The sequence below is a fragment of the Liolophura sinensis genome, chromosome 7, assembly GCF_032854445.1.
Source record: "Liolophura sinensis isolate JHLJ2023 chromosome 7, CUHK_Ljap_v2, whole genome shotgun sequence".
Taxonomy (NCBI): Eukaryota; Metazoa; Mollusca; class Polyplacophora; order Chitonida; family Chitonidae; genus Liolophura; species Liolophura sinensis.
This window is the reverse complement of record NC_088301.1, coordinates 52,753,840-52,898,018: the sequence shown is the minus strand read 5'-3', so window position 1 is coordinate 52,898,018 and position 144,179 is coordinate 52,753,840. Positions and strand designations below refer to the sequence as shown.

At 37.1% G+C, this 144,179-nt stretch overlaps 5 protein-coding genes across 6 annotated transcripts in view; 3 read left to right on the top strand and 2 right to left on the bottom strand.

Moving 5' to 3' along the window:
• Nucleotides 1–7,402, bottom strand: part of LOC135469741 (IQ motif and SEC7 domain-containing protein 1-like) — a 93,798-nt gene extending 86,396 nt beyond the window's left edge. For both annotated transcript variants that reach the window (XM_064748313.1, XM_064748319.1), the window contains exon 1: nucleotides 7,153–7,402. In XM_064748313.1, the coding sequence (XP_064604383.1) occupies nucleotides 7,153–7,376 (224 nt within the window). In that variant the 5' untranslated portion in view covers nucleotides 7,377–7,402. The remainder of the gene's footprint in view (nucleotides 1–7,152) is intronic.
• A 10,664-nt stretch (nucleotides 7,403–18,066) lies between these two features.
• On the bottom strand, nucleotides 18,067–29,194 carry LOC135470324 (uncharacterized). The gene is made up of 2 exons (XM_064749188.1): nucleotides 29,174–29,194; nucleotides 18,067–23,035 (listed from the first exon to the last, which is right to left on the bottom strand). Exon 2 carries the CDS (start codon nucleotides 22,954–22,956, stop codon nucleotides 22,078–22,080), a length of 879 nt encoding a protein of 292 aa, XP_064605258.1. The 5' UTR covers nucleotides 22,957–23,035; nucleotides 29,174–29,194; the 3' UTR covers nucleotides 18,067–22,077.
• A 6,782-nt stretch (nucleotides 29,195–35,976) lies between these two features.
• Nucleotides 35,977–40,488, top strand: LOC135471323 (WASH complex subunit 1-like). The gene is made up of 4 exons (XM_064750506.1): nucleotides 35,977–36,031; nucleotides 36,787–37,358; nucleotides 37,950–38,161; nucleotides 39,124–40,488. Exons 2-4 carry the CDS (start codon nucleotides 36,817–36,819, stop codon nucleotides 39,810–39,812), a joined length of 1,443 nt encoding a protein of 480 aa, XP_064606576.1. The 5' UTR covers nucleotides 35,977–36,031; nucleotides 36,787–36,816; the 3' UTR covers nucleotides 39,813–40,488.
• Nucleotides 40,489–46,278: 5,790 nt separating this feature from the next.
• Nucleotides 46,279–54,156, top strand: LOC135471024 (germ cell nuclear acidic protein-like). Its single transcript, XM_064750072.1, has 2 exons — nucleotides 46,279–47,035; nucleotides 54,101–54,156. Exons 1-2 carry the CDS (start codon nucleotides 46,279–46,281, stop codon nucleotides 54,154–54,156), a joined length of 813 nt encoding a protein of 270 aa, XP_064606142.1.
• Nucleotides 49,596–132,430, top strand: LOC135471491 (NAD(+) hydrolase SARM1-like). The gene is made up of 9 exons (XM_064750746.1): nucleotides 49,596–49,761; nucleotides 103,361–104,401; nucleotides 121,658–121,841; nucleotides 126,110–126,233; nucleotides 127,517–127,764; nucleotides 129,612–129,747; nucleotides 130,682–130,871; nucleotides 131,084–131,205; nucleotides 131,559–132,430. The coding sequence occupies exons 2-9, from the start codon at nucleotides 103,364–103,366 to the stop codon at nucleotides 131,722–131,724; spliced, it is 2,208 nt and encodes a 735-aa protein (XP_064606816.1). The 5' UTR covers nucleotides 49,596–49,761; nucleotides 103,361–103,363; the 3' UTR covers nucleotides 131,725–132,430.
• Nucleotides 132,431–144,179: the final 11,749 nt, after the last annotated feature.

Sequence of the window (144,179 nt, the reverse complement as noted above, 5' to 3'; positions counted from 1 at the left end):
ATGGTAAATTTATAATGTGGAACCCTTCTTATATCTCAGAAAAAAAGGGTACACATGTATAATTAGAAAACAAATAAAAAATGCACAGAAAAGCATAAGTACAATAAAATTAAGATTACTTCACCTGCATCATAATGAGGATGGAAAGAACAATGGGAGAAACAGAATAAATGTAGTTTTCAATGTATGTTTTCAAGCCTGTACAAATATTGGAATAGTTATTTGATAGGTGTTCTTTTTATTCTAAATAATTTGCTGCCTTTAAAATAGCATTAAACTTCAGTCGTCTGCCTTATTGACTACTGAGCTTAAATTCTGATGCTTTCTATTTGCATGTCATAAATGTTCTGGTTTCACCATGAAATTATAAAGGATTATATCCAAACTGTTACCATCCACAGTACTTTTATACAGCTACAGTTTCGAGGTAGACTAAAAACAGTCTCTGTGACTAAATTTAGATGGAAAAACAGCTGAATGTTCATAGGTTCTAACATACTCTCACAAATTTACTTAAGTGTTCCTAACATTCAAACAATTCCACTATCCCAGGTGGAAAAATAAACAAAGCTTCACTTCCATGTTGTACCACAGTTGTAACTGATAGTCTTCTAGCCTTAACTCAGCACTAGCATATATTCCTCAGGCACCCAATAACCAGTTATTAATGAGGTAGGTGGGTGTCACAGAGAGTCGTTGGAAAGGTTTTAGTTCTTCGGTTACCTTACTACCACCTCAGACAATATATTAGTGGAGAAGAACACATTCCTGTATCGTATTTTCACAAAAAATATTGACTTACAGACAGCCACCAAAAAAAAATGTACAGAACCCAGCTGAGGCCCAGAACAAAATACTTGGGGGCCAACTGAGATCTTGTGGTGTGAAAACAGATTTCTTGCTCTCGTGCCCCGCCCTGTTGACAAATGGCCCAGCGTCAGGTGTTACCCCCAGCACTGAACTCCCTCAGAAACCCCGACTATGATTCCCACCAGTTTCCTCTACTAAGCCTGTATTCTGCTCCATGAGCAAGTAATGAGGCACCCAGTGCCAGACACATATAGTGGTGCTGCTTTGAGCATTTTAAAGCTTACTAATATCTTAAAATGACTTATTGTTTCACTTACTGTATTTCACCTAAAGTTTGGAATGTTTTAAAGTAAAGAATGTAAACGTTCATGTTCAGAAGCCCATAAAGGCCTTACAAGATACTTTTGATGCCGACAATGTTCTTTTAATAATAAATTAATCAAAGTTCAAAAATGTCTTTCAAGTGGCCCTACAAGGTGGATAAATCAATCAGAATCATGCCAAATATGTCCACTGAAAACAGTGAACTTTATTTGAAATATATCATTTTTTCCACCACTCAGGTTCATGGGTGAGCAACCAAAGACTTGGTAATATTTATTTATTTATTTGATTGGTATTTTACGCTGTACTCAAGAATATTTCACTTATACGACGGCGGCCAGCATTATGGTGGGTGGAAACTGGGCAGAGCCTGGGGGAAACCCACAACCATCCGCAGGTTGCTGACAGACCTTCCCAAGTACGACATGGTAATAAACCTCAACAAATACAGGGGCCTAACTACATTCCGAACCAGGATTTAAACATCAATTAAAAAAGACTATCAAATACACTTTATTTAATATTCAGTTTAAATTTCTATGAGGAGATGGACCCCATCTACTAAATACACATTAAAAATTACATTAAAAATTAAAATTACGTTAAAATGACAAGACCTATATTTTTTGAAAAAAAAAATTATTATTATTATTTGAAGTAAATTACATAAATACAACAATTTTCCATCACACATTCCATCACTGGGGAGAAAAAACAGATTAACAAGATTCAGGGATAGCGGCATTGAAGTTTTTTTTTCATGTGGTGTACAATCTGGTAACAGCATACCCTAAGCCCCTTGTTGTATTTCACTCAACCTCTTGTACATACTGTATCTATTCAATACCGCTACTGCAAGGTGGCAGGCTCATGAGCCTTAAAATTCTCTCCTTTCATTTCTTGTGATACGAGATACAAGAACTTTCTCGCCTGGCAACTATCAACATGAGAAGTTGAGGCATACAGGCAAAATGTCCCAGACCATTCATGACAGATGGTTTTCTAGTGCAGCACAATATCAAGTTATCAGAAAAGGCTGAGGAAGCTGAACTCAACCATCACCCACCCTGAGAAACCTATGTCAACAAAGACCATACTTCAACGACCTTGAAAGATATATTAGCAGACAAGATCTTTCAGTTCTGAAGCTGCTTGATAAAATGCCTATGGAAATACAAGATTAACCATGGACTTTAATCTTCTACAGCCCATATGAATCAGCCAATTTACATGTAGCATGCTCTGTTAAGCAGAAAGTGATTTCTGAGATATTGGACTTCCACGAAGCAGATATTTGTTGCGTTAGACATCTAGTACTAGTACATGTGTGTCCTTTCATTGTTCATCTTGATATATGTATATTTTGTAAACAATTTATATCTTTAGGAGAATCTAACTTCCCTGTCCAAGATCTGATTTGAACCTCATGCCTTCTTTGGCCCAGCAACTGAAAGGCAAGGGCCTCCGTCCACTTGTGTGAGTAGCCCACCACACTTTCCTTAACTTTTCACCAAAAGTGAACAGGACAAAGCTGTGATGAATGACTGATATGACTGAGCATTTGTTTATAAATTAGGCAAATTCAGAAAATATTGTAGATAGACAAAGACAAACATGACCCTACATGCCCTATTAATGTACATATAACTATCTTTAATATTGATCTTTTGTAAAGGCCTTCCAGAAAATCATGTACATGTACAGTGCGTATTGGAATGTAAATCTGGGTGTTCATTAGAAGGCACTTTCCAGAAATACATAAGAGTACACGTATATTTAAATTTGTAAACAGAAGATTCTCCTTTAAGTGCAGGGCTTTACTTTCAATTGGAATCCGATTCTACACAAATTTGCTGGGATTCCTTTAAAACATTCACATTAAAACCTTTTTTTTTTGCGATTAAATATACATAATTCACGCTATTAAAGTTATGAACATGGAATCTTTGTTAACTTATCAGACTAAATCTGCTTACTTTTATATGTATTAAAGCCTTTGGGGTGAATGGATTATGGACTGGATTCTGGTGAATTCTACAAATCTACAGGAATCCATTAAGGTTCTGGTAAAAATGACGAAATTAAAGGACTGAAATATGAATGTGGTTTCAGTTCAGAGATACACATACTGTAAGCCTGAAACCCTGTTAACACTGCTTTTGCACACCCCTACAATTTGCTAGAATTAACACTATCACTGGTAAGTCACTGGAGATTTATGTTAACTACATTTCGTTTTTTTAGGCTAACAATTCAATTACACAGGTTAACTGCTACACCTGCTTCATCCATTTTAATTTCTCTTCATCAATCCTCTCCATCCGTCCATCAGCTATCCTTACTCAGACTTTGGCTTAGGCTTACTTCAAAAGACAGACAAATGTAGCAGTTAATTGCAGTGTTTTGCCCGGCCAGCCTGGCCAATTAAAAACCAGTTTACTAAGAACTGTATCACTGTCTTATCATTATCGTCTCTGCAGAAGTGAGTGAAGTGTGCCTCTTAGTTCCTCACATGTGGTCGACCTGTCTGCCAGCATTATCTACCTAAACCTCTGCAGTGGTGTCATGAGATCTCCTGCAGGCAATACCTACTCTGGACCATCTTAAATGGTCAGCTGTTTTAGTAGGTACTTCCCTTTCAAGATATATGGTTGGCGTTATCTGTGGCACTTGTCCATTCAATAGCATCAAGAACCAATTTTAACGCTTTTCCATCAAGCTGTGAACAAACTACCCATAAGGGTCAGTGTTTCCATATAATACAACAAAAACAATCTACGTTCTCAAATTTTTAAAGTGAGGAAGTATACAACATATGTCTGTTAGCTTGATAACACATATGATGTCACAGAATGCCTATCTAAGATGGTTCAGAGTCCGGTGCCTGTGACCCAGATTACCTTGCAGAAAATAGACCAACATTCTGCATTACTTGTGTGCATATAAAGCATGACACCCAACTACATTTTCCACAAGGATTTACCTTTGACTAAGGATTTACATTCTGATTACATTCTTTTAAAAATAATCTAAGGGTTTTCTGTTTTTGCAAGATGCATATAATAAATTATTGCAAAATAAATACAGCCTCCTTCAACAACAACAAGAAGATGAAAAATGAGTCCTTGAAAGTCATTATCAAGCTGTTGGGTAAAACGGGTAACTTGTATGGACTATAATTACTTTCTAGCTAACAAATTCAGGACACGAGGCTATGTTATTCTTAGATCCAGCTCAGCTGTCAGTCATGCCTATCATTAGCTACAGTTCATATATTATATATACATGTGCATGTACAAATTATACAAATAAACTATGTGTCAAACATTTAACACAATCATATAAAGGATTCTACAAGACTACCCAGTTACACATGTGTTTTGACATTTATTTTTATGATCACTTTAATGATAGTTCCAATAGTTTAATAAATTTGTTCTGTTAAGTACATGTGTGATTAGATGTAGGTAGACAGGGTAGCAATACCTCCTGTTCTTTCACTGCATCACTTTTAGATAAGGGTCAGCTCTTTAACCAGGGTCAGATTTTATTGCCACTAGTTGGCTAAATCATTAACACAATCAGGACATTTTTGTTTAACCTTGTTGATGCACATGCACAGTTAACTGTTCACTTCACTTCAATCAACTAGGTCCAGGCAGGTGTGACAAACAGACACACAGCCTTTTTTTGTAGGAGCTCAACTATAGCATACATGAAAGTCATTAAGAGAAATGGATGCTAATTTAGATAGAAAGACTTTACTTTAGATTCTGGATTAGAGATCAGATTTAACATCATGATGGATTGGGTAAGATGTCTGAGATGTCGTGCAGCTTGACAAAAAGATGGCTTACTCTGAGAGCTGAAAAATTTTAAATCTCATTCAAAGTGTTCATGTATATGACTTACTTCTTATAACACTGCATGTTACTTAATTGGATACCAGTACATACCTGTACATCTTTTGGGGGACATTCATTCTTATCATGGAGATTAAATATACTTTTTATTATTTTAAATTAAATATAAGTGATATATGTACATGTAGTTGGGCATTTCCAGTCCACAAACTACATATCATGATCACCACTGTTGCTATAAGCATCATATGAAAAGTATCTGTAAAATACAATTTTTAAATACTGATGGGATAGAGTATTAGAGGAAATTCTCATAGACATCACATAGACAACTTGCAGACATCATGTCACACATATAGGTACATGTCCATGTATGTACTCATGGCCAATGAATCTTCAATAGGGAGACACATACAGTATGAATGATGAAGTCAAGCGGATATGCCCGTAACATACATGCATTATGCAGTAAATATGCTCAACAAAATATCACCTCAATAGAGATTCAGTGACCTAGAACAGCTTCAGATGACGCACATATATACCATAATTCCGCAAGCTTTTCGCATGTGAAAGATCAACTTTCAGTGCAATTTATGTATATTTTAGTTTAATCTGGAGACAAAAATACATCAGTCGGATTGGTCAGTTTCAGGGCTTAACAAAAAGTATAATTTTATCAGTCAACACAGAATAATTCCTTCAGAATATGCTTGAATAAACATCTTGCAAACTTGCAAAAAGAATTACAGTATATCATATGTAACATGCCAACCACAACTCTATATCTGCCCATAACAACCTAAACTGTTGCAAGGATTGATTATTCAAATCTCTGTCAACAAACTTTTGAAATTAAAACAATTTTTTTGAGGTAATTCAAGAAGCAAAACATTTCAACACATTATATATATAATTTTCTTTTCCAGAAGCAGGCATATTAAAATGTCTATTCACAATTTACTCTGGGACAATAAACATGGTACACATATGCCTTTGTGATTAAATGATAATCTGTTTTTTGGGGTGTTGTTTTGTTTTTTTCTTTATTGAAAACATTGACAAATTTTACCTGGGAAAAAATATTTCATTTAAACTAGACAAAGGCAGTGAAGATTAAGTCCTGAAACACAGGAACATGTGTACTTATCCACATTATTGTCACAAATATGATTAGTTTTATATTGCCAATACATCTAATCATGGAGTCGATAAGCTGAATGGTACTTCTATCCTGTGATTTTCTATCTCACAGGTAAAGTATACACACTCAACACAAAGACTGGCTACGCATACATGTTCACTGCGGGATTATCATTGCTGTATTTTACCGATGACCCAAACTGGTAATGTGTATAAAATGTCATACCTGTGTCCAAAGTTTAAATTTAAAAAGAAATAAATCATTGTTCTTTGCACAGCAGGGATCACAGAAATGAAACACAACCTTACAATGTATAATTTGCTCTACCTGGAAGGCTTTGTCTTCCAGGCTGGTGATATTGTTAATTAATGCATGAACGGTAAAGTCTCAATTCTAAAGAAAGTGTTGTTTCCTGCCTGCTACATTGCAAGTCTTTATTTCAATGCCATATCAGAATAGTTGCTTCACTATCTGTCCCACAAGAAAGTATAGGGATATAAGTTCAAAAAGCTTGAATCTCCCCCCACAGTTAAATAAAATATAACACAGCCTTCCTTGTAGTAGTGTATGGTCTCTAATCCAAGGCAACTGAATTGTTTTTTCATAGATGCAAATAATGGCACACAAAAAAAATACAGAGTCCCTGTAAAATGAAAACAATAACACACTGATCCCTCTTTGGTGGTGGCCCCGTATGTATTCAATGTTGACACTGTCTGGGCATTTGTTGAGCTGCCAGCTATTCTCAAGTCGGCGTACATTGTGTGCTGGCTGAGCGACACACATGCGACCAGAGACGACTAAACTGCCCACAGTGCTCTCCTTTCTACATGTAGTTCCCTATCATCGATCTACCGATCAATTTTATACCAAACTTTATCATAACTCTTGCAAACTTATCCAAGTGTTACATATCACCAACACATGTTACTAAAGTGTTGCAAAACGTTCTCAACCAAATCTGGTATTTTCCTGAAACGTCCCTGTCACAAAAGAGCAAAACAAACTCACCCATCGTCAAGTTCAGATGATTTTTGGAAATCCCTCTCGTACGCCGCCAACTGTGCCCTCAGCTTCGCTCTGTCCTCGTACAAAACTGAGATTTGAAACTTCAGCGCATTTATCTTCGACGCCTGCAAATCCAGTAAATGGTCCTTTTCTTCTATAATTTTGTACAAGTCTTCCATGGTTGTTGGTCCCACGGACTCGGAAGGAGCCGCAACTTCGGCCGTCATTTTCTCCCCGGTGTCAGCACACCTCTCTGTTTAGACCGCCATGATGTTTAGCGTGCTCTGATGGGCTATAGTCTATTTCAACTACGCGTGGCTCACGCTATAGGCTATGCTTACCTGTGTCAAAAATAGCCCGACCAGAAACTCGTGATGGGCCTTAGCTGTAAATCGGCAGATATATCACATTTTTGTCATTAAAGGGACATTTTTGCCAGCGATGTCCTTGCTATTGTTGAAAGTCATATCTTAGCACAACTACATTCTAGAGATTTTTTTATTAATAATGAAAAAGTAAATGTATCTAAATGATACAGCATGCTTATACACTCTTTGTTTGCAAATATGTAAATCGTATAATACTCTGAGCCTTTACTTACACATACACCTAGAAGGTGTCTTTAGTAAAGGCGTTAAAAACAATGGAATAAAAAAATAATAAGGCCTCCAACCTCTCTTAAAAAGCTATATTGACTAAAACACACACCACTTATTGTTAAAACTGATTTCCCTTTTTTTTTTTCATTTTCTTTTTTTTTTAAATATGATTGGTATTACGTTTCTTGTGTGAACAACTGTTTACCTTAATTCACCACGGTTATACCTGCAAACCTGTTGACTTCAAACTTATGCTGGACCAGCGGAGACTGGAATCGAGACTGTCACCTCACACTGGCCAGAGGCCAGTCGGCTGTCGCGATATGATGCTTTATGAACGTAACTGCATGAGCCCGCGAAGAAAACTGGATGCATAACGCTACGCGCCCTTAAGCTGTAATACACATACGAATACGAATCTGGCGGTAGTCTCCCTCTGTTCCGATTACCTGTAGTTATCGGTCCCTGGAAGTGTTCATCATGGTCAAAAAGCCTATAATAACACGCCAATGCTAACCGAATAACTTATAGTTAAACCTTACTGTCAGAAAAACAACATCTAAGGTATGATATTGCAACTATACGAAGCATCTTAGGCGAACCGAGTTTTAATCGAGGTTGAAAACTTATATTTACACATATATAGAGGAGGACATTCTCACCGGCCTATCCCATTCTTACGATTCTTCAACGACCATTTTATAACTTACAGTTATGAAACTTCTTGAGACTTTCAGGTGTAAACTGAAATATGAACAATTTAATGAAAATGTGATGTTTTGCAAAACCAAACATTCAAATTTATTTCTACTTTAACATCAGCAGTAAACCTCCCCATAACCGTGAAAAGGACAAGGTGACATACATGGACAAATTATCAGTAAATGTGTTTCATTTCTTCCTGAGTAACAATTTATGTATATGTATCTTCTTGTAATCAAGCTAGCGATGTCCGACATCATCTATATATGACATATAAGTGTAATTAGTGATTACGAAGCATATAGCGCAATGTCAACCTTGCTGACAGGAAGTTGACATACAGTAGTGTTTGCGGAGTTCATGGCGTTGGCGTGGTCTATCCAGCTGGACCGTCATTACCCAAGCGAGGTCAGTTCTGCAATTCTGAGTGAGTGAGTGCTTGGGGTTTAACATCATGCTCAACCATTTTTCAGTCATATGACGACGAAGGAATACTTAGGGTGTGTGAATGTACCTCCTTATTGCAGGACGGATTTCCATCGCTCTTTTATCTAGTGCTGCTTCACTGAGACGACTTACCGAAGGTAAGTAAGCCGCACCGCCCGACCCATTATACTGATACGGGTCAACCAGTCGTTGCACTATCCCCTTCATGCTGAACCCCAAACGAGAAAGTTACAACTTCCTCTTTTAAAGTCTTATGTGTGACTCGACCCAGGATTGATTCTGGATCTACCGCTCCCGAAGCGGACGCTCTACCAACTGTGCTATCCGGGCCGGTCTGCAATTCTGAGAGAATCGCTTGTTGTTTGCCACCGCAGCATGTGTCGCGCACACAAAGCTGTGGATCTTGTACTATAAAGAAAAGCATATGCTATAAATTTGACTTTTATAGTGTTTAAATATCATCGATAGTGCGGTTACAATTCATTCGTGGGAGGATAGCACGTGCCTTAATTTCTTACTCATTCAATTAGGCCTTCCAAAGTAGGGGGACTGCATGTGTCTTTTGTATAGATATTTACTCGAGGTGTGTATAATAATGTATAAGCTACAGTGTACTATGTGAAAACTGAACGGGATTGAAGATTCCAGTTTTCCAGTTCAATGTCGGGTATGCCTCTGTTGTTTTTGCGTGTACCGGTAGCCATTGCAGTTGTGTTTGAAATATTTCAACGCATTGCAAACTGAATCGTTTGGCTTTGTTTAGCCTCATTGCTTAATTTGTAAAAATGTAATCTTACACCCCCACCTCACATATGAGATCAGTTTACATTTACATTTTTATGGAATCGTAACAAATGGCAATATATATATATGTGTAACATATGCCTGCTTGCATATAAACATACAGCTTGTGTTCTCGGCCATGTTGGATCTGTAACAAATGAATTTAGTCATTGTCCTTCCTGGAGTGTGCGTTTCACTATATGCACTGAAGCATAAGATTCATTTGTTTGAGAGACAACATGGCCTCAAGACAACTGTATACAAGAAACAATAAAGGATTCATGTGTATTTGTCTCTGTTTATTCCTTTTTATATATGCACTATGTATTCCAAAGCTATAATTTGAAGGTTAAACATCCTGTTTTGAATTAGATGTGCGTGGACTGCCATGTACAGTATGTATGTTTAATTCAATCAGATCCTTCGAGTTACGTCACGAAAGCAGGTTGCCATGAAGAAATCAGTGATTCGTTAATACCTATATGAGTGATCTATGCGTGCATAGATTTATATATAGAGTGGTACCACAGAGTGTATAGTCAGCAGTTGGTTGTTCTTTGCCTATAGTTCTCTATATATCTTCATATAGTGTTGGTTTGTATTGTGTATGTATTGTAATTGTTGTACCTTTAACTTGGTCATCACCAATATATAAAAGAATTTGTATATTTGTATGGTGGACTCATTGCAGGCTCCCACTGCAGGCTCTGAGCGGATTTCTTCAGTCTGACTCTTCTGTGACCAGTAAGCATGTCGCCAGTTCAAATCTAACTCTCGCTAGCCTGGTTAGGCTTTATCATTTATATCTTTATAGTGAGATCATAGTTTTTTCAGGATGTGGCCTTTGAACGGATTTCTCCATCCATGTACATGCCTGTCATATATAAGGGGTGTATTTTTGGCATGCATATACCCACTACAAATGACACAGGGCACGTATGCAGATAAACCAAGAAATAAACACATCAGGTTATCTAACATGGAGATGACTTTGGAACCAGGGAACAGTACATTCTTTTCGAAATGAAAATTAAAATAAATCAATTAAATGAAAACAGAAAGCAACCAGGTTAAAAAAAAAACACACACACTGACATTATTATAAGTTAAATTTAGAAAACTAGAAGAAAAATTTTTAAATATATCTTAATATTGTATATGTCTATTCAAATTATATCTTATGGCATAGGTCAATAAAACTGAAACTTTGACTTGAAATCGAGAGGTATACCGTCAAACAAGATTAGTTGAAGATATATCAACTAAAACACACAGCCAATATATATATGTATATTCAGATAAAATATATATTCAGCTGAAACTCTAACAGCTACACAGGATTTCCGAACGCTGCACGTTTCATTTTTGACAGGGATTGGCTGTACATGAATATACATCTTCCTCGTCGTTTATGAAGCGGGTCTTTCAGTATACGGGGACAGGTTGGTGGAGAATAGTGTAGTATCACGTTGAATATAAAATAAGGACAAGATAAAATCTGAACACTTTTCAAGATCCTCTATTGTGTGTGTATATATAGCATACACACCTTATTCAATCAATAGCGTCTCTACAATAAGGAACACCTAAGATTTCATTTACTCATACACACTCGCAATATAAACGGTATGCATGAAGAACTTAATTATAAAACCCATAACTTTTCTGTGCAGATACACACTATAGTAAGCTACGAATATGACCGTTATCGAAGAAACTGGTATAAGTTTAAATTGTAGCAGATAATTATGACCTCAAAGCACCAATGCATGACCCGATGAGGCATTTTACCTCTGTCGTGCATACAGGAGTCGTAAATGTCATATACATGTAGACCTTATAGTTACAAAATGTAGACGTAATAACTGGTTGAACGACACACATATGGGTCTAAACTGTATTCCCTATCACCCGCATATTTAATCGTTCTTTATTATACTGCTGTTTTAACCTTACTCAGATCATCGTAGAAGCAAATACGATAATATTGACATTGCTTAGTTCTATATATATATCCGCGTACTGAAAGAGTGTCACCTCAACCTCTTCTGTGTCCTGCTAACTGCATGTAACTGGCATTTATACAGTATATAGGTTAGGCTTCGTTCTTGTATCTACATATTCTGTTCTACCTTATATGTCGCTCATGTCATGCAGATGCTTAAAATATATGAACATTTTTTCTATACACTCAGATCTACAAGTCACCTTAAACAAGCCCAGTCTCTACTGTTACGTATTTCACTTTTAACGGCCAAAATATTCGTCATGTAATTTTCATTCACATACAAGCATCAACCTGAGAACATTTATTTATTTGGGGTTGAACGCGTTACGCAAGAATTTTCAAATTTAAATATGTAGTGTTCATTTTGATGGGTGCATATAGAGGAGGGAGCGAGAGTGACCGAAGTAAACCGCTGCCATTTGACATGACGAACTTTCCGACATGTTACGCGCAGATTTTCAGCCGAAGGGGACACAACAATTAAGGCGTTTGTAAATATTTGTATCATCTGTAGGTGGATATTGGACATAACACACTGAGAGGGTATCTCCATTAAACGTGAGGCCTTTCAATAAAATACCTGCATGCATGAATACACCGCTGCTACATTACATAAGCAGGCCACGCTCACAGTCCTGTGACAGACACCCGTTACAATGTGAAATAGACTATAGACAAGCACAGGTAAGGCCGTGAGAAAATGCCACTGCCTGAGGCTGAGATCCTGGTGTGTGTACCTGTTGGCCCGTTTTGTACGGGGGAGTGCCCTGAATGGGGTACATCGAGAAAATAGTATGAAGTTGACGCGTAAAAATCTCGTTGGTGCGGAGAATTAAATAAGTGCATAGGGCACGATAGCTGCTCAATTTAGCTGATTTGTGTTTTACGCCATGCTGAAGAATATTTCACTTATACCAAGGCGCTCAGCATTTTGATGAAAGGAAATCTGACAGAGCCCATGCAGGGGGAACCTATAGGGCAACCCGAAGATGGAACAGGATAGGAACACATAAATGTTACACCATGATTAATGATTTGTTTCTTACAAAAGTTGTATAGATAGCTCTTGACAGTGATAATGACAATGTGATTGGTCATGCGTGTAAATGGGCAGCAGGTTGACCACACAATTCACTGACGTAACACATGCACGCCAGTATGTATATTTAGACACGTTGCATAACTTTATGAATAAAATACGAATGTCTGTATGCACAACTTTATGATGTCTTTTTATTTAATTATATTACCACACACATACAGAAGCGAACACATGCACTTGAGACATTGCGTTGTCTTATTAGTCATACAAAGAGGGTATATCAGAGATTTCTGGCAAGATCGAACAGCACAAACTCTACAGAATTTTTACTAATATTTTAATAATAATAAAAAATAAAGCTCAGATAAAATATCTTAACATATCAACCGCGTTAGTGCATTTATTACCGTTCAAAACCTGTAATACGAAGTTCGTAGACTTCATAAAACTTGTAGGATGATTTACATCTTTAGGATCAACACTATAAATACTACAGGTATACTGACATCTATTGAAAGGCAATAGTTTGATTTACTCTTGGTAAATACAGACAATTTTATTAATCATCGAATATGGATTTGTTTGTTAAAAATCTCTGATATAGCATCTTTAACTTTCAAATCAGTACATCATATAGAGATTGTTTGGACGTAAATATACATGTACAAGCATGTCAAAAGATAGCACCAGTGTAATGTAAAATAGATTTATGCACCAAGACCGTATTTTTCGTCAGTAAATTTCTACTAATGGGAGCAATAACAGAATGAACAGGTGCTTAATTGTTATTCCTATATGATGTGGGGGCAGGTCATGCGCACGCATCTGGTTTATCAGTCAATGCTACACCTGTATATCGGGTATTGGCTATGATGTCAAGTTAAATAATGCATTGTGCATTCATTTCTAATTTTCTTTTTTAACATAAACCAATTAATATATTCACAGGCGTAAGCAAGTCGCATGTGAAAGACGGAGAATAGTGAAGACTGTAAAAATCTCAACAGCTTAGTCCTTTGTCAATCCAAAAAACAGTTAATTTTGATTTACTCAGGCGAGATTATATCTTCAGCACACTTTAATTAGAAAACTATTGGTGAATGACAATGCAGGATGTGCATTGTTCTAACAAACTGTAATGTGAATCAGTTTTTATTCATTTTCCAATGTCCTGGTTGTTCTTATTCAGAGCACATATATGTAGATCAAAATGTAAATGTAAAAGCACCCTGGTATTAACTTTTACAAATCCCCTTAGAATTATCTCCCTTTGATTCTTCCACGATTTATTCTGGGACAGAAAGTACATATGTAACCATTCCATCATTGACGTTATTGTATGTTAGTGTACCCATTATCCATGCGACAGGATGTATTCATCTTAAGTGTTGACAATTGTTGCAAATATAATTTGTATTCCTAGCAGTTCAGCATATAATGCCATCCAACCACCACACAGAACAAATAACATACAGTCTCCTTCTTCATCAACATACTCAGTCGGTTAACGCGCTAGCGCAGCGTAATGACCCAGGAGCCTCTCACCAATGCGGTCGCTGTGAGTTCAAGTCCAGCTCATGCTGGCTTCCTCTCCGGCCGAAAGTGGGAAGGTCTGACAGCAACCTGCGGATGGTCGTGGGTTTCCCCCGGGCTCTGCCCGGTTTCCACCCATCATAATGCTGGCCGCCGTCGCATAAGTGAAATATTCTTGAGTACGGCGTAAAACACCAATCAAAAAAAAAATCCATCAACATACAGTTACATTGCCTATTATCTGTAGAAGCATCGCTCGAGAAATTAAGGAAACACATTCACAAATGCATTCATAATTGTGCATTATAACGCACGATCGGATACGATTTAAACTATAATGAGGGAAGTCGCTGCAATATAGTTACTGTTCATGTAGGAGTTCATATAGGAGTTCTTTGGCTTTAGTTTGCAAATATTTTACATTTTGTGTCTCTCATGTCAGGATAACGAGGTAAGTATGACTGCTTATGTCAACGGGCTGATCTTGTAAAGGCTTCCATTACAATCCAGTGTCTTTACAGGATTAGGACATAAAAGTTAGTTATACTCTTCACCTGCTGATGTAACCTGATTTGAGTTGCCAATTTCTGAACGCATCAGATATCGTATGATTTGTCTTATTTTTTTATTCATTGCATGATTAGGTAGAACTATATCTAAAAGAATTACATGTTAAAAACACAGCAGTTTCCTAGATCAACTGTTTACAACCTCCATAATGATAAGCATAACTTATAAAAACAGTTTTACAGTAGTGGGCTGGAACAGTTCAAAATGTCCAATCAGAACAACACCATCTCTGTCTGCTTTTAAGTCACATTATCTGAAAAATTATTTCAACCAGTAAATTTATATATGCTGATATATGGAGTGATGTATTATTGACTGTTTTCATGTTTTTAAAAAATGGAATTGTAGATACACTTTGTAGTGGTTTAATGTTCTTGTATTGTTATAGAGGGTCTCTGGGAAGAGGAAATTGTTAAATTTGACAAAGCTACCCTCTATAAATAAAGGTTTCATTCATTCATTCATTCGCACCGTTGCTTAAGGGAGTAGGCGTATACGTGGACCATCCCTTCACTCCTGTGTGTGCCCGATACCTCGATACTGTCAGTCAGCATTGCTTGATGTTGATGGAAGTGTCCAAAGACCCCAGACTTATAAGTAAGTCTTCAACGTAGAATATATAACCCATCTTTGTGAGCTTATAGTCAATGGATGTTATGCCAATAACCAGTCTTTATCTACATTAAACATAACTATAACAAAACTTGTAGTCTAAATAATACCGGACAGTTTGGTTTCTAGATGGATGGGTGAAGATGGTTTTTACGGATTCCGAGGAAACTTTTTTGGTGTCAGAGATCTGTATTAATATATGATATACAATGAGTATCCTTTTCACCAACAGAAAGAGCCAGTGATTTGCTTTTAGAGTGAAAATGTTATATCAAGAGAATCAAAGGCTACAAAAAATACATGGCGTCTACAACCTCTTTATTGCAATTCTAGATGGCATAATCATAAATAGAAACTGTTCACAAAGATTTTCACGAAGATTCCTCAGCTTACAATCTCACCAGGTACATTATACTTCATAACTCCACAGAGACCGTAGTTTGGTTTCACTCTATAGTAACTTTGGTAACTTTCCTTACAATTTTTCCAAGAAGAATACTCATATATTTCCAGGCATCATAAAACCGAGGATTCTTCAATGAGACAGACTGGCATACTTGATCACCACGAGTTGAGATACAGTTGGACTCCAACGGCTGTACGTTAGTTACACCTGTAGCAGGTAAATACTGTACATTAAAAGTTAACATTATCTGGACAATACGTATAGGTGCTTTTTATCTATCTATTGAAGTGTTCCTTCTTACAGTGGTCTGTTTGTACGTCAATCACTTATATTCACACAAGTTACTGAATAACCTATCTACATATATCTAGAGTTCAGGAGAGCCACTGTAAATTTTTTGAAAGCTTTGCGAGTATTTATCAACAGAGTTTATTCGCTCTCACCAAAGATGTATTAAATGCAACATATAAAAAGAAAGAACTCTTCTGCTTAATGCTTAATCACAGTTACAAATACAACATAGCTCGCTTAGCTCAAGCTGTACAGAAACAAGAACCATAAACTCATAATTCAATGAAAACAGCACCAAGATGGCCGGAGGAATTCACCATTCGATGAGAAAAGTACAAATAAAAGGGAATACAGTCTGACAGATGAAGGGGTATATTTATAGTAAAACATTATGCACTAATGTTTACCACGTATATAAGCATTTGAAACATGTCTGTATACTCATGGTTTTGTGCTACTCCATTAAGTGGACATCCTGGTCCTTAAGAAAACGTGTATAAAGTATAACGCTAGCATTCACATGTCTTATTGGCATACATTACGTAACTACCAGGCATATTCATAGACAGAAGAAAATAGCATCAGTATTGTATCACACAGCACCAAGTATCATTTATATATCAAGTTCCAACATATCTAAACATTAACCTATAAACTTAATTTGCACACACACACACACATATATATATATGTATATACACACACAGAAATATACAGACTCCACAGACAAACCAATACAATACCTGTCGAAATATTATATACAGTTCTGTTATGGTATACATGATATCCACGCAAACAACGGGTCTTGACAGAATGAATTCTACAGTGTATACAGGCTTACACACGGTTTGTAGGCTTATATATTAAGCTCAAATATAATGAATAAGGGCAAGGTAAAATGGCTACTATGTAAGGCATAGTCAAACATACATGAAGTATAATCCCTATCTAAATGAAAAAGTAAATAATGCAATGGCACTTGTTTCTAAGTGAATCAAAAATAAAACGTGAGTGGAGGTAAAACTGAATATTGAAGGTGAAAATGTGTGGTAAGACTACGTGAGTAATGAAACTAGCCGTTTCTTGTGATATCAAATGTCTATATGTTTACTAAGAAAAGAAAAAACGCTAAACAGGGGACGTGGAACTGGAAGGTGAAGGTGGATTAGCCCCCTCATTTTTTTCAAGACCAGCCAATTTTGACATGCAGGTCCTTTGTGACCTCGACTGACGTTGGGCTTAACTCTCCCCTTTGGAAACAGTTGCGCTGTATGTTACGGTACCATCTAAGTAGAATGGACATTCGTACGTTTTATGTAGGAAGATACGACAATTTACTTCCATCTTCGTATATATTGTTTATTCCACCTTTGTTCATATACTGTATGTGCCTAAAGACAAAGCGTTGTTGTTGTTACAACTCGACGTCAGATTTTGTCGTATATATATATATATATATATATATATATATATATATATATATATATATATATATATATATATGCGAAAATGTGCACTAAGACAAGGTTACTAAATTCCTAAATTTGCATAAATAAAAAAAATTGCTAAGGAAATGGCTCCAAACAGTGCATTTCTAGAGGAAAGTGTCCAATCACAAAGGAAGGTGTGGGACAAAAAAATAAAGCTGGTATTGGGTTATAACAGTTATGGACAAGAAAAGGAAATAAATACGTCTTTTGAACATAATTCTGCTGCATAAATAGGTTATTGATATTCGCGACTGTAAAGGGCCTATATGCATTGCAGTATTGATAGCTATGGTGCGATGGTACAACATGCGACTGAGTGGGTGGAAAGGATAAACATGCGAAAGTGCTCGTGCACGTTCAGGTGGTATCATCATCATTAACTAAATTACGTTGAAGGATAGTGTGAGGATGCATTGCTTTGTACAATGGAACTCAAATGACTGAAATAGTGGATTTAACCAAGCACAACATTTCAAGCTATATAATACATAAATAGGTCAAGCCATATAATACATAAATAGGCATACAGTACCGGTATGCCTGTGCTTCAGCAATCACAATTTCAGATATACATTATAAATATAAGCGTCAAGTTCGACATTCCTATACCATTCGCAGTCCGTAAATGGCAAAACCATAATAACCTTGCAAATATTTTTTTGTGAAGCAATGAAACATAAGGCTATTTGTTTTTTTTAAAGGATTTATAACAGGAGTATTATGTCATTACTCTAATAATATGTGTAATCATACTAATGTGCGAAAAACAAAACTTTCCAGAATATAAAAAATTTGAATCCCAATTCTGACACCTGAACCTTCACCGACAGCCCGTGAAAACATTTGTTGCATAACCCAAGTGTCAGTGGTTTGAATATAAAATGTAAAAGAAACAAAAACAGAACAATTTATAACACACCGCGTTATAGTACAGGTATTTCAAATGTTTCTGAAGAAAATAAAATTTACGAATGCTGGGGAAGACGGCTGGCAATATATAAATTTTCGAAGAATCAAAGGCTCCTTTTGTAACTTCATTATGGTCGTATTCTTCAAAAAACATCGTGGTGGCGGGACATTATTTGTGACATTTGAGAAATATGCAAGTTTAAATACACACCAACTATATACACATATATGAATGTACAACAACCCCATGGCTTTCTTGGGAACAAAACCTCATTGAAATAGTTAATTTCCGATGCAAAATGCCCCTCTCCAATTCATCTTATATACATTATCTTTCACAACTTTACATGTTTGAGTTGCCTCCGTGGTCGAGTGAGTTAGCACGCAAACACGGCGCAAAGACCCAAGGGCCTTTCACCAATGCGGTCGCTGTGAGTTTCAAGTCCAGTTTCCTGGCTGGCTTGCTCTCCGGCCGTAAGTGGGAAGGTCTGCCAGTGACCTGCGGATGGTCGTGGGTTTCCCCGGGGCTCTGCCCAGTTCCTCCCACCATAATGCTGGCCGCCATCTTGTAAGTGAAATATTCTCGAGTACGGCGTAAAACACCAATCAAATAAATAAATAAATAACTTGTTTGAGATATTCCGTGAGTCTAGACGTGATGCTCCAGTTTCTGCAATTAAAACTCTACGCCAGGGATTGTCACATATATAAAATTATACATCCGTACATTACACCCTTTCATTTCTCTTTTGCCTGTACCTTGTATAGTTCCAATAACAAGTCAAAAATGATATGTTAAACAACGTGGTATTTTGTACCCACATGCAAATTCCAATCAAAAAAGACAACACAAATCCTGTGGCTTAGTTGAAATGTCCATTACCAACATTTCACGCTGATTCCGTGTTATGTGTTATTGACAAGATCCTTATTATGGCACTGCTATCTTTGGTTTATGTCTCTGTTCTCTACGTCTCCTTTTATTCCAACATTTCCGCTTACCAAAGTAGCATTCACTCACGCATCGGCCTATCAAAATCCCATGTATCCAAGCTCTTATTCATCATCAACCTGCACGACAAATTTCCTTTCCAGCCTTCCGCACATTAAACTGAGCCAGGGCATGGCTTCTGTATCCTATATACCACCTCTATGCGACGGCATCAGCCTTTGTTATGTTTTCCTTAAATAATACCAAAACTAACACACTACAGATGCTACATGATCAGGACAGGAAACATGGGGACACATCCGCATGCCCATCAGCAACTGTGGGGAGAGTCAAAGACACCGTTCCCCTCTACACGACGGCTTAATGGTATGCTATACACTGACCCTCACACACATCTCCTTTTATTCACATACATCTGACTGTTATCAGCTTATTAACAACTTTGTAAACATAGCATTTTAGCACTATACATGTTTACACACATCCACTTACTTATAAATAAGTAAAACGACAGGAGAAGTATATGATTAATATCAAAAAGATAATACACAGGCCAAATAAAAAAAAACATTATGTGTTTAACAATAATCGCATTTTGAGGAAGTAGTAAAGTACAAATAGAGAAAATCAAATAATAAATTCTTAATGCCGGGTAAATAATTTTTGCAAAGCTTTTTCAAGAAAGCAAAGATCCTCTTAATTACCCATTCTTCTACAAAATACCCTTTATAAGCAAAATGCATGTATTAAGGAAAGTCATGAAAACTTTAAATCGAAACTTACTGTCCACACTAAACAGACTTCTATCGAATTTTCCATTTCAAACTATACACAAAATTTATAATTCAACGAATTATACACTTAACGTGATAACTTTGTAGAAAGGTCATAAAATCATCATAAAAAAATCATCATTTGAACACAACCTTTAGTAAATACTGACCAATTCCCCTATAATATAGAGGTTTTATAAGTTTATAAATGCAACATTGAAATTTATTTCAAAATGACCCTTGTATTTTTTTTCGACCATACTATCCATCTGTTACTCTTGCATTAACAATCTTAATTATTACAGTAACATAAGCTTTCAAGGATGGTAGGGAAATTATAAAAGTAGGATGTCGTCCATGGTTATGATATACTGCATCAACTCTAAAGATCAGCCATATGCAATAATCAGAATAAACTTCAGTATATTGCAACATGGAAACTTCAGGTCAATGGTCAATGGGTTGACCAAACAACATGAAGATGGATAATTTGATTTCTATCCAGGGTAACAATTTGCACCAACAGACCTCTTGCAGCTCTAAACTCAGTTGTGTAATTGGTTATTGTATTTATCATGAAAACCAAAACCTAAACCGAAACAAACAATACTAAGTGAATCTTTATGCCTTCTTCTTGGCCATTCATAACATTCTTAAAAATTATAAATCAACAATCGTGTAACTCTTTTATTTTTCATAAAAGCCAACGATTCTTCCACAATTAGTCAAAATTCGTTTCTACAGGAACCACACAAAACCTTTGAAGAGTCTATTTCTCGCTGGTCTTTCCCATTTGTATCGCGAGAATATAGTTATATAAGTTAACCGGCAACTTATGACGCCAAGTATTATGCCACCATTATGTTCGTGTTTCTTGCATGTTCTTAAGTGTTTAAGTACCAAGACATTAGGTGCCTAGACAAAACAGATCACTGATGATAACCATATTGTCCATTATGTTATTGTCTTAATACTCTTATACAACAACACCGGTACTAAATACGTCATAACCAATCTTCTAATATTGTTTGCAAGCCATCAGCAGTAAAATACATGGATATAAAAGACTAGTGAGATTCTGACCGGACAGAACAAGTCAATGCGCTGATTTACCATTTTTAACCAAAGAAACTGTCACTTAAAATCTGCCCAAATGCAAGAGTCCATTTTTTATTATGACTGCCAGGCACATTTGTCAAAACCAAGCAGACTGATCAGCTTTTACGCCCAATTTTCAGAGAAACGTCTTTTTTCTGAGATTCATTCAGCACACTCAGCAACGATTCACTTCCTCAGTGGACAGACACTCCGATGAACGGAATGTATATCCCATGTTGGCCTTACATAAAATCCACCGTAAATCTTGTGGCAGGCTGAGGTCCGCTAGGTAAGCATACAGAAGGTTAAAAGATTGTTGTAAATTTTTCTTCGTCGTGGCATTCTACAACCAGCAAATTTTACAAAAATCAACACTGCTATGAATAAACTTTGCTGATAATTATGGATGGGAATTTACTGTGCCGTAATGTTGATGCATCATTTTGCTCTTCACCTACACACGCCAAATCTATCCTTGCTTAGACACGATCGTACAATAGCAGCCTCACGCGCGCCGATAGCCTAGTTTTGGTTAAAAGCCATTAGCAATTTAACGGTAATGGAACCGTTGCGAAAATCTGTTCACTTTAGAGGGGAAAGCGGCATATTTAAACTCCACCATAAAGTAGAAGATGACAATGTCAAGCAATAAACGGAATAGCACAATATGCAGTCAGATTTCTACTGGCCGATAGCACTCGCGGCAATATTCTTCACTCCTGAAGGTTATGCTTCCGCCATCTTTGAAGTTTATTCATTAGGTGTTTCACAGGGAGTGGTATGGGCGTCGATTCTCGAATATCTAACACCTCTCTCTGGATAAAAGTGTAAGAGTTGACCAAAGTCCGTGGATATTCCATGTTGAAGACGTAATAACAGGCAAACAGAGCCGCATAAGCCAGTGTGAACTCTTCGAACTCTTGTACCAAATCCTCTTCTGCTACCAAGTAAAATTCGTCGCTGTTGAAAATACCTCCGCGACAAAGGACAGTGGGGACAACTTTGCCTTGCGTATCGATGCTTTCGGCCCTCAAATCAGCTTCTTGGACCATTTCCACCAGATTTTCCCGCAAGAGCACCGGGATAAGACAGAGGGCTGAAACCATATCCCAGTACTGGGCTAGCGAGACATTCTCTTGTTTGGCCAGTTCTGCACGTCTTAAGATTGCTCCTGATCCGGAAATACCCCTTGAAATTTCAATAATACCTTTAGCATATTTGGCGCAGTAACTGCGAATGGTTTCATCAATGTCAATTTGGTGGATTCTTTGGAATTCTTGGACAAGTTGTTTGCCCGTGAACAGCTGAGGATACGTCTCCTTAACCATCGCGATTCTCGGTTGTTCAAGCATTATGAAGTTCTGTCGGATATCAAATGTCTCGTCAAGATATGCCACGATGTCCTTTTCGTCTTGGAGTTTCTTCCCGTCATTACCTTCGGCTAGTTTTGATTTCTTCTCGGGACTAGGCGTGCTATTATCTGCATCATTTCCAACGTTGTTTCCTGAAGAAGTTCCTGCCTTAGCGTCATCTTCAAGGTCAGCGTCAAAACCAGGACCAGGTGGAATTTTCCTTTTACCTTTTTGTGACATGTTGGGATGAAATGATCTGTAGAAACAGTGAAATGCAATCCCAAGTCGAGCGTAGATTTTTATGGTTGCAGGCAACAATCTGGAGAGAAAAGGAAAATTCGAGTTAAAAGATATTTGACTACAGTACCAAATATTTCAGCAAAGGGCAGATAAGGTTCTCACATAAATCTTGTCAACGGACATTGTGTGCTTAAGATTTTAATGTCAAAATAACCACTATACCAATAGCTACTTTTCCTATATTTAATCAATAATTTTAAATTTGAGCATTAATCATTTAAAACAAATTGAAAGTACTGAAAAAGGACTGATATAAAAGATTGTTATAAAAAATAAGCCAGTTAATAGGAATTGTTTGGGATACAATCATCTGCGCAGTATTTCCCTCCTGGAACTGGATAAAACAGGTGCTTTTCTCAAGTTTAAAGTTACAGTTCGGCACAGCAGTAAAAAAAAAAAAAAAATGAACCATTCCATCAACACATGCTTCATCCTCTAAGATGTTTGCACCATCTTTATGACTTCGGAGGTCCTCAAAAGATGTCCTTTGGTCACGCCTTTAAAAAAAACATATAAGCAGGGAATGGATACCTGTCTTCGGAAATTGGGTTGAGTTTATACTATTCCTGGAACTCACGTGTTTAAACGAAGAAGCTTTGAGAGTCGCGTTTGGCTTTATATGCAACAGAAATCACACCGAGTTCGGTGGTAACTAGTTGGCAACTAGCTGGATTTATTCTTTAGATCTGTATGGATCCTGTCTCGGTCGACACGAGATTCAACGTTTGATCTTCCAAGACTTCCTTCCAGTCTCATCGACAAGCAACCAAGTGCCAAAGGCGAGCCAATCCAGTGGCCACAACGGCCTATTCTGCAAGAGGCAATATTCAAGCCCCATTGTGCATTAACATCCTAAAATACGGAAATGATATTGCTATGAAGAATTACGTGGTTTGATTCATGAAAGGCCTCTTTAGGTACAGGTTGGTTTTCACTACATATGTATTATTTCATATGTGCCAAAATTTTAAAGCAGTTTTTAATATACTTTTAAACAGTCAGGTGTCAGTTATCTGTTTATTCTATTAAGCGCATTGAAAAGCATGTTTTGTTTCAACTTGCTGTCTATGTACCCCCTCCCCCTCTGTGCGTACTCACAGTTTCAGCGAAGAGAGAATTCGTACAGAGTTTAAACTGTATGTGAGTGACATTCACATCGAGTGTTCGACATCTTCTAACACTGATATTGCCAATTTTAATGTCAGTGTGGTTTCATGATTTGCTTACTGAACTTAAACCCATAAGAAACAGTCAATGACTACATGCAATATGAAAAATTACAGCACTGAGTAAAATCAGGCAGATGATTACCAACTTCAATGTACACAGTTAAATGTTGTGAAATTTCTAGGATTCCGACGAAAGAGTCAAGACTATAAACGCTGAAAAATTAACCAGAAACCAAAATGCAATATATACATGAATATATATTGTGCCGTTTGTGCCCTTAGGCATTCAAGGATGCACAATTTCCATCTACATTTCAGGTGAATGCATGCAATGAAAGAAGGGACATGCACTTTAATAAAACTTATCACTGAGCCCTTTGCTTCATCCAGGCTACATATTAAAATGTAATCTTACTTTCATCGTAAGTAAAGTATAAAAAGTCTAAAAATAATCCTTCTTAATGCGGAATCATTATCTTTCCGGCAACACTAAAAACGACCACTTGCCTGTCAGCATATATTCAGAATGTATGACGACAGTAATACTTGCTTGTATTTTACTACTGCATATGTAGTTCAGAAAGTGCTTGTAAGCAGGGATTATACGGCTTTTGATGTATTGCATTTATCTGCTTTGAACCAACAACCGCTGTGGTCTCCACACATTGGATACATGAGCGAGATCCCAATTGACCATACCAGTATTTATTGGGGAGACCGAAGAACTCGAATGAAACGCCTAACGACCTGTTCTGTATAAGTTCTGCTGCATTCAATTGGTGCAAAAAAATCCCACGAGCAGTAGTGCCTTATTTCGATTTTACGAGACAGAAAGAAGTGCCAGAAAACGGGTCGATGGCCAAACGACAACGAATGCTGCGGGCTAAAGCCGTGAAGAATAGCGAAACTTTGTGCTCTAGGATCCAGTTATTTTCATTGGCACGCTCTCTAAAACAAGATAAATGGCACATAAACTCTAAAATCGTCAGCAGATTCAGTCATTGCAAGATCTCTTAATATTGTGCGGTAATATGCCCAGTTGAAAAGACAATTTAGATGAATACAGAACCTGAAGTGAAACTTCAAATGAACATGTTACCTCAAGGAAAAAACTGCCACGATGGTATGCTGACAAGGACTCCTCAAGTACTAGTTAAAGGTGAGAGTATAGAAACTTAGATAAAAGTTTAGCAGCTTCCCAAAGAATTCGTCATCAATCTATAACAGGAACCAAAATCACTCTTTTGAATTTACAGAATGGAGTGTCTTAAATTCATTTCCATACAACACATTAATAATATAGGTACAGTAACTTTGAAAACATTTTACCAACTTTGTGTTTCTAATTCGAGATTATAAAATAAAGATACACGCCGATTTTTGAGAATGCATATTGTTATATGAAATGACAAAGTATATACAGATGTATTGTATAAACTAAGTCCAGCAGCAAATGGATAGTTCACATGGAGAGGCATTATCTTAACACTAAATTCACCAAGCTGAGTTTTATCCTTAGTGTTTCTCTCTTGCACTGATGTTTCTGAAATATTCAGTGACTTCAGGGTGGCGACATATGACACTCTAAGAATACCGTCTATAGTTATTAGACTTTGGCAAGGGTTCGCCTGACTGGAATGTAGGCAAAAAAAAAAATAATAAGTAAATCCACTGTTAACCATACGTCGTTGCGCATGGGAGTCGTGTACTGTGTGTAGTGATGCCAAAGCGTTTGATATAAATCGGGGTATACAAACCATGCACAATCATCAAAAGCTGTTTTTCTATATATAGCAATCTATATGTAGCTGTTGCTTTTCCATATCTTCAATCCACTGTGATGGCGATCTCATTACCACAAGCTTTGTCACAAAAAGTCAGAATAAACCATGACTGAACTAAAAAATGACAATTGTATTATTTGCCTGTTATGTAAGATCATATATCAATCAACTTTCGCGCTTGCGGTGAATTTACTTGACCACAAGTGCAATTGTCAATAATCATAAGATTACAATTTCAAACAAACTCATTAGTTTACAGATCTCCCACTCTTATGTCATCACGAGACAAATTATCATTTTCAGCATATATGTGCTAAAAGGGAAAATCAATCAAATCTCTAGAATGACCTCATGTTACCGTGTTAGTATGAACCTGATTAGTTGAAAACTAGTCACATTACAGGTATGACAAGCGGACGGAACAAACAAATAAATGAAGAAAACGCAAAAGATACTCATTCAAGAGTTCCCTACGATGTCGAAGAGGCACAGTTCATGTGCACACAGAAGGATGTGAAGTTTATCATTATCTCACTATTTATTGTTGCTGTATCAATGGAAGGGCATTGCAAAGACAACAGATAAGGACACAAAACTTATTAACATTTTAAGCTGAAATCGGACTGACCAGTGCAAGCTTAGATGAAGTATATGTAGGTATAGCACCAAGGGGGTACCAAGGTCGAAAATTTAACAGTCTTGTACCGAGCATTGTCCTTATATTGGATTGAGCCAGATTTTCCGCAGACAATAAGGGCGCTTTAACCTCTCAAAACCCTTGCAATGGGGTTATAACCCATACTCAAAATGATACAACATATTTTACTAGAAAGACATCTGTTACATAATGTTACCTGTAAACGTTCACGCTCTTATGGCCATAAGCAGCACTGCGATTTATCGTGACACCGTCCACTAGCCTGTCATTGGTTTGCTACAGGTCAACGAACTTTTAGAGTTCAAATGAGTGAATGGAATAATGACATGCACTCCTCGACTGATGCAACAAGAAATTTGATCATTAACCAGAAGCGGTAACTTCTGTATTATACACATGTACCACGACCGTTCTGCCTGTATATATTATCTCTCGCAACAAAATCCGACCGAATACCTGAAGCCGACATCTATTACATGTAGGAGACAGAAATAAATTTATTATCATTGTCTATAAATATGCTGGTTGGTAGCGTATGCTCATACAATTCCACAGAAAAACTGCAAACAGAAAAGAGTATACGTAGATATGTTCAAGACGATTCAGGAATAGTATACTTTGTATATAGGCATACGTCTGTATGCATGTTTGCATGGGTGGGGGGGGGGGGGTATGTCGTACCTTACAATTTTATTGTTAAATGACCACGAGGAGTCATTAGTCATTATTGTGTCTTCTTGTGGAAGTGCACAACTGAAATATCATGCTAGAGACATGACATCCCACCTACATGTGCCAACCAGTCTTGTTTCCCCGCTCTAATGCTATAGGCAGCGATCTGGGTTTGACCAGACCTGGTTTGGACCCCAGACCTGTCCACATCGAGGTGGACACTATACCACTACCAGTTAATCGACGCACTCAACAAAGGCATACCTTGTACCCATTGTATCTTCGCCTTGTGAATGGTATGGTCTAAAATGCCTGTATACCTTACCGTGAAGATTCATGCAGACTTGAGCACAATTATTAGTTATATATGGTTCCATATATACACACAGTGTATACTCATTAGAAAATAACTTAATTTCCCGTCTGTATACATGGGTGTGTACGTAATTTTCGCCAGGTATATATTGTGTCAATAGCATACAAAATATAATATCTTATATTTTAAAATATGAATACTTCAAAGGCGATATCAGGTTGTTGTACATTGTTATGCTGTTAAAGGCCCTTAATAATGATCAGAACAGCCACGATCAAACCTTTTATGTACAAGTTACCAATAATTACTTTAAAATTACAGTATCGATATTCAACACTGTTCTCCCACCATAATGCTGGTAGCCGTCAAATCAGTAGAATATTCTTGAGTACGGCGAAAAACACCAATCAAATAAATAAATGAATACATAAATAAATAACTGCAGTTCCTACTAATCGCGCATCAGCGCCTGCCCTCACATAAAGATTAGACTGTCTGCTCTATATCCAGATAGACGGACGGACAGACGGGCGCCCTATTAGGAATGAAGTAGGACGCGCCAACCCATTACTGATCAAAAGGAATTTGCCAGCACCTGTATACAATTAAGATTACGTTTGTTAACAGTGCAGTAAGAACGATCTCATACATAGAATAATACGTGTATTTAATTCTGAAATAATCGTGTAAACACGTACAGTAGGTTGAGTGAGCTAGCATGAATAAACACGGAGGGATTCAGCCGTTCGCCTTCTCTCCTATCCCCACACAGTGTACACATAGTGAACGAATACTTGAGGCCAAGCTCAGCTATGCTAGCTGGTGGTTCTCGGCGCTCGGCAATATTGCATTCGACACCTAGAATTTATCGATTATTTTCGCCTTGCCTGGAACAATATCCATGGATATAGGTTATTCTATTTTAGATGAAAACAAACTTGAGAAAAATTCGCATCTGTAAATGAAGAGAATTCGTGAAAACGACGAAAATATTCGGGCGATGAGCACCTACACATAGGTCGTTGTGACCGGAAGGCCACAATGCGGTATCCAAGGATCCGCGTGCAAGATGACAGGCGCGTAAGGGTTTGTTTACAAACATGTCACAATCACCCAACCACGTGGTGGTTAAAAAGTGGGCGGGGTAATCACAAGCCATGCGGAACCATTATGGTAAAAATTCAACAGGCTCCACACTTCAAAATTTAAAATGTACGTTGAAAAGCTATGCGCGAGAGTGGTACTATGCAGCGAAACCCTTCGTGTAGGGCCTCAAAAATCCGATTTCTGCTTTGTGTGAAGCCGAGGCCCGGGAAAAGCGTCAGTTCGACTGGGCTATAGCAGGGTAAGCTCGTACACATCATACATGGGCCACAGCGTTAGGCCTAGCACATATGTACAGGGTAAACCGCACAAGTATGCTCCGTGAACTGGAATCCCTGGCTATGGCCACGATCATCAAACCTACACTGTATCGCCGAGCTTGTCACCAGGGAGAACTGAGTTGTCATCGAGAACAAACCTTCAACTGTAAGGGAATAAACAGAATTTCACCTACCTCCGGCGGCCATTGTCAGTGTGGAAATGTAATGTAGGGGACCAGTCATTTCAGGGCAGGCTCTGGCTGGGGAAGGCCTGGAAAGTGCGCAGTGCCCGGGACAGTTCATTGCCTGCATACTGAATCTCCCTTCCCTTCTCCTTTCCAAGGTATACCGTTATCACTGTACTGTGCATATATACGACTACGCAATACACTACAATATTGGGCATATATATTTCTGGCATGTTTTATGTTTCTTTTAAGAAGCAACAGAGGGACCTACACGTTAATTATTACTGATTATAATGCAGTGACATTTATGTATTTGAGACTTTGGTCTAATCATTTCAATAATTAAACTGTTACTATTTCTAGTATATTGTTAATATCCATTTTGGCTGATGGAACTGTTAAGAACTGTAGCACCTGCCAGTGATATTATCAGAAAGTTTTAAAGATAGGCCGATATATGCGTGACACACCTGCAAGAACCAGAGCAAGTTCACAAACAAAAGTTTGATGTAATTTTATTCATGCACCACCAAAAGATGCTGGCGTAGTACATGCAAAAATGAAAACCACATTGGCGGGAATAATGTTGTGTATAACGTGTTCTGGATACCAAAAACACATAGGCCTACATTCATACATAAGCTCCATGCAAACACTGTGATGAATTTGCAGAACATGTTTCCAAACACTGCTATAAACCATTCACGTGTATATATTTTAATACATGCACAGATATAAATAATAGATTGGAAGTTTGTTTGATGTTTATTGAAAGTGCCGAAGGCAAGAACTGATTACTAATTTGTGCATGTATTGAATAAGGTAGGCGACTCTCCTACCGGTTGAGAGTTCAGTCTCAGCTTTGGGAATAATTTTGTAGATTCTTGAGCCTTTTTTTTTTTAAATAACCTGACGACGGTTCTCGCATGGGGCATTGTACGTCACACGTATAGATTCGTTGATGGTTTACACCGGGCACTCTTAATTCCCCCAACCATAATACTGTCTTCTTTTGTGAAAATTTCATGAGTATTGTGTTCAAAAGTAATCAATCAATCAATCTGCTTGCTATTTGGTTCTTTTTTTGGGGGGGGGGGGTGCTTTTTAAAATAAAATTGGGATCTGAGAATTTGACCCTTTAGCTTGAAAAATGGTTCAGTATGTGCTATAGAACTACTCAGCCGAATAATGCTAGCTGCCTTTTGTAATAATAGCGGAAGTGGAAAACATAAGCCTTAGGAACCCCGCGGGGGTCGTGGATTTCAACAGCTCGAAAGTGAGAGGAAATGAATACCCTGTGTAGTCAGAGTCAACAGGACTATATTGTAAAATGCTGTGAACAATATACATGCAGTGTAAGTTTATGTTAGTGTCAACAAAAACGTCGAAATCTGTTCTGTACACATACGAAAGACATAAATAAACGAACTATTTGGCATTGTAAGGGCAATGTCCATCAAGAATATTAGTTATTTGTGACAATGCGTTAAGACTTCCTTTTCTTCTGCCCATTTGGCGGAAACATAAATGTTATTTTCATTTCACTTACTGTCTAGGTCCTGTGAACAACATTTTTGTGTCAATGTTGGAATATATACGGAAATGGAGAAATGCTATCTGGTATCGCAGTTGTTTCGAGCTAAGCGTGGCAGCTATAGTGGTACATTCAGCATCGCACCTGCCTTTTTTTTCATGTGGGCGCGGCTAACTATCCCGTTGGCGCGGTTAACTCTTCACTGTCAATTGGTCAATGAGGCGGAAATTCCAGGTCAAAACACATACATCCTCTATCAAATCCACCACCACAATCCCACCAACACCTGTATCTGAAGGACAATGGATTACGATCTGAACAAACTCTGTCTCAGGTGTATTTAAATGATGATTACACATCAAGTCAACCAAGGATAAATGCTTCCAAACTCCGAAAACTCGTAAACCACGATAATGCCAAACAAAGTTACGACGGTGGTATTCATACAGCATTCAGGAATGCACGTTAGGTAAGTTTGGCATATGACCTTGATCAGGTCATACCAAAGACTTTAAAAATGGTACTTGTTGCTGCCTCGCTTGGTACTCAGCGCTAAGAAATTAGGGTATGGAAACAGGATTGGTTGACTCGATGACAGTATAATGTGGCTTGGATGTCATGTCTGGTGTCTGCGGTATGATACTTCAATGGTGACAGCACATTGGCGACATGGGCTCACTATATGTACACACTTCTAACGAATCCTCATCATGTGACTGAAAACTTTATACGACGTTAAACTCCAAGCATTCATTCATTCATTTAAATGGAACATACGTCTGGTAAGCTGTGGTGCATATACGTGTGTTAAATAAGGTGCATACGTCCAAGGCCATATAAACTTATTTAATAATCGTATTCTACAGTGAAAAAAATATTATTTCCAATTTGCGATTAAGGGAAAACCTGTACGGGAACAGTGGGAACATACTGATTGACACCGTGAACATCCAGCATGTATATATCGATATATCGTTCACAAAGGCTTGGTAATGTTCATGTAATAGCCATAGGACAACTGTACTGCATATGTGTGTATATCACATCCGAATAACAGCGTGGACAGTACATAAAATGTGCATGTAAGGAGAGAAATCAGACGTGCAGGGTCTGCATGGAGATTATTAAAAACTTGTACGAGGTATGTTTTATTTTTGAAGATTACATCTTGGGACAATCTGAACATTTCACGATCGCTCTAATGGACACTGCAGTGGGAAAAATACTCGAAATAGAACGAAGACAATGATTTTGAATTATTATATGCATGTAGTGACAGTGAGGACAGGTTGTAATGACTGAGAGGACAGGTTGTAGTGACAGTGCGAACAGGCTGTTGTAACAGTGAGGACATTGTTGTAGTGACAGTGCGAACAGGCTGTAATGACAGTGAGGACAGGTTGTAGTGACAGTGAGGACAGGCTGTAGTGACAGTGAGGACAGGCTGTGGTAACAGTGAGGACAGGCTGTCGTAATAGTGAGGACAGGCTGTAATGACAGTGTGGACAGGCTGTTGTAACAGTGAGGACATGTGGTAGTGACAGTGAGGACAGGCTGTGGTAACGGTGAGGACAGGCTGTCGTAATAGTGAGGACAGGCTGTAGTGACAGTGAGGACAGGCTGTAGTGACAGTGAGGACTGGCTGTGGTAACAGTGAGGACAGGCTGTCGTAATAGTGAGGACAGGATGTGGTAGTGACAGTAAGGACAGGCTGTTGTAACAGTGAGGACAGGTTGTAGTGACAGTAAGGACAGGCTGTAGTTACAGTGGGGACAGGCTGTTGTAACAGTAAGGACAGGCTGTAGTGACAATGAGGACAGGCTGTAGTGAAAGTGAGGACAAGCTGTGGTAACAGTGGGGACAGGCTGTCTTAACAGTAGGGATAGGCTGTTGTAACAGTAAGGACAGGCTGTAGTGACAGTGAGGACAGAGGGTAGTGACAGTGGGGACAGGCTGTTGTAACAGTGAGGACAGGCTGTAGAGACAGTGAGGACAGGTTGTAGTGACAGTGACAGCCTTTCCTCACTGTCACTACCACATGTCCTCACTGTTACAACAGCCTGTCTGCACTGTCAGACTGTTGTAACAGTGGGGACAGGCTGTTGTAACAGTGAGGACAGGCTGTAGTGACAGTGAGGACAGGCTGTTGTAATAGTGAGGACATGTGGTAGTGACAGTGAGGACAGGCTGTGGTAACGGTGAGGACAGGCTGTGGTAACAGTGGGGACAGGCTGTCGTAACAGTAAGGACATGCTGTAGTTACAGTGGGGACAGGCTGTGGTAACAGTGGGGACAGGCTGTGGTAACAGTGGGGACAGGCTGTGGTAACAGTAAGGACAGGCTGTAGTGACAGTGGGGACAGGCTGTAGTGACAGTGGAGAGGCTATAAGGAGAGAAACTCTATCAGCCCTGGAAAATGTGCAGTCTGCATGGAGATTGTTAAAAATTAGGTATAAGTGTTATTTTTGAAGATTACATCTTGGGAAAATCTGAACATGTAATGGACACTGCAGTGGGAAAAATACTAGAAACAGAACGAAGACATTGAATTTGAATTATTATGTGCTTGTAATGACAGAGAGGACACGCTGTAGTCACAGAGAGGGTAAGATGTAGTGACAGTGAGGAGGGGCTGCAAGGAAATCATCTGTCTGGCACGAAACGATAATATATTTTTTGTACGGAGAAAACACTAATTCAGGTGCAAAGGCACCGAAGGGGTACGATCATAAGCTTTATGGTAATAATACCACTATTATGCTTATAATACGCTTGGAATGAAAAGACGATGTGGCTTGGAAGAGGAAACAACCCATGTTGAAGGATGATGCGGTGTGGTATGGTGCAGAGAATCTGTTGGGGCAGAAACAGATATTCGTATACCAGCCGTTAACCATAATGAACGTTCCGGGTCATAAATCGCAAGGCCAATTACCAAAACGATGTTGAACACAAACCACCATAGAAATTATGTAAATTATGTAAAGTATGGGAAATTACAACGGATTCAAGTAAAAAGTCAACAATGAGTTAACAGTTTCCAGTAATGACGGAAAGAGACATGAAAGGAGACTGTGATTTGATACCCATTTGGGTCAATCTTTATTTAAATTCAGAAAAATAAAACAATCCTCTTAGTAACCTAAGTTGTCTGAAGGATAGTTGTTCTCTTCCAGGAGAACATAGTGGGCAGCTTAGTTATTCAGGATCCCAGAAACAGAAACAAATTGCTTAGTGGTTTTATGTTTAAAAGTTATCCTCAGAGATAGCATTTTAACAATTAATATAGGCTTTGATTGATAATGTATTCTTTTATATAATCTTGTTTTTAAGATGAAAATATAGATTTCATTTGTCCTTTTTTTACTTTACGAAATGTGTATTTACTGGCTACAAAGTCCAATCAGATTTGTATTTGTTGCCAGCTTGGAGAGACGGTTTTATACCCCTTTCCCACGCTAATGAAGATTTCAATGCATGAACGAAAACTTATGACACTTGCGAAGACAATGAAATGCACAATGCGATTTTGTTAACTAAACACAAATAAATATACAATCATACGAGACGTTTTACTAATCTTATGCGCTGACCGTTTCTCCATTGTAAGAAGGCGATTGACAGCGAAGAAGATTAAGGTAAGGGATAACAAAATCAACCATTTGATGATTCTAGATCTAATATTAAGGGTCGTAAGAAACATTCGTATACCAAACGTCAATCACAATGGCTGTTAATTCCAGGTATATGATCTCTAGGCCAATTTCCAAAACAAAGCGTTCAACACAAACCTCCAATTAAGAATCTCAGTATGAAATTAGAAAAGTGATATAAATACACGTACTCTGATCAGCACTCTCCGGTGATGCCAGAAAGTCGCAAGGAATGTCCGAGAAGCGTATATTTAATCAGAATACTATCTCAAAATCTTCCACTAAAATAGTTTAACATGATGTCGTTTACCAAAAGATGTATCTAATTTGCGTTTTAATTGCAACATTTATGTGTTCAACGTGGCGATCTGATTAAACACGTTACACGGCCCTTACCTTTGGGTTAAATTAGATAAAATGATAAAGAAGAGAGCCAGAGATTCTGACACTTTTTGGTACATCTTTATATATCTATATTTTCATAATGTAACATATACGTGTATACGATCAACTGAATGTTACTTTTCTTTTGAATGGAAATAAGTGCACGGACCGCATGATCGATGTCTCTTCTATACAATATAAATCGTATTTATTTTATATTTTGTTGATATTAATTTGTGTAGTATACATTTATCAGCACACTATATATACACAATCGGATGAAATTTAATGCTATCATAAACATGGGTTTGCACTGTATAGACATGAGAAGAAAACAAGCAACTCGATAATGTCTGTAACGGTACATCATATTTAAGAATGTAGGCTACTTTGCCAAAAAAAAAAACAAAAAAAAAACAAAACAACATTCCATCTAAAGCCTAAGTACAGCCTAACTCATGTCGCGTGATGGTATAGAAATTATTATTTAACTTAACATATCACAAAGTTGTAAATGTTACGTTCCATAAAAAGGCTCTGCACAACTCATATTTTTATTTGACAGGTTTAAAATGATAGAAATCATTTCCGATTAAATCAAAATGTGATGGCTACACTGTTCAGGCCATGGATTACAACTTGCACCTACATCTAGGGTCTTACTTTCTGATCTTTTGCCCACGTATAATTCGAAAATGTGTTGCTGCAACTCTCTACTACACTTAGTTTATTAACGGTGATACTTCTTACGAGTTAATGAATAGAAAACAGGCTGCATAAAGCGACCTTCCTTAATGACGTCACATCACATGGATGTGTTGGGTAAAAGGTGTTATATTTTTTAACATCTTTATAAGAAAAGGGTTAGTTCACGCTGAGCCTTGCCATTATTCATGAAGTAATTGTATTCATGAAGTAATTGTACGACCATATAAGGCAGCATTACTTTGGGCTATTTCTGTAACACCTATACATCCTTCATGGGATTGTCTCATACGTAATTCTGAAAACCTGCGAAAGTATTCTGAAAAGGAACAAACTGAAAAAAAGTTTTTATTTTTTTAAATTTTTTTTATGAATCCTCCCTTATAAACCGATATATCGATATATGAAAAGAATGCGCGTGAGTTTATACAAAGGGAGTTAATCCGAGTCATTGCATTGAGTTATCTCCCCCCCGGTGGTCGGTCACCTGCTTATACGTCATGATGTTCGCGAAGGGAAGGACCAGTTGCACATGATATAACAACAACACAGGGGGAGTTGCCTGGTCATCCGTTAGTTTTGACAGAGGTACGTTTGGCTGCGATGTGCATTTAGCTCGCTTAAATATTTCGTTTGCTCTTTGAGTGCTTTAGAAGGCATCTACATACAACATTGATATATCCGTATTATCCGTATCAGTTTCCTCCTGCGAAGTTTGTAAGTCGATCATGATCATACGGTCACCAGTTTACGTCTACGTTCTCTGTGATCTATCCCACCAGGATACATTAGCACGCACTGCACCAGTGCACGTAGTTGTACAACATATTGTCGCTGTGTGACATCAGTATTTTTCTTTGGCACCACAGCACACCATCAGACGCATTGGTGAACAGCATTTTTTTGTTAATGTACATGTAGATCTAAATCTGGCCTGTCCCAAAACTCACCCCACCCCCATCTTGTCACCATGCATGACATTAACTTACAGGACTTGCCTGGCAAAATCATGAAGATTTATTTGTATATTAAAACGATTTAGTAGTAGTAAATATGTTGCGAGAAATTCTTTGTGATTTGTATTCTATACCATGGAGCGGATGTATTATATTAAATTTATTCTCTTGTACCCGGTACACCTTTTCCCCTGATATTGTAGGCCTACATTGGCTTCAATTATTTTTTATTTTAAATAACATTGTAGTTTTAATCTCAGCTGTATGATTGATTTGGTTTCTCTGTTTTATTTTGTACCAGTATACCATATGGTATTATGAAATTTCTGAAAAGAGAACATGAATTCCTTATTAATTCCTGATTTTGTCTTTTTTTTTTAATTGCAGCTTAAGTAAATTTATGAAGGGAGGTAATCAATGCCTGCCCTAATGACTTACCAGGTGTATAATGTGCCAATAGTCCCGGCGGACTTGCGTCGAGAAGAGACAGTCCGCCAAATTGCTGATGCGCTCGATTACCTGGACAAAGTCTCCAATGATGTTTTTTCAAAAATCAATAAGCGAGTGTCTGAGAACAAAGCCAAACTTCAGAAGCTTGATGACAGAGTGGCACTGGCTCAGGCAAAAGTGGACAAACTTAAAGGCAGCAACAAAGCCACAAAAGTATTTGCAAGTGCTAAGTTCCCAGCTGTAGAAGATTTGGAATTTTACCACTCTGTATTTGAAAGTAGCAGAGATTCAAACATTCAGAAGCCAAAGCGATCTAATTACCATATTCAGTCCAAGCATCAAACTGTTGATAGCAGGATATTGAGGGATAAGTTACAGTATTACAATGTTCACCTTAATGTGAAGAAGAAGAAGAAGAATGAAGATGAGCAGGGTGAAGGCCTGGGTGGTTTGCCAAAGACTACTCCGTCTATCAGCTCACTTCTTCTCTTCAACACGTCTGAAAATCCGTAAGTAAACAGATCAACACCTCACAAGGTGTTGAATTTATCAGTACTCAGTTAAAACTTCTCTTTTTCAGAGTATTTTGTGTGCAGTAGGTACCTTGATGCCAGAACAGTATTTACTTTTATTGCTTTAACATCATTACCATTAAGATGCTGCAAAGGAAACAAACAAATAGGAAACAACATTTAAAAAAACGTGTATGATCATTTGATCTAGGAAGGAATAGAAATGCATATAGTTACTCAATTTTTACCAGTGATATGAGCAAGGATAATCTCCCCTGCTCTGACTACATGAGTAATGTAAATCATTCAGAAATTTAGCACGCCTTAATTTCTTCATTGATCTCATGATATACTCTTAGTGATATATATTATTTTAGTTACCAATACATTTAGCTCACAATTTATTGCTTTTCATCTTGCCTGCAGACCACTGAAAGTTATTGGTTTGAACTTGAATAAAGGCAAAAGGCAAATGACAAAGGCATTTACTATGGAACAGTGTGGGTTGTCTTTATTTATAAGAGCCTCAGCAAAGATATACATGACTTTTTCTTGACTTTTCTGTAACCCTTCACCTGTTTGCTCCAGATATAAAAAGTATGTAATGTTGGACCCGCTCGGAGTGGTGACAAAGACTAGAACAGCGCTGGAAGAAGAGGAGGCTGGCCTGGCCGATGCTCCAAGCACAATTGCCCAGCAAGAGGAGCTTCAACGAAGACAACAAGAAACCTTCTTCTACATGCCAGATATTGGTCAAGTTCCAGAGATTATGGTGCCAGACTTTCTGCCAGATCTCTTGGGTAGGTGAAGACTGTCCTTTTTTTTTTTTTTGATTGGTGTTTTACGCCATACTCAAGAATATTTCACTTATACGACGGCGGCCAGCATTATGGTGGGTGGAAACCGGGCAGAGCCCGGGGGAAACCCACGACCATCCGCAGGTTGCTAGCAGACCTTCTCACGTACGGCCGCCAGCATGAGCTGGACTTGAACTCACAGCGACCGCATTGGTGAGAGACTCCTGGGTCATTACGCTGCGCTAGCGCTTCAACCGACTGAGCCACAGAGGCCCCTCTGTCCTTTTTGAGTAAACCCCAACTAACTACATGCACTTAAATCTGACACTATATGGAGACGGTAAATGTATGCTACATGCTACTGAGTGAATTGGTTAGTCATCAAGATTGTCTTTTGAGGTACAGTCCCTTGCTTTTGTGGTGTAAAACTTCAGCAACACATTATATATTTCATTTCAAGTGTAAGATTTCATTCAGTCATTGTCAGAGATTAGTATCTTAATCTCTTGTGTAAATGGACGGTCTCTCACTCTCTGGTTACTACCCTTAATAATTAAACCGGTTTGGTTTTTGGTGAAAATCTTTGTTAATTTTTTAACTTTTTTATTGCTGTGGTTGTGGCTTTTAAGTCATGATTTTCTCCATTCTAATCTTGATTGCCAATCAAGAAGTGGAAAATTCTTGAGTATGGTTTTAAAACTGTGCTCTGATATAAAAACAGAAACAAATTTTTCTATTTCAATGAGCATTTTAATTTTGTTGGAATTGTTTGTATTGTTATGGGCAGCATGATAAGGAGGGTTTCCCTAACTGCCTTTGCAGCTGAACTTATTACATTGGATTTGTGGCTGACAAAAATTTTATGACTGAAAAAATCATCAATATTATGTGAAATCTGTTCTTATAAGTTAGTAAAAAGACCAGAGTTTTCTGAAATTTGCACATGTATGTTTTCTTTTTGCCAGGTGTTGCAGATGACTTATCCTATAGTGCTGACCAAGGGCCATCGATCGCCCCAAGTGTGTTGGGAACAGGCACTATTCCTGACTTACCCTCAGTGTTACCGGAGACAGAAGATATTCCATCTTTTTCAGCAGGTCTTGGGGCAGATGTGGGCCCACCTCCACCTGGGCCTCCCCCTCCCCCAGATGCTCCTCCCCCTCCCTCAGCACCTCCACCCCCACCTCCTCCACCCCCACCCCCACCACCAGATGCCCCGCCTCCCCCACCACTCCCTTCTAGTGAAGACAGTGAAGTGCCAGCAGAGCCCTCAACTCCAGCCCCTTCTTCAGGGGACGGCCGCTCCGACCTACTGGCCTCGATCAGGAATGCAGACAAGGCGACGTTACGCAGTGCCAAGGACAGGAAACTGGAGAGCAAAAAGAAAAAGGAACAAGACAAGAGCGGTGGGGGAAGTGGGGGTGGGGACCTTATGAGTGACCTGTTTGCCAAGCTCTCCATGAGACGGAAGGGTATATCGGGGACGGGCAAGGGTGGTGGTGGAGGTGGTGGAGGTGGAGCAACTGATACATCAGATGGTCATGCCACAGGTGGAGGATCAGCCATGGACAAGATTTCCTCTATGATTCCTGCACCGCCCAGGCCAGGCGGTGCTGCTGACGATGCTAATGACGAGGAGGAAGACTGGGACTAGTGCACAAAACAGTTACATTGTACAATATATATATGTGTGTAAGATGCAGTTATCAAAAAGCATGTTTTAACTATGAGAAATGTATAAAATATTTATCTACACTGTTACTACATCATATGGTATGACATCCATTTTAATATTTATGCAAGTTGCCAATTATGATTCATAATGTATTTCGTTATCACTTGATGGTATGTGATTTATTTGTAACATTACATGGGAAATCTTTCATACACAAAACACAAAACCTGAGACACATTCATAAAAATGTAAACATTTTAGCTGATAATTGTTAGATATAGGAAAGGAAGGGTTCTTCTGTCCCTTTCATTGCTTTTTCATTATAGATAAGACATTCCATCCATGCTAATGATGAATGGTAACACATTTTTTCCATCAACATCAACAGGTAATCATATTTCTGATCTTTTATAACATTCAGTGCCATGTTTCATACCTTGGTTAGGAACAAGGAAACAATTGGAGCATGTTGGTGACATGATGTGGCAAACTAGAAGTAGACTTAGTTTGTATGGAGTTTATGATTCCTGGGTGTGTCGTTATTGCCTTCATCCTTTTCACACGGACCACAGTCATCAATGAATAGATAATAAAGAAAAGAAGTAAAGTATGTGTGAATCTGGACTTTCTAGCCTGAATTCAGACTCCTGTCCTTGGATTAGTATCATACATATCGTACCAGGAACTATATCTGTTTTGACAAAGTTCATATTAGGCCCCTAAGGGGCAAAATGGAATCCACAGGCTCTGGGTATAGCTAAATCATTGTTTCTTGTGGGAGCTGCGCAGCCCCAAGGTAATAGCCCTTTTCAGTACAAAGCTCAACTTTAATACAGAATTGGATGCTTTCACATGGTAGAGTGATATCAGTTCTTTCAAGACTTTCATTTCACAATAAACATTAAGGAGTGAGTCACCGACATTTTGGGAAGCACAGTCAGTACACAGCACCCAATTCTTTTCAGTGTGGAGTGTATTTGATTGGTGTTTTGCTTATATTTAAACTCGCAGTCACCGCATTCATTGCGCCGCGTTGGCCTCGGTTTGGAGGTGAATTCTTGACATGGACGGAGAACCAGTCTTGTAGCAGGTTTTTTGATGTGGTCAGCATTATTTGTTTATTTAAATAAAACGGAAAAGCGTGATTATCCAAGGGCCACTGCTCCGAGGTATGCCTTTATTATTCTGGCAGCAACAGTCCTTCGTTAAATCACTAGGACACGTGATATGTGGGTTCAATCCAGTTCTGGAGCAGGGAATTCGTGCATTTCCCGGCTCTTCCAGGTGAATGTAATATTAACGACGGTCGTTTACCCATTTGTGCATCCTTGTTAAAGCAGATAGACCAGAAATTTCGTGCACAATGCCAACCAGTGCAAATCCAATCGATTTTTTTGCTATTATTGTGGACTAGCCCAAAGTATCAACCTCGTGTGTACGTGTTACCGTTCGAAATCGACAATAAATTTTTTAGAATCATTTCAGCACTGAAAAAATTAAATATACGATTTTGACGTTTACCGAAAATTATAATTATAATTTTGAGATATTTTTGGTAAATATGGATTTTTTTTTCAAGAAAAATTTCCGGCACATCATCTCGTTCAAATAAATAAATAACTGCGCTCTTGACAAAATAATGATAATACCAGTCAACATTGCTGATGTGACCTGCCATGCAGGATTATGCTTACATAATGCCGAAAGGAGCAGCCACTTTCATTCTCATTTACCGTAAATGGTCGAGAATTTCCGGAAATGAGGTCAGCTTAGGGATCCCCATACGAACTATTCTCATCCATAAAGTTGTTTTGACAGCATATCACCACAGACGTCACCAATGCTGGCTACTGACTTTGCAGATTGACTGCTGGGACTTTGTAGTTTATAGGCATTTTGATATTGGTCGATTCGTCGCTGGCTCAGCTGTATAACCCGTCACTATCACTGCAGGCGATCGATAGTCCTCTCATAGATATAAGCGGTGGTATCTGGTCTTTTCTTGGCGTCCTTTATGCTTACATCTATTGCTGGAATAAACCTGGAAGGCGGCGATCTTAAATATGAAAAATGAATCAATAAATAAATAATTAAATAAAGTAATGAAAAAATAAATCAACCAATAACACTAGTATACCCTTTTTAACAAAATTGTCTTGGTTTCAAGGAGAGCTGATGTGTTGTTACAAGAGTGGTTGTTTGAATGAATTAATCATTTATCCATTTTCATGGCCTCATTTATAAACACCAAACCCTATAACATGACTGAGTAAATGATTGACTACACCGCCAATATTTCAATCAGACTATTGCGAACACCATGTATGATGGAGTGCCGACATGTAATAATATGCATATAAATATATAAAAAAAGTCAACAACAATCAACAGTACACCGGGGTTGCTTTTAATAATCTGAAACTTACATAATATTAAAAGTTTTTTCCGGGTGTACCGTAATTAGTTCTTGAAGTATGTCTATTTTCGTATTACACCTGCTGATATAGCCTACCTGGGGGGAAGCGGTACTAACTTTATCGCTTTGCGTGTCATATAAATGAAGGCGGGTGATATCGAATCACGTCTGGATCTTGTATCTCTGGTCTGGTTACTTGGAAGAGCCTCAAATGGCTGAGTACCAAGATGTGTCCATTTCGTACTAACTAGCGAACCTAAGAACCCTTTATAGAACCCTTTATAAACATGGGCAATATCTACGGGCTGACAGAATAACACCACAATATAACAAACATTTACAACGATTTAAACATTTATTTATTTATTTGATTGGTGTTTTACGGCCCACTCAAGAATATTTCACTTATACGCCGGCAGCGTGATTTAAGAATGTCGAGAAAGTATCGGAATTGATCATGAATTCCCATGGAGTATCCATGCCAAAACTGTCATAATTTCCATGCAATATCCTCATGCGGTCAGAATAACTATACAATATCCTAATGCATACGCTCATGATTCCCATACAATATCCACACACTGCCGTAACTCCCATACAATATCCTCATACTCTCAGAATACATAGAAGTTGTGAGAATACCCATATAATATCCTCAGACTGTCAGAATACGCATATAATAACCTCATGCTGTCAGAATACCCGTATAATAACCTCATGCTGTCAGAATACCCGTATAATATCCTCATGCTGTCAGAATACTCATATAAAATCCTCAGACTGTCAGAATATCTATACAATATCATCATACTGTCAAAATACCTTTATAATATCTTCACGCTGTCAGAATATTCATCTAATATCCTCAGACTGTCAGAATATCCATATAATATTCCCATGCTGTCAGAATACCCATATAATATCCTCATGCTGTCAGAATATCCATCTAATATCATCAGACTGTCAGAATACCCATATAATATCATCAGACTGTCAGAATACCCATATAATATGCTCATGCTGTCAGAATATCCATACAATATCCTCATACTGTCAGAATACCCATATAATATCCTCATACTGTCAGAATACCCATATAATATCCTCATACTGTCAGAATACCCATATAATATCATCAGACTGTCAGAATACCCATATAATATCTTCATGCTGTCAGAATATCCATATAATATCCTCATGCTGTCAGAATACCCATATAATATCCCCATGCTGTCAGAATACCCATATAATATCCCCATGCTGTCAGAATACCCATATAATATCCTCATGCTGTCAGAATATATCCTCATACTGTCAGAATACCCATATATTATCCTCATGCTGTCAGAATACCCATATAATATCATCAGACTGTCAGAATACCCATATAATATCTTCATGCTGTCAGAATATCCATATAATATCATCAGACTGTCAGAGTACCCATATAATATCCTCATGCTGTCAGAATACCCATATAATATCCTCATACTGTCAGAATACCCATATAATATCCCCATGCTGTCAGAATACCCATATAATATCCTCATGCTGTCAGAATATATCCTCATACTGTCAGAATACCCATGCATTGTCCTCATGCTGTCAGAATACCCATTTAATATCATCAGATTGTCAGAATACTCATATAATATCTTCATGCTGTCAGAATATCCATCTAATATCCTCAGACTGTCAGAATACCTTTATAATATTCTCATGCTGTCAGAATATCCATATAATATCCTCATACTGTCAGAATATCCATATAATATCCTCAAACTGTCAGAATACCCATATAATATCCTCATACTGTCAGAGTATCCATCTAATATCATCAGGCTGTCAGAATACCCATAGAATATCCCCACACTTTCAGAATACCCATGCAATATCTTCAAACTGTCAGAATATCTATATAATATATTCACACTGTCAGAACATCCATATAATATCCCCTGACTGTCAGAATACCCATGTATAAACCTCATACTGTCAGAATACCCATGCGATATTCTCATACTGTCAAAATACCCATACAATGTCCTCAAACAGTCAGAATGCCCATATAATATCCGCATACAGTCAGAATACCCACATTATATGCTCATGCTGTCAGAATACCCATATAATATCCTCATGCTGTCAGAATATTCATACAATATCCTCATACTGTCAGAATACTTATATAATATCATCATGCTGTCAGAATATTCATATAATATCATCGGACTGTCAGAGTACCCATATAATATCCTCAGACTGTCAGAATACCCATATAATATGCTCATGCTGTCAGAATATCCATACAATATCCTCATACTGTCAGAATATCCATCTAATACCATCATACTGTCAGAATATCCATATAATATCATTGGACTGTCAGAATACCCATATAATATCATCAGGCTGTCAGACTACTCACATAATATCCTCATACTGTCAGAATACCCATATAATATCATAAGACTGTCAGAATACCCATATAATATACTCATGCTGTCAGAATACCTATATAATATCATCATACTGTCAGAATATCCATATAATATCCTCATACTGTCAGAATACTCATATGATATCGTCATACTGTCAGAATACCCATTTAATATCATAAGACTGTCAGAATACCCATATAATATACTCATGCTGTCAGAATACCTATATAATATCATCATACTGTCAGAATATCCATATAATACCCTCATACTGTCAGAATACTCATATGATATCGTCATACTGTCAGAATACCCATTTAATATCATCAGACTGTCAGAATACCCATATAATATACCCATGCTATCAGAATACCCATGTCATATCCTCATGCTGTCAGAATACCCATATAATGTCGTCAGACTGTCAGAATACCCATATAATATCCTCATGCGGTCAGAATATTCATATAATATCATCAGACTGTCAGAATACCCATATAATATCCCCACACTTTCAGAATACCCATGTAATATCCCCCATGCTGTCACAATACCCATATAATATCTTCATGCTGTCAGAACATCCATATAATATCCCCAGACTGACAGAACACCCATACAAAAACCTCATACTGTCAGAATACCTATACAATATCCTCGTACTGTCATAATACACGAATAATATCCAATGACTTTCAGAATATCCCTATAATATCTGAAACTATCAGAACATCCATACAATATCCGCATACAGTCAGAATACCCATATAATATCCTCATACGGTCAGAATACCCATATAATATCCTACGACTGTCAGAATATCCGTATAATATCCCAAACTATCAGAACACCCATATAATAACCTTTTACTGTGAGAACACCCTTATAGTAACCTTATATTCTCAGAATACCCATGTAACATCCCAGACTGTCAGAATACCCATACAGTATCCTCACACTGTCAGAATACCCATATAAAATCTTCATTCGCCCATAATTCCGATGCAGTATCCACAGAATGTCGTAACTGTTATACAAAACTATTACAATTCCCTTGCAATGTCCACAAACTGTCAGAGCTCTTCTGAAACAATTACAAGCTACCTGAATGCCTATATTGAGGAGGTATGGGTTGCCTAAAACCCAAGCAATATATACAGATTGCCAGCAGGCCGACGCCGAGTCTGCAGGCAGTCAGAATGTTCCTCAGTGAAGTTCAAGAATCAGGAACGCTGTGAACGAAGAAGGATCGGCTCTATGAATACATGGCCAATATCTGCCTGAATACAATAGCTTCAAAAACATCCGAATGTCCCATGGCTGTGTTCATATCTGAAATACCTTAAACGATCTTGATATAATAAATGGTATAGTCACAATGAGCCAGGCACCGGAATCACGAAACGATCTTAGACCTAAGTCAAAATTTTAAATAACTTCAAAATTGTTATTTCTAATGTATCAAAGTCAAAATATTGCTTGACAAACGTTAATTTTGGGAATGTTATTGCACAACAAATTTCAACCAAAACAATAGAAAGGAACATACTAAATTTAATGACTAAAATATTGACTTAAGATCGCTTCATGATCCCAGGGCCATTTAATGAATTAAGATTAATACGTCAGAATCTCCCTTATGTAACAAATGGTCGTCAGAATCTCCCTGAAGTAACAAATGGTCGTCAGAATCTCCCTGATCTTACAAATGATCGTCCCAATCACACTGATGTAATATGTGGTCGTCAGGATCTCCCTGATGTAACAAATGGTCGACAGAATCTCCCTGAAGTAACAAATGGTCCTCAGAATCTCCCTGATGTTACAAATGATCGACAGAATCTCCCTGAAGTAACAAATGATCGCCAGAATCTCCCTGATGTAACAAATGATCGCCAGAATCTCCCTGATGTAACAAATGATCGCCAGAATCTCCCTGATGTAACAAATGATCGCCAGAATCTCCCTGATGTAACAAATGATCGCCAGAATCTCCCTGATGTTACAAATGATCGACAGAATCTCCCTGATGTAACAAATGATCGACAGAATCTCCCTGATGTAACAAATGGTCGTCAGAATCTCCCTGATGTTACAAATGATCGACAGAATCTCCCTGATGTAACAAATGATCGTCAGAATCTCCCTGATGTTACAAATGGTCGTCCCAATCAAACTGATGTAATATGTGGTCGTCAGAATCTTCCTGAAGTAACAAATGGTCGTCAGAATCTCCCTGATGTAACAAATGATGGTCAGAATCTTCCTGATGTAACAAATGGTCGCCAGAATCACAGTGATGTTGCAAGTGGTCGTCAGAATCTTCCTAATAATACAAAAGGATGTCAGAGAACAAAACTGATCAATACTGACCGGTTTTCAAATTGTCTCCATACATCTCTGTTACCGGTAACATCTCAAATAGTTTTAGGGTGTATAAAGCAAAACGTGTGCCTCGTCGCAGTTTATCTTTATTGCTGCCGTCGCTTATAAGTGAAGTATTTTTTATTAGGGCGAGGTTAACTAATATGAAACAGTTGCAGTCAGGCGTATTGAATAATGATAATTAAATCAAACCAGGTTACCGTCCTTTGATGTAGAGCAAAATACATCACATATCACCGATATAAAGACAATAGAACAGTTAGGCCTACGCCTGAGTGTGTGTATCTGTCATGAGCCTGTACGCGCCACTTTGGCAGATTCGAGTTACATCTAACCAGTGAATATGACCTACATATACACCTAATTGCACCGCATGTATACATTTTGCTTCAGGGTGGTATAGAGAGCAATTACGTCGCGGGCTGTTTCACTTACTACGTTACCCCATCTAATACACGTACAGGTCATGCATGGGATCTATATATAATTGCTAAGATTATTTCAGAGCGAAGGGGACACACAGAAAATACCCACTATAGCCTCTATTTATACCCACAATAATTCAAGTATATGTTTGATATACGTATATATACATGTATTACCAAATGTTAAGTAAACGTATTTAAGTAAATATTGCTCTGTTGAGATATACAAATCATTCAGCCCTGTTAATAAATTGTATCACAGATTAAGTAGTTTTAAGCGAAAATTAAGCGTAAGTGGATTTAGGTGGGTTTTGTGATCGGTAAATCTTTCTCTCTTATATAAACTGTGTCACTGATTGAGTAACTTTACGTGATGTGTAAGTCCTATAAACCATTCAGTCTAATAAATAAATCAATTGTATCATTTAGGCCTATTCAGTGGTCTGTCGTGAATTTCGTGACACGTAAACCATTCAGTCCTATATTATTGTACATTAATATCTGGCAAACTTATATTCTGAATATGCCATAAATTACTGTGATTTTAATGACACACTTTATTTGATCATTCATCTTATAACACGGTTCACTTTATATAACACTCAAGCAGGTACGTCTGGCTCTTGTTTATACCCCACGAAAGAGATGGAAACATCCGCATTTCACGACCAATGAATCAATTTTGATGAAGGATTCAAAAGTAACCACCAGAAAGTATGGTAATGCATTTCTTGTAATTAGCAACGTCGCCACAAGGCATTCCAGATGATGTAACGTTATGCCCATAGACATTTCAGCAATTCAGCTAATACGTTGTCAACGTTTTTACACTCGGGCATTTGTCCTGCTTGCGGCCATACGCTGTACCTAAACAGTAACAATACTTGTGCAACAATGGTATACCGCGAATCCAATAGGATATATACGACACTTCAAGTCTTTCCATATATAAGCTATGACGTATATGTTGAAGCATTTCGATAATATGTTTCCATAGTTAAAAACATCAAAGCCATGCAGCTTCACATCTCAGAAATGTAGGCCTACCACGTGCTCTGCATACACGACTTGAATATCTGACCCGCATTAATATGAATGGTTTGTTTTTTCTCCGTATGCTGAAGTGTGTTTCATTAGGGAAAGAAGCACCCCAGCTCACCATGCCTAACACGGCGTGAGGTCTAAATATATATGGGTGGCACCCTTAACTTATTTCCCTATCTTAGCCTAAGAGGTAAATGCACTATATATAGAAGATGGCATTAAATGTCAGAAAATTAATAGCAAACTATATCGCTGAGGAAAATAAAAATGAAGTTAATGTAATACGCGGTTTATCGTTTACCGGAAATTTTGAATTTTTTTTTTTCTATTTTGTTCATTTAATTATTTTATTTATTTACTTCATGGATTTTAATAATCTTTTATCTGTGCCAGTATGTATGACAATTATATCCAGTGTCTGCCTTCGTCACGGTATTAAAATTACAACATTCAAGTTTACCGTGAATGTCACCACGCTTTAGCTCCCACTTAAAACAATTTCAGTTTACATTAAATGTAATTTTATGCACATGAGTCCAAATAAGACTAGCCCACTTCATAAGACCCGCCAGCCTATGCGCTATGGTCTGTCGTGTCGCCAGTTTTGCGGGATGTAATCGAAGAGGCTGGCTTAGATGAGAATGGGTAAAGCACAACCCACACATATAGGCCAACGTCCTCCGTGAACGCCGCATTAAGATGGGCGCCGACTTTCGTTCTTATTTGAAATCAGCTTTGTTTTATTTCTCTTTTCTAGAAAGTCATGTATGTAAAACGGGACAGAAATAATTTTTTACATGAAACCGTGATGTCTGCTTGTGCCATTATGAATACGGCTTTCTATCGTTTCGAGTCTGTGGAGGCTAAGCCAGTGTGCCCCTACCAAGCTGTAGGCTTAGATGTTGGAAGATGTATCAGTGAGTTAACGGAGGCACTTTCACTTTATGCAGCCTGAGTTATTCCCCTTCACCGGAAACTCTTCGTAATGTGCAATCGCAGGGTCAAATTTGTGTTTACCGCCGCTGTCATCTGACCCACAGTACCCATGGTTTTTTGTGTCCCATTCGGTGACAGCTGGAATTATGGAATTACCAAATGCAAGGAGAAAAGATGGTAGGCCCTGTACGCACGAACTGGGCGACTTGAAGCGACGGTTGCGATCACAAACATATCACAATAATCCAGTTTCAAGGGAGAAAGCGCCGCACCACATCAGGTAGGTTTGCCATACTATAGACTATACTGTGCACTCCCATACATAGCTAGGCATTTGGCTTGCGTTTCCACTGCCATAAGCTCACTGTGATTTCCAGATAATACCATATCTAGGACTTATTTTCAACTATTAACAGCGTGGATAAGGATGCAATGTTGTGCACTAGAAATAGTGTGTTCATATGTGGAACTGGAGGTTTACTTCAGTGCAGTGTTGAAATGCATTGATGTGTTGTGGGTATGGAATCGCCCCAGTGTGCTCCATGCTACATGCTACAGAAGGGCGTTTATGGGAATATTGGACTTTACTGCGTCCCAAGACGCGGGTGGTTAGACGCTAACACGTAACCTACTAAAATCAATTGGTTGTACCCTGTTTTACATTTATTGATGTACTAGCAGGCGATGATTCGTAATTCACCGATGCTACCCTCTGAACCAAGTCATACAGCCAGCCTGGCACATACCACAAGATGGTGCATGTTTCCTAAGCTTCAGGGAACTGCTATACTGCAGGCTGACTGGAGGGCTGCTGCAGCCCCGATAAGGCTGTCGTAGAGCTGCGTATTGTTTGCTCTCTACCATGGTATTGTCCCTATTGTATAATAAGACCGTTATTAATGTATTGATCAGCCTAATGCTCAATTCAGTATTCACTATACCTACATTCTGCACTTACACAGAGACAATGATAACCCTGTCTTCTCTCTCCCCCCTTTAAGTTCAGCGGTCAGCTTTCAGGCAGAATGCAAGATATGTGTACTGCATGTACGTCACTCTACCAATATCATATTGACATATTCTATCTGTACTACCTGTACTGGTATATACATATGTGTATATGTGATGTTTTGCATGTGGATAACAATTAACACCTAGTAGGTACACGTAGCATAATGGTCATGTATAATTGAACAGTAACCACAGGCTAACACACTAGAAATGATGTTCATGTAGTGCTGATGACATCTGCCCCTAAAGTGTTCTAAACGTAAGTGGTCATTTTGGACAGTGTTTGGCAGATGGTAAGAACTATGGTTGAAAATACCTTTTTTCACCAGACAAGAATCCATATGTGAATGAGCATTCATTTGTCAACAAAGATTTAATGGATGGCCTTATTTGATTTCACTGAGGACTCCACTCTGGTAATCTGGTCATTGTCAAAAGACATAGAACATAATTAGTTCTTTATGTAATTGAATTGAGACAGTAATATAAATAAATTAATGAATCAAACTACACTTCCATGGAATTATCTTTGCTTGGAATGCATCAGTTCTAAATCTGTGTGTCATTTTAAACATTAAGCATATAACATTAGTAAGTTAATCTTGTTCCAGGCTGACCTATCTCCAAAACAGCTGTTCACAATGGTAAATGTTTCACCTGTATGTTCTGCACTAGTTCAGGCCACAGCTGTATGTATAAGCCATAATCTGAAGCATACATATGCATGTACATGTACTATACCATTTTCTGTACATGTACATTATGTGGTTATGTCCTAAGATCAACACTTTTGTGGAGATTGCCAGATGACATTTTCTCAAAATGTCCCACATACACATATTACTTTATATCCTGTTTGGTTATGTTGCTAACTGTCCATACACGGACATACATATTATTGTTAGAACTGTAATGGCATTGTATATGGTATGAAATACGTCAAGTGGATTTATTATGTATCTTCATGTACATATCCCAAAACCCATTTGCCATCTTTAAAGAAGTACATGTAAATGGTCTCACAGCTCATGATCACCTCAGAAGTCTGACACAAATCTGTAAATAGTGCATGAAATGCTGGAGTTACATTTATGCAACCTTGGTAGTTCAGGGGTTAGTGTGAATTATTTACTAGCTCTGTATCAAGTCTAGCCATTACAGAAGCAATGATCAGTTTGTAACGATGAATTAAATCTCAGCATTTGCACACACAGAGCATGTGATTTTAGACAAACATGAATGTACACATCTAGGCTTTGACTTCATTTGCCTGTATACATCTAGGCCTTGACTTCATTTGCCAGACGTACACCTATTATTTGCAAATTATATCCACTGGAATGTGTATTACGGTAATAGAAATGTGAACGGAGAACAGTACCAGTATTAAAGCTAGTGTGGCAGGTAAAACCAGAAATGCAAGAAAGACACTTGGTACATGTAGGTGCCCCCCTTATTGCATTTGATGATTTGTGTCTTTTGTTGTACAGTGTAGCATTGGCAATATGTTATATGGTACGAGTATGTATGCATAGTTCTTTTAGAATCTGTTTTTTTCAGTTCCAGTGCACTGCAGCAATTTGACATGCACTGCATATATATCACCTCTCTGCTATGAAAATATGCACCTAACATAAAGAGGCCAGTTTGTCAAGCAGCTTTTGATGCTTGTCTTTGGTGATGAATGAAAAAGATGGTAACTAATGGTGCATGTTTTATTGGAATAATTTGCTGAGATGTGTCATGTTGCAGTATACACATGTAAAATCCTGTATTACTTATTATATTTATTGTATTGTTATTTTACTGTATGTATAATGTAATTTTAAAGAAATGAAGTAGTAGTGCATTTGTGACTGTGCCATCGAAAATATTTACATGTATACATGAAAGTGCAAACACTTTTATACAAACAGAAAAATTCTTTTATACAGGGACATGTGTGTTCACTCTGAAATTGCATTGAATTAAGTCTTTTCTCATGTCCTTCATAAAAACATACATAACCAGTGTATATGTGGAATGTGTCAAATTAAATAATAGTGTTTAAGCTAAACATGGAGACCTCTTTCGAGGGGTTGTCATGTTAAATTCTTCAGCTTTCTCTATACATATATGCATTGTGATGCACAAGCAGTAAAATTAATGTATATGTACATAACCAGTTACATACACATACAGAACATGCAAAATTGTGAATGACTGTAAAGGTCTAACTTGGATTTATGATGTGAATTTAGTAATTCTGATATAATTGAAATTTTATTGTTGATAAAAACATTTACAATAAAACTATAATGGAAGGGCCATATGCCTACATGTGTACAGCTGGTCAAATGATTCACAAAGCTTTAACCATAAGAATATACATGTATGTTCAGGTCTGCTTCTGGCTAACTTAATTGCATCTTCAAGCCAGAAAGAGACACAAAGATAGGAGGTGTATATATATTATGCTATGTACATGTACACATGAAAGGCGTTGCCATATCAATGTGAATTAGTGGCTGTGGCAATTAAAGTACTCAGACAGCATGAAGGAAATGAAATGAATTTATGCACCTTCTGGGTTCATGGAGGAAAAATTACCCTTTGAAGTTTGTTCCTTATGTTTTATTTTACCTGTGATGCCTGTAATAGCTCTGAATACCAATGCAGTGAAGTTACTGCATGTTAAGATTTATCATACAGGTTTGAAACAGTAATTTTCAGTGTGACTGTCATGAGGAATGGCATTTCTCTTGGAAGTAGAACTGTTCTGTTTGCCATTATCCCCTATTCAATGCCTGTAATGAACTACTACAATATTAAATTGGATTTTTCATGGTAATGAATGGAATTGTTGAAGGTCCAAATAGTTCACTTGGAATCTTTGAATGTACCGGTGCGCCTCTAGTTCTTCTAATAAGTTCTTAGTGTTGCCCTTCTGGCCAGGAGAAGCTGTGTTGTTCCATTACCAATGGGATACATCCTGTAAGTGCTGGGGATTTGCTGGTTAGGTTGAACCGGATATGAAACCGTTTACAGGTAACTGCTTAATGTTCGTAGCATTAGACGAAATTCATTGTTAAGAGACAATGGATGTAAATGGTTTATGGACCACTGGCTGAGACAGTAGCTGTGCATTTCTAAGCCCATTGTCATGTCTTAGTCATCAGGGTGCTTGTACAAGTAAATCCAATGGTGAATTGTAGTGGACACTGACTCAGTGGGTTACCTTAGCCAGGCTTAGGCTGTAGAGCTCCAACCCTTTTAGCATCAAGCTTCTGCCGACCAGTATCAGGTTGTAGTCACTCATACAACTGTTGACCAAGGTAAAAGGTTTTCAGGAACGAGATGAAGCCCCAAGCCTTCTCCATCCTCGCCTCCAGTCCTAATATTAGTATCGACTTAGTTTTGGTGCACTTTCCTCTGAAAATCCACTAGTTAAGTAGTACTGTCGTCAGCAAGCTGGCCTGGATTATGGAGAAGGGGAATGCTAGAGCTAAAAAGGGGAATCAAGTCTATATTTTCCATCCATCATGACAGTAATGTATTTTGTAGCTGTGAAAAATGAGTCACTTGATAAAAGCATGATCTCTTATTAATATTGTCAATATTTTCCCCAGCCGTGTCCCCTGATGATGCATTCACCCTGCAGTCTGTTACAGAGACCCATAACTAGCCTACTAAATGGCGCCCCAACATAACTGGATGTGATCAATGGGATATTGTAGATTACTAATTGTCTCACCACTGTTTGGCTGGTGTTAAAATCAGTGACTGCTTTAGATGCCAGACTATCACTGAATGATGATGGGAACAACCTTACATGGGATCCATGGGCAATCCTTAGTTTTCACACATCAGACGGAATAATTGTCCAAACAGGAAAGATCGAAATGTGCTCACATGTACCATTCTGAAACAAATGGGGTTGCGTTGATGATGATTAGCTAGTATATAACATTATGGAACATGACAAGGTTCTGAGTTACTGCCTCAGCACTAGCCTGTGGCGAATGGTTGATACATGTATTATACGTTACAGTACATGTACAGGGCCAGGGATGTACAGACAGTATGGGATTACAGAGATTAGGAGAAGGACAGCCTAGATGTATGTGTACATGCAGTTCTGTGACACATGTGTGCTAGTTATACATGTACACATACATGAAGTTTCTTAGTTTTCTTTTTCATAATCTCGCTTTCTTTAGTTCATGTGCATTCATGCACATGTGCACAAAATAAATAAATTCAGGCATTATGGATGACATACATATAGGTTTCAGGCTCGTTTGCTTTGAACATGTATGGTTGAAGAGTGTAAAGTGTATGTGTGGCTAAGACTCAATTTTGTGGGAATCCTTTGAATATACAATTTATGATCTTAGCCTTGAAGAATGAACCCTACGTCTTGATTACCTGGCTTGGGGATGGTTGTAAATTTGTCACCTGTAGACTGAAGTCTTTTTTTGTGTTGATACATAGAACATCTAAAGATACTGGCTCTGTGGCTGTGCAGATTGCCACTGCTTTGATTATCCTTACACCTAATTTTGTAATGAAATCTCAAAAAAATCCTTCTATTCTCTTAATTCCTCTGCAGCTTGATCCATTTGTGAATTTCGTTACAAGTGAATTACAGGTACCTTGCATATGGTATTTGTTAATTTAGTATGTATGGAATGTAACTGGTAAGTGGTACTAATGGTAAAACAGTGTACTGAAACTTACTGTGAGATAAACTTTTGGTCATTAATGTTCAGTACATTTCGTATTTTAAATCACATTTACATGATGAGCTATATGTATGCTGCTCTAAACTGCTTTTTCAGTAAAATTAAACTAATTGATTCATGCGATTTACTCATAGTGCATGTAGTCTCAGCGTATGCCAGGGGAATTTAAAGATACTTGTACCTTGTGTTCTGTGAAATTATGGAAGTATCATGGGGTTTAGAATTGTCTGTTTTTATCACGAACATTTTTCTTTCATCATAAACCAGCTCAGTTGCTGAACAAGTTTTTTAGGGAAAATTGATTTTTTATGTCCACATTTGTTTTATTTGGTTTAGGTTTTGTATTGTAGCTCTTTCAGTCGTTTGATTTACCTTGACTTTCTGCCATTGTGTCTGGCATGTTGAAGGATGTTGCTGTGGTAAAGAACCAAGTAAGGTTCTGTTTGGCAGCTGGCCCAGAAGGCTTTGAAGACCACACTCATTTGTGTTGTTGTGATGAACAGTGGTACAGGAGGAATGCCATGTCATAAATCTAGTGAAAACCAGTGAAAAGTTTAACAGGATTATAGCTCATGATTGATAAGCGTGCATGTAATATCGATTGATCAGCATGAATGTACTTGTCTGCTTGGATACATGAACATGTGGTAAACTTTTTCAGCTTCTTGAATACTAAGATCCATATTTGTAATCTTTCAGCTTCCACAATGTAAACATTGATGGAGAAATTGTAGTAGATGTACAAGTAGGTGTACGTAGTGAGCTTACATGTTTTCTTTCAATGAATACATGCATAGATATATTCCCACATACATGTATCGGGGCTGTTATTGGGCCTGGTAACGTACATGTACGTGTTGCATGTACATGTTGCATTTCGGAGTTCTTGCCCACAACATGTACATGTAGCGTTAAATGAGTTAAAAAACTGATTAAGTAAAAAGTATTGAGATAAGACGGATGGATTTCCCAAAAGTATTGGCTATTCGTAGGTATCAATATTTCATTTGCATACCTGCGAGATTCAAACCAAAACAAAATCTTGATGTTCCACTGTCACTTGATGTGGGCTGATGGCCATGACCACATTCCTGTAACTAATCTGTAATGCAGAAGTTACATTATATGATGCCCTATGAATGTGGCTCATTCAGCGCAACATCAGGAATGTTGAGTGCACATGGTGCACATGATATGGGAATCATCAAGAATTTTGTTTTTGAAATAACTTGGGTCATACAGGTACAAGTTGGATTTTGTTACATGTATTTCTGTGTTTATTGTACATCTTTTGAAGCACGGTGTCAGTCCTTTACATGTTCCTTCATATAACTGTAAATACTCAGCTCTCGCACAACTGAAGTAGCTTTTTGAAGTAGCAGTCCCAATAGTGATGTATTTTTAAGTCTGCCCAGCTTATTTTCAGTGTGGTTAGATGAATTATACAATAAGTCTTGACAGCCTTTGTGAGATGAACCTAAAAAAACTTTGCCTCACATCTTTCATTGATTAAAAAAACAATTAGACTGACATTTTTATCAATAGCTGTTGTTTTTTGGACTTTCTCCAACTATGAGACACTTATATTGGAGCGTAAATTGCAAAGCCTTGTTAGGATAAAAATTCTGTTTTTTTGTAACGTCGTCTGCATGTGTTTATCACCCTCTAATGCCTAGAAATGACTTTTAATGCCATGGTAAATGGCTGTTCTCTCTCTAAAGTTAAAAACATACCATTTGGCATTTTCCCATCAGTGTGTGTGCTCTTCCAGGCTTATTCTGTAAAATGTGGAAAAGGGTTAACTGGAGTTAAGTCACATCTTTTATAGATACAAATGATAGAGAAAGAAAGAAAGTAGAAATACATGTACACATAATGAAGATTTATGGACTTGATTGTCTGAATTGACAATCTTTTGTCCAAAGTTTAGGATTGTAATATTTACTTCTTATATACATGTACTTTTACATTGTAGTGTTCCATCTACTTTGAAGTTGACAACAGTTTAGGCATGATTTGACCTATTCAACATGAATTTAAAAAATATTGATGTTCCTTCTTTACCATTTGAAAGTAAATTCTGTTTTGATTTTTGTTCTTAATTAATCATTTATTTAACTTATTTCATATCATATCAGAAATGTATGTCCTTCTTTACTTTTCTTGTCCTTTTTTACCTCTCTTTCTGTCTCTTCATGTGAGATACAGAGGATACATGCTTTGTTTATTTTTACATACATGTAAATGGTATACCTGTCTTTTCATCTACATGTTACAATCTATTTTGAAGGACTACACATATGTTTACATGTATGCATGCCACCATGCAAAACATGTACTTCTCCTGTTATGTGTTTGTCTGCCAACAACCTGTGGATGGTTGTGGGTTTCCTCGGGCTCTGTCTGGTTTCCTCCCACTGTATTGTTGCATATGTTGCAAACACCAGTCAAATAAATAAACATGTATTTAATAAAGCTGCACCAATAAAAAAGGGGGAAATTGCAAGAAAGTGATGTAATGGGAAATTGGCATGATTTTAGAAAACTTATTTGTGTGAATGATGATACTCTTAAAATTTGGAAAATGTGTTGCTTTTTTTTTTTTTTTAGAAAATAGTTTCTCTTTCTAGATAAATGCTTTCAGTTGCATGCAGTCAAATCACTTTGCTGCAATTTTGCTCAGAATGGTTAACTTTTAACTGTACATGTAAAACTGTTTGAAGAGAACACTTGGCTGTAGAAAGAAAAATCCTTGCAATTGTTCAAACTGTAATGCATTGCCTGTGCTTTATATGATACCACGAAAAAAAAATCGAATTTTGACAGCAAGTCATTTTGGCTTACCATATGAAGAAATACTCTGTTCAGTGGCAGCATAACTGTCAGTCAAATAGCTTTTCTTGAGGGAAGATTCTTATGACTGATGCAATTTTGTAGGAATTGGTATTTGCTTTCCCCTTGTGTGCCTGTTACAACCAGATTTAGCTCTTTAGTCAGTATTTCCAACTATGTAATTTTGTTCAAACAGAGCAGTAATGCCTGTTTTATCTCACTAGTATTGTGTGTTGTAGTTTCGGAATGCAGAGATTTCAGGGTAAGATATGCTGGCTTACCTACTTGTATTAAAGCTCGAAATCGCTCTCCCTTATCTACCAAAGTAACACAGGGCAAGAACTCAATATTTTTACTCTGCTCTGACAGTCAATCTTTTAAATTTCAAGCCAGCCACGTAAACAGAATTAGCAATATTAAACAAATCAATCACAGCATTTGCTGTCGGGCTGTTGACTTTATAGTAAGCTAAGCGGAGACTCAATCTCCACATTTGCGCACCACTGCCTAAGTCATTTATTATACGTCTAGACAATTTAGCCCTGATTCTACAATGTTAACGCTCAACCGACTCTTGGCTTCATCAGAGGGATTAACATAGCCAGCTTAGTGATCTGTGTGAATTGGGTCTTCCTGTATTCAGACCCTCCTCTAATTGTCATCAAATAGCCTGTTCTCTCTTATCCTTCTTCCAGCCCACACCAACAAATTGCCATCCAATTTCGAGAACATCTGCAAAAAATATCTGGTCATTTTTTTTGCTGGCTTGGTGGCTATCACTTAGTGTAGGGCATAGTGCAGTGCAATGCAGGAATGTGTACAGTACATCTACTATACCTCTGTTCCTCATGCACACATGTGTGTGTGTGTGTCTTTTCTGCTGGCAATAGACCAGAAAGTGGACAAAATAGTTCCTGGACTGATGTGTGAAGGTCACCTGATCTTTGATGCTCCTATTGATCCTCTTTGCTTTTGAAAGACATTGGCCACCTGTCAGTTCTGTCAAGGAGAGCTTCTTGAAAAGCATAAGCGTGACACTTTATTCCATACTAGGGAGCACGAAATGACACTTCAGCGATAGCTAGCAGAAGAGACTTTATGAAACATTATACTTTTTAACATGAAATGGCATTTCTTTTACTTCGTTTTTTTTTTTAGCCGCTTTTAGTTGAGACATTGACAACAGGCAAAAAACAATTGGGAGGGTGTGAAGTGTCTTCTGCATTTTGGTCTCAATATAGGACATGACAGATAAACACACCTGGACGTAAAGATCTTTCATACTGTCTAGGGTCACTTTAACCAAGTGTTCAGCTCAATATGCTACTTGTATTGTAAGCTAAAAACGTAAAATAAACACATAAGAGAACCATTATTTTGTTATAAAAGCTTGAAATAAAGGGATAGGTAATATGAAATTGTTTTCAAATTAAATTTTAGGCCACAATAGTGCGCCCATTGAAGTTACACTTACTTATCCAGTGACACAGTTACAAAGTTTAGATTCAGGTACTTAAAAATAAATGAAAGTACATGTATTTAGGTTCCAAATAATTGCTTGTGCAAGTTTTAAGCCAGTGGTTAAAATTTTTGATCATTCCTATTTTTGCAAATAGGCTATCCTATTTTTTGTTTTCAATTTAAGGAGAAATGTTGTACAGTTGTGTGGAATAAAATTTTGCTGCATGATAGCATGTGAAATTATTTTCGTAAAATAAATGTAACTTTCATTAAAGATGATAATTCTGAAAGCGAAAAAGGTGCTGATGTTCCGTGTTTGATTTGATTAGTTACTGTACCATATGGAATTGACAAGCCAAAAATTCAATAACTGCTCGGTGAACTCCTTATAGGCTGGCGGGGTTGAAAAAGGCAAAATGATTTTTATGACTCCTCGAATAACAATAAAGACGAGGAAGACTTGATCGCCAGTGCTTTTGCCATCGCTTGAGTTTTTCGCATGTTAACGGCAGTGAATCACTAAAGTTACACCATTTTTTTACGAGCTGTTGGGAGAAAATTGACTGGGGAGATACGTGTTAATTCATGCCCCATACTGAAGGTGCTTATTGACACGTTCTTACTATGTCAACTTGTCTGCTTCCATTATCACTTTTTTTTTGCGACTTCAGTGAGTAGAACTTTACTCCTGTATGGTATTTTTAGCAGCTTAATTATGAAATTAATCGTCTCTAACATATGCTATTTAGACACATAAAAGACTGGTTAACATAAAACCGTTATGTGATACAGGTCGTCCATAAATAAAGTCTACGTGTGTGTTGCCAGCTCTTTATGTGGTGAATGCCATTATGTATTTATATGTACAATGGAGATTCTATACAATAGGTTATACTGTTGTATACTTTAATATGCAAAGCTTTTAAACCTGTGCTTTTCATTCAAAGGTATGGTATGCGTATATTTTATTTATAGCTTTAAGCGAAGTGCACACTAACCACATTTGTTGTCGAAAACGAGATTTCTTGAAACAGACAACAAAAAATCCTGGAAATTTACTCGTGTGTGGGTAACCACAACAAGAATTCCCGAGTCTGGAACACTTGATACAAGATTCAGCTTGTTTAAGTTTGGGCAACAAAAAATCCAGAAACAAATGTCGTCTACATCAACCCATCAACGTCTATGGAAATGTCGTACAAAGTAGAAGTGTGACACAACTTTTTGTGGTCACATGGCCATGAATGTATAATACGATCATCTTTTGCTGCTGAAATCTTCATAAATGGACAACAAATGTTTCTTGTGTGCAGGTAACCAATATTCTGGATCATTTGACTCCGGGATCTGAAAATCTGATTTTCGAAAACAAATGTTGTCTGTGTGCACTAGGCTTAGTGTTGCATCATAAGTTAACGTATACACAGTTCCAGTAATAAGTCCTTTTTGGATCTTTCTCCAAAATATGGCTGAAATACTGCTAATGTCTCATTAAGGTCATCCTCAAGGTTGTGTGAGCAACACATTGATCCTACACATTTGACCATGAACTCTTGATGAAATTGAGTGATCAGATCTAGATTCTGCCAGCTAATTGGTGCTACATACTATACCAACCAGATGCTTTGTATGAAGATAAATTAATATATATGTGTACTTGCACTTGACAAGGCCTGCAGTTTTGGCTTGGTTACCCCCTCCACACACCCCACCTCCCCCTTCCCCCAACTAACACACACACAGGCCACTGCAGTATACATAAATAAAGTTTGTTCACTTCAGTGTACTTTGAAGTATAATATAACATTCCAAATGAATTTGTAAATAAATACTTAGATATAAATAAAAGAATGAAGAAAAACTTTAAAAATTAAAAACTTAATTAATTAAATAATTTAATAATTTAACAAAAATTAGTAGAAAATAGCTAAATGTACATGTGGTAGTAGTAGAAAATCATCAGTAAGCACATGTACACTCTGCAGTTGTCCTAAGTTTTAAAGGTATGCAGCATACTCGTACTTGCACATGTTTACATTGTACATGATGCAAGCATACATGTAATTCTGATACAGGTGAAGGGGTCAGAGCAGTGCAATATCTTCATTGCGTGTACTTTCTGTATAATGTGAGTTTTGGTGTATTGACCAGTCGTGGGTGCTGCCAATAGTTGTAGTCCTCTTGGAAGCTCTATTTGTCCACAGCCAATCTGGACAGGGTCATGCCAATCACAATTGTCCATTTTGGCCCAACACTATGTTTACATCTTCTGTTGGATTGAATGGTGATAAGCCTGGCTAAAGCACTTGACAAGGGAGTGGAGAGTAGTTCTTATCCCCTTACCCACAAGCAATGTGCTTTGATCCTGGGAGGCAGGGGAATCTATGTCTGAGATAGATCAGAAAATAGGGGTGTAAATTGATACTAAGTATCATCTGACTTACCATGGAATTGATTAAAGGATGCTGTGACTTGTTGATTACCTGTGTGCAATGTCATTTTCCTCAGAATCACAAAAAATATTTTTAGGGTTACTGTGTTCAAGTTCATGTACATGTACAAGTAATATTACACATTTACCTGTGGTCATGCTGGTGATGCTTTTGATGTCATAAATACATGAATTATGCGTGCTTAGCTGAAGATGGAAAAGTTCAGAATGAGCATATACATACATGCATGCTTGAATCCAATATGGACTTACATCAAGCAAAATAGTCACACATTTATTTTCATAATGCATGTATACATGTACGATTACACATCAAATTCTAGTACAATTGTTTTCAAGTAAACTTATATAGTAAATTTTAATCTGCAAGGAAAAGAAAACAATAGTAATGACTTTACCTGAATTGAAAATATTCAGGTAATAAAGTGGCATTTTCATGTGTGTAAAATGTTCATATAGGGTAGATATGTGAACTAATGTCATGACAGGAAAGGTTTGTGTGGAATAGCAAGAATGTGCAGAATAGAACTAAGTGAATTTTTTATGGCAATGGTTTTATCCCTTAAAGAGCAAATGCTTGTTGCTATCACATATAAAATACGTTAAATTTATATTTTATAATGGTTGCATTGCAGTTTGGGGTCAAGGTTGGAATAATCAACAAGAAGAATATATGCAGTTTAAAAATTGGAAGGAAATTTGTCACTTGGCCATAGAGATTTTGGATAATTGTTTTTAGAGACTGAGTGGATTGTCAGAAATTGAGATTGGTTTCTATTTAATCAAGTATGTATGATCAATAGCATGTTTGTAAGGTGTAGAAATAAAAATTGTTGCATTTTGGTATGGATTTCAAGGGTATGTGAACACATCATAGTGTATTTCTTTGTGTGTGTATGCGTACATGAATTATTCATTTCTTTCTGAGCTTTTTTATGGCATGTAAACATGTGAGATTAGCAGTTTACTACTTGTGGATTTGCAGAGGTTTGATTTTGAGAACTTAAAATGTTTTGGTGCCTTCAGCATAAATACATGCTTCCATGTAGAATAAATGTCTACATTTTGTGGGGATGAAGTATCCTGAAAGAGTTCAGGTATATTTGTCCAAGATAAACATATTTGAAGGAAATGGGCATGTCGTCCTAATTATAACAGTTTGCCAACTGCAAAACAAGGGCCTTAATCAAACAATCCAAGGAGATGTTAGCCTGTTTGCTCAGAGTCAGTTTTGGATAGTACTGAATCTGGCCTTGCCTCTACGTAGCATCCACCTAAAGTGCACATGTACCTTTCTTTGGTTTTCGTTCTGGAATTTATAGCTAGAGTGATGAAAATGTTTACTCAACACTCACAGATATATGATATGACTGAACTTGTTTTGGTACTTTGTGTGATGTATTCATTTACTCATTTGTAACTGTACATCTATGTTAACTAACACTGTCAAGTGCTTAACTACACTGACAAACTTAATATGCATCCATGGTTGGTATTTCACACGTATAAGGAATGGAATACAACTTTGTAACATTTACAGTAGTTATAACATCAGATATAAATCTGATGCTTTAATAATGCTATAGGTCAGTTTGTGTTGAAAGAAAGTTACTCTGATAATTATAAGATGACTATGCATCTGAGTGATACAGAAAAGGTGGGTGCATCATTTTTTAGGTCTTCCAGGATGTGTTCATTGAACAGTATACAGTATTTTATTCATGATGGTCATGCAATTGTTCATGGTTTGAGAAGTGGTCCAGTTATGTACCTTGTATCAGGTTAAGTTGCATATCAGTGTGTTGGAAGAGTTTAAGTTTTCTGACATGTAGCGTGGTTTTTTGAAGGTGGACTTACTAATTATGCATGTACATTGTATATGGCAGTTCTCGGTTTTTGAATAATCACACAAATTAGTAGATGCATAATAGAGCAGAGGTGTTGGATGATTGAGAAACAGTGACAGTTGACACGCAGAAAAGTCTTCTAACTGTCGAGTTTATTTGCCAAGGTTGTCCGGCTTCTGTGGGATTCCTGAAGGCAGAGTTACATGTAGGGTATTGACACCATAAATCACTGAAATTGCTTTTTCTGTCTGACTTGATCATATGTGTTACCTGTTGATGAGTTTCTAGACCAGGTAAAGACATATTATGGATGGGCCTGCTGTATTGGAGGCTGGAGATGTCATCCTGTTATGTCAGTGGATTGCCAAGGGCTGGCTGGAATGCTTCTGGAAGCAGGTGCGCTCTGCAGCAAAATGACGCGGTATATTCATGTGCACTGATTCATGAGGTAGATGTTTTCATTCTCTGCTCTGGGTTTAATCTCCTGGGCAAATTGCTAGCGGGAGCCAAATGTACATGTACTTGAGAGAGTTTGGTGTGGGACTGGTGGCCAGACAAGAGTTTCTGTGAACAAGTGTCAGTTTTCTCATGCAGCCACTCCATGTCCTTGTCTGGATGGATCTGCTGCTGTAGTGTTGTATGGTACAGAGTGCTGCACTGTGCATGCTCATACGCTTACACATATGTCTGTGAGGTTGTTATTCAGGATCTTCTTAGCCTTTCATTCCAATGTGACAAGCTGGATTGGTGCATATATATAACATGGATACATTATGTATCATTGATGTCCAGAGGTCTGATGCTGTCAAACAACACCCAGCTGGTTGCCTACATCAACAAGACGAGTCTGCGTGTTGATGTGTCGTTATGGAGAACACCTCTAGTCCAGACCGGAAGTCTAGACAGAGACATGTCCGGGTAAGGAACATGCAATTAGCTCTATCCCAAGTTGTCACCTTGGGAAATGTTCATTTATTAGCTTATATCTTTCATGTTGCCATTTTTTGTTAATCTCTTGATCAGTGTTGCAGTATAACATAGAAGTACATGTATGCATTATAATTTATATTTTTGTCAGGTATTTTTATACCTGAAATACCTCCTGACCAAAGGCCTTAGCCACTAGCCAACAAGATTCAGATTTGAGAATTTGACACATCTCAGTGGGTCAGAAGCTGATGGGCAATACTTCAGCTGAATGATCAGTAGAGAGCCCTCCACATGTAAAAACAACATTACTGCTATAACTTTGTGATTACTTTATGAATTATTTTTGGAAAACTATAGGGTACATATAGCTTTGTAGAGAAACAGATTGTACCATCAGCAAGAAAAACTTAAGGTTAAAGCGTAAAACCAGCATATTACATATATTTTAAGATGTTACTACTCTGTTTCAGTACAGAGGTGATCATCTGAACATTTTGATTAGAGTGTCAAGAGCTTCATCTTGATTTTTTGCTTTGTATCTTTCTTTCTTGTTGATTGCATATTTACATGTACATGCTTAACTTGTACATGTATGCATTCCTGTTTTCTCTTCATGACTAGTATTCAACTGTATGTTTACACAACTTTGTTCACTAGGGTATCTTACATGCACCATATGTACAGTACAGTATGTATGATTGATTTTAGAATAATTATTTCATGCTGGTAATGTTCCAAAAATCCAAATATCCAGAGTAAACAGTGCACTGTGTACATCTGCAGAAATCTGGAAATTGTGAGCAGGGATAACAGATTGGAGGAAGGCCTGTCACTTTACCGTGGATTTCCCTGTTAGGCATGAGTGTTCAAACCAGTTATAAGCTGATAAATCATCCATATTCCTTTCGTATGTGTCGTCAAAGTACCCAGTGAATTCATATGTCAGAATACATTGATAGATAAGCGTCAGAATAAATAATAATCAGAAGGTGCAGCTGTCATCCATGCAAATTTAATGCGGATAGAGTGTTGGGCATTCTTACAAGTTGTTACCTGTACTCTCAAAATCTGTGACCTGCAAGATTTTCATGGAAATCAAGTAACACAAGCTGAACCAAGAATTTCAGTTCTATACAGTTATGTTGACGTGTACATGTGCATGTGAAATGTAATAATATATGCATTGTTCATGTATCTTTTAATAAACGGCAATATGTTCTCAGAGGAAAATTATATCAAGCCCCTTATTTGCCTCTTGCATTGTCCAAAAAAAGTTATTGGATATAAAACCTCGGCTGGTGATTAATTCTTTTTAAGATGCTGTCATAAGTATAAAAAATGAGAATCTTGCCATGTCTGACATTCAATGAAATATGAATTATGATTCTTTTCCAGAGAGCATGATGCTTAAATGAGGTCCATGTTTTATTGTGAACAGTTATACTCAGAGCATTAACAAGGGGAAAAATGAGTTCATAAGTCAAATGGCCAGACTTGATTCTGTTAATGCTTTTAACACCTTGTGTTTTCCGTATGGTAAACATGTCTGCTCTAACAAAGTGCACACGTTAGTACAGTGAGGAGAACCAAAAGGAATTTACAAAACTTGTGATATACAGGTGAACACATAAGATTCACCAGAGATAACGAGTATCTGTGTGAAGTTATTTTATCTTGCACCTAAATGTTATTGTACATTGTATAGCCTGTCACATGTGGCTTAATACATGGACATGGGGATAAGGTACATACTTGTACATGTACACTGTTATGTATTGTTGCTACAGCTGATTTGAAGTTTACTTGGGCCAAACTTAAAACAGTTGTTTGTTCAAGTTCAATTTTGAATTTGTGTAAGTCAGTAGGTCAACTGATTACATTTTATGTTTGTAAATTTTCTTTTCTTTTTTGAAGGATGAATGAGTAAATAATTAATTGTCTTCAATTAGTTTTCAAGGTGAATGATTAATCCAGATTTTCATTCAACATTTCGTGAAAACTATAACATTAGCAGCAAGCTTTAAATAAAGCAAAATGTAGAAAAGGATTTTCAAAAGTGAAATGCTCATTTTGGTTAATGCTATGTTATAAAGTTAGTGAAAAACAATAATATAAATATCCTCAAATTGCATCATCATTTAAAAGATGTAAACAGAAAATATTAAATTTTTCAGTGAAATGAAAAATTCTGGTACTGTAAGACATTGTTTCTTAGCTGCGACTTTGTTGTAAGGTTAGTTGGTAAAATTTTCTTTATGGTGTACTTTAAGCCAACAAGGTGTTGTAGCTTTTGAGAACTTTGGGCTTGTTCCTAACATGCACAATGATGTACTTATGCATACGTGGGCATGAGACATGCATGTGCAGTGTATATATGTTCCTTTAAGAGGATGGGATGATGTAGGATTCTTTTCTCAAAACTGTACATGATTTTTGTAGGTGCTACATGGGATGTTTGTTAAGTTAACATTATAGTAATATCTCAAAAATGAAATCAAGTTTACATTGAAATTGCTCAGAGTAAATTGTGATCATACATGTACATGTATAATTCAGTTGTCCTTGTGGATCACTTTTGTAGCTTGAATGCAAATTTATGTTTGTTAAGACAATTGGTATGCTTTATAATCGTAAATTGCAACTCCAAAATGGTATTTATAAAAGCTTTGTCCTCATGGTACGTCAGCTTGTCCTAAATGACTACTACTGGTACATGTAACTCTTCTGCTTGGACAACCTTTGTCAAGAATTCAAGTGTTGATGCAACCTTGTTGGAACCAAAGTGGATATTGTTTGTGCTGTGCAACATCTAAAATTTTTGATTTATTGGTTTACTTCTGAATACAGCTTACGCGAAATAAATATATCTCGTTGATTTATAGGTTGCTTTAGCCTAACTGATTGACTGTGTTGAAACTGTGAAATGGGGGATTTGTCCCATGTGCCTTTGTGTTGCCACACTCATTCCCCTAATATTATCAGGGTGGATGGACATGAATCCAATTAACTCGTTAATTTGTGTTTATTTAGGGTAATGTCCATGCAGGATGAGCCAGTGAAACATGAAGATTGTCTCCCAAGTGTATCAGATGGAGAAATCCAGTAGCCAAATGCTGGACCAGTGCACCAGACTACATTTGTACCAGTACAATGGACTTAGTCCTGGTTAACATTTTATGTGTGTTAGGAGACCTCTTTGTGATGTATGTCTCTGAATAGCCCCAGGAAAGACTAGCACTGGCCCACAGTTTTACAAAGAGCTGAGAATAATTTGCTTAGGGTTCTGTATAACTTTTGTTCATCTAAAATAATATTGATGGTGCAGAGATACTCATATTATGGGCATGGATATGTCACACTCAGTGCAAACATCACTTCAGGCGTTGTGTCATTATAAGTAATATAACTGTAATAAAACTACACTCTTGAGATCTATACTTAGATACAAGCATCTGACATTGCTGCCATATGAATTCTTCTAAAGCTTACCTCAGTAACAAATCCAATCTTGTACATTACCAACTATGCAAATGCATGCATGACTGTAATGAAGACCCTTATCCTGTCCACTAATGCAGTAACAGGGTTTCACCATAATGAGGTTGTCTAGAAGCAACAATCAAGAGCAGGATAAACATTTGATGAAGATGGTTACGAAGCTGCCTGCACAATTTTGTAACATTGTTTCCACTGTATGCCCTGACATTCTGGAAGCACTTTGAAGTGTTTGCATCTTCATTAGCCCATAAGAACCAGCTTAAGTTATGTATGCTGGGCAGATTCAGCTAGGCTGTTGATGGATGTTTTCGGATCAATCATCATTTCCTGTATTGACTAACCAACGAATTAACTCGCTTGTTTTTAACAAATCATATTAATTCTGCACACATGGTTGTGGCAGATATGTAGAATTATATGAAAAGTGTCTTATACGTAATGAACTGCTGGTCTAGTAGAAAGTTTATTATTCCTTTGTGGTTTGTATTTGAATTATATTAGAATGTGAAGATTCATGTTCCTGCAATCTCGTATGTGAAGATACAACTTACATTACGTGTACATCAACCATTTACAAATACTTACAAGCTGAGGCGAATGACAATGTACAGCGTACATACATGTATGTGTATATATGCAGTTGGGTTGGGTACGCACATATCATTCCTGCAAACTGAGTTCTAAATGCTTATTGTTTTTATGGAAGTTTTGCTAGCTTTTGTATGTTAAAGATACAAATTGAAATTAATGATAGGGTTAACAGTGGTAAGCAAAGGAAGTATTCATGATAAATGTACATGATGACAAAATTGTCTACACTTATATACATGTACAAGCAAGTCATATTCACAGAACATTTTGAATGAACTTACGTATGTGAGAGATTTTGGTGTGTATGTTGAGTATGTGAACAGACACCCATGTTTAATAGAAGAACATCATTTTTCTTAATTTAAAAAAAACATGGTGTGTACATGTACATGTAACATGCGTCTGCTATGCACTCTTCCAATCAACAGTGCGTTATATGCATGTTCTACAGCTTATAATGGCAAGAAATCATTAATGTCATTATTGATGTGCATAACAATGCCTGATAGCAGATGCTTGGAGCCTGTGAAAATAAGACTGCATGCTTTATGCATGTACATGTACTTGTCAACAAAGTACGTACATGTATCATGATTAGCTTTGAGATTCATGTGTGCAGCTAGCTGATTTTCCTACAGAATATGAATAGAGCCGGAAATGAGAACATGTACACATGTCAGTTGATGTTAAAGTTTGGTAGACATAGTCAAGGTCAGTTCTCAGAGGGTGTGGACCCAATTTGGCTTAACTCTGTGCAAGGTCATTTTTATCTTAGATTGTTTCTAACAGGGCACCCCAAAAGATTATAGACCTCTCATCTCTATCAGAGGAAGCAGTGATTAAAGAATGAAGATCAGACTATCATGTAGCCCCCGGGCAGACTAGTTCTCGGCGTGCAAAGGTCAGATTGTCAGAATGGATTACAGACTATCAGTAGTCAGAATTGCTGAACAGAACATGACATTTCAAAGGAAGACACACATCTGCTCCCCAAGAATTCAGATGTGGAATTTCTCATAAAGTTTGCCGATCCTTGTCAGTGGTGTGCAGATTGAGCTAACCATAAAACTTTGCTTGGAATGTAATGATGACAACTACATTGTAGGAGAAAGTTAGACAGATGAAGGCAAATGTTGAGTGTACAGGACTGTCTGTGTTCCTTTGTAATACTGGACACACATGTGCATGCAAACCAGCTATCCAGACTATGTGGAAAGTGACAATGAAAAATTTAACTTTAGCTTGGAGGAAGAGTATCAGATCCTTTTACAAGTATTATTACATGCTTTGGGTGAATACAGACACACATGTAGTAGAGCTCTGTAAAATTCTTTAATAATCTGGGGCTGGATTAGTTCAGCCTCATTGAGGATGTATGTTTCTGATCCGTGTAAAATTCAGCGTTGCATTTATTCCTGGTTAAAAAAACAGATATTGCAGCTGGCTACTGCTGGAGTCCATGGGAAGGGAACATAGCATAAAGCATGTTAACAGCCATGGGACATGCAATGTTGACACTTCATCAGTCAGATGGACATCAGTATTCACTGTTATATTACCACACCTGAGGTGGTTTATAGTGCTCGTCAAATTGTTTCACAGCTGAGCACTGTTCACTGTCTTTTTAGCATGTAAATGCAACAGTGTTTGATGTTATGTGGTGTTCACATGTAATGTTCTATTGCCTACAGCTACCTACTGTTTGATGAACCGAAAGTCATCGTTACTTGCACGTTAGACATCACCCTGTATATTGTCAGGGTCGTTTCATGGTGCCAGAATGCACAAACATATGCATACATTTGAGCATTCCTGCACCACAAGTGTTGTTGTTGCTCTATGCATGCTTACATTTGTAACTTGACAAATCAATATGCCGAGGGTCCTGTTATTTGTTGTAGGAGATCTATGCTGTTTTCGGTGTGAAAGTTCTAGCGTAAACCAAACCTCATCATAATCATAGTATCTCATCAGTGAATAGGGAATTCTCAGATCTTGTTACAAGGTCTTTAGATCTCTCTAAGATGGCATTAAATTAGTGATACTGTCTTACTGAGTTTCAAGGTTCTGTCTGATGAGTATTAAGATCATTGATTGCTCTCTGCCATTGTCCCCTGTCATCATTGTCTGTCCATGTGCCTTATGGCTTTACTTCAACAGTCAGCCATATCCTGACTCCAAGCTGCTTAGTAGGCTTACATAATTCATCCAGTGTGTTTGTACCAGCTATTGTATGAAACTGTAACATGTTTAGGTAAAGACTTCATGGTGCCATAAACAGTTTACAGTTTGTTTTTAGTATACCCTCATGTAAACAGTTTTCTGCAACCTGTTTGTACTAATATTAACTTAAGCATTACTGGTGGGCAAATATTTCTTAGAATAGTTTCTGTTTTATACCACATTCTTGTTGCTGGTTTATTTTTAATTCACAACTTCACATAAAACTATTATTTCATCCGCTTAGTTAATACACTTTGTAACGTTGATGAACATAAAATACATGTTCATGTCTCATCCAAATACAAAGTAAATGGTACGTTAGTCTGGATTAAAGCTAATATTAGCATTAACTGTTAATACCGGTACGTTCAGACTCTTGAACAACTGGGTGCTGAAAACAACATTGAAATAAACATTGAGTAATGTCACATTTGTCTGTCTCTAGCAAGTAAATTGTCTTATCTCTAGCAAGTAAATTGTCTATCTCTAGCAAGTAAATTGTCTATCTCTAGCAAGTAGAAAGATTGTATAAATAGGAGATGGATTGTAATCAAAGTTGCTGTAATCTTCAATGGATCTTACAACTGCCAAAACAAGCTGTCTTGATCAGTTGATGCATTAACTGGTAAGTTTGTATATGTTATTAAAATGTATTCCAGTTCATAGTGATGTACATGTTCACCACCAAAGTTCCAGCAGTGGAGACAGAATGATTCTAAAATATAGTTCCATTCTATTGCAGTCAGTGAGTTGGTGAATAAAAGGCATGTTAACCTGAAGAGTTATGTGTTTAGGATCTACATTTAATGCTGGTATTTATCACGATTCCTCTACTGGAATTCAGGCATTATCGCTTTCACTTTCTGACATCTGACATGTAAGAGGATAGAACTGTTAAACCTATGCCTGTGAATTTGTGTAAAGCATTATTGGGGACAGATCCAGTTGTTTGCAGAACACTCCTGTCAATTTATAAGGTGTATTGGAGTGGTTCAGTGTTCAACAGGGCTTGCCAGCATGGCTTTGCCACACACTTTAACGCACATGTGCACAGGTGCATCATTTCTGCACTTTGGAATTGATCTGCATTTTCCTTTTTTTTTGTGGGCTGTTTACTGAGAATTGTTCCACATGTTTAGAATAGTATTTTTATACTTAGCAAGGTGAAGAAACATGTTACATGTGTGCATTTATAACAGGAGGATAACTGTGCCTTTGCACATATTTCCTTTATCAAAAACACTATTTTGAAATTAGTCATCATATATGGATTGTTTGATGTACATTAAGGTAAATTCTGGTGACAGTTAGGTATGGGTGGGTGTGGAGCATGGATTTATGCCTGTGTGTGGAGTGGTATGCATTGTTGATCATATATACATGTATATTGAGTATGCAGTATTTGATCATGCACATGTGTGGATGAGTATGCAGTGTTGATCAAGCATTTGTCAAAGGATATAAAGTGTTGATCATGCACATGTTTGGATGGATATGTAGTGTTGATCATGTGCATGTATGGATGGGTATACAGTGTTGATCATGCACATGTTTGGATGGATATGTAGTGTTGATCATGTGCATGTATGGATGGGTATACAGTGTTGATCATGCACATGTTTGGATGAATATACAGTGTTGACCATGCACATGTTTGGATAGACATGCATTGTTGATCATGGGGATGGGTGTGCTGTATTGATGATGTGCATGTGAGGATGGATTTGCAGTTTTGATTATGTGCATGTACCTGTGGATCGAAATGCAGTGTTGATCGTGCACATGTGTGAATGAGTATCCAGTGATTATGCATTGTGTGGATGGATATGTAGAGTTGATTATGCACATGTGTGGATGGATATGAAGACTTGATTGTTTTTGAACTAGTATGCAGCAGTGGTCGTCGGCATGTGTGTTTTGGCTAAATACATGTATTTGTGCTGTGCATTGTGTATGTTTGATCACACTGTTAGTTATACTCACATTGCAAATATACAAGAATGAATCTGTTCTCTTCCACTTCTGCTTTTGTCTGAAAACCCAACATTTGCATTTTGCAAATGATTAATTCCTTAAATGTTCCCATGCATGCTTTCTTTATAAATGTCACTTTGTAGACTGTTGATCAAATGTAGATATACATTGTACTTGTGGATAATCTTAGATAAAAATCAACTGCACATGGGCTTAATACATGCAGTTGTTTATTTAAGTAAGATTATATTAATTTTCCGTACATGTAATGTCATACATGGCATTAGGTAAAAGGGATGGACACAACATACATGTACCTGGTTCTTCATTATGCTAAATTGGCTATTTCTTTTTTATCGGTGGTAGTTACATGTAATGTTGTTGACACAAATTCAGTCACCCTGATTTGCAATATGAAAAGTAGACGAGGTGGAGTATGGTAAGCCCTGAAATAAGAATGGAAGGCAAGGCGTAATGTCACATTCGTTAAAGGTGAGTTGCCATAGTCGTGTAAAATATGACTGGGGAGTTGCATACTGCCAGTGGGTTCTGGCAGCTGAGTGGAATTAAATAAATATATGACCATGCAATCATGTAGAAGTAGAAAGGTTAGCAGGCTGATAAAGTGTACTCGGCTTGGATTGATGCTGTCTTGGGCTGCCTTATGGGTACAACCCTGTGGGACATGGGTTGAGTGCTGCTCTGGGAGTCAGTGTCTTATTTACAACCTGATGATTATCACAGAGGCAAATAGGCCAACGCAGTATAATAACAGTAATCTTAATATTAGCCTGTTTTCTTTTGATCATTATCCACCTTTGCGTGTGAAGGCTGATTTACATCAAAATGCACATGTTCCTGTGAGGATCTGAGTGGGTGGAGAAATGGACTGTCCCTCTGATCCAATTAATAAACTTTCCTGGAGTGAATTGTGCAGAAAAAAATTAAGAAAAAAGGATGTGATGGGGAAAGATGTATTAAAATTGCCAGCGGTTTTGCTGTGTTGGTTTTGCCATATTGAAGAGGCACAGGTAAATTAGAATGTAAAGTGTAATAGTACATGTAAACACATACAGTGCACATGTATATGTACCAGAGCATTATAAACAGTGTTTGAATGTGAACTATGAAGGTGACCATGCCATGTTATTACAATGTGGACACAGGTGTTAGAGAATATTTTTACCTGGAAGTGAATTCTCATTTAATGGGTGATGTAAATTGGCCTGTGCCTTAAGCTGACCAGACAGGCGGTACCTGAACCAGAAACTGTGGTGTATAACCAAGAGTGTTGTACATACATTGCTATTGATTTATCTACACTGGCATGACTGGATGATAAGCAGCTAGGCAAGGAACTGGGCCAACCACTGACCGTGTACTATGCTGTTAACAATACCGTGCAAAGACGAAGAAGAAAAAAATCATCAAAAACAAAGATTGCCAGCCAGAATGTGCCCGAAACGTCAATGGGAATATGCAGTGCAAGACGGAATTCATGTTGTACCCTGTGGTTACAGAACATTATCCACTCCCCAGATTGCTCTTTTCGAAAGGTTTTACCTATGAATTGTTTATAAATTGGTTTTACTTGTAGGTAAACATTCCACTGCCACCTGTATTGAGTCTGGGTGGTTGTAATCTAATGATATACATGTGTATCTATATGGGACAGCAAGTGTGAACCCATAGAGGTGGGAGAGTGAGGGAGTAGTATACACGTTTACATGTATGTTTAAATCTCTTGTGCATTCATGTGCAAGCACTCTGGAATGAAGTATAGATTCATTCAGAGTGGTGGAGTGCCTATGAATATTAATGTGTTGTACATTCATGTATTCAGACGTGCACATACATGTGTAACAGAATGTATACATCATTGTGTTATATGTGTGTATACATTACTGTATTTTATTTTGTATAGTCCACTGATTATTTTGAAACGTTTTTTTTTTTTTTTTTTGACTTGGAGAATGTGGACAAATGTGTTAATACAATTAGGTTGTGTTGATAAAATTTTTTAAGTTTTTCATGTTCACGGCTTGTACATGTACATAGACAGCTGGAAATAATGGTTTTGATACTTAATATGGTAAGTAACATGGCCAGAGAGACTCAGCAACCTTATTTATGAAATGGCATTTGAGTCAGCAAAATGGAGCCATTTTTGACACCAAAATACCACAATTTTAAGGAAGCAAAAAATTATAGAAAAAAAGGGTAGGACAAATATGTAGTTTATCCAGGTTTTGTTTAATAATTTTTGTCATTGGAAATTAAACAGGTCCCGCTATTTAAAAGGCAAGAGCTCCCGTGACCTACATGTGGGTGGACTCTTGACTCGCCAACTGGACCGAGATAGAAGCTATGCCTTTTCAGCCCTTCATAATCATATTATATGTTCTAGCAGCCTGATCTCATGCACATGCCACTTTAGAGTAAGCTAATGGGGAGCTAGCAAAACTCCTTCCATGTCAAACAAAACAGTCCAAAGCTATAAAATCCTTTGTTACGTCCCAAGTATTGGTGTATGTGTGATCATAAAACACATAAAGTATACAAGCACTGCAATGTCACAGAAGAATACCATGTGTTCTAATGTGATTAGGACCTACTGTGTACATATAGCTCATCCTCAAGTCATTGGTTGCAGGATAGTAAACTGTTTGTGGATGTGATGTCATTTCTGATATCTTTTGGACTATAGATGCAAATGTATACTAAAAGTTACATTAACTCTGACAGATTTGTGCTTATTTTACTACATGCAAAATCACGCCATTGTTATTTGATTGAAATAAATGTACATGTAAGCTTAAATGTTCAGAATCATGTAAAGCAAAAACCTAAATAAACAAACATGTTAAACAGACTTTTGTGTTATTTAATTTCATTACATAACTGTGAGTGCATACATGCACAAGGCTACTTGTAATATACATGTATGTTTTTCTACACAAAGTTAGCTTGTGCATTCATGTAAAGCACAACATATATACTTAGTATACAGTTACAGATACAGTATGTTGCAGACAATTATGCTTTCTGCAATACATTGTATACATTTTAGATAGAACATTCCAAACCTATTTTACACATTTTTCATTCATGATTTTTCACTTTTCAGATGTGCATTGCATTTAGAACTGAGTATAGATTAGAACTGAGATTAATCCACTCATCCATCAAATATTTCCCAGATATTGATTGCACTACTTGTATTCAGGACACAGCTCTTATTGTTACGAGATGACAGTCTGTTCTGCAGAGTCACACATCTTGTAAGGGAGGTAAGCCAGTGTACACTGCTATCTGTATAGTTGTACACGTCCAGTGAAATGGAAGTTGATTAAGATCACATCAATCACAAAGCTCCAATGTCTTCGGGAACAGGCTCTTGCTACGTTCACAAATATTTACACGTGCATGTAATGCCTTCTCATTGGGTTATCTGTTTGCCTGATAAGACAAATACCGCGTGACATGAAGTGGTATGTCATCGATTGGGGGCCTCATAAGGTGATGTACACACCATACTTCACCCTCGTCAAATCTTGTTGAGCTTCTCTCTTCACATGCTCTATATGGATCTCGATATACGTTGCTTGTTTGATCCGTGATGCAACCAGTCACGGTATGTCAATATCCTGAAGCTACCCATTCTGTTACCACGTCTATATTGACTTACATAATGTTGGTACAAGATTGTTCGTCTTGCCTAAAGGATTCATCAATTTGCACTTTATCATGCCCAGTATACACAGAAATTGATTGGTTTTCAAGAAAAATAAAAGAATAAACATAACAGAACCAGCAGATTTTGTCAAGAAAAAATCGATTAATTTATTGCTTCATAAAAGTAAAGGTTTTAGTTACCTGCATAAACGTGAAGGTGTGCATCGTATGAATATATGATGTAATATTTCTTGCCTATAAACATCAATACACACATGTATAGCCATATTTACAAAGCAAAGGTTGCAGCATAATGCATGTATTTGTCATAGAGATGCGCGATTATCAGAGAGAGATACATAGCATTGCTCATGTATATCGATACTAAAGCAGAATGCTGCCAATTTAACAAAGACTTCTTCTATGGTAATAAAGCTCAAACAAATGACATGGAATAATTTATCAACATGGATTATTGAGTTTTGTCAGAATATGCAAACAAGTCCTGTGATTATATTCAGAGTGAGTATTTCTGTAGAATCATATTTATAGGTAATTGTGCATTTTATTAAAAATTGCTTTAATGATGCTGACCTTGAACCTAGGTTTCAATCCATGAAGAGAAACATACACGAGATATGGTTTCTTGTTTACCTCTCTGCACTTCCAAAAACTACGCATTGTGTCAGGTTTTATACTTTGATGTAGGTCAGAAATGGCTCCTCCTTTTGTCCAGATTTATAAGGGCACAAGTCTTTCTTGGTGCTATAGACCTATTCTTTTATTGTGCTATGTCTGTGTGCCATGTAGAGTAATGTGTAAAGCTGATTATGGCTGATATAATTACGACTGAGGGTTGGCGAATACAGGATAATTGTTGTTCCTCTAACATTCATGTAATTGTGATGAGCTTGACTCTGGCTTTTGCCAATCGCTGAATTTACAGGAGAAATTGTGGCATACAAATTGCGAAGGAATGCAATTGGATAAGTGCAGTGTGCTTTGTCAGCCTCGGCATAATGGTCAGTTCTCCATCTGAAGTGATAATTCTTGGGTGGTGGCAGCAGCAATGTATGAAAATCCACTTTGTGTGATAGTCTGTGTGGATTTTGTGATGCGTCACTGAAGGTGGAAAAGGTTGGGTGGGGGTGGAGGGGGACTGTTGTTGAGGATTGGACAGGGGTCAGCGTGGGCATGGACAAGGTGTTTATTGTTGACATATTACGGGATTGAATAGCATGTGGAGTATGGAGAGAAAAATGTGGGCCATTCATTATCGCGTTAACGTAGGCAAGGCTCCCAGGAGAGATCAGGATTTATGGGTGACTGACTTTGAATTATTGATCAGGCAACTGTTTGGACAATTACGTGTAGAAATGGGGCCATCACTCCAGCTATGGACAGCGCCTCGTCTAGCTCTGCACTTAATTAACAAATTTACATGCCCGTGAAAACTGGCACGTCCAGTTCTGTGGCCTCGGTCGTCCTCACGTCAAGTCTTAGATATGACATCAGCAGTCTGGTCAAACTCGCTTTTCAGTTTTGTGTCATTGGCTTTTGTGTCCGGTCAGCTTTTGTCCACCTTTCATTTTTAATTAACCCTGTGGAGACAGGGATGTTGGGAGAAGCATGAAGCCAGTAGTTGTACCAAATACATTTGTGCATGTACTTCCTCATGTCTAGTGCTGGCTCACATTCTGTGGTCAGACATCCAGCTTTGCCTATACTCAAAATGGTCCACAGGACTAATGCTTTTCCTCCAGTCCCTGGTAGGATGACAACATTTAATACCTCATCTGTGCCCATGGAAACATAGACTATGACCTTGTCTGGATGGTTTTTGTTCCTCTTACAAATGTAGTTTGTTTTATTGAATGCAGATGGTAGCCTGCAGTTTATTGTAAACCTGACACAAGGGTTTACACCTGAGAGTAAAAGATCAGAAGCAGGAGAATGGAATATGCCATTCATTATGTACCCCTCCATCAGTGAATAAAATTACTGCTGTTTTTTTTTTTTTTGACAGTCATGTCATTTTAGCTACATGGTGTAGCCCTACCATCTTGTCTGTTGGCAAGAATTGCATTGTAGTGTTCAGTACCTCAGTAAAGGTGGTTAAATTTTATAATGATATAAAGAATGAATTGGTTTTCAAATAAATTCATATTGAACATTGAATAACTGCATCCACTGCTGCTTTAGTCACAGAAAATCAGAGACTCGCTTGTATGTACATGTATATCTTATTGAATTCAAGCAAAAATGGTCTTGAATATTGATTTTTGCTGAGTCACCCCTCCTTTTATGGTAGTTTTACTTTATGATCAACAATAATCAATTATTTATTAACACCCTGCCTAGAATGAACTTGCTTGTGTGGCATGTTTTGTTAGGGATTTTTCCTTCTCTAAAGCAGATAGTGAATAATGCGAGCCTAAAGCTATATTCTGTGATTACAACATCCATAATTAATATCTAAGGATATTGACAACGAGGTAGCCATCATCTTTGGGTCTTAGCTGCAGATCACATAAATGAATCCAAACAAAAAAAAAAATAAATAAATAAAAAATAAAGCAAAAAAAAAAAGGAAATAAGAAAAAAAAAATAAAATAAAATAAAAACAGTAGCTAGAGGGAATGGTACTGAATTGTAAATATGGATAACCTAATTTGGGGTACATAAGATTGCCAGCATTGCTTGGAAATGCACATAAATGAACACCACATGTATACAGACGTGTAAGTGGTGACACTTGGTTTGCAGTATTTGATGTCTTTGAGTCTTTGTTTATATCTGTTTGATGCTTTCCATCAGTTTCTTTTTGTGCAGTTTGTAATGAAAGTGTGAAAGAAAAAAAAATGATGAAAAAATTATTGCATGATTATAAAAGGAGAATTTTTGGCAGAAGTTATTTCTTCTCGGCCCTCACAGGGCTGTCCACATACATTGTAGAAGAAAAGCTGGTATGTTATTTACCACTGCAAATATAATTTTTAAGAAACCAACATGTATGCCCTGAGGAAACCAGTGTTCTTGTCATACATGCTGTATCTGTTTTGTCGTGTTTTCTTTTTGCATCATATCTGGGAGAACAAGGGATAAGAGCTCCATGCTGTGTCGGGGCAGAACAAAAGGCACACTGATGTCGGCCAGTGCTGCACTGTTTAATCCTGTCAAGCTGCATGTCTTTGCTTGAATTTCATTCTGTGTGAAGCCAACATAGATATGAGATATTGATCTGGTGAAGGTTTGCAAAAATATGCATAGGGTCTGTGTAATACACACACATGTATAGATTCGGTATAAGCACTAATCTTTGTGCCGCTGACATATGCTGGCTAGTGGCTGCCTCTGTGGCCATTGGATTAATGCGATTATTCTTGGGCCACATGTTGCAAGTCTTTAAGTGGGACATTTAAAACTTACATACTAAAGGATGGAGTGAAATCACAATGTTCTGTCAATACATGTACATGTAAACTAATATTCATTATTTGAAGATATCACCCCTTCGAATGTCTGTGTATAATGTTTTCATGCACAAATACATATAAGCTATTTTCTTAAATTCCATGTTTCACTTGAATAGTAGAGTGTAGTTACACATGCAAACACTTATATACATGTATATATATATATATGTATATGAACAATATTTAAATGCTATTCTCTGCATGACGATGCTGTCGGGTGAATTAAAGTCTGAGAAATGGGTTCACACTGCACCAAGAGTCAATCCTCACCAGGGACAACTTAAGCTCCCATCTGTCTTGCTGCATGGTTCCAAGTGGCAGATTTCGATTTAATCCAGCTAAAGGTAGCATTTGAGCTTGACGGCCCTGCTAACTCCTTGATCCTGCCAGTCTGAAAATAGCTGCGGTGCTAAACAGGCTGCTGTAAATCCAGTACTACTGCCAGCAGTGGCACTCTACATGGTGCTGCCATCGCACAGGAACAAACTTGTCCACACAAGCTATTCTGCAGACAGTCGGGTCTCAAAGAACCTGGGCCAGAAAAGGGAGATAAATCATGCTTTCTTTGTTATTTTACTCTCGGCAGAATGCACAGTTTAGTGGAGTGTGCATGATAATTCAATGCAGAACCTTTGTTGATCCCAATATATCCTGTAACACATAGTTGCCAGTGAAGCTTGGTACTTCATCCGATGCTGAATGCCTGCATGCATACTGTACATGTATATATGTACTTGTTTATGCGACATACATGTACATCCATATGTATAAATATACATGCTAAGTACATGTGTATAAGTGTAAATCTTCAGCTAAAACTGTGGAAGACATTTGGAAATCTGTGCTACCCCATTCATCTCTTAGTAATGCAATGATTATTATCGATAGAATTTTGAGTGTAATTTAATTATGACACTGTTAACTTTTCCACTTTCTTCCTTTTTATGGAATTTTCATCCAGTGTAGTTGGATGAAAGTCTGTGTAGATAAGGCTCACATGTTCAAATGTATTTTGTCAGGTTCATTGTGGGCAGACATATGGATCCGTATTTGTAGACCAATTGCTCAGAATTATGTTCCTTGCCCACTTCAGAGTAAAGGCCTATTGACCCCAGGAGAAATCCCCAACCCGCACACTTGACCTGCTTAAATGAATGTGTTGATGATTGACACATGACCACATATACTAGTTCTGGAAAAAAAAATCAAAGTATTGTATGCTTTATTTTTACTTTTGGAATGTTCTAGTTTTTGTACTTAAATTTCGAAAAGTTATCTCTACGATTCAATTTTGTAGTGTTTTTTTCCCCCTCAATATATTGATTTCTGTGGTTAAAATGCTTTTTTACGGAAAAGATTTAGTTTTGGATGACAAAAGTGGGTTTTAAACTGAATTTTATGAAATTTATGTCGGTTCGTAAAATGTGCGTGTATGAATCCCTATGGTCAGTGTGACAGTAATGAGTGCTGTGTATTTTGGATCATGTTTGATCACACTTCCATGTACTATTCCTCACATTTTTCGACCATGTTGTGTGTGTGATCAATGAATTTTTTTGACTCTTCCATACTCCTCAATTTTAATATTTGGGAGTAATAAACTGTTTTAAGTTTATTGTTTGTTTATGGAGGAGATGTGATATTTACTGTAGCAACTTGATTCCTGAATTTTGATTCTGTTTGTTTTTTGCACAAATGCGATATTCTGCAACACAGTGCTACTGGAGAATTTTAAGTTCTTAGGAAATACATGTGCGTGAGAGTTCCTGAAAAAACCTGTATTGTTTTATATCACATTGTAGTTATTTTCATCCATTATGCTTTACTCTTCTAAGCATAAATGTAAAAGCGGAACTATCTATAGGTCGATATAAAGTTTTGCAACATACAGTACACAATTACAAATGTTTGTACTTACATATATTTGTAACGTACTTTTGCAGTCGACAAATGCCAGATGAGAAGGCAAGGTTTACATCTATGTATACATTTGTACACCTATAGACAGGTATTTTTCTTTTCATACATGTACATTGCCAGTGTTATGCTTTTGATACAAATACATGTACATTTTGCCAAACTCCACTTGTTTCTTCAGATTTCTATGTATAAATATATGTGTGCATGTACTGTTTTCACCATTATTGATCAATTATGTTAAAGCTGACATTTTGGACCTATGTCTCCAGAGCTCTGTCTGTCTGTTCCTAGCTCTCACTCTCTCTTTCTGTCTTTTTTTTCCCCTCCTCTTTGTGTTCTTTTTTCCTCCGGTCTCTTTGAAACAATTGATTACATGTCATTCAGTGTGTAGTTTTTCCGACAAGCAGAAAATGGCTGTGGCAAAGTGTATGCAGTACTCGTATTAAAGCCTGACTATTATTTCTGGTTCATTACCTCTCTATTTATCAGTGTCAGAATTGGATTTCTGGCATTTGATTAAGTCTTACGGTTTGAATGGTCAAGTTACTTACTACGAAAGACCCTTTCTAAAGCCTGGGGATCTGATCGGATGGAAATTTTAGTGGCATTCCTGACGTAATCGCATAGAGTTAGTGTTTTTTCTCGCCCCTTGTCATGAAGTAAATAAAAACACGTTCCTCACTAATGGTAACTTTATAGATCGATCAATATTTTTTTCTTTACTTCACTGCATATAGTTAAATTAGGGAATTCATGTTCAGGTAGGGAATATATAGGATTGCCATTTTTATGCAAGTATTGAAACAACTCCTTTGTGTAAATGCTTTGGCTTTATTGAACTGTTTTCTGACATTTCTTTGGCCGCAAAGTTGTTGCTCCAAAATCTTCATGGTCCCTACAGCATTCTGCGCTTTCAGATTACATAAACTCTCAGTGACCAACTTTACTTGCAGACTTCCCTCTCAAAGAGGCAAGGCTGCGTTTATTTTATTTTAATTAAGCCAGCCAAGGTTCTGTTGACATGCGAATATGGAGAGCTGAGTGTGGGCATATTTACAGTCTTCCAACCCTGTAAAGTCTATTTGAAGAATGGATTTCACTTCCTGGGACAAAATCGCCTCTAAAGATGCTTTGGGATGTCAAAGCATGGACTGGTCTCAAGATCATGTAGTGAAAGTCTGCTTTTGAACAGCCTGGGTTTCACAATATTTTACATTTCTTAGCTGAAGGACTTAATGCTGGTATCAGCTCTGGAAGTGTGTACAGCCAGACAGCTAAAGCCAACATGAAATAAGATTTGATGTTTTGGGGAGTTTGATTTTGAACATCAAACTAAAATCTCCAAAGAGATACCAGATAGGCTTAAGGCTCTTGAACTCCTGGATGGTTCGTGTTTGTTGCCTTGGATGGAAGAATTGTCTGGAATACTTGTCTAGTGTTCGCTCAAGTGTAGGGGCAATGCCATGTGCTGTGTAGAAAGCTTTTTCAAGTTTTCGTATCACACCAGACCCATCTGTGTAACTAAAACCATGTGAAATGATTCCTGGATGGAATTAACGGTCAGTTATGTGGGAGACTTTATACCACGTGTGGCTATTTGGAGCTCAAGGAAGTTCCAGAAAAATCATTCAGCCAAATTGTATGGTAATTTAGGTTTGAGGGACATTGGAGGGTTTGTAAGAAGTCAAAGGGTAGACTGTCTTAAGAGTTTGGAGTGTTGGGTTTCCAGACAGACTGCCCTGCTTCCTTGAATTAACGTCAGTGTGTGGTAAATTTTTAATCTGACCTCTCTGAAAGGGTTCCGCAACTGACATGAGGGGGAAGTGGAAGGTGGTGGGGTAGAGATTTTTGAATCACCCTTATAAGAGGAAAGGAGGCCTAACTAGTGATATTGTTTCCGACAGCCAGTTTCAATGCAGTGATGTACATGTACGTTAGCATTGGAGTTACTAGGATTGTTTTGCCCTGAACTGAACCAGGGATCAGGCTGTAAATTGGAAATCCGTAAAACTTTCTTGACGATTTTCTTGCGTAGTTTGATGGTTGTGTAAATCATTGCTGGGCTGTTTGATGGTTGTGTAAATCATTGCTGGGCTTTCCAGCATGTGTGGTAATACATAAACTGCCTGTTATTAAAACATCAGGGATTTGTCATCATCATCATCATCATGTTGAAGCCTGGTTAATTCCAAGCTGACTGGAAGGCAATGCAGTTTGGAAGCTGGAATGAGAAAATATAGCCCGTCAGGTAGAGGTATCCAGAATTCATGAGGGTGATTGATGTCGAGCTCTCATTTGGAGTGTCAGCCCAGCTTTGGCTTGTCCTACACGGTATTATGCCTGTCTTATCTAGACCCTAAGATTCCAAAACTGCCGGCGATCCAACAGATACATACAGTTTCCGCCATTTACATGGCGTTCTGCTGACAGGAGCTCGTAAAGCCAAATGAACATGAGCTCTATCTGAGGTCTGAGGTTATTGTGACAAGAAGTGTTAAATATGGCTGATACCTGACACCAGGTGGCCACATGGGGGGAATTTACATGCGGAGCTCTGACTGTCTCAGAATCACATGAGGCACCTTGCTTAGACTTGATGCAGGACTGTGTTTGTGATTACATCATGAGGACACCAGTAACACAAATGTGCATTTCTATGTTCTCTGGCAGTTTGGCAATGGATCAAAATGTATGCTCAAAAAACTGATCAATCTAAAATTCTGAGAAAGGAGTCACAGCTGTTGTTGTGGTGTTGCTGTGTGGAGAAAATCATGGGAATTATCATGGACAAAAAAAAAAACGTACCACATGTAAATCCCAGCTGTGTTGTCACGCAGAAATCGTCTAAGCGGATACCGAGGTGTTTGTCCATATAAAACGGCCCTATGTACATTAGGTCTTCCATCTGACCAGTAGCCTAATCACTGGTGAAGGGAGATTGTGTCCAGTTTGCATGTACATCCAGAAACCAAGCAAGCCAAGGAGTCATCAAGATGGATGAACTGAGATTCCTGGCCTGTATCGGTGCTCAAGTGACCACGCAACCATCCTGTTTTCACGTAATTATATATTCGTCTTTCTCTGTTAGCTATGTGCCAGTCAGCCTGTTCTTTGATGCTGTCTTGCTATTGTATCTATAAAGTGCTGCATGCACTGTGTCGTTCATGTGTGCTTATTTCCTTTGCTAGCCCTAAATGATACATGTTGGGTGCATACATGTAGGTACATTGTATACGCAGCAGTGATGGATGCCAGGCATGGTTTTGGCCAGGTTATGTTTATTGACAAACCATTTCAGTTGCCTTGGCCCTGTTCCATATCTACAATGCCTGGAATTACTCATTGTCTACATGTAGTACTGTACTGTAATGTAGGAAGGCAGACAGCTGTAGGGTTCCAAGGTTGAAACCTTAGCATGCAACCTAGTTACAACCAATAGTTGACAACACAATGGCAATGTATTTAGCAGGACATGTACATGTACATTTACTTGTACACTGATGCTGGATTATTGCATAGGCCGACCAAACACACACATATGAGCCCTTTGTCATGGAGACCTATAGCCATATACATACACATGTAGTGTACATGTGCATCAGTTATAAGGTACATGCTTGTATATTGCATGATGTGTGTATTTTAAAATGCTGCTCCAGACTAACAGCATATAATGGATTGTTCCATCCTCATACATCTTATCTGATGATACCTATGCATGTATGTAACACTGGGTGTTCTTAAAATATAATCATTACCCATTGTTGTATGAACACATGCATTCTTATGTACAACTAAAATGTATACATACACTACAATAGGTGTAATTTCTGTGAGATATAAATTATGGTCTCGTTTAAGTAATTTCTTCACTTTTTAGATGATTGTGCTTGGTTTAAATTATAATTAGATGTTGCACTTAAAGTGTAAGCTTTCTACTGTGATGCTTCTTTGTTTTGGTACTTGTGAAGAAACTTGTAAAATTACAAACACTCAATTCCTTCTTCTGTTGTACAAAAGTTACGTTTTCGTGAGGTACACTGTATGCAGGTGATGGCTTGATAACTCTAAAAGCAGTGTATTACCAATTCACAACAGTTCGGATATGAAGCAAAGGTTTCTTTCTTTGTTATTGTTGTTACATTCAAAGTTCTTACTGTTTGAGAGACATTCTTGTGTGGATACAGTTATGTGTTTACTAGTCAGATACAACAAGGATTACATACATGATGATTTATATTCAAAATGATTTATTCCCATGCTACATGTGTATTGTGTGTAATGCAGCAAAGCATAATGACATGTTAATGAACAAACATTAAGAGAGGTATTGCCCAACTGATTATTTCCACATGCTCTAGGCTAAATTATATCACACTGACAGACGTGTATTATTTAGAAATATTAATCAGTGGTATTTTCATATAACTATATCTTTTCGGTATGGTTGATGATGCGCTTAAAGTGGGCCACATGACACCAAAAGCATTTATCTCCAACTTGATTGTTCATATTTCCATGAAGTACATATAGTGTTCATACAGATTTAGGCATGCTAAATATGTACAGACAGGTACAAATACATAAGTACATATAAGTATGTATCAGACATACTGATCAGATCCTACATCTTCTGAGGTCCCAAAATTGGACAGTGTTCACAGATGTCTTCATTATTGCAATTGTTGTCAGTGAAGAGAGTGTAATACAAAAATACATAGTACGGCCACTTTTACCTGGTGCTATACATTAGTATTATGTGCACAGCATGGTTGATAGTCTCATCACAGGTAAATTTAGTTTCTGTTTTAATATTGTCATATATATACAAAGAACGATGTCATTCACATCATTATGCACCTTTAACAGTTATCTTCCGTGAATGTCCTCTCCCTTTATTGAATGAACATACCTTCTATGAGATTTGTGTCTCTTAAATGATATCAACAGTTATATTGGAGAGAAATTTGATACAACAAACTGGAACTGCAGTTATTCAGCTTCCAAACTGTTTGTACCCATCTTATTTTTCATCTGCTTCAGAGTATATCTATGTCATACTTTCTAAACGACATACCATTTGAATCTATCGGCTGTGTGCTCTGTCAGAATAACCCAGGTTTTATCATGCAAGTGGAAAGTGACCTAATCTGTGTAACACAGTGAACTCTTCATATGAACAAAGTACATGTAACTTGGCAAATGAGTACAAATCTTCATTGATCAAAGCTGACCACCAAGTGTTGCATTTTTCACTACTACTTCATCAATTCCAGGTGTCACAATCGCCAACAAATACTAGTATACCATAAATAGTCTCTGTACTTAAAACATGTTGTCTATCCATGAATTTTGTAATATTTGGCCAGTATTCTCCTTTCTGCTTCGTTCAGTCTTAGTACATGTAAGTTAACAACAATGTCAACAATGTTAACTTACTTAGGTACAGTTGATTCTATTTGTCATTGTGGATTATGTACATGAGCCATTGGTATCAAATTTGTCAGCTCCTTCAGTTGCACTAAACAGAAGGCTAGAGGCCTCGTCATCAAGAGAGCATCTGTTTTAGGCCATAACAGTGTAACAGAGATTAAGCAGCACAAGTCGTTCAGGTAATTGCTACCTGCATGATGGACTAAATGGGTTGTGTACCAATTACATGTAGCTGCACTACTTGCATCTGACAGTGATCTAATGGCATACTCCGTGCAATGGCTATGCACACCTGTGCTATAAAACAGGTTGTGTTTGGGTTGTGAATTCAGGTAAACCCACTCAAGACTATTTTCAGTATGAAAGAACTTGGTTTAAGGACAGTGGCATAAACGTGCTTAGGGTACTGGTGTCAGATGTCACTAGTTTTATTAGTGAAACAGACTTAAATAAAGGGCAGTAGTTTATCTACTGACCAGTTTTCATCTTCAGAGCTCAACCTTTGAAAAAGACACAATAATGAACATGTGTAAGCTTTAATTGCACTTTGCAGGAAAGCTATCCATCAAAGGGAAAAAATAAAACCGCTATTTAAGCTGAGGTTTTGCATACATATACATGTAAAGCACAAAACATTATAGGAATATTCCATTGTTGATGTGGTGGTCGCATAGAAATGACCGCAAATTACAAAATTCATGGCTTCACTATTGAATGTTTTGAGTTGAATTTTTCCGTTCATGTGACTCCTACAGCCAAGCTCTTTGGTATCATTGTTGCCAAATCTAAGTTAAATAAGTGCTGTAGTAAAATCAAGATAGCGTTATTCATAATTCGTGAAAGGTACAGTAGATTAGCACTGTTTGGCAACTCCTCATGACCACTGTCTCTCAAAAGTTATCACACTGATGCAAGTGATTGTAATTGTTGTAAACATTGCTGATTAGTCGCATGTTCAGTAAAACTGCCTTCTGCACATTTCTCGGTAGTAGAGGCTCACGAGATGTTCTGACTCAGCATGAAGTGACCGAAGATACAACTAGGCAAAAAATACACTTTAGAACCATATTTTTCTGAACGATACTATCGCTGTGATGTTGTTTATGAAAATTCTCGGTTCACAGCAGCAAATGCACACTTAAATAGCGAACCATGAAAAGTCTACTCTAAGTTCTTTTCTAGTAGCACAGCGATCCAAACAACAGAAACCAGCCCAAGATCAGTTCAAAAAAAAAATCAGTTGTCAGGTATTGCTATAAAATCATTGCATGACTTTAATTGTCTTCCACAAAATGGTGTGCATCTAAGATCTGTGTGTGTCACACATGGGAATGTTGTTCAGTAGCTTTCCAAGATCAATGACTTCCCCCAGGCATTCTGGTTTCCTCCACTCATGACCATGACTATCGTTGCATACATGTAGGTGAAACATCAATCAGATCAAATCATGTTGAGTGTGGTTTTTATTTGTAGGCCTAAAGTTAATTTATACTCGTAGGTCTAAAGTTAATTTATACTCGTAGGCCTAACGTTGAATTATACTTGTAGGCCTAACGTTGAATTATACTTGTAGGCCTAAAAGTTGATTTATACTCTCAGGCTTACAGTTGATTTGTACTCGTAGGTTACAGTTGAATTGTATTTGTTGGTTTGAAGTTGATTTGTTATACTTGTAAGGGCACATTAACCATAAGGCTGCTGTTAACTGCTGATTGCCTTTAAAAGATTTAAGATGACTCCACGAAGTAGGCCTTTTTCCTCTCATCCTCATCTCTTTTAGCCAGTTGCCTGGGCTACAGATCTATGTCAACATGATACCACATCTTGAAGGATTTCTGTTGCATTAAGCAAATTAAAAGTCGAGTTGGGTGAGGTTGTAGACTGCAAGGTAATCATACAGCCGCTGCTGCGAGTGTGCCTCCTTGATTTCCTGGGTCATCATGACTGTATCCTGCTTCTGTCCATTGCCATCGTGTCCTCAGGTCAACATGCCACAGCTGAGGCACAAACTGTTACACTCAGTAACATGTTTCTCATTATATCTGAACTGAAGTATCATGTACATGTACACACACATTTTACATGTATATGTATTCATTTATTTATTTATTTATTTATTTCACTGTTGTTTAGTGCCATACTCATTTTTCATTTATACCTGCACTGTGATGGCAATTAGTTTTATGGTTTGGAGGAAGCTGGAGTGACAAAGTTGACCACTGACCAATGGCAACTTACTGATCCAAGCTTTTCATACATGAAGTGTGGACTTGCCATATGACAAACTTGAGACTGCGCAAACACCTCAACAACTGCTGTTAACCACTTATGTTAGGGTTAATGTAAAATGATATCAGAGAAATCTACAAGTTCCCTGTCCAAGGGCAGGGTTGAACCTGCAGGCCAAGTCACACTAACTCAGGTAGACTAAAGTACAAGTATAAAAGAAAAGTACCTTGAAATCGTGGACATGTAGAACTCATTGCATTTGTATACGTGTATGTTTCTTACAAGTTTACACACAGTGCAGCACAATGACCAAAAACCTGTGTGCAGGTTCAACTAATGTTATCGCTGTGAGTTCAGGTCCAATTCATACACACACATGCTTCATGGATGTAAGGCACATATTTACATCATCATGTTTCTTACATTATCATGCACATGCATGATTCTGACATGTTTGTGTACATACATACTATTAATGCACACATGTTTCTTTATATGTTGAAGTCCTTAACTATTAACCATTGCATTTGATTCATCACTTGGTCAGTCAAAGGCTGGTACACATGTACATATACCATAAATGGAATGTGGACATCTACATGTACATATGAAAGTATGTGACAAGTTTTTAGCTACATATTAAGAACATTGTTTGATTGAAGGAAGCTCTAATATCTAACCTGCTTATGCAGGTGAATAGTAACATCCAAATTTGTAGGCAGAACTCTGATGATGAAGCATCATTGAATGGCATTAATGTGAATACAAAATGTAACGTCTAAAAAAAGTAGATTTAATTATTTATTTGCATTATGGTTGGAGGAAACCAGGTAGAAACCCACAACCATCTGCAGGTTGCTGGAAGACCTTTCTTCATACAAGTCATAGAGAGGAAGCCGTCTTTATGTGGACTTTAAATCACAGCAACTGCATTGTTGAGATGCTAGCGTGCTAGTCACTAGGCCATGGAAGCCCTTTGGAAACTAGAGAATCTGAATTACATGCTTTTGTAATATATGTACATGTGTGTTTATTTTTGTACATGTAGATTGACAAGATGGATTGTTATTGATGTTTTATGCCTGAGGCAACTAAATTCTTTTTTTTTTTTTAAATCGTTAGATAAAATCCTTTAGTACATGTATGTGTTTGAACTCTTGCAGAGGGCATATATTTGTGTATATAGGTGCATTTTTGAACAGACCAATTTTTTTTTCTTATTTCAACACTCATGTGTAAGTAACAGTTTGAATCATCATTTGGAAACAGCCACATGCACATGTATTGTACATTTATGAAAAATTGTATTTAAACTTTGTGTGTGTACCATGCATGGATTTGCTTGAATTATTCATTCTATCTTTATAGACAAACTGCTTTACAGCACATGCATTTCGATATAAACATGCATTGTCTTCATGTGTTCAATGTACCACATTCTGCTACATTTTTCTGATACATGTTTTGTTACCACTGATTAGATGTTAAAGGCCATAAGTTCCAGTAATGCCTGAACAGCTTCAAAACATTCAAGCATGATCGTTTGGCTATTACGCCCCCATGCACATAATGGATGCTAGCTTGCAGATTACTGGCTTCTCTGTTTATCAGTGGGAAGATTTCCTTCTTGTGCTCAATCCAGGACCATTTACGTTCTGATAATTTTGTAAATGCCATTGAAAAAAAGGAAAAGAGAACAATATTTACAACAGAACTGCATGTTTGCCTTTGTCCAAAATTGTCTTGAATAAATGGATGAAGAACTTACACATTATAAAGCAAGATATGCAAGATAAAGTTCCAACTCTTGAGAAGTTACATTGTGACCATTGTTTTACTGGGTTGTCACTGCATGAGCATGGTGGAATAGAAAATGGTGCAGAAAAAGTCATTCAGTGAGTTGAGCCCAAACAAAAAAATTGAAGAAATTAGCAGTCAGAAATTTTGTCACAAGCTCATAAGCAAAAATCTAGTCTCAAATATGTTCCAGTAAAAAATCTTCATAAGTTTTAGTCATGTGAAATGCATACTAAAAGGTAAAAAAATTGAGTTTTTCTCCTCAGAAATGGCAAAATTTTTAGTTTTTAATTTTTTTCAAATTGAGTTTCGAAAAGAAATTTGGCATGAAAACTCCCTGGTCCATTGATCAGGTTTTGTTAGAAACTCATTATAGCAGAATCATTATATGCACAGGTTGCACTGAGTGTAGGAGGGGTTTCTGGTGTTCGCATATCTTTGGCCTGTGAAAATCATGTCTGTCTATGGGTTGAGATGTTTGTGGCTGGTGCATATTTGCATATTTTTGGTCTTTTAAATGGATGAGTGTCCATCTGTACTTTTTTTTGTGTGAATTGGTGACATGTTCTGTAATTTGCTCACATTTTTTGCAGAAATATTAGGTGACAATAAAACACACAGGTTACTTGTTAGTGATGTATGTTTTAGTCAGTCAGATCGATGGTTTTTCTATCTTTGTGCTCATTTGGTAAACATTTGCCATGACATCCTGCATGTAGTTTGTATTTGTAAACTAATTTGCTCATATCTTAAAACCTAATCGGCATAGGGTGATGATAATCAGAGGTTACACTGACCATATGAGAGGCCTGTGGTTCATTGGGGCGTATATTTTTGTTGGTCAAACATTTAAAACTCTGTATATTATTCTCTGAATACATGTATTCTTGAGTACAATTGTCAAAACAGTGGTGGGACATACATACTCAGAATATCTGATTGATACTCTGCTCATTGCACCTTGCTGTGTTCTAGTTCACGTATATTGAGGTTCATGTATATTGCATTAGACTTTTTAGGCTCATCAACATGTATAGTTGCTGGTCAGACCACTTTTTCAGAAGATGCTATCATTTTCTGATAACTGTGAGCTGCTTAGGGTTTCTCATAAAACTTTTTCCTTTAAATTGTTTTTGATTTACGTGCAGCTGGCATTTTGTTTCAGCTCAGTGAAAACTTGTGTGTCTCAAAATCTATTATGTTTTCAAATGTTTATATTAAATATGTTTATTTGCTTGTTCTGGAATCACTGCAACTTATTGGCAGTAACACTCTTTATTCGCAAATACATCTACATGCATGCATGAATTGGATTAAAAAGTTGCATTGTATACACATTTACAATACCTTAAATGTCACAGGTTTCACACTATGCTTCCAAATAGCTCCAGTAATGTCTTGTCCACACGCACCCCCTCAAATGGTGTTGAAACTGTCTGCAATTTACAACCAACCCTTAAGGATCAATCTGTAAGTTTATCTTATGTGAAAGCCCCATTAAATATTGCATGAACTCATTGGTAGATCAATGATAGTGGGTTCCTAAAGGAATGTGGAAGTAAAGCTGTGTTAACACCTTTGGCTACATAAACATTTACTGGACATATGGTATGAGATGTTCTGTAATCTGCTGTAATGTTAACTTGAAGCTGTGGATGCAGCTGCCAGGCATCCCAAGCTTCTATCCTACAAACCTTAGCTCTTTATTTTCCTGCTTGGCCATGAATATTTTACGGAGGTGAAATGAAGACTTTGCGTGATGCCCCAAACCAACTGATCATCAATTAGTCATTTGGATCAAGCCTGTTTAGATTGCAAAAAGAAATACAAATCCTAGCCAAAGAAGTTTAGTCTGGGCCACCTAAGTATTTGAAAATGTAGTAGGCTGTGGAATACGCAATATCCTCATTAATATGCAGGTTTAAAACTCATGAATAAAGAATTTGATCTGAGAATTACGTCTTAACAACTGTAGATACGATAATTGAAACGTGTCTTTATTTATTTCCTGCCTAAGTACATTTCTTGCCAATAACTTCATTTGATTTTTATAAAGCGTATGAATGGCTTCACCTTGGTTTGTGAGTTCAAGAGTTTATATACGTGTATTCACATACACGTACATGTAAATTAAGTTTATGTCAGATATCTGGACTGCATGTGTGGACCACCATTGCTATCACACAGGATCTCTTGGAGTGCATTAAGATTCAAACAGAATACTACTATACTGTCACAGTACCAAAGGCTTACATATTGTGTGTGAAAGGTTGGCCTTGGTTCATTGTCTGGGACATATGTCCATCTGACCAATCAACCACTAACATTACCCGGAATCATTTTCTCTCCCAAGGAGGACGTCTATCAGTGCCAATCTGCACAAGTGCTATTGACCCTGACAAGTAAGCAGATTGTAATGGTGGGAGAGTGTTGTGAAGGTGTATTTGTCTTCTCCTTACCCACCCAGCCTCTGCCCTTTTCTTGTACTGCTAGCTATACTTATCAGAGTATAGATCTCAGAGGAGCAATGCTGATCACTGTGAAGGATTGATTAACCATCCTTTGGACGGCCCACCCACTTTTACACTGTCCCCATCTTCCTTAACCTCTTTAGCAGATCAGTTCCATGTGGAACTAGCGAATTAACAAAATGGCCAGCTCATATCTCTCCACATTAGTCAAGCTTTCATGGTTACATGCACAACATGGTACACATCAAGTGGCTTCAGTTCAGACCTAACCTAATCAGCTGTAATTTGTTCTACCAAATTGCATGATAGATTTTGTGTTGATCAAAAGCAGACATAACTCTACGTGTTCAGGACAGATGTACTCTTACATTTGTCAGATATTCATTACACCAACTAAGATAGATGTTCCTTCTTAATATACATGTAAGTATAAATGTAAAGTTACACGCATGCAGATATGTTGATGGTAGACACCCACAAAGATATAAAATAAATGTAAAATGAAGAAGAAGTAATATAGAAAACTATGAGTTTTAAATCTTACTAAACTTCTCTTCAGTGCATAAATGTACATATTTGGAGACGTTATGGCATTTTAAAAATATTACATATTAAATTTTAAGAATGCATTTATGTATTAATACGTGTATTTTGTTTATTTTCTTATTTGTGGATTTAATAGTAATGTAAGTAATAGAACATATTTATAGTCTATCTATATATATATATTTTAACAAGGTGCACACAGTCCTTGAAACTCCTTGAAAGTGCTTGAAAAATACAATTTCATTTTCAAGTACTTGAAATTCCTTAAAAAAAAACAAATACTCCTGGAAACTCCTTGAAAATCTTAGTTTGTCCAGAACTTAGATATTGTCTGCTGACTGCTGAGTCTGTATATCGGGAGCTCGCTCATAATTCTCCCATAATCAGGGCTTCCGCTGGTGCCCACCATTGTCGCAAATTTAGAACAATTTTTTGAAATGGCGATAAAATTTGAAAAAAAAAGCAAATTTTTTTTGGCAACAAATTTATGTACTTAGGAAAAATTACAAATGTTATACAAAATCCAGAATGAGAGTTTTCTGGGGTTTTTAGCAGATTTTTGCAGTCTTTCTTATGAAAATAATCCACTGACTTTCATTTCAAATGGCCTCATCTCGTCGAAACAACAACAACACAGTTGTATGGCGATTACTTGACAGAAATCTACAAAGGGGGATCAGCATTGATGCAAGTTGACTTACATTAAATGAAGCTTGAAATCATTTTTGTTAAATAATGAATCGCCAATTGTAAAAAAAAAAAAAATTATCAATGGAAATAAATCAAAGTAGAGTTACAACTTAATAAACTATTTTTTTTGGATCCGAAGTGAATTAAATGTTTCAGAATATGTGCCGTTACATGAATGTGTATGCCGCCTGCTTTTCTCCTGTCAGACCGTGTTACACCAATGTACTGATCATAATGTTGCATTTAAATAAACTGAATTCACAAATCAATTTCGTAATGATTTTTTCTGATGGAGAAAATTGCATTTTACTTGGATCCTACAGATAGGTTAAAAAAATTGATTTTTTGAATGATTTTTTTTTTCCAAAAAACAAAAACATGCTGCCAAGCATTGGTCCATTATTTTGAGGGTAATTATTCTAAATGTAACATTTGATAAACTCCAGATATAGCTGGAAGAGACCAAACTCATTCTAGCAGCTACACCAAGGCAGATAAAAACAAATTACAGTAGGAGACCTACAAGAGTCATGGCCGTTAAGGAAGTATTGCTAAAGAAAAATAGTATTTACTACAAAATCTTATGAGTGGCTAAAGTGACTGGCTAAAAAAAATACTGACCCAGAGTAAGCCCTGCATAATGATATATGGCGTTCATTTTTTTACTGTGCCAAGGCTGGGTCAGAGAATGTGTCACATTACAGAGGTGAAGGGCAGATATTTCTTGCAAAAGCAAGTGTACTATTCAATATACATGCATGCAAATTAAAGCATCTATAATTCAGACTTGAAATATAGTCTATAATTTGCACCATGGTATATTCAAACTAGCCTTGAAAATGACAAAAAAATCCTGGAAAACTCCTTGAAAACTCCTTGAATTTTATTTTCATGTACCTGTACGAACCCTGTTGATATAAAGTAATATTCAATACACCAGTGGCAAAAGGACATAAAACAACATGTGTAGACAAGTCTCTCGAGTGTTCACATGTATGATTATTAAATTATATACTTTTGTACATTAATGGATTCTTAGCAGAGAGAAAGGCATATGCATGTAGAAGAAATAGTCTTGTACATCTGGAATGTGTCCTATTGCAGCATTGTAGTGTAAGTACTTGTTTGTTTGAAGATGGTTGGAAGATATCACTGCAGGATCACATACAAAATATACATGAATTGTAATATTAAGTGATGGTCATTATTTTCTTGACTGATATGTAACTTTTTATCTGAGTTACGAAACGTTCTACATGTATTGAGCAATGTTAAAAGAAGCAGTTGTTATACAGAGGCAACTCCTGCATTTGTCCTGAAATATCAGTGACAGAAAATATGGAGTACATGTAACATGTTGCGTTGTACTAGCATGTATCTTTCACATAGTCTTGTCGATACCTTCTGGAACTGCAGCCAAGTTTTTGATTCATCATTTAAGATAATAGATACTTTGTTTTCTCAGTTGTGTGTGTGTGTGTTAAAAAAGGCTTAGTGGCAGAAATTGAGTTTTGCTCCATTTGTTCAGAGTCCTTGGCTGTTGAAGCATGGATGGGAAGTTTCTGATCAGCTTTGATTGGCCCCATTGATGTTGTGCTACTATACATTGTTCATTTGTTTGATGTCTGGCTACAAATGGGTTTCGGCAGCAGTTTGACGGTGTTGTTAAAGGCTGGCTGCTGGACCATGAGGCTCATAGATACAAGTGTATGTCCCTACGGCCCAATACAACCAAATTAATATAGCTGATTGTGTTGATTTCATGGCTGGTTTAGTGCATAATTCTAGCACTGCCCCACCACAGATTGTCACATTCTGCTGAACAAGGCCTCGGGGCCTTGACACGAGTCAGTATGTGCTAACACTTGTTCAACCAGCATAGCTTGATTTCTCATCAGATGGAAGCTGTGGGAGCCATTTTGGTGACAGGTTGCCTCACTTGAAGGAAAAATTGATATTGTGTCAATTTAGCACATATTTATTTCTTCTCGATCTCATTTATTTTTGCGATAATTCCAGGTGGTGGTTTCCCTCAAGAGCTTTGCGATTACAAACTGCTGTACTCTGTATGGCACACAACAGTGACCAACTCATTGGCTATAGGAACATTCTCATATAAGAGAGTATTTTGTTGTTCCTTTCTTTATCCATAATTGGAAGTTTAAGGAGACATGTAGATGTAGTTGTATGACTTTGCTTGAAATGTTTATTTTTGGAATGTATCATGCGTACGCATCGGTTTCCTTGAGAATTGATTACCCACACACTGCCATTGAATTATTCCAGTTCACAAATGATGGAGTTCAGGGGGTTGATTTTGTGGAGGAACTAAGAACATGTCTCTTTATTTTTTTTCCTGATGATCATTGTTTAAGAAATGTCTGTGGCATAGCCTATTATCTAAATCCAGACATGTGTATCAATCAAACTTTTTTCTCCTTTGACATTGTTCGGACTGCTTAAACTCTAGGTGGATCTTTGTTAGATCTCACATATCTCTTTTTTCATTGAAGGTGCATTCCTGGCAGAAACTATTGACGTTAGGAAGTAGGTCATTTGTAAGAGGAGTTTTTTCTTGAATGGTCGTCTGTCTCGTGTTGGAGAAATGCTGCAAAGAGACATTTGAGTTCAAGAGATTCAAAAATGAATTCAGTGGGTAAAGTGTTTTTTTGAAGATGAAAAAACATTAAATCAGGATTCCTAAAGCAGATGAGAGAAAAAACCTTAGTCTGAAGAAATGCAGGTCTTGTTGAAATTCTAACGACAATGCTACCAATTACTTGGAATAAATTAGATTTTCAGAACAATTTGTCAGCTAAATTACACATTTCTGTGTTGTGACAGCAGTGCTTTCACTTCTGTGCACGTTAAACATTTGAGGTTTTATCCATGGGTTTGTAATTTGTACGGAGTGATCAATTACATTTGTGGATTTAGAATTACCAAGGTCACTATGTCCTGTTGCATAACCTCAGTAACCTGAACTCCAACTTCCATTCATTGTAGTGAATTGAATTGGCATGTAGGCCAAAAAATCCACTCACTGTGAAATCTTTGATGTTCTCCTGTTCCCCTTTGCACTCAGTTGATTTGTAATACAGTATGTGTCTCGTGCTCTACATCTCACAAGATCGTTGAAAACAGAGAGCTTTTATACATGTTCATTTGTAATAGTATAGATCCAAACAACAAAACAAAGAAAACATGGAGTCTATTGTTATGTTTCCAGCAAACTTAACTGATTAGTCAGAAATACTGTTATTATATTTGATTGGTGGGCTATGCCGTTTTCAAGAATACTTCACTTATACAAGGAGAACAGCAAAATGATGGGATGAAACTGGGCAGAGTATTAGGGAAAACCCACGACCATCTGCAGGTTGCTGCAGACCATCCCACACTTACACTGTATACATGCCCTGTGATCATTGTGCATGTAGATGGGTCTCTTGAAACACACATATGTAAGTATTATAGTTTTCTGTGTTAGGTGTATCATTATACAAGCAACTAAGCCACTTGTATCTGAATCTTTAGTATCATGTTGCTTTGGGAGGAGCATTTAATAGTTTGCTACTTTTGGGCATTACAGAATTTGTTGTAATTATCATGTTGGGAATATTTGGTGGTTGTGTTTGATGACAGTCTGATGACAATTATAATGATAGTAATAAAGTATAATGAATAAAATTCTTCAAGGGCAGCCAGCATCATAATACTACTGCATGGTTTTTCAGCAACTGTAGCATTTTGGTCTTCCAGTTGCATGATGTGGTAATGGTTAAGGTCACTGAATTATAATACGCCAAACAGATCAATTGATAAGTCGGTCAGTCTGGTTTTGGATCATCAATATTCACAAGGTTTGGCAATCTGAATGGTTTACAAAGGCTGTTGTGATCGAAAGCCTTAGATTCAGTTTATAAAGATAGATGGTTTTGGCTGCGTGCCATATTGTGACAAAAAGAATGTTCCCAGTATCTCACCTCTGAACAAACTGCTATGCTGTTGACCAGAGGGTCTGAAACCTTCCTGAATGCATTGGAACTGTCCAAAGGAAAAGGTATATTGTGCCCCCATGAATAGACAGATATGCTGTTTATACAGCTGATAAAGGAGGTGCACTGACAAATTGTAGGTCACACCCATTGGCAGCACTCCAAGCCTTGGTGAAAGGTGCGAAGTAGGCTGAGACTCACATGTCTAACTTCTGAAAAGTATGTAATACATTGCTTTCATTGAGCAAAATACTCTCCAGAAGATTCTCTTGAAGAACTCAACATTAGTTTCGGGACCATGTTGATTTGTGTTCATTAGCTCTCAATGTTTCATGCTTTGTTGTTGTGCGTCAGTTTTCCGTAATGACACAGAGAGTTGGGTGGGTGTGTGCATCCTGTTTTTGCAAATCCATGTGAAAGTCTGTACTCAGTCTCTGCATGCATTGGCTGTAAGTTGCATTTGGCCTTTTGGTGATAGAGTTAGTGGGGTAATGTGACGATCGACTGCTATATACTGTGACGAGGGAAAGGTTGCGAGGTCAGACGAGTATATAAACCCTTGAAAATCAATACTTGGACAATTGTCAAGTCTACACAGTAGAATGAGGACGCATCTCATTTCAACTCGACACTGATTGTGTATTAATGATGGCTGTTCCACTCTCCCTCTGTGCCCACTATTGTACGAATCTGCCCACCATGATCCGCCTCTCAGCTCCGTTTCTCTGCTTTATCCCACGGATCTAATGGTATAATTGGCTCGTCAGAAATTCATCACCATTCCTCCTTTTCTTTTGCCCTTATTTTTCTTTTTCATGCAGCCAGAATGCAGCTTCTGCTTTTTTTCCTCCTGATTTCGTCTGGGTTTTAAATGGTGGTAGTTGTGAAGAGACAGTGCTGATCAATGAGATAGCATAGCCCGCTTGACGTAGCAACTCATGGTCATGGCTAAGTATCCAGAGAACAGGGCCCGCTCAACATGTCTATACCCATCAGGCTCCTATTGTATCTCATCCACCCAGTTTACAGCTAGGCCCGTTATTCAGCTTTGTCTGTAAATCCTTGCTCTTCTTTAGGCAGAAATCAATTCTAAATTGCCAAGAGCTTAATATCTGAATGGATCTAGGATCACAGTCAAAGCTGCGGACAATCTACGTTTTGGGTCATATTTTAACTGTGTTTTTTCACAAGTTAACATTATTTAATGATGGCTCAAAGAAGTAAATCTCCTGTGCACATTGACAGGAGATGCCAGCAGGGATTCTAATGCTATAATATCTTTGTGGAAATAGAATTCAGAGTTTTTATGGGATCAACTGGGGCGAATTTTATGGCAATGATTTATTTGTCTTGTGCCCTTTGATGCCAGCATTCTGTGGGACTAAGCAAACAGTAACACTGGTAACTTCTAATGGCCAAGCATAGAGAAAATTCAAACAAGTGCTTGGTATCAAAACAATTTCGCTCCTAACATGCAAAATGTGTGCAGCCCTTCAGATGAAAGCTACATGCCAAGCGTTTGGACAGTTAATGGAGATAATGGAACCAGAAGCATTGGAGTGGTCATGGGACTTCGTCTTTTTACAAAGGAAATGTGGTGTGATTATCAAGAAGGTTGTCTCCCCCTTTCCTGTTTGTGTGTCTCAGGTAACACAATGTCAACTGCTGTCATGACAATCTATGAGACATTGATGGGAAGAAACGTAAGCTGCTGTAAATCTTGAAACTGTTCAAACACCGATATCAATATAACCATCGTTTGTGTAGCTGTGCATTGCTTCTTTGTTATCCTATGTATATATACATGCACTGTCTTTATTATAAGGTTTTTTCCCTGATCTGTTGCCTTTGATATTATCGAGGAACCTGAAAGTAAACTACATGAACATGTATATTTTTCTGGTCAGATCCATATGTACATGTATGTGGTTTGGTGTGAAATGCTGTTGAAAAGATAGATAGATAGAAGACGGTAACATTCTACCACAAGCATAGATCTGTAAGTTTCTAGATGAATTATTGAGTGGGAGTGTGTGAAAGAGATGTTTGTCCACCTTAGCTGACATTGTCATGGTTGAACATTTGTATTATTTATTTATTTAATTGGTATTTACCACCTTACTCATGATTTCTTCACTGATACATTGTACAACTGCGATTTGTGAGTGAAGAACCCTAGATGAGTAAAGCACGGGACTTATCAGGTACATGACAGACCTCCTGAATTTAAAGACACAGCTGAAGCGGCAAGAGCTGGATTTGAGCCTGACCTCATTGCTCATCAGCCATTGGCCATTCAAGGCCTTTGCCTAATGATAGGGTCCCCTCATGAACATGGTATTTAATGTAGTTCATCAAAAACATGTGCATGAAAGAAATAACAATGGCATGTGTTGACAGAAATTTGCTTGTATACGTACATCAATAATTGTTTAGTTTACAAGTACACGCAAGGCAGAAATATATATATATATATATATATATATATATATATATACAAACAACGCCATGTGTTGAAGGAAAGTTGCTTGTACATTGTACATCAGTAATATACATGAATGTTTAAAGACTATTTATGTATTATCCTGTCATTGTGTAGCAGTTGTTGTACAGGTTATTAACACAGAGCACACATGTACATACATGTAGATATTGCTAAATGCATCTTTAGAATGTGTCAGATGTACAGAATACATGGTGGCACTTCCAAACTTCGATTTATAGCTGCTTGCATTTTATTGCTGTTTGATTAGTTAATCCACTGTAAATGTAACGTTGATTTTGTCATATTGCAATGGGTGTATAATTATTTGGTTACATTATATGTAGCTGTGTTATGTACTTTTCTTACTGTCATTGCATTCCTGTGACATATTTTTTTCTACCTGGAATATTATGAGACACTGAATTATACGATACATATTATGACCAATGCATGTGTTTACCTTTCTTAGATAAGAGACAGTTTCCATGACAAAGTATCTTGCATGCTCAGGCTGAATGAACCATTTTGGACACATGTTGCGATTTTTCAGTACAGCATGAAAATGTTTCACTGTCCACACTGCGTTCTTGTTCTTCAGTGCCTATGTACACAAATATAAACTTGGTCATGGTGTGGTTGGTGAACATTTTTCATGATGCCTTGAGAAATCAACAGAAGGAAAACTGACTGTCCTTGTCAAAATAAAGTAATGGCATCCCGTATTGACATGAACTTAAGTTTCAATACATCTCAGTGAACATCTGCAAAGAATAGAAAATCCAAAACTTCATATTATTTGGATACTGTCATTTCTGTGAACATGTGGAAATATGACTGCTCTCTTAAAAACTTAGGGCACATATGGACATGTGGCTGTTGAGTTTTACTGGGATGAGTGATATTCTCACTGGGTCACAGGTTTGGAGTACAAATAATATATATATGCACATCGCTGGAAAGAAGTTGGAATTGTTTTGTTTGAAATTCCAGCTTATAAGTGAGAACTCCCCTCTAAATTGTTCATGTTTGATAAAAAATTTCGAATTTGGGCTCGTGGTATATGTTTATACAAGCATATTTTTTTTGACATGGGCTGTCATTTTAACTAATGATATTTGTCCAAGATTCAGATTGTCCAAGATAATATATATATATATATATATATATATATATATATATATATTGTTTACATACTGTATGTTCTATCTAGACATATGTGGATTGTGGCAGTGGTTCTTCTAAATCTGTAATGTTTGGGAGTGTGCAGTGTTTGGTTGTATTGACTATTACGCTATTTGATACTTTAATGCATTAGGTTTGAAGAATTTCAAGATGTACTAGTAAAAGTAATTTAAAATTTTCATGTTAGAAATTTGTCAGATGTTCATGTACATGTGGTCATTTTAGGATGGCTGTTTCCTTTTCTCAGTCTAGTTTGATAACATATCAGTATTAGAGTTGTACTAATTAGCCCATGTCAAAGTTTACCAATGAGCCCAGTTTGAAATGCTTATCAACTTGAACAATGTTTCACTTATTCACTGGAGTCTAACTTAATCGTTTGATGAAGCGTTGTGTTGCAGTCATTTGACCTGTTTCCGTTGACTGTTTTACAGACCATGTGGAAGAAGCTGTTGACCAAGGCCTCCAATACGATGGGGTCGTCAACCTCTACGGGCAACAAGAGTAGTGTTGATGGTACCTTCCAAAGATGCAAATCAGGGACGTCACGACAATCGCCCAATCGGAGGGGCAATCTACGGGGAGATTTGGGCAGTCTAGTGAGGCGGGCGGAGGGGCCGTACCGAGAGCGGCTGCAGAGTCTAGATGCCCAGAATCCAGACGAACTTGTTATAGCTTTAAAGGAGTTACGCCAAATAGTACATGACGCGTGGACTCAGCCCTCTGTGGGCCACGAACTCGCCCTTACTCTTCTTGAGATCATGGGCGAGGAAGGTTTTTTACACCGTATTCTAGAGTTTTTAGATTCGGACCATGAAGAGATCCAAACCGAGGCAGCTCGACTCGTTGAGTTGTCACTAAGTTATAACAATCGGACAAGAGTGGCTAAAAATGGCTTAGATAAGCTGGTAAGATTAGCTGATGTCAGGGCCAGTGAAACTTTAGGTGATTGCGGATTAGCTTTACTTGAACGAATGTTTAAACACTCGGAAGCCACATGTAGTAGGATAGTTCAACTCGGTGGTCTGGAAGTTGTCCTGTACGCATGTCGCTCTGAAAGTGAAGTGATTAAAAAGCACTGTGCCAAAGCGCTGGCAAACTGTGCTATGTACGGTGGCAGGAAACTGCAAAAACAAATGGTCAAACTTAACTCTCATCAGTGGCTTTTCACGTTAGCATTTAGCAAGGATGTTACAACGTGTTACTACGCAAGTCTTGCCACTGCATTCTTATTGGCCAACCGGGAGGTCGAGGACGCCATTTTGACCTCGGGCGCCAACAAACTGGTGGAAAAATTTGTGATTAGCAATGACCCTGATGAGTTTGCCATGAAAGAGAGGACTCTGGGAAGGGGAAGGGAGTGGATTGAAAAATTAGTGCCATTACTTTTAAGCCAGAGGCGAGAAGCTCAGTGCATGGCGGCCTTCCAACTTGCAATGGAAGCTACCTTAAAGCTGAGGCAAGATAGAGTGCATGTAAGTATGCTTAACATGTTTATTATGTGGGGTAGTAATTATGCTTAACATGTTTATTATGTGGGCCAGTAAGTATACTTAACAGTGCTTTCTGGTGTATTTTTGGCAGTGTATGCATGTACATACTCTGTACATGTATGTTATGGCTATCTAAAACGTATCCATATAAATGTTGACATTTATGTACACAAATGTAGGTACATTACAGTAAGCTACTTGTGAGCCTGGTTGGGATGTGCAGATGCATTTGTAGTGACAAATTGGTGATGCAGTTAGTTGTGTATGTGTGTTTGTAAGAGGTTTTCAACATTGTTTCACAGTTCAAAGATTTTTAGATGATGCATACTCGGGATAGGTATCATCATGTTAACCTATTACTAAGGCAAAATTTGGCATAAATCTAAAGTTAATGTGCCACTGACAGGGTTTTTAGAATTCCAGAGGAGAATTATCTGATGAAAGTTAAAACTAGCAGAATGCATACATGTGTACACATATTGTTTTTGTTATAGTTGGCTTGGTTTATTTTGGTGATGAAATTCCTGAAGAGAACAACTGCCATCTTCTTAAAGCCTGTACAGTGATGTTTGTGGTCAGATGTAGAACATATATTAACTTACATTTACATGAATGGACTGAGACTTGACCATTATGTAAGGGTTTTGTCATTCCATTTTATGGTAAAGGTACATGTAATTAAGCATAGTCTTATTCTGTGTCTTGGCAGTGCCTTCTTAAATAGTATTGCATCTAAATTTAATGTTCTTTAAATAAAGTTTGTAATAGATAAAATTAGAATTCTTTTATTTCTTGTTGTTTCTTTTTCTTTTTCTTTGTATTAGTACATTTACATACAATGGATACATTTACACACTCAGTGGCTAACACACCCTTTTTATGATGACTTCACATGTACTTTTCATTACACTCTTAGTAAAAGCAATAATGTCATGTAACAGGAAGAGTGAACATTAGTGATCATTGTCTGGGACGTCTGGACATACATGTACATATATTTGCAACAATATTGGACTAGTATTTGATTCCTGAATTTTGGTTTCTTGGGAACCAGAATAGCTGAACGACAAATTTAGAAGCAGTTTGGCCATAAAATGCCTTTATTTCCACCCCTGTAGTATATGTAAAATGTACCTGTAAATGTATGATCAAATCCGTGATACACATATATGTGCCACACCTTAACAATAACAAGCATGTTTATTATCATCCTCCGGGGACAGATGATACATGTGTACTTGCATCCCCTGTCCATTGTATTTGTGTCTAGATAACAAATCCAGTTCTTTTGTCTTGTGCAGATTTAATTTTTGTGGATACACACATGTAGATGCAGAGATGATGATGCTTTACATTTATCCATTCTTGCAGTTTTCATGGAAATCAGATTTGCCATCCTCCCTGTCTACTACTTTAGGTAAATGTGAATGTACATACATGTATTACACATGCAGGTATAACTCAGTTTGTGTCCAAGCTACATCCACTGCAACTCCAAGTGTTTGCAGGTGCGGTTTTAGTTTTTGCTGGATTCATGGACACAAGAGGAGCCAACAAAGCCTTACATTTGTCCATTCTGCGGTTGCCATGGTGACCACATTGCTAATACCTCAAAGTCAACTAAATGGAACAGTGTAGATGTAGGTACATGTATGACTTCATATCTGAGGTACAACTCCAAATATTTGCATGTGCAGTTTTAATTTTTGGTGGATTCATACAGTTGTTTTTCTTGAGTTGACAATACAGCCTTACCTTTGTCCATTTCCATGGTTGCCTTGTTAACCACATTGCCAGATTCCTTATGTCCACTAAATAGATAGGTACATTCATATTAGAGCGAAACTCCAGCAGTTTCTTTTTTTTTCTTTCTTATGTATGAACTGTTGTGTGTATTGTACATACATTACTCCTAAGTGAGTGCAGAGGACAGTTAGTGCATCTGCTTTACAGTTTACAACAAATGCATTATAAAGGTGCACATCGTGCATTTTACTGTTCTGTTATCCTACATTAATATAATAATTTGCTGATAATCAGTAAGTGAATTTAATATTTTGCATATTGTATACAGTGCATAATGGAGGTGATTCGTTACCTCTATATACAATATGTAGAGTATACTTGATCATGCACATGTAAATATTTTTGACTACAACTAAGCAGCTTTAAAAGTCAGTCATTCTGTTGGTCATTCAAAGTGTTTATATAATGTTTTTTTAACATGGGTCCCATGTGCAAGATGGCATGAAAACCCCTAGTGAGGTCATTAGCAGACATTAGAGTCGTCAGTCATTTTAAACAGGAAAACTCTTCTGAGAGGAGAAATTCAACTTTCTTTGCATATTTGCAGTTTGGATGATTATATGATTGACAAAATTAAATGATATCGTGCTTGACCCATATGCTGAACGACAACTTTAGAAGCATTTGTTGCAAGATGTTGAACTTATTGCCAATTTATGTGTATTATATGGGGAAAGTGTATTTTTCTTGTTCCTGTACTAAGTGGTGTATTAAACATTGATTTGTCTTTCATATATGTACATAAACCAAGATTGATTCTTTAAAATGTCTTCATGTTATTTGCCATAAATAAAATATATTTGTACATGAAAGGTTTATTTGTGGATGTCTGATGCAGGAACAAGCCTATCTTTTATCTGCAAAGACATGTGAGCATGCATTTTTCTAAAATGCAAGATTACATGTACTTCATAATGCACTGACTAACTAGAACATCTACATGTATGACCTTGCATGATCTGGAGTAATGGTAATATGTGTTTTGGCTGTTTAAAACTTTTCTCTGGAAGTCAGCCTTGATTGTTGCAGAGATACTGTATCTTGGGTATGAGTTCGCTCTACCTACATGTACATATACATGATCATTTACTCCCACTTATTAGTCAATGATTCAATAAGTGTTGCACATTTGGTCACCTGTGATTCTCCCAACAATAGTATTCCAGATAATTAAATACCATCTTTTAGAATGATAAAGTTAAACCTTGTCCTATTGATGAGTAATGGCCCCTCACACCCTTAAAACAGAGTGCTGAAATTCAACTAGAGGAAAAGGAATTTGTATGGAATATTGTAATGGACAACATAAATTTGGACAGAGAACTTCCACAGTTCATTTTCGTGTACTCCGCGACTTAGTTATGCTCGGAATTTAAGATTTATATTTTACATGTGCACATACAGTACAAGGAATAAGGGACTTTATAGGGGCTATTTGACCTACATGTACATACATGTACATACATGTATACTAGTAGTATTCCTGGTATTCAATAATTCTGAGTTTGAGTAAAGTGTTTTCGTGATAAAATATGGAGACATACAGTATAGCACATGCATTTTTAAATCAAATTGATATGATACAGTCCTTCCTACACCCAACGGCAAATGAGGCGCACTATTTCACGTGGTCTGGCCGCGCTTGGTCAGTACTCTGCTCACGCTCAAGCTGTCCACTGTTTGCGGTTTGTTATTGCTCTGTACGCGCCCTAGTCACGCTCTGACCAATTCCCGACAGGCCTAATCACTGAGACATAGCCGTGACGCATCACCGTAACAATATACATGTGGATCCGCAATTGAAAGGTTGCCACATGTCCGTAATCTGTTAAATAATTCTGTGAACATTTTCGTTAGTGGTGATATTACGGATGTTGTAAACATGTTATTTCGGTTAGAAAAACACACGTGAATGAATGGTTCCAGAACAGTTATAGCTTATGATTATTTTGGAATAATTGCTGCGTACATTTGTTCTCTTCTAATTTTACAAACCATTTACAGAATGTGGTCATGTGCAGAAGGGGATGGCGGCATACATGAGGAAATACGTGTATGTGAAACTACTGATGCTACACGTAGCTCTGAATGTCTTTTTTTGTTTGTTTTTCATTTTCATACTGATCAATTTCAGAAAATATATATATTTTGTTTTTACTGTAAACTTTGTCATTAATGACATATACAGAACGGTAAAAAATTAATGATTACATCTTTATGTCACAATATCACCGTTTCACCACATCGTGGCAACTTTATAATTGGAAATTAATTTTAATTTGTAGAAAGTTCATCAGAGACTCGACGCACAGAGTTTGACCACAAGCAATCTTTCGCATTACTGAGTTTCAGCATGCATAAGTCAAACAGACTGTAGGAGTCAATTTAAATAGTGTTATATTGGTAGGTCATTGATATGAATAAGTTGCATTACTGTTCTTTGTTTTGTTGTTTTGTTCTACAAGTAATCCACACCGGCACCCGGCTGGAGTCATATCGATTGATGTTTGGCCGCCGTGGAGGATTATTAATTGAAGACAATTACAGATCATCCTGTGGCCATGAACAGAAGTGAACGACAGCATACATGCAAATAAACTTACTCACACTAGGTCTCAAATGTTTTTTTAATTTTTTTTTGTTTGTTTTGTTTTGCATTTTCATGCTGATCACTTTTAGGAACTATAAATGAACGATAACGGCTTTATGTCACAGTGTCGTGATTTTGTCCACATCCTGGCAACTTCATAATGGGAAATAACAATTTTTGTGGAAAGTTTACTGATGGCGAAATAAAATTATTTACTAAACTGCATGCTTCATTATATTTTTATATTACAGGGTCTATGTATCAACTCCAGAACTTTCTTTGCCTTTTATTGCTGGTTTTCAACTGAACAAATCAACTTCATTTTTTGAAAATCCTGAATATGGCGCCATGCTGTTATTGTGTGAATAAATCACACTTGCTCCTGGCTGGGGTCCCAAAGTTTACCGGCTGGCGTGTCTGTTTATTATTTGAAGATAATTACAGATTATCCGGCAGTTAGACTGGCATGTTTGGTTGGGATTAAATTAGGTTTGCACCTGGTGGGTTGGCGTGAAGGAGGAAGAGGAGGACTATAAAATAACAGTGTGATAGGAGGTATATGTACCCACCGAGCATCACGTGGGAAAACATGTACACACTCAAATATATATTCAGCATAAAGGGGATAGTGCAACGACTGGTTGATCCGTATCAGTATAATGGTTCGGGCGGGGCGGCTTACTTGCCTTCGGTAAGTCGTCTCAGTGAAGCAGCACTAGATAAAAGAGCGGTGGAAATCCCTCCTGCTACAAGGATGCACATTACACGTACATGCACCCTAAGGATTCCTTTGTCGTCATATGACTGAAAAATTGTTGAGTACGTTAAACCCCAAGCACTCACTCACTCAAATATATATACATGTACACGCATCCTACCTTCCAAAGCACAACATAATAATATTGCTTTCTTTTTGACATTCATTACCTGAGCATTCCATTTCCATTGGCTTTGCCAATGTAACACCCAACGCCGCTGCACCCGTAAAAAAGCATTTTGTTCACAGAGTATTGGTAAATATTTGAAAGAAGGTCTGCTTTTCCAGAAGGTTGCTGTGTTGCTGATATAGAGCCGTGATGTCCACAAATGTACTACTATGAGCACACAAATGTAAAGTCTAAGAGTTCTCTGACTCATAATATTTCGTCATGTATAGTTTAGAGTATTTAGTTCAATTTGTTGTGTAATCTTTGCGTTTAAATCTGCTTGATTTCCCAGTTTAAGAATAGGACATCTGACTAGCACATTGTCACAATGCGTTAATAGTGGTTGATTGAACCCCTGTTGCAGTTTTCAAATACTCCTTTGTGAAGACAAAATACCTTAGGATGAGCATTTACTGTGTCAGGGTGGAGTGGATTGACAGCTCTGTGCTGGTCTGCTTTTAAAGATTAGCAAAACTAATCCCACCATAAACGCTGTATAAGCTTTAGACTTGTAATCATGCATCAATGGTGACCTGTAGTAAATTTATCTTTGCCGCAAGGTGCATAAATCAAGGGAAGGACAGTGTAGGCTCCTTTTAGCAAACCTTCTATAGGCATGCAAAATTCTTCAGTCAGGATTTACCACTTTCTGCTGTGCAAAGCATTTAATATCTTTCCATGTCATTTTTTCAGAATATATGGTAATCTTGAAAGAATATATAGGTCGGTGTGCAAATTATAGAATGGTAATAAACTGCCATGAAAACCAATATTACAGTATGCACCTGTAGGCCACTGTAAACCAAATTGGCAAAAGCTTCTCAAGTTAAGTATTGAATAATTCCATGTGTATCTGCCAAAGTATTTAGATATTCCATATGTAATATTGATTGTAATCCATTAAAATTTGGAAATAGAGTATATTTCAGTTTAATCAAGTGGACGGCCTCCAACTTTCGAATTGGTAGAGTATGTAAGATGAAGGAATGTGTCGAACGCATTTAAGTTCAGCACTTCATGAATTCTGTATGTGATTGCCCTGATCTTGTTTATACTTAGAGCCAGTGGTATATTTTACAGATTTATTTATTTATTTATCTGATTGGTGTTTTATGCCGTACTCAAGAATGTTTCACTTATATGATGGTGGCCAGCATTGTGGTGGGGGGAAACTGGGCATAGCCCAGGGGAAATCCACAACCATATGTATTTTACTGGTGTAAAGTCATTGGATCATATACCTGTACATACGCCAACTATCTATCATATGTATTGTAGTTTGACAAGCTACAGATTGGCTATGTTTTTCTATTGTTTGTTTGTCTTCTGTAAGGCATCACTCAGCATAATTCTACCCACGGTTCTATTGATCAAAACTCGTACACTGTACTGGCATCTCGTCTGTATATTCCAGCTCTTGCGTGCACCTGTAAGTAAACTTAAAAAATACCTGAGTTAGTGTCAGTGGACAATGGATATTTTTACCCCAAATACCTACATGTACCTGCATGATTACGCTAGAGGCCTGTAAGAGTGTTGTGTGATTTTTTTGTCTTGTAATTCTCAAGAAAAAGTTTTACAGCCACGTGGGGGTAAGCTGCAGCTTGCCAGCCTAACTAAATTTATTTTCAGGGCACAGATAAGTTATACTGTTTTTTTTTTTTGTAAAGGTATCACATAACTGAATGTAATGCGGCACAAAACTATAGTTTTGCAGGCCAAAAATCGTATGAACAGTATTGGCATCTTGCCTGCATATTCCAGTCCACCCATGCACTTGAAAACAAAATATGTTCATGAATTAGTAAAAACATATTTATAGCAGATATAACTACCGATGATGTCTTATAGATAATTTTGATTTCAAGTTAGTGTGTGAGCGTATTTACGGATTGTGTCATTCTTTATTCTCTCGACAGGTTTCACCGCCAGGTGGTTGCAATAACCTGCATTATGTCAGCCTAACTACATTTATTTTCAAGGCACAGACACTTGTAGTGTGTTTTGTAAGCGGTTGGTTACATTCTTTTTTAATTCTTGTAATATTTAAAAAATTGTGAGTCTGAATGTACATGCCTGTATTGCACATGCATGTAAAATTCTTTAGGGTATTTACCAACAGGATCATATTGTAACAACAATAATTAGGAACAGGGTGGTAAGGATTCACTGATAATGTTGGATATTTTTATGCAGGCCCAGGCAGGATATGGTCTTCTGTTCTCTAATACCATCTCTTAGCTTATACCATTACTATTTCATGATTTCATCCCTAGTCACCGTGATTATTAGCTAATCTAAACATGGGTTGCCCTGGGTTAATGAGACCAGGAATTCATGCACCGCTGTTAGTTACACATTCACTATCAGGTCTGAATGGACTTCAAAGCCTCTAATATGTACATGAGCAGAACTACCGTGATACATATATTATGAAGTGGACTATGCATACATGTTATGTTTATTATAATCGTACGGTGACTTAATATGTATATGTTACAGTACTATATGTACACACTATAATCACACAACAATGACTGAGGTGTTAATATTAGTACAGTATGCAATTGGTACATGTAACTTTGCAACTACAATTCAACAAAATCCTTTGCACTGTACATCAAAGGTACTTGTAAGTAGTACAGTAAGATGTGTTTTGATTTATTGTACTGATCATGATATTGCCTTGATATGGCTCAAATATTGCTGATGCCAGTAACCAGTTTTGACAAATTTAATCCACAGTATTATAGACTTGAAGTACATATAGCCTTATGTACTTTTTGTGATGTCCTTTATGGATTAAATCATTTTGGACACCTTTTTTATATTTTATGGTTATTGAATAATGTACACTGTAAGTTAATGTATATTTGGTATGATTTGTAGAAACAGTATACATCACAGGCATTCATTATTACCCCTTGACCTAAATTGGCATTGGGATATAGTTGTAGGTACATGTAGTGGTGAGTGTCAGTCTGTCCATCCATGCTTTTGTTAAACACTCTCTCTCTTGAACACTTGTAGCCAGTTTACCAAACTTATACCACATGTACACTGAAGCATTCGCAAGAACATTATTCAGTATGTTGACTTTAGCGAAATTTTTGAAGGATATTGGGGTCATTTAAGTTCTGTTTTGTGACCATTTAACTTGCAAACATAATATCTCTTTAACCCTTTAGGCAGTTTTCATTAAACTTGTACCACATGTACAAACAAACATGTGGAAAGATCCTATTGTTTTTCATTGAACATGATCTGTATATAATTTTCCCATGCAGTAAGGCCAGGGTCTCCATTGTCTTAACTTATGATCACCTGAACACTTATAGCCAGGCCACAGGATCGTGAAGCAATCTTAGACTTAAGTCAAACTTTCAAAGCAATTTAAAATTGTTATTTGTGATGTATCAAAATCAAAATATTGTTTGACAAGATGAAAAATGTCAAAATATAACTCAGTGTACCTCCAAAACTGAAGAACTGTAACCATCTCAAAGTAGAATAAAAAACATGCAGCAGGTGGCAGCACAAACCTTGCTGATATCTCTGATAAATCACCAAACTGACTTCATAAAAATGTCAACAAGAAATGTTCTGGATAGACTGTGAACTCAGTGTCATACTGAAAAGTTGAAACAAGAAACAAGAACTGTAGAAACAAGAACTATCATCTCCATGATAGGACGAACCGTAACGTTGCAAACCTTTCCATCTTCTCCTGAAATGACATCAACGATGATCCCAGATGGCCACTGATTCCTGTGAAGATTTTTCTACTTGAGAAGTATGACATCTCCAGGTTTGATGTTTGTTTCATCAGATTTACATTTACAATGCGGTTGAAGTGTATGGAGATACTCTTGTCTCGAACGATTTCAGAATGCATGTGCTAAGAGTTGCACACGTTTCCATTGGCTTTTGTACACATCCTTTAGATTGCACTGTTGCATAAACTCATCACATTGGCCTGTTATCTGATGAAGCAGAGTTCCCGGTTTTGGCCTCCTCTGGTGCAGAGAATAACAATAGACCAGGGTCCAGAAGTGTCGACCCCCAGGTAGGTGAACGCAGGTGCTGGAGTGAGTTGATCTGAAGGGAGATCTGACATCTTTTGTTGTGGTGTATTTCTCCTCAGTTTGTGACATTTTACAGAACAGTGGATGGGTGGACCAGTGGAAATTTCCTTTCCTCCAGTGATCCAGAATCCTGCTGACTGTACCGAACCTTCGGTAAAATGGCGACTTTGATGTTGAAGGTCATGGTAATGAAGAATGAACAGTTTTGCAATATGATGCTGTCTGGGTATAATCAAAGGATTCTTCTCCTCAGTGCTCAGTTGGGTCTGGTTAAGTCACCTTCCTACTTTTAGTAAACCCTTGATGTCAATGATTGGAGAGAGAGATGCTAGGCACTTAGGTTGCAAGCATGTGTGCCAAACTTTACTATCACCATTGCCCTTGAAAGATTGAACAATGTGAATTAGGCTAGCTGTGGCCCTTAAAAGTGATCTCCATTTAGAAAATCATTGAGATCTATGAGTTTCAAGGAATATGTCTCAAGGAACATTTGATTTCAAGTAAGTCATTACATGCCTGACTCCTCTGTCTTGGTCACGTTCACTCAGAGCAAAGTCATGTCGAAAACCATATGTTCCAAAGCACTTCGGTCCTGTTAGCCAGGAGGCAGACCCTGTGCTGCTGGAACTGCTCGAGTCCCGTCATCAGCTAGGTTAAGATGAGTTGGAACATATGACCATTGGTGTGGACTTGTGAATTTCTTGATACGTTGTACTCTGTCAGCCATATGTACATAGAATCTTCTAGACTCGTTTTTGAGATATCCCACTACTACTGTACTGTCAGAGTACAATATCCATTTCCTTGACTTGATTTCAACTGCCAGTAGTACTCTGCAGAGCTCCAGACGAGGATCATGTCATAGGAGATGGAGCATCATTGGCAGTGGCAAAGATAAATGGGATATGGTGAGTACCATCATCGTGTGGTAGTTTCAGGTATGCTTCTGCTGCAATAGCCTTTTCTGAAGCATCGGAGAAAACATGAATCTTCTTTTTAGTTGAAGATAAAATGGGGTATTGACATAGAATCTGTACATCTTCAGGACAGGTTAAGACTCCTTCCAACTTTGCCATTCCTCTTCCCGTTCTGGAAGTAGAAGTTTGTCCCATCTGACAGCACTATCCATCAGTTCTCTCAGCAAGATCTTCCTTTGGATAATCACTGGTGCCACAAATCCTATGGCAGCGAAAATGCTGTTTATAGTGGATAGGATCCCACAACGTGTGTATGGACACTTGAAATGTGAAGACGTCCATCCAATGATAAGCCTAAGCTATGTTGTAACGGAACTGTGTTGATACCAAGGTCTAGATTTTTTAGAGCCTTAGCATGGTCATTTGATGGAAATGCATTCATAACATCAGGGCTGTTAGAGGCAGTCGTGTGAAGTTCCCTCCCTGCTTCAAGGACTGAGGCTGACAGCTTCTTTTACTGTATGCTGGGAGGTTAGTCCATTGTCGAAATAAAAATCTCTTTTAAAAAAGTCTACTACGTCTTGCCCAAGACGTGTCATGGTGACAAGACGAAGACCGTAAGTTGCAACAGCTGGTGAAGGGTCATTGCCAAAGACATGTACACACATCTTGTAATCAACCAGTCCATTGTCAGGAGTCCACAGAAACCTGAGAAAATTTCTGTGATTCTCTCGTACATGGAAACTGTGGAACATTTGTCTGCAGTCACGGCACTTGCTCCAATCCTGAAACGAAGGATGCCTAACAAACTGTTGGTGAGGTCAGGTCCTCTCAGGGGAACCTCGTTTAATGAAACATGCTGATACTTTGGCAACCAATCAAAAACGCCTCTAACCTGATTGGGTTTCTTTGTATGATAAACCACAAACATGGGCAACCAGCCTCCCTGAACATCTTCAAGAGGTGGTGCTATTTCTGCGCGGCCCTTATCTAACACCTTTTGCATGAAGTCAAGAAAGTGCTGTGGTTTGATTGGGTTTCTCATGCTGTGATCAAGTGACTTAGCTCTTTGAACCGCTAGAGACCTACTGTTTGGCAATTGCTGACGAGAAGCTCTGTACGGAATAGGGGCTGCCAAATTCGCCTGTGGGCCTTTTGTAAGTTCCTCGTCCATGATTCCATGGTCCATGACAATCTGGCTATACAGACATCTTTTGTTCTTTGTGGATTCACGTCAAACTGATTTGGACACGGTTTTAACACAGTTGTTCGTCCATCTGCTAGAAACTGTTTTCTTGACAGGTACGCTGTCTGGCTTGTGCACCTGTCTCAGACAAGTTTCATCTATGATGACCCAAACAAGAGGTAGTTTTTGGCCATTGGGTGAATTTTTTGGGCCTGTATACTGAACCAACATGTGCTTTTTGTCTACATTATCATGTTCCATCAACAATAGAATATATGCTTTGTTGTCTAAGAGAGGAATCTGTCTTGTAACGTCATAGAGATGAGGATGATTGCATGCTACTTCAGGAGTAGCTATTTGGAATATATCTGATATTCTGATATCTGGAATCCAATTCCATTCCATGAGAGTAGGAGATCCATTCTGACGTCCTCTTGCAGGGCTTCAGTAACGAAGACACTAGCTCTCCCGCCTGACATTTGAACACAGCCAGTACTAGATGAAAGAGAGTAGGGGATGTCCTTGCACACTAAACATTTTGTGAACATTGAAGAGACAGGAACAGAGATGTCCTTGTGGATTGTCTCCTCCCCGCTGTTCGTATGACTGGTTGAAGATTTTTCCATCCTTTTCTGGATATGTAAGGCTGTAGGATAACTGTTGCTCCCACATTCAGAACATAGAACGTGCTTGGAATGTGTGGAAGAAGGGCTACAGCGGTAGCAGATGCCATGTTTCTTGATCAGTGCCTTGTCTTCAGGTGACTTGGTTGTGAAACCTCTGCAGTCATTCCAGGAATGTTTTGTGCAACTGGCATTTTGGTGTATGAGTATCAATCATGGATTTTGCTTCCTAGATGATGTCCTAGCAGAGACCAGTGACTTCAGGTGTGGCTGACCAGTTTTCGGTCTAGCTGGATTGTTCTGGTTGCCGTCATACAGAAAACTGGGATCGTTTTTGGTCTTGCTGACATCTGATACTTTTTTGTCTCTTGTAGATCATAGCCTGATTTGTTCATTTCTCATGGATGTTGTATGGCAGCTTGTACACTATAGGAGACACACCAGATGAAGCATCAAAGTATGAGAGTGGAGTTTTGTATCTCTCACCCTCATTCATGGCTTCAATTTCTGACAGGATCTTGGCGTGGTCATACAGCCTCCTATGGGCCTTGTTGGTAAGCTTGGGGAAATTCTGCAGTTTTGTCTTAAGAGCAGCTTCGACCAACTCTGGGGCACCGTAGCGCTCTTCAAGCTGGTCTTTGTAGGAAGTAAGTCGAGACAGTAGAAGTTTCTTCTCCAGTGGGAAATGACTGATATCCAAGGAAAGTGATGTATCTGTGCTTGAGACCAAGTTAGGTTGTGTTTTGTCATTAGCGAAGTTAGCTGATGGGTGGAAACTTAGCACTTTGGGGTTTAGTGTGATGTGGAAGAGTAGCGTTGCTGATAACCAATAGTTCTGCATCGGTATAGATTCCACGTAACGTTGGGTACGTTCCTCACTATGATCCACTAGTATGGAGATGATGATATACTCCTCCATGGCGTTTTTTTTTTTCAGGTATAGCCTGTAAAGCTTTGACCTCTGCTGCTGTCCCTGCTACTTCCCTCTGTTTTTTCAGCAGGCCAAGATTGGCATCTAATTCTACCTGAATCCAGGTGTTCTTTGTAGTCAAAATGGAGCTTATAGAAGATTTCACAGAATGTCCTGATTTATTGACTTTGATATTCGCATAGACACAGATGAGTAATGTGACTGTGTCTCCAGTGTTAGCTGTATGCGTTTTTGCATCTGAATGCTAGCAGTTCATAGGCTTTCAATAAAGAGAGGTGACAGTCCAAATCATGTTGACTTTCTTGTATGTTATTACATGTAAGGAAAGTAATATACTGTTGTGATTGTTCATTATATAGTATGTGTCCATACTATCCCTGATATTACTTTCAGTCTGGTGAAGAGATATAACATTATTATAGTGTAAGGTGTTGTTTCACGTTTTTCCATAATTTCTGTAACTTGTTACATTGTTCAGTGTGAACTTTTTCATACTGTTCTCTCCCTTTATCTGTAAATACCAGCATATGTAACTGTCTATCAAGTAATGTCGGGTCTAATTCATTGTCAAGTTTATGATGCACAAAAGAACTGTCGGTTTACATAATGAGCTTATATATACTACTATATGATGGAAATGTTCCTGTAAACCTCATTTTGCAACATATTGTACACATATATCACAGTCTGTAAAGCACACTGTATAGACATTGACCGGTGTCCGTATCTGGCAATGTATAGACATTGTCTGTTGCCTGTAGTGTAATCTTCAGTTGGGATATCAATCAACACTGCTGTGATGAGCTGTGTCTGTCACCTGCTTCCTCCAGGATAGGTCCGTATAGTCTTTTTACTATATTGTCTCTCGTGATTGTGGCTTACAGTTAAGCTAACCATTAAACTAATAGACTGAAATATCACATGAGGTCCAGCTGTAACTTAGTCCAACAAACGTGTACTTTAATCCTGTAGTTTTAGAAGGTTAAAAAGATTGTGGATGCCTGTAGGAGTGAAATTTAGGCTTAAATCAACAGTTTAGTCCATAGCAACTCTTCCGATGTGAAATGTCAGAATATAACTCAATGTACCTCCAAAACTGGAGAACAGTAACAATGTCGAAGTAGAACGGGTGGCAGCGCACTTCCTTTACTTTATAAACACACTGTCTCATCTAAACTGTGCTTAAAAGACTAGTGAGGGTATTCAATACACTATTTTTATGAACATACATGTATATGTACCAACAGTTTATCAGTGGTGATTATGCAGTGCATGACAACAGGTGCATAAATGTAGGTGTGATTGTTATTGTTATTTCATCAAGTTGTTAGTTAAGAATATAAACATGTAAATGAATGGTTTAGGTGGCATACATATTATATAAACATTATAAAAGTGATCATTATAGGTTCAAGTCTGGCTTGTGTTAAGTAGCCTGTACCAAGGTGTGTGAAAATACATATGTACATTTATCTTAACTTCAAAAAAATTTATCAAGTGTATGTAGTGTACATATAGCAATGTGGTGATGGATCGAGTGGTGTGAATGGTGTTTGATTCTTACACCTACATCATAACATGTCTTTGTCCCTGTTCTGAACGTCTTGGATTTTTTCACTGGATATTGTTACTGGCCATATGTAGACGAAAAAATGGATATTACCTTGGTTGCTGGCTCTGGGCTGGTGTCATATGTCCCATCCATCCTTGTTAGAGTTTTTCTGAGAAAAGGGAAAGCTATCACTGCTCCTGATTGGTCCATTAAAGCAGGCAGTACAAATAGAATGGCAATACTTTTCTCTTGCTGCTGTATTATAGTTTTAATGTGTCTAGTTTTTCCAGACCAGAATAGTGAGTGACAAGTAAATGGGGTCACATATACATGTAGTATTTTGCATAACACCACATGATGCTACAGTGTACATGTACCAAAGTGAAAAAGAATCTTGGCAAGTCAGGTTTTGTTTATTTTGTGTATTTCCTTCACAGAATAAGAGTAAATAATACTTCTAGTTTTTTTTAATGACTCTTCTTTGTTTGCTGGTGTGTCCATACACTATCCTAGGGTTACAGAGGATGTATAATTATACCAGCGTAATTTACTGTTGTCACATGATCATCTCAGTTTCATTGTTGTAAATAATTGTAATAGCCATATTTAATTTTTTACCAAGCTTGGACACAATACATTGTATAGTACACTCTTCTTGTTTGACGTCAGAGGAAACAGATAGTACCTAGTAGTGCCTGATCTACATACATGTATACATGGAATGGCTTGCCTAATAGGTAAATTAGCATCATTGGCATCATTCCTGTGGTATACATGTGTTGGATTTGGTGTAATTCTCACATGTACAAAATCATGATGCTATTACTCTTACATTACTGAAGTCAACAGTTTTCAGGAATTGATTTAATAGGCTCAATATTTTGCTTAGTAGTGCTAAATACATTTACATGGAGGTGGTAGTTGCCAAGCAACATGAGATCTGTGCTTATTGTACAGGTTTTGACTACATAACTCCAAAATTTTGGAGAATGTTGGCTGTCAGAGAATATTGGTACATGTACCATACTGTTTGATAAATGATAACGACTCATACGAATTCTGCCACTACAAGTCCACTACAGCTCTGTCCAGTTTCCTCCCCCCATAAAAATTAAATATTCTTCAGTACATTTATGTCCTAAATAAAACACCAATCATATATATATTTGTTTTTGAAATTCATTTAATATTTGAAACAATTTGTGAGCAAGGGAGACAATTATATAATGCATGTTGACTGTGTTGCCCTGGAATACTCAGTTAAATGTACATATAAATGTGGGATTGTTATATTTGATTAAGATACAATTGCAGATATTGTATAAGCTGAAGAAGAAGATAATCTAACTAATATAACTTTAAGTGAAAATGGTAGCCTGCCAACATGGTATAAGCATTTTCATTTCCTCACATGTACCCTGCATCTTAAGAGAGCATATATGATGAATGTACATGTATGTGCAATATGAATATTTTATTCTTTGAGGTATATAATATTAAACATGAAAAGCTCACGACTTCGTATCTGTGTCGATTGCTGGGCAAGGTATTGGAGAAATAAGAGTAGGAGGCTTCAGGCTTTTGATTTGGCCATTTATTTAGCTTGTGTAGTGATTCATTGCATACATGGATTCACCTCAGTTCAGTGGAGCATGGTCTTCTCTGGAGGAGATCAAATGAAGCATGTCTCTCTGTCATCAAGTAAATTTCACCTGGACATCTTACCCTTAGACCCTGGACCCGTATCCTTGTGATCCTGGAGTGGGAGATGATTGGCAGATTTAATTAAAGTATTGCTTCTTTTATACATTTCATTGGAGCTGAAAACAGGCCGTTAGATTTTTTCGTATGCGGCGTATGGGGATGAAAGTTTATGAGGGTTTTCCCAGTCTGGCTGCTGGTTTGGTCTGTGCTACAGTAACCTAGACTGTTGTTCCCAGTCCCGGTTACAGAGGCCAGGTTAGAATGGTTGAGCCTTGGTTAATCAGCAAATGTGTGAGAGTACAGAGATTGCTCTCCCAGCTCCTTCACCGTCTGCGCCTCTACCCCTTAACTCTCTTCCAGGATCGATGTTCAATTGTGCAGTTTTTCAATCAGAGAAAAATCTATACGTCTTCCACCGTATCGTATCTTTTTACTATACATGAACATGAACAGTGCATTGGCCTAGCTCTGCTGAGTGCTGGATAACCCTTTAAATGCATGTACTCTTGCTTAATCTTCTGGCTTCCTTCTTTTTGTCGTAATCAGAGACACATTTGCAACATCATGTACAAAATACATTTATATATGTATCTGTATTGCTATCTTTAACTGATGACTAATTTACAACTTGAAGGCCACTGTTTTTTGGAACTATTTTCTTCAGTATATATTTTTCTTGTCTAAAAAGTTGATGCTTTGTTTTTGTTGTCTTTATATCATACATGTAGGTTTTGCTGGTGTTTGTAATGGTTGTGATACTAAGTTGAGATTATATACAGTATACCTGTACATGTAGATCTGTTCCCAACATTCATGTATGTCATATCTGTATTGTACATGTAGTAAAAATGCAAGAAAAATATCAATGTCCAGTTTTTCCATCGTAAATGTGTCTCTTTTTTTTTTTATATTTTTCAGGATTTCTATGAAATAGGCATTATCAATCCATTAAAAAGAGTAGCTAGCTCAATAGAGAATGAAGGAGCAGCTAACTTGGCAATTCGAGCCCTTCAAACTATTGGCGAGGATATTCCTCCAAAACTCCGTCAAGATGTGTATTCCTGGTCAACAAACGATGTACAAACATGGCTTCACCTCATTGGTAAGTGCATGCAGTATTTATGATAAAGTGATCATTGCTGTGAATGTGGTGGATGTGTGTTTTGGTTGTGGCTGGGGACACATAATGTAAATGTACAAGTCTTGTAATATATTTACCAGTAGGGATACCCCAGGTACATAGGCATATAGTTATATATATGTGTACATGACAGACACACCAGTCAGAATTGAAAGTTGGCTTTAATATGTATTTCTGCTTGTTGATTGTGATACAGTGCTACACAGAGACAATATCCTCTCAATTAGTCATACACGATCCTCACCTGGTCTCCAGCTATACAGTATGACTATACAACTATATTTTCGTGCATTGCAATAATTTATAGAAGTATATATGTGCATAGAGATTTTAAATAGTTATCACAGCAGGCATAACTGTAATGATTATGAATTTAAAAGCCTTAAATTGAGCAACAAAATTCAACCCCAACAGAGGTGGCTAAAATCTTCGATTGTCAGAACTTGAACCTAAATAACTACATGTACAATATAAAAAACAAATCTCTAAAACAACTTTCTGGCATTTACGTGTACATGTATACTCCAGTATCTTTGGTTTCTCTAAGAGGCCAGGTTGTGAACTTCCCCAGCCTTTTCATCAATCGTGTTTACATGTTTTATCATTTTTTTTTCCACCAGCAAGGAATTCAGATGAACATTAATGTGTCATGGTAACTGAATATTTTATTAGAATAGGTTCATGTACAACAGTGAAACATTTAAGATTAGTCCAAAATGTGAAACTTTGGGTACATTGTAATAACACTATCATTGCACTCAAAATATCTGATAATTTCCTTAGCCCATAAAAGTATTCATCGAGAAGAGATATGCATGTGGATGGAAGGCACATAGACCTGGGATCATCCCCACTTTCATCCATCTGGTTGCACCATTCTCTGGTGATTTATACCTCATCCATCTTATTACAATTACATTCTAGCCTTTCACTGCCAATTGATCGACTTTTCATACAAAACAGGTCAATTCATACCTTGGAAAGAATCCAACATCTTGTAAGAAATCCACTGCGTTGTGGTGCCATATCTCAGTCGACACTCATGCTTTGTGGCTATCAGTGGCTTTATAGCTGCTCTAATAATGTGATCACTACAAGCAGAATGATTGGAAGATATAGGATAAAAGGCACTTTTGGAAGAAATTTGTTTTTCTGATGCAGGTTGCATGGTATTTTATAATTTTAACAAGGCAACATTATATATCAATATGCGCTGGAAAGAAAACACAGGTATGCGCTCATAAAAATGCCCACTGTGGAATATTTATATATGTTCAGTAGACTAATATTGTTTTATTAAAAATATCGAGGTAGGATTTACAATGCAATAAATTCAGCTAATAAATATTTAACACACTTTTTACATGTATTCTGCATGCATGTTTAATCTGGATTGTTCATAACAACTACAGTTACACTGTACACATGTGTATCATGTTAGTGTCAACTTTGTGATTCCCATAAAGTACCTGTTACAGATCTATTTGGACAAACATGTCTTTATATTGAAATAAGAATATGTTTGTACACATATGTGTACAGATGCATTTGTTAAACTATTAAGAAAACCAATAAACACCAATTCTAATGGTTAAAATCGTTTAAAAGGTGGACTAATCAGAAGTATGTTAGTACATAAACTGGCTGAAATAATGTTTCAAGTGTTGGATCATAACAAAAAAAGTCATGTACACCTTACTGTAAAAAGGTTTGTAGATTGTGTTGTATGTTTATACAGATGAGGCCTAGTCTTCAGGTTGACTATTTTATCACATCCCATTCCATTCCATTCATTTGCAAGTCTGTATTGACAATATTACTGTTCCGTCATATGACTCAATCATGATAGAGATACAGATACAGTATAAATCTTTCAGGAAATCAACCTTTTAGAGACCTTCTTTGATGTTCTACGGTAACTTGTTAACCTTGATTCCAAAGGGCAGACAACTGCTGAAAAGGCAACTGGTGATGTATTATCAATAGGTTTCCAGGGATGGTTTTGGTGTAAAAGCCTAAAAATATCCTCCTCCTGCATCATGGCATATTTGTAGTAGAAACTTTCAGATCAAGTTTTTTGATGGAAGAGGCTCTTTTTCTTCTAATAATGGAAGGAACTATGGTGGCCATAGATGGTTGAAATGCTGCCAAAGATGCATTAAATCCCAATCAATCTGGAATCAACCCTTCTGAAAGTGGATGAACAATGTATTACATTGGGGTTTTGGCCTCTGTAATAAAAAAGAAAAAGAACAGAAAAACATTGGTGAAAAAATACGGAAAAAAGTTTTAGAGAATTTTGATCAGTACATTTGCTTTTCTAGTAAAGTCTCAGAATCATTTACCAAACTATTGACTTCTGAACCGAGCAACTGCAGTCATCAATAATATTGAATGATATACATTAATGGTGAATTATCTGACAGGCATGTTCATCTGGTGTAACAATTTGTTGTTATACTGGAGTACATTTGAAACCACTGTAAAACTCCAAAGGGGTAGGATGCCACATTAATTGCAAGAATACTGCAGTTGACAGGATCAGATATTTTGAATAAGAGAAAAAAGGTGGAATGGTGAGTTTTTTTTGTCTTTCCCACAGGAACAAATGAACTCAAGAAAATTATGTTTGTATTTCCCTGCCTCAGTGTTTCATAGAATTTTGTTAATTTATTTTTGTGTATGAATCCTACACAATTTCACAATCCTTAGTTTTCACATTCTTATATATTGTATCATAAATCATACTTTTAATGCACATATGATATTGTACTAAATCGGTCCTCAAATACCTTTTTTTTTTGTTTATTAGATTTTGGTCTTTTGAATGATTGACATGACAGAAAACATTTTCTGAATTCAAGTTGAAATCCATTGAGTAGAAAAAAAATTGATGATCCATATGGCTTTATCTTGTTGTAAGGGACATAAGCTTTATCTGGTCCCATTGCCTTATCTGAATTTCCCTAGCTGCATGTACATGTATCTCAGACACAGAGACAGCTGCCAAACTTCCATTTTGTCTGTTTTCTTGAATTATTTCTCATTTTCCTTGTGTTGGCTGGATTAATTCATGTATTATGCAATATTGTTTATGACACTCCTCCCAAGCACAGTTGAAGCCGATAGCGCTTTTTGGTAAGCCCTAAGATGGCAGCTGGATTTACAGCATGAAGGCAATTACACCAACTGAGGTTGTCCTTTTGGCCAACGCTGTATACAAGACTGAGTGTGAAAAACACACTGATCTCCCTTCATTGACAGGGAATTCAAAAATATGGAAATTGATATGATAAAAAATATTCTGTGGGAAAGGTAATTACTTTGAGGTATCTCGAGGGAGGGTTGCTTTTATTCTGTGGGCCATCTAAGAGGAATTAATAAGTTGTGTGAAAAACGCGAACCAGTTGCCAACTGTTTGTAAGACGTAAAGACGGTGCTGCCGGAGCAGAGTAATTAGATTAGGACAGTCCAGAGAATGCGACTAGATTGATAATATGTAAATTAGCTCTGTTTGTACAGCATGTGAACATAGAACGCAGACTCACTTTGGTACAGTCTCCATGTAGATGTCGATGTTTTACCAAGCTGTAAGCCTGGTGATAAGTTATTACATGGCTTTTCAAAGACATTGCGCATTGATGTCACATGTTAGCCTTTCGTTTGCAAAGGTTTACTTTGGAGAAGCAGCCATCCTTTGCCGCCTTTGATCCTAACTTTTAAGGGAGAAGCCAAAAAAACTTTGCTTGAGGAACAGAGTTTCTGACTCATTTGAAACATCCAAGGACAAAGAAAAAGAAACCCTTCTTCCATTTGTACCAGTATTGTGGGTAATTCTTTCTGTAGGTAGGATGTGAATGTATATTACATGCAGTGCTGTGTATACATGTAGATACATGGTTACATGGCTACTACAGAGAAGTGTTTAAAAAAAAAAGCTCAGCTTTTTTTTTCTTAAATTTAACACAAATAAATCATACACATGTAGACATCGGATGTAAATGTGTTAAATGTTTGTGCTGTGCCATTGTATTGTCTATTTTGTTTCCATGTATGTGCATGTCTTAATTTTTTCTGTTAGACCTGAAAACAGAACTGTGTGTATAGTAGCTATAGTAAATTGTTGTTTTGTCAACTATTTTCAACTACATGTACAAACTTGTTTATTTGTTTTGCCTGATATTGCCTGCTTGATGTAATAGCAGATCTGGATATTTGTCATCTTACAGGCTTTGAAAACTTTGGATGCAGCTTTTGTAAGGAGAACAGGGTAGATGGGGAGTTATTATTGACGCTGACAGAAAGGGAGCTTGAAAGGGACCTTGGCATGACAAATGGAGTGTCAAGAAAAAGGTACTTACTTGTTTATAGTTGTTAAAATAAGTTGCTCATTTTCAGTTTGTATGCGCAAACATTGAGCAACAATTATAATGAAAAAGGTCTAGGCATCACAATGTAACTGTGAAAGGTTTCACATGATCTGTTATGTGGTCATGCCTCAACTTCTTCCATAGTATTATTGAACTAACCAACAAAAAAACTGTCAATTTAAACCAGTATAAAATTATAAAAGACTTATATGGCCATTTAAAAGGTTTATGTTGCGGAGTTTGATAATTTTATCTGATAACACCAAAAGTATCGTTTTAAGTGCATTTTTACAAACCAAACATTAAGTGAAATAGAATGTTTAAAAACAGTGCTGTTAATTGCTGCAGTATATCTGTCATTTATTTATTTATTTTTTTCAACTACATGTTGCTCTTTCTGATTATGAAAAGCATATACCTTGTGTGAATATCCATGCAGCCATTGCAATGCATCGTTAAGCCATATTCATATGTTGAAATGAAAATAGGACAAGCTTTATTTCATAAGCTTGGTAAATTTCATTCCACAGTCTAATTTGATCAGTGTGTACAGTGAATCGAATTGTTTGAAAGCACATTTTCTGTAATGGATGAAGCATGTGTTCATAATGTATGACACTGGTACTTTGTAATAACATTGTGCTTGATCTTGGGATTATTGTAAAGAAGCCAAAATGAGTGATGATGTGAAAAAAAAAAAATTTAACTGCATTAACATATCCGTATATCCTTGATTGTTGGCTGAATATTTTAATAGATATTAATTAGGAAAGCTTTTAGATTCTGGAATGGGAACGCAAGAGGGAAAGATTTTTTACCTGTGTAAATTATCCACATGTTGAGAAAGGTGTATGGACTTTAAAAGCATGTTGTGTTGGGCTACGGCCAAGGATTAAATTTTCTCACCAAGGGTTTAAGACGCCCATATTCTCTTCTTAACTGTCTGCCAGCAACATGGGGATGGTCATGGGTTTTCTCCCACTATAATGCTGGCTGCTGTCGTATAAGTGAAAGATTCTTGAGTATGGCGTAAAACACCAATCAAATCAAATCTCTTCTCAGCTGTATAATAATAACATAATATGGGTCATGATTGTGTTTCTATAATATTATCAAACAAAAGTGTGTGTGATGTACAGCTCTAGAAAGTGTATATTACTTTAATCTTTCTAATCAGCCAATGAAAATCAAGTATCATAGGTTTCTTATTAGGGACAACTGTTTTGTAGCTTGTGTCATTAAAAGTTCTTGAACTTTTTCTTACAGGTTTATGAGAGAATTGGCCTTACTGAAGGAGGTAGCTGACTATTCTTCCTGTGATCCAGATAATCTCGCCGATGAATTGCGGAAAGTTGGGCCTGAGTACGCCCAACATACTTTCAACCTGGTGCATGCTGGGATATCCAAGCCACTTATTGCTACTCTTACGCCAGACCAGTTAAATACAATACTCAAAGAGGACTGTGCTATAGACAATGGAGTTCATCGTATAAACATTGTAGAAAAATTTACAGGTAAATTTACATTATCATATAATATTGCTTTGTAATTCATGTACAACTATGTGTTTTGGTTTGTTCAAACACACACATAAAAGAGAAAGTGTGGATGGTAACAATAGAGGCATCAGTAATAAAGTTTGAACTCTTTTATTGGTGAAGGTAAATAATCCTACTGTATCATGTGACCTGTCAAAAATGTTAAGCAGCTACTTTTGATCACATTTCCTTTAACGTAGACATCTCAAAAAAAGTGTAAAAAAAGTTACTTTACAGAGATAAACAATGGAGAAAACTGAAGGTCTAAATGGTGAACATAAAACGTTTCTGAAGAAAATGGGTGTCATTTGTGCCTCCGGAACACATCGAGACAGGTGATCGATAAATTAATCACAAGTCTCATGATACAATTGGACTGTTTTTACCTTTACGGATAAAAGAGTTTGAACGTGAAACTCCCCATTTGCTCACATTTACATATCAGTACTTAATGGTGTAGCTTAAAATGCTCACAATAATTGGTACATGAGTGGTGTCTGGGATGTTTCTCTGTAAAAGTGACTACATCATGATGTTCTTAACTGTGAACTTGAAAATGAAAAAACGAGTAGATGAAATATTTAGTTCCTGAGCATTGAAGACACACATGTAGCAAAATAATACTAAAAGTTAAACTTGGGAAATCAGTTGTTGGACGCAATATTCATTACTTTTCAGCTGCATCTCAAAATGTGTGACATTCTATTCAATTTTGCTGCTTAATTTGGAATTCAAAAAAGGCTTGCTGTGTGCTGGAATTATGGTACATGTATTACATGTATTACTCACATGCTGCTGAGTAACTCACTGTGTAGTTTGACCATCAGCCTCATAAGTGTGATTGTAGCTCTTCAGCATTTTACATGGAGAGAAGAAAATTTGTCTCTGGGACATTGAAATTTAATGTTCACGATAAAAACCCTATAAAAGTCTCTAAAAAATTGTTTAGAAGTACATGTGTGGGGCAACTTTTTCACAGTTTCAGCAAGAGTCAGTTAGCCTCAGATATTTGTGTATTCATTCATGATTGAAACATTCTGCCCTTGGAGTAGACTGTTTGTTACCAAATTAATTTCTCACTATAAAATTTATTGAACTAGTTTACTTTTGGTCCAGTGGAAGCATACTGAAAATTAACATTGTCAGATAATATTGTACGTGCATGTTGTTTGGCCTTCTTTGTGGTAGTCAGAATTCATATTTGGCTTAACAGTGTGGATCTCCAAAACTACTGATTGTGGTTGGCACAGTGATATTTGACCTACTTTCAAATTCGTATTTTGCTTGTGACGTCACACTTCCAGAATTACCGAAACATATACATGGTGTCATTGCGAAGACCTCATTATATGTGTACATGTACACTTAAAGTCTGTTGAGATTGACATGACTGACATAAACTTTGACATAGCTGGTCAGAGTTCACACTCTGCTGAACCCAAATCATTGAAATTTCAGACATGTATGGAGTTGGTGCAAGCCATCTTTAATACCTAATAGATAGATTCTTAAAATATTTCAGAAAGTGGATATGTTTTTCTCACTTGTGGTTGGTATTCCAAACTCTCATAGCGTCCACAGATTTTCTCCTATAGGTTGACGTCAGGATCATGACGTCAGAGATGCTGTCAGCATAGAAAATTTGCTATTCCTCAACTTAAAATCAGAGTTTCTGACATTTGTAATTAATTTCTACTTACCTATTTCCACTGTGAACATCCCACGATACATTTCATGTCTGAAATGTGACTTCATTATGCAATTGGCAACAAAATATATACACTATATGAATGTAACATGTAATTTGTGGCATGTTCTTTCAGCGATAGGGTTTGCTTCTAAGCCAGAGTCCGAGAGAGACGGGGCTGATATTGACAGTCCAACTTCCGAGGAACCAGAACGAAAAATGCTAGATGTTGTTATTAGTTACAGGCGCTCAAACGGATCACAACTGGCAAGGTATAGCATCAGCATTGTGATGAAAGCAATATATTTGTCCATATACATTATAAGTGTGGACTATTATTATAGTGGTTAGTTTCTGTGTAAGTCATCTTATCTCCCTGAGAACTAGAGGAAAGTTTTGCTCTGGTTTTGAACAAAATCTTTCAGTTTTGAGTTTTCATGCCTGATAAAATCTTAGTTGATCAGGCATTGAAAAGTAAAGCAGTGCTTTCAAATATATCTCTTGTCATTTCCTCAGCAACTTCGGTTTGAAATCTTGACGTTTGTCATTTATCTGATATATTGTGGTAGTGTTCTTGCTTCTCCAACCTTAGATGAATATGATAATAATATATTTAACAAAGTATTCTTTGTCTGTTTACTTTAAGTATTAATTTGAATGGGGTTTTGATTAATTTACAAAGAAATTATTCTTTCCAAAGCCTTCAAAAAAACAGAGAAAAATTCTGTAAAATAAATCAGTCTAGCCCAGGCTATATATGCGTATTAGAGAATTGTATTTGTATACTGTGTTGTTTTGTTCTGTTTTGTGTGTACCCTAATTCCTCAACCTTTTCATATATGACAGAGCAACTTTCAGTGCAATTTATGCACATATTTAATTTGATTTTGGAGACAAAACTACATTGGTTGGATAGGCAATTTTCCTGACTTCACAAAAAATATAATTTTATCAGTCTTCACAATAATGCCTGTAGAATATACTTGAATAAACACCTGGCAAACATCTGAAAAGGCTGAAGAATTACAGTATCTTTGAATGATTAGGATATGTTGGATAGAAATAGATGTAGAGTATACTATGTAGCAGCAAAGGATGTGAAGAAGAAGCTAAGTATGATATTAAGAAAACGTGTAAAAAAATATAATGTGCTATTCTGAGAAAACATTCTACATTAATCATCTTTTTGTTGATTTAAAATTGCAGTTTATTAAAAGTCCACCTACAGCTGAGAGGGTTTAAAGTTTACCTTGATCTTGACCGTCAAGAGAATGGTCACCTAAATGACCGTCTCTTGGGTCAAATCCGAGCTGCCAAAAATGCTGTGTTAGTTTTGTCCGAAGGAGCCCTCGATGGATGCATTGTTGATGAAGACAACACTGATTGGATTCACAGGGTAACTATTTATTTTACTTAGTTTTTGTTGTTTTATACAGGCATGTGTAATTGAAATTTATACATTATTGGCATGTATTTCTTGGAACATTTGCCAACAAATTATGTATAAATGTGACAATCTTGGGTGAATTTAAACCATAAGTTGCAGAGAAATATAATATACGTGTAAAGATTAAACTAAAGATAAATCATATATTTTCTTTTGTGCAGGAAATTGCCACAGCCTTAGCTGCCAGCTGTAACATTGTCCCAGTGTTGTTTAACTTCAAATGGCCACCAATGGAGCAGCTACCAGAGGACATTAGGAAAGTTTGCTGCTATAATGGAATCAAGTAAGGCACTGAATACCTTTTAACAAAGTTTATGTCTTACTCTGATTATTGCCCATTCTAGGACATTGAGTTTCTTTGATCCCCAAACTCTTAGTAATCTTGGGGCAGTGGTGACAGTAATCAGTTGACAGTGCGTTCTTGTGTGGTCTTGCATGGCGTTTGCTGCAAACTACTTGTTTTCTACCTGAGTTTGACATACATGTACATATCTGCTCTCCAAACAATCAGTGTCCTCTTCCCATAAAACTTGTTGTCATCCTGTATGAGAAAAATTCTTGACTATTGTGTTGAATAATAATGAAAATTAAAAAAGTAAATGAATAAAGGAATCTTTTTTATTCTTTTCAAACCAGGTGGATTCATGATTATCAGGATGCGTGTGTTGATAAGCTTGAACGTTTTTTACGACAACCTGCCAAACCTAAGCAACTCCCCACCGAGTGTTCTGTCTCCGATGCGGGGTCAAACGGTCAGCCATATGCCTCTTGTTCCGGTGCACACGCGATAACCCCCAGCTGAGAATGACTTACCTCCCTTAGCTTCATTTTGAGGGAGGGTGAGAGCAGATGTGATAAATGTGTCAGTCTTCAGAGGTTAAACACTTCCTGATTAGTGGAAGTGGCAAAACGCAGCATTCTCTGGAAGGGAAATTTGACAAACTCATCATTCTACAGGATTACCTCCCATTGTTGAACTCTTCTGCCTCCAGGAGGTGTCTGTGTATAGATGGAGACACTCATTGATTTGTGTGTTTTCATTGGAGAGATGGTGTACAACACAAGATGCAATCTTTTTTGGATTTTCCTACAACAGATTCATGTGCTTTATTACATTTTCTTGATCTCTTATCAATCATATGTGTGATAAAGCTAAGGTTGAAGCTGTGAATGTCCAGTATGTGATAAAGAAGAGAGGTGTTGAAAATGCAGCTGTTCCAGAAAGTTAATATACTGTAGAATTAGCTTGGAAGTTTTGTTGACCAGTGTTATTCTCTTTAAGCTTTGCCATTGCTCTTCTTGTGTGAACGTTGAGTATGGCTTGTCACTTACCAGATGGAGCTGTTAGCACTGGAATTGGCAGTAAGGTTGAATGACTTTCTATAATACTTGTCTGGTTGCCAAGGAACCCCTTGAGAAATTCAATATCCTCCACCACACAAACCCTTTTACATTACCTTGAAGATCAAAAGCATTTCACTCATTCCAATCTGTTTCAAGATATTCCAAATTACAACGTATTTCATAACAAAAAACACCAAACAAAAACAAAAAAAAAAAAACAAAAAAAAAGAAAAGAAAAGGAAAGAGGACAGGCAAGAGTTAGTGAAGGACTAATTTCAGTTTCAAGAAAGTGCATGGCCCAATTCTCAGATATGTTTATACTTCGGATGTGTTGACCAAAGCTTGCAGGAGCTTTCTCTGACTTTTGCGATGACAATGTCTGTGATGCCTGTGATCACACAGTGCTCCAGCTGAAAGGATGCTGTGTACCCGGGTTCCACCAAAATGAACAGCCATAATTCTGTGTTGATAGTTGCAAGGTAAGTTTATACCCCAGAAACCCAACAGTTAGTATCAGGGAGTGGTTTGTCTACTGAAGTCAAATGACTGTCCATACTGTCCAAGATGAACTACAGAGGTTTTAGGATTTGAAACTGAGTTAAGCGATGTACATTTATACTAATTGAAAAGATTTATTTTAAAAATACAATATTCACAATGAAACATTTTCACAATGGAACTTCCACAATCTTATATAATAACGTGAGAAGCCTAGCTTTGCCAACATTTTTTTTGCAAAAATTCAAAATATTTCAGTTCACCTTTAAAGTAATTGGTTTATGACCAGTTATTATTTTGTGACTTGAATTATGACAATTATATATGTACTTCATACATGTATAACTAATTTGGCTGGTAATTAGTTGTGTAGATGATTTCTTCATTAAGATCCTTCCTGTCTTAGGCCACAAAAGGCAGCAAGTTTAATATAGCGCATAATATTTTGTACTTAGATAAACACAGGTATGGTTCCAAAATACAGGTAGATACAAATCTGACTTAGAAGGATTTCCTCTACACTTTGGTTGTATTATTCCATTCAATATCAGTAATATGCATGCACATGTAACTCGGTAATACAGTACTGTATAATTTCCAAATGATGTTTCTTGATCTACGTATGTAAAAATATCTTCCACATTACAAAATTTGCTGTTTTACTTGCACCTACTGTTTTTACTCGTGCAGACATGGAGTTGAAAATATTGTCTAAATAACATGGAAGAGAATGCAACACTCTGATTCAAGGTGACACTCGGCCAAAACTGCGTTTTGTTGATGTGCACAATTTACATATGCTGTGAACATTGTTCTGTTGTCTAACATACTACATGTTCACTGTAGGCCTATAGTAGTTCTCCGAATAATGTCTGTTTTTTTTTCATGATGAAAGAGTTTAAAAGTTAGTTGTAAATGTGGTCATATTTTCTCTGTACTGAAAAAAGGCATTTGAAAATAATGTTTGTATGGTTGATATTTGGGACCATTTCTTGTTTTATATTGTCTTTGAGGAATAATGTTTTCAGTGAAGATGTAAGGCACATCTAATAAAAGGTTAGATATGCCAAGAGGGAGTACACAAAAATAGTGTCAAGTATATTTTCATGTTGAAAGAGAAAATTAAAAAAAAAAAAATTAAAAAAAAATTTACAAATAACTTTTTATGCTCTTTCTTCCATATTTGCATCATTGTTATATATTCTTCTCCTTTAATAGCATTCTCAAATAGCATTGTTTTTGTCCTGACTGTCCGCTATCAGTTAGTATGAATACTATCTTTGTACCACTGTGTTTGTTGTTTTAAATATATATACTCTTGTTTTTTTTTTTGTCTTCAGATGAAAAACTATTGGATTTACCCAGATATCAGTTTACCCAGGAAAAACCTCAACACTGTTTTCAGAACAACGGGAAGACTTCTGGAAATAGATCATACATATTAAGACTGCACAGTTTCTCAAGGTGTTGGAGAAAACAGCAACAGACAGTTATACCATGAACCAAAAGAAGTGGCATAGGGAAATACAAGGAACTGTTACATTTCCTAGAGCATCTCCATAATCTCCATAAGATAGCAACAATACGACTGTAATTCTGTAAGATTTCGCATGATGCAAGGTGTTTATTCAAGCATAATCTCAAGGCATCGCTCTGTGTAGAATGGTACAATTACACTTCTTGTAACTCCCTGAAAAAGGACCAATTCAACCAATGTCTCCAAAATCAACTTGAAAACGTGTATAAATTGGATTTGAAGTTGCTCTTTCAGACGTGAAAAGGTTGAGCAAATAAAGTACTATCTGTTCATTGGAATTGGTTAGTAAACTCTTTTCTGTATTAAAAAAAAAGGTTGATCTTGGAATGTTAATAAAATGAAATACTTACATGTATAAGGTTTTACTAGGGGCTGCAAAGATAAACAATGTGTGTTAATGTCACTACAAATGAAGGAAGAAGGTACGTTGTACGTGTATTTGAATAGTGCATCGGCATATGGAAGGAAGTTATCGGATGGGTTGAGGTTTGCAGTGAGCCTGCACCCGGTTTCGTGAAGCTTACTTGGTGATAAGTTGCCTTAACTCAAGTATACTTTATATATTACAACATACCTTGTTAGTATAGTTAAGAGCCTAATTAGCTAAGTGAGCCTCATGAAATCATTCCCTCATGAATATATAAGATATAAACCGAAAACTGATATGGTGTAGTTTCGTGCTCAGGTGACACAGGTTACAATTCATTGCAGACCTTTTGCTGTCGCTATGTCACATTTCATTAGCAGGTAGCAACATATATCACATCTGAAGTTTGTTGTTTTTGGTTTCTATCTTGGCTGTCAAAATACGAGCCTTTCATCTAAAAACCTTTTTTGTTTTTTTGCCCTGTGAATATCAGTTGAATGACATGTTGTTACATGTACATCTTACAGTTCCAAAATTTAAACTTTTAAACTGCTGAAATTAGTACTAACAGTTAAATTTGCCTGGTGTGAACGATATGTTAGAGAAATGAAACTCAAGTCATCCTGTGCACTTCAGCTTAAAATATTGTGTATCCATTACATTTTTGAGATCATTTTAATAGTTGACTTGATTTGGTAAGAATGGCAACAGATTGGAGTATTCAAGTATTTTGAAATAATGACACTTTTATTGATCTGAAACTTATGGCGATGTTTGATTCAGGAATTTTGACAGGGGATTGTTCTAAAAAGAAATCGTATTGCTGGCCAAGTAGTTCCATTACCTAACTCTTCAAAGGAGTAAAAATGAAATTTTCTAACATGTGAAATTCTGATACTATTTTCAAGAATCTGTGTCAAAGCTACATGTATCTAGAAGGTAGCACTGGAGTATTGGAAGTTTCATGTACTGTAATGCTTTTTTTTTTCACAGTTGTTACGACAATAATGCTTTACAGTTAATTTATTTGGTAAATTTTTCAAAGATCCATTTGTAGGTTTGAAACTTTAGTAGACTGAAATACTTTGGGCTGCGATTTTTAAAGTAGAGACCCATCAAAATAGAGTTACCATGTGAAGAAATAGATAAAACAGTTTAAATTTTTGAATATTCAACTTAAAATGAGCTTCCAATGCAAAATTTAGAATTAATGTTAGCTACATAGATTTATGCATTTCTCATATAAAAAAGTAGTTACTCTGTCTTAACTTTCCCAAAGTTTTAGTACATGTATTTATAAGCCAAAAGATTATGTTCTTTATCCAAAAGGATTATCAAAATTTACATCTACATGTACCTTAGAGAGGGGCATTGAGTTCTCGATGCAATCTAACACTTCTGACCTCAGCATCAGTATTTTTTGGCACTGCATGTAGCCTGCAGTATACGGAGAATTATGTCAGTTGTAGAGAACTTAGTACATGTATGCCTTCTTAGAGGGAAGAAAAACAAAGAAGTGCATGTAATGACAGACACAGCTGTTTTTAAAAAGTTCAATTTTACATCCATTATACTCATTTTGAAAGTATAAAGAGATCTTTAGTTTGAAGACTACTTATTTAATCCAGATGGTAAGCGTTATGGCCAAAAAAAAAATAAAACCTTCCTTGACACAAGTAGGCCTACATGTATACTGATTCGCTTATTTAAATTTTTAAACTTTCCTCATATTACCTGATTCCTTTGTGGGTAATGAACAAGCAAAAAATTTAGACGCAGGTAATGAAATCATTTTGGTGTGTACCTGTAAGTAGCATTTGAAATTTAACATTTTTGGATGGAAATTTCAGACTATTCTGATGAACCTTTGAGGGATTTTGTTGCTGTTCTGGAAGTACATGTATTTCAGTGATTCAGTGGTTAAATTATTCCTTGCATTATACCTGAGTGAAGTTTTCCTGTAGGAACTGGTGAGAGACACTGTAGCATTTACAAACAAGTTCAGGGCAACTAGGAGGTGGTGTAACTAGGATAAAAGTGTCTTGTTATTTATTTATTTACTTACTATTTTGGTTTCTATAAAAACTTCAGGTAATACTGTATATCTCCGACCTACTTGTATACTTGGTATCAGCAAAAACTAGGTGCCTTACTATATAGGGTGATGAGAACCAGCAGTCTGTCCAGACGCAGACAAATGGTGCGGACAAGGCAAGTGTGCGAGCCTGTACAAATTCATTGAGGATGCTACAAGTGCGTGTAAATACATGTACATTTACATAATATAGGCAAGTTCAGCCTGTATTCAAACTAGTATATGCCATGGATTTTCAAGTATAATAACCATCATGTCAAAAAAAGATTTGACTACTGCTACCTTCAAATCTTAGATCTGTTTCGTATGTTCAGGTGAGCTCAATATTCCCTGCTAATTTACTGAATATACTGGCTGTTTTTTACCCGTTCTTGTCCACATAACGCCTCTTGTAGATACTACATGTTAATACAGAGTGTATATGTCTACACACGCACCCAACCTCTGGCAAGTGTGGTTCGGGCTTTACCTTTTTGATCATTCAGGGCTACCATAGAAAAAGTTCTATATACATAAATATCTGTGTTAGCATGTTCGAGATTGTCGCATTGGGTCACTACATCTATGCACTGCTCTTCGTGAATGCCTATGCTATATATTATCTGCTTAATTACTGCCCAAGATCATGATAGGCTGTTTTATTGGAATAAAACTAATGTACAAGCATATACACTATTTTGATTTTGATTTTTGATTTTTAATGCTAATCTAAGTATTTATAGGTGAAACTCCAAAGTTAGGCGCAAGTACCAGAAAAGATGATATGGTAGTCAACCTGCATGTATTTTCCTAGTTGTAAAATTATATTCAGACTTATTTCTCATATCCTTCATTTCTTAATTACAATTATTGTGGTACATCATTTCAGGTTACTACAAACATTGCTGCGTCATTTATTTTTGCTTTATAGTCAAGTGTTGTAAATATCTAGACTACATTTTTGTTACCTGCCTTGTTATTTTTTTTGTTTTTGTATTTTACACACTTTACATCATGGGTTTGGAACTATGTTTTTTGACATGGTTTAATCTGTTTGTATATAAGGAGAAGATAACTCCATCCAAGCTGTCAAATATTGACCTATCACTGTATGTACAGTCTCTGTGTTAAATACTGTCTTTGCAATGTTGAATATACACTAGTGTAGAGGAATTGTGTTGAGTAATAACTCATGTTAATGCCCTAATTAAACATTGTCACGCTGAGGTGACCTGTATGCACTTGCTCGAGGTTTAGTCTATAATTTATTAAATCTACTTTATTGTATCACAGAGTTTATAAATTGCTTGTACACTTGTTGTATGTTATCCGAATGTTGCGGATTATGTATGGAATATTTGCTGATGATATATCACGTTACCATAGTTACGTACATGTACCAATCCCACATGCATTCTATGGGCGGAGCTGTGATATATTTTACTTGCAGATAGAAGAGTGGGCCTGTCAATCACTCTGTTGCTATGGATACTCAATGCTAAGAAATGACTCGGTATTAATGTGCACATAGAGGTCTAGTGACCAATTGGTTATGTTTTCTGTATAATCTATATGTCAAATGTGATTAAACCAAGACTTTGACATACATTTGTATTATTTGTATAATTCCTTATACTTAAATTTTTAAAGGAAACTGAAAAGAAAGATTCTTATGTTAGAATATGCATACATGTATACTGGTATCTCTTCTACTGTAAACTGTAGATTGTACTCGATATGGCTTCTTGTAGATTAAAGAGTTTTAATTCTAATTTGATATTGTTACAATTTCCAACTGATATTTTCAACATTTTATAAGTTTTTCCCATCAACATTCCATCATGTTATTTATGTGAACTCTGATACGGTTTTTCGTGGATCTCATTGTTTCATTTGTTTAACTTTATATGCTATCGATAGTTGTGATTTTGAATTTTTTTTATTTATATAATTACTCAAGGTGTTGTTTTGTTTTTGCGGTTATATATTTTGAAGCTACTTGTTAATGCTTTTTTTCATGGCTAGTATTGTGTGTTATTTATGAACAACCTTTGAATGGTATCTAAGTTTTTATTAAATAGGTTATATTCCAATAATTTAGAGTATTAGCAAACAACATATAAGGCTTGAAGCATACATTTGTTTTCTTCCTTTTTTTTTTATTTGGCATCAAAGCAAATATGAAAGTGACAATTTTGAAATACTGCATTAGAGTATGATATGTTTTTTTTTTGTTTTTTTTTGTTCTAAACCATATTAGCATATGAAGATGAGAAGCCTTATGTGAGGATCTATAAAAAATGAATGTCATCCTAAAGCACTAAATTTTTGCTTACCAGTATTATCGGCTATGTTCATATAACTTACAAAAATTCCTGATCATTTCACTGGACAGTTGACAATATACCTATCCATTTCCATATATGTGAACCCATATCTATGTATATTTGAGAAATACAGTTGAGATAGGAATAATAGAAAACTCTTTTTTATGACTTGTATTAAACCTCAATTTTCTGTATTAAACCCAATTTTCTATATCTCAAAATCAACCACAACCACATAAAGTTCTGTTATGGTTACACCAGTATTTCTATTGGCTATTCTGAAAGAAAGGTATGACCAAGGTAATCACAGATTTGTGGCTAAAACTGGAAAAGTTATAATGGTGTTTGAGCATCCAGCAAAATATATGTATAAAATAATTTTAAAATGCTTTTGACGGTAAATAACGTTTGTCCCAAAGAAAGCAGCTGTCTCCCAAAGAATTAGACTAGCCAAAATCCAATAGCATAGAACAAGTCCATAATTGCACATCTTAACAAAGCTGGACTTCTTGGGAGATGAGAGAAATAACACTAGTCTTTTTATTATCCATTTTTGCCAAAAACTGAAAAATAAAAACTGAGTTATTACCCCTGATTTTTGTAAACAAATGTTTGAAACATGCATGAGAATCAGTTAAATAAAAAGTATGGGTAACATTGTATTAAAATAAAAAATAAACATGAAGCAAGTGACAAGAAAAACATGGCATAATTTCCATTTGGTGCCAAAATGGCTTGATCTGTTTTAGTTTTTAGCTCTGTGTATAGTTTGCTTCTCATTTCTGATTGCTATTGTTACAATTGCAATTATTAAACAAGTGTGTGATGGCAGACTTTTGTTACAATTGTTGCTGTACAAACTGAAAATATTTCCATGGAAGGAATAAGGGAAAAAAACAAACACAACATATCAAATACCTAGGTAATTGTTGACTATTGTTAACAAAGGTTCTTTGGGGATTTACCAGGGGGTTATTCTTTGATTAATAGGGTTGTTTATTACATTGTGATTTTATCAAAATTGTTATTAATTTTTTGTACTGTACCACAAACATTGATCAGCAGATTTACCAGGTGTAAAATTTACTAATTGTGTTTGATGTATGGACTGTGTTAACCACACTTGACCAAAGTGAATGGGACCCTGAATTAAACATGGCTGTAACACACACACACACACTGAAACCATGTTTGTACGAGTGAGGCTACCTGTGGTTGCTAGGCAACCCTCATACTGACAGGTGCACACTCAGTATTTAATGTTATTTGTAAATAAACAAAAGTCTAAAATTCTCTAAGTAGGCTTCAGTGTTGCATTTTGCTTCCCACAGGGAGGATGAATACAAGGTGTGGCATAGATGTACATGTATACTTTACATCAATAAGCTCATCTACCATGAGGTAGCACCAGGAATGTCACCACACCTGAGCCAGGTGCCTTGTCAATTTGTCACCAACCAGGCAGCTGATATTCACACAGACACACTTATTATTCACGATGGTAGCCTTCACCTATCCATGGAAACTCCATTCCTCTGTTTTTCACAGACTGATGAGAACCTTTAATATTAGAAATATTGTAAGTGCACACAAAGATACCGCCATACAAACGTGCATGATTGCATTGGCATTGACATAAGAACCTTGTGCAATTTCCTGGTATTTTCCTAATTCTACAGAGCAACTGTTTTCACAATTTTTTTTTACATTCCACACCAAATGGTTTGACCTTGTATTAGTTGTAACTGATATGTGGTGATATTTTTTAAGAGTGTGAAAAAGGCAAATAACTCAGTGTAGGCGAAAATTGCAAGGGCACAGTGTACTGAAGGGATCAATACCTCTGACTTGTGTTGTGTTTTGGGGACCATTCCGCCTTGGACTATGCTGTGGAAATTGTGATTTGCTGGGATGTGACGTACCTTCTTTGACTAGTAGCACCTGTTTTATAAGTCAGTGACTAATTTGAAAGCTTATGTTGGGATTGTTTTGTTGGATTGATCAGTGCATATTGGCTATGAATAAAACTGCTTTGTTGTACATCTGAGTGACTGGTTGGAAATGACCAACATGATCATTGAGTGGTTTGAATCGTTCCAGGGGAGATCACTGATACTAGCTGCAATTCTTGAAGAATGCAGGATCTGGTTGGAGCGGTCAGGTGGCTCTGTGTTTTTTTGTTTTTTTTTTTCTCTTTTTTTTTGAAGATGATTAGTACTTATTTGTGGGAGAAATGGCACAAATTGACCTGCCCTTGCCCAATCAGGTCAAAGGGTTAAGTCAACTACCTCTGAGGTCAGGGGGTTTGTTTAGGCGTGGTGGTTCTCTTGGGAGCTCTTTTCAGTTTAGTTGGTCTATTCTCAGTTCTGCTTTGTTTCCTTGGGTTGCGTGTAGTTTTTTCTGAGATCTATATAGTTTCCTCTGGAATCTGTATGGTTTCCTTAGGGTCCAATTGCAGTCCACTTCCACGTGAGTTCTACTTGGTTTCCTTTGGTTCTGTGTGGTTTTCTCAGAGATCTGTATAGTTTCCTTAGGGTCCAATTGCAGTCCAGTTTCCAGTTAGTTCAGCTTGGTGTCCTTGGGTTCTGTGTGGTTTCCTTGGGTTCTATGTGATTTCCTCTGAGATCTGTAGAGTTTCCATAGGATCCAGTTGCAGTTCAGTTTACTGTGAGCTATGCTTAGTTTCCTTGGATGTTTGTTCAGTTTCCTTAGGCTCAACTGGTTCATTAGTTGGTCTAGCGTCCTTCATCCTTAAGCCTGACATCCTCCAGATGAGTGAAATATTGTTTACCCTAGCACAAAACACTAATAAAATACACAGAAATAAATACAACGGGCTAAATGAGACTTACAATGGACATGGACAGAGGGAGCATGAATAAACTGCTCATTTTTTATTTGCTGATTTGGTTAAGCTTGCTGTCAATCTCTCCGACGAATGACCTCATATATACAGTTTCTGTTCCACTATTGCATCTTATTCTTATGTTTCTAGAGTGCAGAGTAAAACACCAATCAGAAAAATAAATATTAAGTTTCTTTGCATCAGTTTTCAAATCTGCCCCCTTTCATCACTGAAAAAGTGAACACACTCGGTAGATCCAATTTCAGACTTCTGTGTAGGATACCAGTTTTTGCCTAAACGGTACACTTCATGATGGTGGCGAGAGTATGGTACAACCTATATTGTGTATAGTCACTAATGACTGTATGCATGCCCTTCAGCTGTCCAACATACTTAACGTGGACGTGATAAGCCTGCCACCTGATACAAGCACCAATGAATAAATAGAAAAGTGGGAATTGAAACCGAACACTTTTGGTGTTTAAGCTTGGTCATTGATGGAACATGGTGGCTATTTAAGGGATAGTCCAGTTTGTTGGCATTACAAGGTGTTTAGTGATTGAAGGATGAGCGTTTAATGGGGTATGGAGAATTATGGAGCCAGCCACAAATCTGGTATGACCATCATTTCTAGATAATATGTTGTTAAACCAGGATGTCTAATTCTGGCCTTTTTTTTTTCTTCTGTTCTTTGATGAATTTGCTGTACAGCATCATCAGATTAATAAAAGATGATGACTAAATCTGGGAGGAGAGGGGGGAATTTCTCAGATCGTTGACTGGCTCTGGGCAAATCTGACAGAACATGACCTTGCACAGATTGGAGAATCTGTGAACTAGACGTCATGGTTAAAATGCCAACGGCAAACTACAATAGTGATAACAATGATTACTGACGAGATTGATAAGATGCTTTTAGCCAGAGGTCTAAGACGGGGCAAGGGAAATGGCCAAATTTTCCGGCCACTACTGGTCACTCTGTGACGGAAGAGTAATAGTCTGTCTCTGGCCCTTTATTAAATGATATTGATCGTGTCCAGAGACTGGACAACCCGTATTTATTGGATCTGGCTCCGTCTTTGAGTTAAAAGGACAGAATGGTCATTTCTAGATTCTGCCATTGATTTGTGTCCACAGTCTTTACGATGCTATGTTGTGAAAGTTCGATGGCAATTTCTTGGATTTCAAGTCACATCCCTCAGAAAGTGGCAAATCCTGGATGAATACTTAAATCCCAAATCATACTGTCAAGATGTTTCTCTCAGCCTGTGGCTTGGCCATCATCGTCTTCTGGCTTGTCCAGCTGGCCTTATTCTACTCAACCCACAAACATATTCAGAGTGGACAATCTGTTCCATTTAAGACGTACTTCTTTTTTGCCTTATTTCTACTCAACCCACAAACATATTCAGAGTGGACAATCTGTTCCATTTAAGACGTACTTCTTCTTTATTTTCACAAAATGCTGCACAATTTGGTCATGGTACTTCATCAATGTGTGCATCAAAGGCATACTAACTGTTAACTTGATTGAGACTTGACATCTTCCTGCTGTTATAACTCACCTCATGACAACTAGAAATTGACATAAAACCCTCGTTAGAGCAAAGGTTTATTTCTTTCCTGTCATTAGGCATGTCAGTCCAAATTGTTGACAGTGGTATCCTTGTGGTTCCTTTTATAGAATCAAGGCAAACAGCCCAGATACACGTCATGGCAAATACCTGCCTTGTGTTCGTCAGTGATCCAAGGTTATAAGCTACATGTAGTTTTACTGCTTGGAGTTGTTTTGTTACATTATCATGCAAAAGGCATAGATTATTGTCATTTTGGTGTGATTTTACATAGTAAGTTATGACTTAACTTACTAATCTATCTCTGACCTACGTAGAGAAAATTTGCTAGGAAAAATCACTGTCGTCTAAAGCTTCCCATCATTACCCAATGCCAGCCGGAATCTGTTGAACACACCTACAACATACCTGTCTCAATATGAGAGGATAAATAGCTCTCTTCCCTGCCACTGCTATAATAGCAGACCTGTTGGTTTACAAGCAACATGACATGACCCAGAAAGATGACGTGTTGCATGCCGGTATAAACAGAAGAAAGAACATGGCTTAAGACAGATGTCTTTGGTTCCTAAGTCTGGAATTCTCTATTTTTTTAATGCTTAGAATATGGTGTGAAACAATCCTGGAATCATTATTAAACATTTAAATGTAATGCACTGGTAAAGAAATACAACATGTTTATGCTTATTTC

What these genes read in the sequence shown, in the direction of transcription:
- LOC135470324 (XM_064749188.1), bottom strand. Translation starts at nt 22,956, where the DNA reads ATGTCACAAAAAGGTAAAAGGAAAATTCCACCTGGTCCTGGTTTTGAC.
- LOC135471323 (XM_064750506.1), top strand. Translation starts at nt 36,817, where the DNA reads ATGCCTGCCCTAATGACTTACCAGGTGTATAATGTGCCAATAGTCCCG. An exon ending in TTCAACACGTCTGAAAATCC is followed by an intron (nt 37,359 to 37,949) that starts GTAAGTAAACAG and finishes TGTTTGCTCCAG; the next exon opens with ATATAAAAAGTATGTAATGT. An exon ending in CTTTCTGCCAGATCTCTTGG is followed by an intron (nt 38,162 to 39,123) that starts GTAGGTGAAGAC and finishes TCTTTTTGCCAG; the next exon opens with GTGTTGCAGATGACTTATCC.
- LOC135471024 (XM_064750072.1), top strand. Translation starts at nt 46,279, where the DNA reads ATGATCCCAGGGCCATTTAATGAATTAAGATTAATACGTCAGAATCTC. An exon ending in TCCTAATAATACAAAAGGAT is followed by an intron (nt 47,036 to 54,100) that starts GTCAGAGAACAA and finishes TATTTTCCCCAG; the next exon opens with CCGTGTCCCCTGATGATGCA.
- LOC135471491 (XM_064750746.1), top strand. Translation starts at nt 103,364, where the DNA reads ATGTGGAAGAAGCTGTTGACCAAGGCCTCCAATACGATGGGGTCGTCA. An exon ending in AACATGGCTTCACCTCATTG is followed by an intron (nt 121,842 to 126,109) that starts GTAAGTGCATGC and finishes GTCATCTTACAG; the next exon opens with GCTTTGAAAACTTTGGATGC. An exon ending in ACACTGATTGGATTCACAGG is followed by an intron (nt 130,872 to 131,083) that starts GTAACTATTTAT and finishes TCTTTTGTGCAG; the next exon opens with GAAATTGCCACAGCCTTAGC.